This window comes from Ctenopharyngodon idella, chromosome 14 (assembly GCF_019924925.1).
Source record: "Ctenopharyngodon idella isolate HZGC_01 chromosome 14, HZGC01, whole genome shotgun sequence".
In the NCBI taxonomy this organism is placed as follows: domain Eukaryota; kingdom Metazoa; phylum Chordata; class Actinopteri; order Cypriniformes; family Xenocyprididae; genus Ctenopharyngodon; species Ctenopharyngodon idella.
Genome location: NC_067233.1, coordinates 8,275,426 through 8,402,064, shown reverse-complemented (window position 1 = coordinate 8,402,064; position 126,639 = coordinate 8,275,426). Strand labels below are relative to the sequence as shown.

The 126,639-nt window shown below is 38.3% G+C and overlaps 2 protein-coding genes across 9 annotated transcripts in view; one reads left to right on the top strand and one right to left on the bottom strand.

Moving 5' to 3' along the window:
• The window catches only part of lonrf1 (LON peptidase N-terminal domain and ring finger 1), a 17,408-nt gene extending 14,428 nt beyond the window's left edge, over positions 1 to 2,980 (top strand). The window contains exons 11-12 of the mRNA XM_051860024.1: positions 1 to 35; positions 134 to 2,980. The exon at positions 1 to 35 is cut by the window's left edge and continues 115 nt beyond it. Coding sequence (XP_051715984.1) covers positions 1 to 35; positions 134 to 283 — 185 coding nt within the window. The 3' untranslated portion in view covers positions 284 to 2,980. The remainder of the gene's footprint in view (positions 36 to 133) is intronic.
• A 24,129-nt stretch (positions 2,981 to 27,109) lies between these two features.
• Positions 27,110 to 103,296, bottom strand: gria1a (glutamate receptor, ionotropic, AMPA 1a). Of its 8 annotated transcripts, none has more exons than XR_007924855.1 (16): positions 102,733 to 103,282; positions 102,447 to 102,581; positions 85,393 to 85,632; positions 74,897 to 75,081; positions 72,029 to 72,082; positions 65,460 to 65,618; positions 65,187 to 65,354; positions 64,201 to 64,305; positions 63,827 to 63,937; positions 59,668 to 59,874; positions 57,977 to 58,410; positions 41,570 to 41,768; positions 40,141 to 40,388; positions 35,507 to 35,649; positions 32,411 to 32,545; positions 27,110 to 29,446 (listed from the first exon to the last, which is right to left on the bottom strand). XR_007924855.1 is itself a non-coding variant. In XM_051860208.1 (16 exons), exons 1-16 carry the CDS (start codon positions 102,812 to 102,814, stop codon positions 29,279 to 29,281), a joined length of 2,745 nt encoding a protein of 914 aa, XP_051716168.1. In that variant the 5' UTR covers positions 102,815 to 103,285; the 3' UTR covers positions 27,110 to 29,278. The 8 variants fall into 8 exon arrangements, 6 of the variants coding, with proteins under 6 accessions (XP_051716168.1, XP_051716167.1, XP_051716171.1 ...); XM_051860208.1 differs by lacking the exon at positions 35,507 to 35,649 and adding an exon at positions 34,945 to 35,059 and having other exon boundaries at positions 102,733 to 103,285; XM_051860207.1 differs by having other exon boundaries at positions 35,535 to 35,649; positions 102,733 to 103,258.
• Positions 103,297 to 126,639: the final 23,343 nt, after the last annotated feature.

The following is a 126,639-nucleotide window of genomic DNA, read 5'->3' as shown; positions in this document are numbered from 1 at the left end:
ACGGCATCATGCCAGAGAAAGAGGACGACATTCAGGTCAGAGCTCACGGAACATTGTTTATTAGTAAAACCACAGAGTTTGCATTTTAATAGGAACTTCCTAACAAGAATGAATGTGTTTTTGTGCATTGCAGGCATCTGCTAATGGACCGGCCTGGTGCTGGTGGCTGCTGTCAGTGCTGCAGTTAGATCCAGCCTATCAGACCACTGTTCTGTCTTTGACCTCCCTGAAGGACAGACTGGGTCATCTACGCATTGTACTAGAATACTTCTCTCAAAGCTAGGACAGAGACACATCATACGCCCATATTGCTGATCTCATCACATGCATGCACCACGGAAATTTTTTTACTCTACATTTTGATTCAACCGAGAGAGACTTGTTTCTCTCACCTAAAACTTTGTCACTTTTTTTTCTGATCATAATCCATGCACACAAGATCTTTTGCTTGGATAATACATCGGACTATCTATGATATGGGTTGGTTAAAAATACGATGACTTGTTCCAGTGGCTGTACAACTATTGAATTAGTCATTGAACTAATTCCTACTTAGTCAAGCACCAAAGAATTAAGGACTCGTTCTACACGGAACAGCTGTTTATTGGTTTACGCTGTTCGCTTCGTTAAACATCAGATTAGATGCCAAATGTTGCAGCTAGTTTTGTTGACATACATTTGAGATGTTTCCAGTAGTACTGGGCCCTGGCCAGGATTTTTTTTGAATGTTTAGCTTACATTTGTGGCCGAGAGGGAAACAGCTGGCCCAAGTGACTGATGACTGAATAGGAACTCATTGATTATGCATGAATGAAACGCTTATGACTACAGCCTCAAAATCTCACAAGTCTGCCCGTACGTTTTAGTAGAATCAGAAATAATATTATCCTCAGTAACTGATGGGGAGGTACATTAATATTTCAATACTAATGACAGAAAATACACTTACTTTTTCCACAAATGAAAGCTGCTAGCTGTGCTTGTTTCATTTATAGTAATAAATCAGTTGCAAGCTTGCTGGCATGACAGCGGAGAGGAGAGAGGATGGAATTCTAGCAGTCATTAATATTTTTTTGAAAGAAATAAATACTTTTATTTAGCAAGGATGCTTAAAATTGATCACAAGTGACAGTAAAGACATTTATAAAGTTACAAAAGATATGTTTTTAAAAAACGCTGTCCTTTTGAACTTTCTAGCATTCATCAAAAACAACAACAAAAAAATGTAATAATAAGAAGAAATGTTTCTTGAGCAGCAAATCAGCATGTTAGAATGATTTCTGAAGGATCATGTGACACTGAAGGCTGAAGTAATGATGCTGAAAATTCAACTTGCCATCACAGGAATAAATTTACATTTTAAATATATTCAAACGGATATTTTAAATTCAAATGATTTTTCCACAATATTACTGTTTTATGTTTTTAATCAAATACATGCAGCCTTGGTGAGATTCTTTATAGTCTTAATCTTAACAGCCCCAAATTTTTGAACAGTAGCATTTAATACTCAAGCAAACGGCAGTTTCAGACTTGTCATGGGCACCAGGGCTGTTGTGGGAGGTGTTGTAAAGATTTTAGCCATCTGGTTGATCAGTACAGCTCTCCAAACCACTTTGTGTCAGTCGTATTGGATTGTTTCTGTGTGCTTGTGCCTTGTGTTGGGCCTTAATCTGGTTTCGGATATTTGGTTGAGGACTGTGGATTTATTTATGTTCCATATTTTACCTTTCTTCTGTTTTAGTGCCACATTCCGAGGAATGTTAAAACTGCAATGTTATATAAGATGTAACACTTAAATGGGTTTAAAACAGACTTTTTTCCTACTCTGGTGATTGTGCCATTGTATTGTTTTTTTTTTTAGCTCCTAATGGCTGGAGGAACTCCAACAAGGGTTAAAATGCACCCACCTGCCCTGTTAATTTTTATTTATTTTTTTTTTTTTAACGTTTTTCAGATTTGGTTTGTTGTGCACTGCTCTGAAGATTACTGTCAATTTGCCATATATTGAAACCAGTTACTAACAGATGGGTGCTTTGCTTTCGACTGTGTCATGAATGCAGTATGCCTAAACATGTACTGATTTTAGATAGAAACTGTGTTTTGTTTGGGAACTTTTGGAGGAAAGATTTTTAGGGCTCTTGCATTAGATACAAAAAGTTCTGAAGCTGAGATTCAAAGAGGCCTCAGTTGTTTCTCATGAGACCACAAATATTTATGAAAGGGATTCAAATCAGAATAGGGTTTTATTTTCATTTGCTTTAGTAATTTAAACAATAGAAACGTTACTGATTGATGCATCTGATGTGTTGTTTCATGTGTTGTCATGTCACCGTCCATACTCAGGATTAAGGACTTGAAAATCACTTACAAATGCTTTCTGGACTGTTGCTTCATCTGTCTGTAGTATCTCAGTAACATGTGCTAGTGAGTCTGACAATGTCAAATTTTCAGCCCTTATGATTATTAGTGTATGTGAAAGTGGCAGATCCTGTGGTGTTGCTTTGGGATTGTACAAGTGACTTTATTCTTCAGTAATAGTCTCAAAAGCAAAGAGAAAGACACCCCTATCACCCTCAAATCTGTTGGAAGAAGAGCTATAAATAAAGACTTTGATTTGATTTGACTAATTATATAACCAAACTCAATAATCAAGATTATATCCTTTATTTTGTAAAGAAATGGCTTGAGAAGCATTTTTTCCAGTCATTGGCAAATAATGATCGCTTGTTGAATTTTAAATGATTAGTGGACTCTGATGCGTAGTATTTCTGTTTTCTTTCTTTGTTTTTTTTTTTTTTTGTCACTAATTCTTTTTAATGTCATATATTGATGTGTTTGGAATTAAAGCAGCCTTTTCCAGAGTATTTTATAATTTGTAATCCCTGGTGATCAGTGGTTTTTCTTTTGAGAGATTTGTTGTATAACTCTTAAGGAGGTATACAATACACATTATACAATAAATGTAACATTAAAATCATTCATCAAAATATTGTATTTGTGTCACTGGAAATTGCAAAAGCATAAAAAAAAAAAAAAAAAAAAAAAAAAAAATTTAAAAAGAAGACCTTTATTTAGATTTTGTATTACCAAACACCCACTAGATGGCGCCATACAATCACATAATGTCTGATGTTCCAGCATCTATCAGCGTCTTCCATTTCTTACCTCGAAAGAGTAAAGATATAGTTTTTTTCACCCCCACACATTCTGGTCTCTCATGTTTCAGAAGAGTTAACTTTTTTTTTTTTTTTGAGTTAATTTAGAGCCTAATGTTATTTTGTATTGTATGGACAAAACACGGTAACACTTTACATCAAGATCCCACTTGAAAACGTTAGAAAGTTAATGCATTAACAATGAGCAATAAGCCTGCGTTTTTTATGTTTATTCATCTTTTGTTAATGTTAGTTAATAAAAATACAAATATTAGCAAACGTTTGATTTTTTTTTTTCAACTAAAACTTTTTTAGTAAACGTTTAAATGTTAACATGAACTAAGATTAATAAATGCTTTAAAATATTTTTCATTGTCAAGAATTCATGTTAACTGCTAACAAATGGAAACTTTTTGTAAAGTGTTCTTCAGAAGAAAGAAAGTCGTGTTTTGAACGACATGAGGGTGAGTAAATGATAGAATGAATGTTAATTATTGTGTGAACTATCCTTTTAAAAATAACTAAAAATCATAATGGCAAATCCATGAATTATTAGATATTAGTGGACAGATGAGGTGAACAAATAAAAGTTATAGCATAAAATGAAGAAATATTCACGATTCTATAAATATTCTATATTTTAAAATCACCACACAACTAGTGACCTTGACGCAGAACATGATAACTAATTTGGACCCCACTGTATGTAGAATATCTGTAATTAATAGCATCAATTAGGCCCTACATGCATATTACTTAATACTTTTGATGTTGTTGTTGTTTAACCTATTTTACTTGATTACTTTTAATCTGTAAATCTACATACTCGATTTTGATTAGGTTATTTTTTCATAATTTTTGATCTAGTCATGTCTTAATGAATCACATCAGCAATTGAGCTACAGGTGAGGTCACGAAGTGAAGTTATTAAACGTAATTTCGGGAGGAGTACGCCCATCTAATCTTCCAATTAATACCAACCAGCATCTTACCTCTTCTGTTGTTAGTTCTTTCGGAATCCCTCCTCCTCCTTTTTTGCCTGTTATAGGGGGGCTATCGGAGCTCGAGTAGAATATCCTCTCTGAGCCCCTCTATAGCAGACAGCAAGCCATCTGTTTACCACTTACGCTAAGATTATATGGGCACATGAACTCGTGAATAAGAATTACGCGATCCGGAATTTCGCGTGAGGTCGAAAGATTTCCCCACACAGATTTAGCAATTCAGAAACCCTTGTTACTAGTGACACCTGTGGCCGTTAAGCGAACTGCAGCCAGCAACTTGCTCGTGCTCGTGCCTCGTGCACACTGAATGTGATTCAAGGCCGTAATATGCTCACAGCGAAATTCTATTTCGTTCTTCGCTTGGAAATAAAAAGAAGTTGGAAATACCTTTACAGCGATATACTTTTTTGGCTGGGTACCACATCACTTATATTGTGTAGATAGGCTTATGTTGTCTACATCTACAGTATTATTTAGGCTACTTAGATGTTTCTTAGTAAAGCAAACACTTTAAAAGCATTGGTTAATTCAGTGTTTGAGTAAAATTTACAAACCAAGAGCGAGTTGAAACACGGTATTTCAAAGTGAACTTCAAATTAATAAAGAAATTACTCAACAAACCCATAACGTAACCCATAACTGCTCTCTAAAATCAGAGGGAAATGATAGGTGAACAACACTGATGTAGAAGCGGCACCTAAGACTGGTTGTAAGTCTAAACTTGACATAAACTTGTAATCTGTAAACCTCAGATCTGATTGGTTGAATCAACAAAGAATCAACAAAGATGTTGATCCAGGAATGTTGTTCTTTGTGAAATCACGTTTACCATGAGACTATTAGACTATAGATATAAAAGCAATTAATAGCCTACATGAGAATACTTACATAACTCATTTAAGTTGGTCACACAGATTTTCTGCTAAATGTCGCTTGACCACATCTACAGTATGTAAATACTAAAATGTTGAAAAGACTTTTAAATGTAAAAAGCTTTATGAGACATTCCTGCACAGTCACAGAGAGTCTGCTGTAAGGGGGAGCTCTGTATTTGAGAACGTCCTTGTGATGTAGCTCAATGTGAACATCAAAGCCCATTACAAACACAGGCAGGAGAGCAGTATGGTAAGCTAAATTGATCCATCATCACCCTGCTGCAACTCCCCTGCATGCCTGGCTTTTTGAGTGGAGATGACAGCCATTTTTTTGTACCTAATAAGTCATTACAAAGAACCTGCTCTTGCTATGCTGAAGTGAAATGTGTATGTGTGTGTTCAAAATTGATAATTCTTACTTTATGTAATATTGCAGTTTTTATTATAAATTATTTTTTTGTGCACCAGTGGTGTAGCCAGAATTTTTATTTTTGGGGTGTACCATCTTAGAATGAGGGGACCGCAATATATATATAGACCTATTTATTAGGGAGGTTCATTTTGTTTTTTGTTTTTTTTCTGACTGACAACCAACGCTTGTTAACCAGTCATTACCCGTTAACTGACAAAATTATGTTAAATTAGAAGTGTTTGTGACCCATTAAAAATACCATTACAAGGATAACCTGTGCTGATGAAATCACCATGATGTATTGAGTAGAGAGTTGAAGCTGTGTATCAAAATGGTGGCAATTAATTTAGGATGAAATCAATGTAATTTTCACACAGCCAGTCAGAAATGGAGAGCGTTGAAGAGATGATGTAGGCCCGTCAACCCCTGTTAAACAAATACCCGGTGTTGCCATGGAAACAATACATGATAGGTAAGAAGCAAAATAAAACTTTTAAGTTGCTAGTTAATTGAAAATAAACTTTTAAAGTGCACGCACAAACTCTTTTGTTTGTTTACAGTCTGCGAGCCGCAGTGCCAAATGCAAATACTTCAGAGAGATAAATGGCAAATGCATGAGACGATACCAAATATGTCTGTTTGTCTCCCTCTCTTGGTTCTCTTTGTAGGGATTATGGAGCATCTAAGGGGTGGCAGAGCTTGGACTGATAAAGCAGCCTTGTTTCACACTAACCTAATCCCCCTGTGTCAATACACAGATAAAGCTTCAAATGCTGTGTGCAAAAGAGTAAAGGTAAACATATCAGAGCTTTGGTACTTTAGTCTCAGGGTGCGTTTGGTAATAAGACAAACGCAGGCAGTGCGTCTCCCTCCGCAGAGGCGGAGATTGCAATGAGAGGCAGCTGGCTTTGTTCCCTCGCTGAGGTGGCAAGAAGAGACACAGTAATCTCTAACCTGCCGGTGAAGAGCTAATACATTTGAAAACAAAACAAAAAAAGTTATAGAAATAACACATTATTCTTAATATTATGTCGTGTTCGTGGGTAGAATTGTGTTGTGACTCCTATTTTGTAAAAGAAGTCTGAACTGTTGTATTCTGACAGCCTGCATTCAAAATCGTACTTCTCTACTATATAGTAGGTGAAAAATAGTATTTGACAAAAGCAGTGTGTCCGAATTCACAGTATTCTTAAAAGAGTAGGCAACCTACTTCTTCTGAAGTATACATACGTTGGACACTTTACTATCCCATGAGGCCACGGGAGAGGATTTGTAAATGGCAGTGAAGCAACGTAACTGACTCTGGTAGGTCACGTGATAAGGGCAACATGGCGAATGTAGTATGTCCAGATTACATTCATACTACGCACATTCATACTATATAGAACACACTTTTTTTTTTTTAGTGGTTGTTTAGTAATTATTAGGGCTGGGACAATGCATCGAATCTCGATTTGTGATACGAAGAATCTGGAGCGATTTTGATATTTTCCGATGTATCGCCATTCTCTCTCAAATCGATTCTGAGCTTAGTTTTTAAACAGCAGATGGCACTACTATACGTGCTTCAGAAACACTCGTACACTGCCTGCTTCCAGTTCCTTTACACACACCACTTAAACCTAAAATAATCATTCATGAAGTTCGAAAAGGTTGAAGCGAATTACAAAACTGAGCCGAGGTGCAAGTATATAACCACTCACATGACTCAGCCGAACGCACGAGCGCTGTCCAGCAGTCTTCTTCGTGAGCATTTGAGAGTGTGTGGTTAAAAAGAGCGCCATCTGCTGTTAAAACCAAGCTCAGAATCGATTAAAGAGAGAAAATATCAGGATCGATCCAGATTCATTGTATTGTTTGAGAATCGATGTATCGTCCCAGCCCTAGTAATTATTCAAAATTAGTACCTACTCAAGAGAGATTTCGGACGTAGCTGTAGTGTATGTGAGAACGGAGATGAATGAGTAAAGAAGATGGATGAAATTTGCTACTCCTGTCTCGTGTGCTTCATTGTTTTATAACTCCTGACAGATTGGTGATTGTGCTTTTGCAACCAGGCTGATGACCTATTCAAAGCCCAAATTCCGGTTGTTGGATGTTAGCCAGCGAACGTTTCCCTACATGACCACTCAGCTCCTGCTACGTTCTTCATTGTGGACAAAGGAGGGGAGGGACCTAATGTCTGCACTGCATGTGATCATTGAAAACAATCAAGTCCTGCTTCTCCTCTGTCAGTCTTTCAGTGCATTGTTGCTGAGTCAACTGAGTTTGGATGTGCTAAAAACTTTATATACCTTGTAAAGCTGGATGAAACTGTCCCACCTGTGCTGCTAAACTTTGTCGTCTACCACTCTTTGTTCATTGTGCTATGTCAGAGGAATTAAATCGCTTGTACACAGCTGGGGTGATAGAACACATCAACACCTCTGCATGGGTGTCACCAATTGCAGTTACACAGAAAAAATTAGAATGTGCGTTGACCTCAGAGAGCCAAATAAAGCAATGATTGTGGACTCTTTTCCATTGCCACACTTGGATGGATTACTTTTTGCTCTAAAGGGTTCTGTTTTCACTACCATCGACCTGACTACCAAGTGCCGCTGCATGTAGACAGTCCTGAGCCTTTATTACTCACAACAGACTGTTCTTTTTTTGTTGTGTTCCTTGCGGATTGGCATCAGCACCTGCGGCACTTCAAAAGATAATGACCCTCATCCTGGCTAGCTTGTCAGGGGTTTAAAATTACCCGGACAACATTATCATCCACGGACGTGACATGTCTTCATATGACAAAGCACTTCAACGACTAAAAGCTTCTGGTCTGCAGCTTAATAAAGACAAGTGTCAGATCCGGCAAACCAGCCTGCTGTTTTTAGGTCATACTGCTTCAGCGGAGGGTCTTCATCCTGATGAATCATGTGTACAGGTGATACATAATGCCCCTGCACCTTCTGATCTACTTTGTGCTCCTTACTTGGACTTATGTTGTGGTACAGTAAGTTTATGCTATCATTGTAGCTCCAGTGCTCGCACGCCTACAGGATCCTAATGGATTCATCTGGTCAAAAGAGGCTGAGCAATGTTTGACCGAAGTAAAATGACTGCTAGCAAAGCCCTGCTTTGGCATTATTCGGCTATAAACTGTGACTGGAACCGTCTGTTAAGGACAGCTTTGTCTTCCGAGTCTCCTTTGCTCACACTGTCACTACGGACTCTGTGTTTTCGTTTCTGTCATCAGTCTTCAGCTGCCATGACAGTCCATTGAATATAATACATAACTGATAACGGTGTTCAACTCAAATGGACATCCAGCAACATCAGCCATGGAAACCTGTATTAACTGACTTCTTGCATGTGTACTGTGCCACTCCACATGCTGCAACTGGTACTTCACGCTTTCAGGTTCTCTATGGCAGGCAAATGCGCACAAGGCTGTCTATTTTGCCATCTGCTCCTGCGCACCCACCCACTGACTGTTCGCTGAAGGGTTACGCGGCTGCAACATTAAATGAAAAAGTACACTAATGAAAACTCCTGAAAACCCCTGCACTATAGTATAAAATTTCAATTCAATGGCATAAAAGTTTTACATTATTTGCCAAAAATATTTAAGGTAAAAATAAACAGCATGGAGAATCATTCTAACATACTATCATTTCTACTTTATTTCTAAGCTGACAAAAAATCTGCCCACAGATGAAAAGTATGTTCTATAAGTTGTACTGAAACAAAAAGTTATCGTGGCAACTTATCTGTTGACATTTGCTACGAAAATCATAAATTTAACCAGTATACTGTATAGTTTATAGGGGTACTTGATTATGATTTCACTTTTTTTTTAACTTTAGTTAGTGTGTAATGTTGCTGCTGAGCATAAACAACATCTGCAAAGTTACGATGCTCAAAGTTCAATGCAAAGGGAGATATTTTCTTTTAAAGAAATTGCTTTTTAAGGACTACAACAAACGGCTGGTAGGGACTACAACAAGCTTCTTCTTCCTGGGTTGGTGACATCACAAACCCCAACATTTACATAAACCCTGCCTAAGAGAACACACAACAAAGGAGGTGTGTCCATGTTGGGCTGCTTTAGAGAAGAGGAAGAGTTGTTGTAGTAGAGTGTTGTTACCATGCCGTCATTTTATGCCGGACTGCTTCACAAACGAGGGTCGATTCAACGCTGGATTTGCACAAAAGATTAACATGACGGCACATGCTAGTCGATGAGTTGAATCAACTCCACAGCAACTACATACATTTATCCACTAACCATTCAGAAATGTCCAGATGCATTCTATAAGTTGTAGTGTCTCTCCATCAGTGTCCAACTCCAGTTTGAACGATATAAGGCTGAACACCGTTACTGACAATCGCCATTTTGGCTGCGTGAGATTCCCCAGCTTTGTTGTTGTTGAGCAACCGAAGCGCGAGCTGTTACCTCTTCTGGAAAGAACACACAAAAATGGCATGTTTCTGCTCACACCCAAATAGGTGCAAATTTGACAAGTTATAATAAATTATCTGGGGGGTATTTTTGAGCTGAAACTTCACAGGCACATTCTTGGGACACTAGATACTTGTAAAAGGGGCATAATAGGTCCCCTTTAAATGAGGAAATTAGGCAGAAAGACATTGAGAATAAAGCAAAAAAAACGGAGAAAGGACAAAAAGACCCTCCACTACCTGTAAAACTAAATAGCAATGCTAATTTAGTGCATGTAATGTGCATTCGTGGAACTTTTTCAAGAACTGTGCTGCATGTTACGAGTAAAAAGACAAGTGATCTAAACGTGCAGGGCCTTTGCTGTGTAATTCCAGTGAGCACAAAATTACAAGGTCAGAGTAAAACAAAAGAATTAGATGTTTGGAGAGTCCTCAACCAGGCTCTTCATGGGAGCCAAAGGTAATATAGTAATAGCAAGTGAAATAAGCCTTTTGAATAAAAAACAGGCAGCTGAAACTGGAAAAAAAAAAGGCAGGGAAAGGCTTTACTCACAGATAAAGCTTAGATGCAACGCACTGAGTTTAATGGGGGGTCATGCCAAACAGCTATGGATGAAAAGCCCACATCATTTCATACAAGACATGACCCCTGATCCACATAAATAAAGCTGTAACACAGTAATGGTGTCTACCTGAGTAGGTCTATGCATTAGGGTAGCACAATACCTAATGCCTTAAGAGGAACTTCTAAGAATACAAGAGAAGCATATTCCTTCCCTGTCTTTATGTAGGGTCAAACAGGAGACATATTCATTTTGACAGGTATTCGAGTGAATGTGGCTGATAAGAAAGGCATTCGTGTTCAGCTTTCTTTCTCCACAAACCTGCAAAAATCAGCAGTCTCTTGGCATAGAAATCTGAGCTTTAGAAAAGAGACCTGAAATCAGCAGGCAACCAAAGAAATAGTGACTGTCATAAAAAGCCTCCCCATAGAAAACCAGCTCCTGCTTACTGCGAGTTAAAGTCTTTATTACATATTTTTTGGAGTTTTCTTTATATTCCTCATATAGGGTCACTGCAACCAAACACAGAATGATATTGAATAAGTTTGTGTTAGATGTAAGGTTGTACCAGATTATTGAAAAAAAATTGACAGTGACAGTGTTATTGCATTATGATGAATTATATATTTAACAGAAAAATGTAATTTAAGAAACAAGGTGTTATATGGAACTTTTGAGTGTTTTAGGTTGAACAGTGCAGTAGAGTAATGTTAGTCCAGCACTTTTTCATAAGTGTTTTGTCCTATGCTATGTTAATATACACCGATCAGGCATAACATTATGACCACTGACAGGGGAAGTGAATAACACTGATTATCTCTTCATCACGGCACCTGTTAGTGGGTGGGATATATTAGGCAGCAAGTGAAGATTTTGTCCTCAAAGTTGATGTGTTAGAAGCAGGAAAAATGGGCAAGCGTAAGGATTTGAGGGAGTTTGACAAGGGCCAAATTGTGATGGCTAGACGACTGGGTCAGAGCATCTCCAAAACTGCAGCTTTTGTGGGGTGTTCCCGGTCTGCAGTGGTCAGTATCTATCAAAAGTGGTCCAAGGAAGGAACAGTGGTGAACCGGCGACAGGGTCATGGGTGGCCAAGGCTCATTGATGCATGTGGAGAGCGAAGGCTGGCCCGTGTGGTCTGATCCAACAGATGAGCTACTGTAGCTCAAATTGCTCAAGAAGTTAATGCTGGTTCTGATAGAAAGGTGTCAGAATACACAGTGCATCGCAGTTTGTTGCGTATGGGGCTGCATAGCTGCAAACCAGTCTGGGTGCCCATGCTGACCCCTGTCCACCACCAAAAGTGCCAACATTGGGCATGTGAGCATCAGAACTGGACCACGGAGCAATGGAAGAAGGTGGCCTGGTCTGATGAATCACATTTTCTTTTACATCACATGGATTGCCGGTTGCGTTTGCGTCGCTTACCTGGGGAACACATGGCACCAGGATGCACTATGGGAAGAAGGCAAGCTGGCGGAGGCAGCAACGTGGGCAATGTTCTGCTGGGAAACCTTGGGTCCTGCCATCCATGTGGATGTTACTTTGACACGTACCACCTACCTAAGCATTGTACACCTAGACCATGTACACCCTTTCATGGAAACGGTATTCCCTGGTGGCTGTGGCCTCTTTCAGCAGGATAATGCACCCTGCCACAAAACAAAAATGGTTCAGGAATGGTTTGAGGAGCACAACAATGAGTTTGAGGTGTTGACTTGGCCTCCAAATTCCCCAGATCTCAATCCAATTGAGCATCTGTGGGATGTGCTGAACAAACAAGTCCGATCCATGGAGGCCCCACCTCACACAGCTGCTAACATCTTGGTGCCAGATACCACAGCACACCTTCAGGGGTCTAGTGGAGTCCATGCCCTGACGAGTCAGGGTGGTTTTTGCTGCAAAAGTGGGACCAACACAATATTAGCAAGGTGGTCATAATGTTATGCCTGATCGGTGTATACTTTACTACAGTAATTATACATAATTTGGCCCATAACTTTTTCTTGTCTGTTTGTCGAAGTGCTTGAGCAAAATATTGTTGGTATGGCTAGCCTACCTCTTCAGCAAATGTGACTTCTGTTTGCGAGCACCTTTTCAGTCCACTAACATTTATGGCAATGGCTTCTATGGACCACAGTCATTTGTTACACACAAATAGTTTCAATTGGTAACAGCGGACACAGACTGGATGACACACCTGGCAGTGGATCAGCACAGAGGCTGATGAACACTCATTTGGCTATGAGCTGGAGTGGCCTTTTTGCTCTGACTGATGAAAACATGCTCGTCTGTTCTCATCAGTGCCCCAATGAGCTCCCAATATTCTTTTGACTGAGCATTGTCATGGTGACAGACCTTTAGCAGCCAATGGCTTTCAGTGGGGTACGCAGACATCATTCATAATCTGATTATTCCCATTAGTCAAACTCGTTTGCTTTGTTTGCACCAAAATTGGAAAAGCTAGCTGAAATTAGGTAAACAAACAAAACACACAACAACAAAAAAAAAAAAACAGGACAGCATATAAAATATATGAGATGTGAATAGACAAATAAATCCTTTCTGATATCACATGAAAAACACAGAATTGACAGTGATTTTAAAATATTATCACAGACTCAAAATATGACACATACATCTACTATCATAGTCTCACTGCCGCCATGGTGCAGTTGTGGAGCACATAATCTTGGTCGTGCTGTGAGGAGAGAACCGTATCATCTCACAGGTCCTCTGCATTACACCAAGGAGGTTTATCTCCTCCTAAAGATGATGAGAAGAGTATTCTGGGAGCCCAACTGGGACATGACAGTCAACCATATGAGGCTTCTCTGTGTGAACAGATCCATAAATAATGCATATCCTAAGACATCTGAGGAAATGTGCCTCTAATTCAGCGTGAATGAACCGAGACTCTTTAATACAGCAGAACATATGTTTTATTTCAAAGTTCACATGCATGTTTAAATGCAAACATATAAGCATGTTGTGTAAGAGCGCTGACATGAGTTTAGGTGCTTTTTTAGCTTGTTTTTCTCAACTGCAAAGCCCCAGGATGCTGTGTCTTCCAGATACTTTACAGCACATGCTGTGTAAGATTGAAAATAAACCCCATTGGCTGCTTGAAAGTGTTAAAATGTGGATCCACCGCTGTGGACGGCTGTTTCGCAAGTCACAGATCTGCGCAGGCGGCCTCTAGCCCTGCAGCACTAACAGATTGCGGATGTAATTTAGTAACAAAGGGGACTTATAGATTTGTGAATCACACAGAGTGACAGCCGCTTGCTCTGAGTTTGGCTGGTGCTCTATTTTAATGCATATTATTTACATAAATTCCCCCCCTCTTTTTGCAATGTTTGGCTTTGTGCCACTCAGTGCATTAATCATTGATCTTGAAAGTTAGGGAAAAGCACAAGCTTTATGTTACTTTTCAGTGGAACTATAAAACTGCAAAGACCCTGTCCCTGGATGCTACTCCATATCCATGACAAATTATTTGAGTGTATCTGGTGGAAAAATAGCTCCAAGCCACAGCATCTGAGCGCTAAAAAATCCAGCCAAAGCAGGTTAAGAGGGGTTTCATCCAACCAAATAGGTACAAAAAACATTAGCTGTGACAGGGGAGATTTTGGAAACAGATGGAATTGACATAGATTGTTATTTACACAACCTTTGGCTTCTAGATGAGTCTCTTTTTGGAAATCATTTGATTGGCTCATTTACCTGTTGCGGAAGTGTGGTAGCTGAGACTCTGGTCATGCAGAGTCGCTGTAGCACTGATAAGGACTTTTCACACTGCACCTAACCACTGGTTATCCTTGTTCTAAACACTGCGGGTAAATGAACGTTTCACATTTGTAACTAGAAGCAGGGTTGTACAACAAAACGTTCAAGTATCATCAAGTTATGTTTACCACAGAACTTATTTCACTCATAAATTGAAAACCCCATTATAAAATCCCATAGGAAAATCTTGAGGGATCCAGTGGCGAATGAGACTTCCGGCTTCTGACGTCATCAGTCACAGAAACAGCACGAGTTAAATAAACAGTACTTTCAGCATTTAAGGGGAAACGTCAAATGGTGATAGAAAACGCAAAAACAACTTTGACCTTTATAGTCTGAGGGTACATTTACACGACAACGATATGCTTAAAACAGATTCGTTTTTCCTCTGAATTTTCCGCGTACAGGCGACACCATTGTCAAAACGATCCCCATTCATACGAATCCGTGAAAACGCTGTATTCTGCTGGCAGACCATTAGATGGCGATGAAACACTATAGACTGAACATGTAATGCACATGATGTCATCTTTTCACAGATTTGCCTTTTTGTTGTTTACACAGAGACCGTTTTCGAAAACTTGGACTTTGAAACCCGTTTTCAAAAGATTGCATTTCCAGGCCACCAAAATGCCGTTGTCGTGTAAATGAATGGCCAAATAGCATAAAAAGTTTTCCGTTTTTAGTTGAAAACGGTGTCGTGTAAACAGCCCCTCAAAGGCCATTCAGGATAAACTTGATAGTTCAGTCTGCAATAGCCTATATAATGTGAGGATCTTTTTTTAGCGAAGAGAGGAGGATATGACAGACCAGATCCAAACCTGCATCCTTTAGAATCCTGCAGCTCCAAAGTGGATATAGCAGCTCTGACAAGAGTTCCCTCTTTTAAGTAAGATTTTCTGTTTGTAAAAGTGAGTTTCTGAGGATTAGTTCACCCAAAAATCTTTGACGCAGTTGAGCTCAGTCAAGAGTTTTCTGCCATCTATAAATACAAGGACTTGCCCTTCATTGAGTTTTAATACCTATATGTGACTTTTGCTTTTACACTCCAATCAAGAAACAATACATATACTATTATGCCATTAGACCAATATAGATTTATTTGCAATAACAACTAGTGATTTTACCATTTATATCATGAAAAGGAAAAACAGCGGCTTTCGGAAATGTCCATTTTACTCCTTTTCAAAAGGGAACTTGCAGGTTTATTAGAGTTGGTGGCCTGTGATTGCCTTTTAATGAGAGAATGACTGGGAGTGAGAGATAAGGAAAGTTCAGACTAAGAGGTCCTTGGTGGGATTAGAATAATCATCAAAACTGCCATGTCTTTAAAAAATCCACAATAGAACATGGCAGCCCAGCACACTTTCCCCTCTCTGCAGCCTATTTGCATTCCAGTGCAATGGTCCAGTGGATGCTCGTGAATATAGAATTTGTTCTCTTGTTAAAGACCCACCAGGCCATAGATTGAGGCAGGAAAATGAAAACTGTGCCTGCAAAGGAAAGAAACTTTAAATGTCAGAATTGTGTGATAAGATTAATTATCTGTTTAGTTGTGTAGAGCGTATTTAATTCACCTTTATGAAGAGCTGATTTAGTTTGCCTTTTGTAGAATGCTGTCTCAGAAATATAAAAGACTGCCACATGACCATTATATTAGCAAATATGTCCTATTTATTGAGCAATACACCATTTTCCAGGCAACATACATTGTTGTAGTGTACTGGAATTAAACCCATTCAGAGGAAAACTGCTTTTTACATTCGAAAGAAAGAAATTTTCAAGCTCAGTTGAAAAGTAATACAACACTACAACCTGAGAGGAGCTCTTTACTTTTCAGTTAAAATGACAAAAGGCAAGTTCTGTCTCTTTCCAATTGATTTATTTTTCACATTACCATTTGCTGATGGTGCTCACACCTTTAAAGGACAGGTGCACTTCTGCCAGTTCAGAAAAGCAGGTCTGAACATGTCGACTGAGATATTGATCCCATGAGCGGGTTTGTGTAGTTCAAAAGCAGCCAATGGCAGTGACCTCAACATGTAGTTGCTTCTCATTGCTCATGTTTCATTTTTTGAGAGCTCGTGCTTTCAAGTGATTTTCAGGGAACAAGAAGTGGAAAAGCTTGTTCTGCTGTCTTATACGTGCTACTCAAAACCTCAGAGGACATTGGGTTGTTGCTTGTTGGGGAATGGAGTCTTTTTTAAGACTCAAGTCGTTTAATCATTGGACCACAGTCTATTTACAACCAACGACAAAATTTTAAAGTTAACAAATAGTCATTAAATCAATTGAAATGATTATTCAGCCATCATTTTTCCATTGCTCATTTCTGCAGAACCACAGAAATTCATCTCAGATAATTTGGAGGTGTTTTGGAGCAAATCTTGGTGACAAACCTAACCTTCAGTGAGAAAGGATTATGTTTCTCTGCCGTAAAGCATTCTGACATTTAGAATGATATTAAACTTCAATGGACTCAGATCAAGGTTCACCGATCATTCTTTCAGGCGCTGAATCCATTATTCAAGGTTAGAGATGCTGTTTACTGAAATGAAAATGGGCTGCATCTATTATACATTCACATTACACTCAAAGCACAAGTGGTGCTTTCTGTTTGTTAGAAGTAATGTACGTTTTGACAATACAAAGATGCTACCAGGAAATTGCATATGAGATAGACCTGCACTGCATTTACATCACTCGCAAGATGCTAATTATGAAATATTACACAAGTGATCACCAGCCATCTATACATACACAACTTATGTAAACTGCTCAGAACTTATTGCTTTCCTCTGTATGAAGAGGGATAGTTAACCCCAAAATTAAAATAATAATTTATAGAGACATATCAATCCAAAGCACTCGAGAATTAAAGTAAACTTATATAAAGCCTTAATTTAGTCATGGCTTAGACAATTAAAATCAACACCCTGATGAAGGCTCATTAGCCCCAACGCGTCAGTGTGCGGTTATCTGTCAAGTGATTTTAATTGTCTAAGCCACGACTAAATAAAGGCTTTTTATATGTTTACTTAATTCTCAAGTGCCTTGGATTGTTGTGTTTCTATGAGTTGAACTATCCCCACACCCAAAGAGCACCGGGATACAGATGCTACATCCCGCGCAGCACTCTTTTACATTCCTTGTTTTATAAATGTCATCATTTACTCACTCTCTTGCTGTTGCAAACCTGTATGATGCTATTTGCTTCTGTGGAACATAAAGGAGACATTTTTGAAGAACTGTTACACAGTTCTTGCTATACGACTAGGCTCTTTAACTCTACACCCAAACAAGCTAATCAAGGTGTTCAGAATGACTTGCAAATTACAGAAAGTGGTTGAATTGGGTTTAGTACTAAAGTCTACAGGATACTGGTCCTCCTGGACTGGAGTTGTCAGTTTTTAGTGACCAACTGTAAAACTACAGAAAATGAAGATTAAAATTGGACCATACAAGCTATGCACTTGATTCTATAAGTCTTCTGAAGGTATGTGATAGATTTGAATGGTGTCAGCATGGAATAAAAGATGCAAAACCTTTTATGTGTGAATATCAGATGTGGTACATTTGCCGGAGAAGATAAGCCAGCAATTTTACTACAATTTAAAGTCACTATGAAAGCGGTGACAGATCTTTTCTTCCGTATTGTGACACATCCAAGTGTAATGTATTATTGAAAAAGGAAAAGAAATGTAGGGCAGGGACTTCGGTTGTCGATTGGATTTTGAGGTGTGGCTGTTGTACTTAAAAATTTATGTGAGCTTGTGGTCAATAGTGGAGGGACAGGGTTGTAGTGGACTTAAGATGTCTGGAATATGTCACCAAAGAGAAGACTTGTTTTCATCAGAAGATTGAGTTATGACAGTTTGATTAAACATTACTACAGGGGTGTCTATACTCGGTCCTATAGGGCCACTGTCCTGCAGAGTTTAGCTTCAACTTGCCTCAAAACACCTGCCTGGAAGTTTCTAGTATATGCCTTGATTAGCTTGATTATTAGCTTGATTATAAGACCTTGATTAGCTGGTTCAGGTGTGTTTAATTGGGGTTGGAGCTGAATTCTGCAGGACAGTGGCCCTCCAGGAGCAAAAACAGCACAAGTTGTATGTAGCAGTTTTATGTTTGGAACAACATGAGGGTGAGTAAATGAGAGAAAAAAGTTTTCATTTTTGGGTGGACTATCTCTTTAAATTTGTACCTTAGCAGAAGTGCCTCAAACAAACTCTAGCCGTGACAATCAAAATAAACAAAACTGCCTTCAAGTGGGAGGCATATCCAGCTGTTCTTTCCTTGTGATGTCCCTATAGTCGGGCTTGTAACAGACTGGAGGTCAGCTGGGACTGTCCTGCTTGGCTGTTCCTGCTCTCCTCTCAACAGTGACAAGCAAGGCTCCAGTGTGACTCTGTAATCCGTTCATCCGTCATCCCGTCTCACTCCATGTGCACCACCATACATCTCTCCGCTCTCTGCGTTACTCATTTAACTTCACCATCCATCTTACACTGGCAACTTTCTATATCTACGCCTAACACGAACACTGCCAAGCGAGCCTGTCCGATTCACCCATGGTAGATGGAGGGTGCGCCTTCATTTTAACTTTTGATTCATAGCATATAGCGTTTAGTGATTTCCCTCTCAGAGAGGAAATTTGGATGAGATCAAAGGCTGTGCATTAACTTGACTGGGATGAAACAGTGAAGGGTGCCTTTGTAGGACAGAAGTGAAATCATGAGCGCATTAGCTCGATTCGTACGCATCACCCGTGGCGGTGTAGGAGTGGAGGCAGGGGATCTATCTCTGTCACTGCACTGATGAGCCCGCGTGATTAACAGGCCTTCGCTCTCCGCACAGACCGCAAAACAGTGGGTGCCACTGATGAGCCAACTTACAAATACAATGCTCTTTTCTCTCTCCCTCACTTTCTCCTTCTTTCACATGTGTACGTAAGCATGCTCGCTTTCTCTTTTGGTCTCTTTCTTCTTCGCACCCACTCACGTCTGCCCCCTTGCAACAAACAAATAAAAAACAAATCACACCTCTTACAGAAACCCCTTGTCAAAATGCTAAAGATTATGACAGAATTTTTTACCTTTTAGTGAGAAAAAAAAATGTTTAAATGGGTTGAAATCGGTTTCCGGGGGAGACTTCAATACGACCGAAAGGGCACTTTACTATTTGCGATTAAAGGGGCAGGGGCTCAAGCCCAACCTCCCCGCCTCCCACCCCTGTGCACACCACTGCTATGAAGTGCCAAAATGGATGCAAAATCACAATAAAAGTAATCTATATTACAGTACAAGTCTTCTAGTCAAATGACTATGAAAGCCCATTTTGCCCCATAAGAAAAAAAACATGCTTTAGTAAATCATAATTATGATATCAGTCATAATTTTTAGGTACTACAACATTATGAGATACAAAGTCATAATTGTGACATAAAAAGTCAGAATTTTAACATAAAACTAAAAAAAGTCATAATTATGCCAAAAATCTTTAGTATGTCATAATTTCAAGAAAAAATTCATTTTTAAGCAATAATTATCAATTTTATGTCACAATTATGACTTAGTATCTAATAATTTTGACTGTAATAATTTTCATAATTATTATTATATGTGGTGGAATGGGCTTCCATATATTCCATATACATATTCCGGAAATGTTTGGACATTTTTTAAATTTGAATAAAATGAAAACTAAAAGACTTTCAAATCACATGAGCCAAAATTTTATACACAATAGAACATAGATAACATAACAAATGTTTAAATTGAGAAATTTTACAATTTTATGTTTAAAATGAGCTCATTTCAAATTTGATGCCTGCTACAGGTCTCAAAATAGTTGGGACGGGGGCATGTTTACTATGGTGTAGCATCTCTTCTTTTCAAAACAGTGTGAAGAGGTTATGAGTTTCTGGAGTTTTGGTGTTGGGAGTTGGTCCCATTCTAGCCTGAAATAGGTTTCCAGCTGCTGAAGGGTTCGTGGTCATCTTTCATTTAGACATCATTTGGAGGGGAGCATATGTTGCTCTACAACCTTTATATACCTTTCAGCATTCATAGTGCCTTCCAAAACATGCAAGCTGCCCATACCGTGTGCACTTATACACCCCCATACCGTCTGTGATTTCCAACAAGAATGTCAAATTTGGACTCGTCTGACCATAGAACACTTTTCCACTTTCCATTTTAAATGAGCCTTGTCCCATAGGACACGACAGCGCTTCTGGACCATGTTCACATATGGCTTCCTTTTTGCATGATAGAGCTTTAGTTGGCATCTGCAGATGGCACGGCGGATTGTGTTTACTGACAGTGGTTTCTGGAAGTATTCCTGGGCCCATTTAGTAATGTCATTGACACAATCATGCTGATGAGTGATGCAGTGTCGTCTGAGGGCCCGAAGACCACGGGCATCCAATAAAGGTCTTCGGCCTTCTCCCTTATGCACAGAGATTTCTCCAGTTTCTCTGAATCTTTTGATGATGTTATGCACTGTAGATGATGAGATTTGCAAAGCCTTTGCAATTTGACGTTGAGGAACATTGTTTTTAAAGTATTCCACAATCTTTTTATGCACTCTTTCACAGCTCTGCCCATCTTTACCTCTGAGAGACTCTGCCTCTCTAAGACATCCCTTTTATAGCTAATCATGTTACAGACCTGATATCAATTATCTTAATTAGTTGCTAGATGTTCTCCCAGCTGAATCTTTTCAAAATTTCTTGCTTTTTCAGCCATTTGTTGCCCCCGTGCCAATTTTTTGAGACCTGTAGCAGGCATCAAATTTGAAATGAGCTCATTTAGTGGATAAAAGTGTAAAATTTCTCAGTTTAAACATTTGATATGTTATCTATGTTCTATTGTGAATAAAATATTGGCTCAAGTGATTTGAAAGTCTTTTAGTTTTCATTTAATTAAAAAAAAAAACAAAAAAAAAAACAACAACCAACATTTCCGTAATTCGGGTTGTACAATAGGTCTTTATTATAGAAGCACATTCAAATTTATTGTTATTCATGAAAAATCTTAACAACTGCCCTAGCTCTAATATTTATAATTGTCTGATTTGTGAACAAACACTTCTTGTGAGCCTGATATTTTTTAATGAAGTTCATCCTGTTCACATAAACGATTAGTTTTATTTATTCATGAAACAGACTGTTCAGAATCTCAAGTCCAACTCACACAACGTTATAGTATTAATTTTAGAAGACTTTGACTTATAATTTTACAGTGCTTTTGCTTTAAAAAAAAAACTGAAAGCTTCTAACCCTTGTAATTGCATGGAAAAAAGCATGGAGTATGATCTAAAGGGAGATGACTTTCTGTCATGTTTCATGTATGTTTGCTTCTTCAAACCACGTTCATCCAGCCACCATGTACCATGTTGCCCCGAGCCATTCTGTCTCTCGATGATGGGATGATAGTGTCAGATCAGACTCAGATCAAATATTCTGCCCCCTTTATGATTCATGATTAATATCAATCTCGAAGCAGAGAAACTTAGGCAGAAGACCACATGTCACTTAAGATATCCTGCTTGTATTTTTCATAGTACATCACTGCGGGTAATATATCCATGAATGTTTGTGTCTGTATTTTATTGAAAATCTGGAAGTGATGCAGGATGGTCTGAGACCCTCTGCTCAGATAAAAGTGGCTGTGACTCGATTGTGCAGCCAAAAAGAAGAGAGATAGATTGATGGGAAATAATACAATTCACAGGGAGGAGTGTATGAGAGAATAGCAAAGAAAGGAAAAGAAAGAGCGTGGGATTGAGGCACAGTGGCAGGTGTCATGGATCCTCTCATGGTGTCTCACACACCCACACTGTCTTCATTATGTATGCTGTTCAGGCCCACACAATCACACACATTACAATGCCACAGTCACAGTGTGAGCAATCAAACAGCTCAGGCTATCGGGAAGCATACTGCTATTTTAGACTGCCTTAAAATTGAGCTTTTCTTTTATACTGGATGCTTTTCAAGTCTTTTTGATGAGATAATGTCAAAGCAGTTATTGCAGTATGCAGGGGCCCAGATTAAGGATATTTGTACAACAGTCAGTTCCTGCCCTTGAATCTGATTGGTTGAGCAGGTTTCCAAGAGTGACTTTTCACTGTTTGTATCATGGACTGTCCGAGTATTAGCGGTGGAAATTTTCAGTGACTTTAGTGATTGGTTACAGGTGCTGACAAGTGACTGTCTTTATGAGTAAAATATTAAAAAGTTTATTTAACCAATTTGTTCAAATCCGCAGGAATGAAACAAGAATGTCTCAGTGAGCCACTGAATCATTTACTACACTGGTTTGTTCAAATACATTGATTCATTCAGGAATTAAACTAAACTTTCTTTAAGCAATTCTCTCAAAAACACTGATTAATTCAGTAACACCACTACTGTGTTTTGCTCTGAGACTTGGTTATTATTCTGTGGCTTTGTATGGAAGTATTTTCATTGACAGAGCAAAAACAAATAAAGTAATTGACAATATTGTTTGTAAAATGTCAGTTACTCAATATAACTTCTTGTTCATTAAACTGTCAAACCACATCAAACCACTGTGTTTTTCCGAATATCAATACAGCTATGATTACATGCACTTGCGCTGCGTCCCCTAGAGGGCGCTATGAAGAATGCATCTGGCATGACCGGTGTCTGAAGCATGAGTCTAAAAATGACAATGAACTTGACATTGGCCGGTGACAGCCAATGACCTATTCTCAAGGGATGTGGGACGCGCATTTGGGTGGAATGCTGTTTACTCTTCGAAGAAGCTGGATGCGCTGGGTATGATGCATTCACGAGACTGACTACAAGAGACAGGTAAGGAGTTTTTTCCTTTCTGCTCTCTCCTGAGGGATAGTAGTTAATGTTTGCACAAGCACGTTCGCTTTCAAGGGAGTTTAAGGCACTCATAGTGATGCATTCGTGTCTTTTCTCATATGGTATTTTATAAAAAAAATAAAAATCTGTCTTTTGAACTAAGCGGGCTTGACTTTCAAGGGGGTTAAATCCATGTTTTTGCAATGTGGTCACAGTAATTGGTTCCACCCAGGCTTTACTGTCTTGAGGGATGAGAGTTGAGCGCCTGCACTCCATGGTTTGGGTCCCACGGCCACTACTGCGGTGAGGCGGGATCGAGCCTGGGGGTTATGGGCGGAGTATGAAGGAGTCAAACAGGAATCTTTCCTTTTGTGGCTCCTCTTGTTGGCTCAAATATTGCTACTGCTCAATGTGTTGTTTCTAATTATGAGGAATTAGGGGCAGAAAGAGTGTAGTAGTCATTATTACAGTATATCAATTTAGGAGTTGTGGGAAGTTATGGCCTGCGCAACAAACAGATTGAGATCTGATTTGGTGGCATGAGAGATGGAAGAGATCACTTATGGCAGACTTTGCAAGAAATTTTTGCTTTGACATAACTGTCCAGCTCCTATGAGCCTTCTGTTTTCCCTTTGATCTCCACTTGAAGGCAGAGAGATCGTAGAGGAAACCATATTCAGCCCACATTAATCCTTTTTTCACAGTAAGTATCAATGCTTCCATACTATTTTACATTGGTTGAGGCATCCACATGAAGGCACTGATCCTGCCATTTAGATCATTATGAAACTGCATCACTCCTGAATGGCAGGACATATGCCCCCTCCGAGAAGGGCTGGTTGGGTCGGCAGGCAGTGGTGCCAAATTGTTAAAAGACCTATTAAAGGGCACATGCCTAATGCACTGTGCACTTTCTAAAATCCATGTTTATGGTAAGAGCATGCGCTGAGTGCTTCGTGCCCTTTCTAAAATCCGTGTTTATGGTAAGGGCATGTGCCGAGTGCCTTGTGCCCTTTCTAAAATCCATGTTTATGGTAAGGGCATGCGCTGAGTGCTTTGTTCCCTTTCTACGTGGTTCAGACCCCGGTTTGCACATAGCCAGAGCATTGCTAGACCTCCTCTTGCTTTAGAGAGTAGTTCTGTTAGAGGCCTCCGCTCCTCTGAGCTCTGCCCAATATTGTGTTAAGCTGCTGGCCCTATTATGTAGCCTCCTTGACAGGCATAGGACGTAGTGCTGAGGCCTCCGTCCCATGAGCTCAGACAGGGGCTAAGTTGCTAGGCTTTCTGTGAGCCTCCTTGGCTACTGAACTTAAACCGTTGTTAGGCCTCCTCTTGCTACAGAGAGTCTCTTTGTAGTGGCCTCTGCTCCTCAGACCTCCGCCTGGATAGCAATATCAAGTAATTAGGCTCTATGAGAGCCTCCTTGATAGCCGTCCTGGGTGATGGATATAGTTTAGCCACCTCCCACTTTAAAGAGGTCGTCATTCTGAGGCCTCCGTCCTCAGAGCTCGATCAGGCAATAGTGCTGAGTTGTTAGGGTCTCTGCGAGCCTCCTTGGCCACTGATTGTGAAAGGAAGTGTCATTAAGCTGAGGCCACCACCTTTCAAGAGCTACGCTGGGATAGCATTCCGAGTGTAGGCTCCTTGTGAGCCTCCTTGGAATCTGTCCTGAGTGTTGGGTGTTGTTAGGCCTCTTCTCACTTGAGAGTCACTATATTGAGGCCTCCACCACTAGAGCTTGACCAGGCAGTACTGCCAAGTTGTTAGGCTTTCTTTGAGCTTCCTTGCCTATTGCCTTTACAGAGGAGTGTTGTTAGGCTTCCTCTTGCTTAGAGAGTATCGGCCTCCTCTCCTCAGAGCTCCTCCTGGGGCAGCATTATCAAGATGTTAGGCACTTTGTGGCAGGCCTCCTCTTGTTTGAGAACTTCAGTTGAGGCCTCTGTCCTTAGAGCTTGACTGGGTAGTAGTGTTTTAGTAGTTTTTATGCTCCCTTAGTGCCTCCTTGGCTACTGCTTTTATTTAGAGTGTTGCTAGTCCTTTTCGCTCTAGAGAATTGTTTCAGAGGTCTTCGCTCCTCCAGAGCTCTGCTTGAATAGCAATTCCAAGTCATTAGGCTCTCCTTAGCCTCCTTGGAAGCTGCCCTGAGTGTAGAATGTCATTAGGCCTCCTCTCGTTTCAGAGAGTCATCTTGCTGAGTTGCAGGCTCTCTGCGTGAGCCTCCTTGGTGCCCCCAGATGGTGTGGGGCATAGTGCTGATGCTTCTGTCCTCTGAGTCAGCTAGGGACCAAGTTGTTAGGTTCTCTGTGAGCCTACTTGGTTACTGCTTGAAAATAGAGCATCATTAGGCTCCCCTGAACTCCAACTGCTATTAGTACAGGCCTCTGCCCTTAGAGTCTCTGTCTGAACAATAGTTCAGAGAGGTTAGGCTCTCTGTGAGCCTCCTTGGAAAACTGGAATGGGCATAGAACATAGTTAGGCCTCCTCTAGTCGTACTGTTGAGGCCTCCGTTCTGGAGAAGCTCTAGTCTATGACGATATTACCTTAAAGGTGTTCCTATGAATACCAAACTCTTGAGCTTTGCCTAGCTTGGGGTCTGGCCGTAGGGAATCAGTCATGACAGCTGCTGGCATGTACCTGTGGGATGGGGACTCCTTTAAGTCTTTGACTTATGTCAGCAATTAAAATGGCGTGGGTATTCCATACCTCGTAGCGCCCACTTGGGGATGCATTCGACAAGGGAACGTCTCAGGCTATGCATGTAACCATGGGTCCCTGAGAAGGGGAACGACACGCTGCCTCCCTTTGCCGTGCTTTAGGTATATATATATTCTTTCAGTGGCCTAGAGCAAAACCTTCACTTCAGAAATTAATGATATTCTGATGTTCTGGAAGATCAAGGAAGTCAAGGAGGTTAACTTGTGTCACCCACCACTGGGGAAATAAGAGAGAACCCATTGCCTGACTGCAGCTTCCCATGAACAAACGATTCATTTTTTCCAGTGTCATGGCGGATAACAGGACTCTGCTGAAAATGCCATATCTGACACTTTGCACAGTATGCCACCTTTCAGACTAAACTGTCCTACTTCGAAATACAGCAGAACTGATTATAAATCTGATATGCAAAAAAAGAAATTCAGTCACAACAGAGGCCTGCCTCATGTGTGGAATTACACTACAAATCATCTTGACAGAATTTCACAAATGAGTCTCCAGAGCACAAATCTTAAAGAAAGAAAACAAATTTGAGATATTATTGACTGCATCTCCAAGTGAGGTTGATGATTTATCCTGAAGGAACTGAAACAGACATGGGTGATCATTGAAGTTTCAGCACATAGATGTTTGTGAATAATACTGGCTACAGCTGTGACTGGGTTATTTTTTACCTCATGCCAGATTTATCATCTGCTCGATAATGCAGTTGTAATATGGTTTACATTTATGTAGGATACCTTGATGAGACTTGAAATGCGATGTATGGCATCAGACCAAACAAAAAAAAAAAAAAAAAAAATGAGGGAACAAACACCTGCTTCCATATTTTGTTAACATCTCCATAATTAGAGCCATAGGGCATCCCAATTAACTCTTCCGTTGTTTCTGCAGGGGAGCTCAAATTGACAAAGATTAAGGAATTAATAATTTCTAAAATGAATGGGTTTGAGGCAACATGTGCCAACTGGTTAAACATCAGCGATTATGTGTGGGATGCACCTGTAGGTAATTAAAACACTTTAAAGTGAGTCAAGCTCTAGAGATCTACAGTGGGAAATACATTAAACACCAATCTTTCAGAGATGGCCACTTATCAAGTATCAAGTAATGAATAGAAAGTAATGACTGAATAATCACCCTGCTTTTTAGCAATCATTATTCATATAAAATAACATTTGCAGTAATAAATATTTTTCTAAATTGAACACATTAAAAAATAAATTCACACCCACATTTGCAACAAAAGAATAGCTAAAATGTAATTTATTTCCCATTGTTGAAAATCAACAACCCAGCTCTTGATTGTGGTTAGAAAAGTTTTATTCATTATTTATTGAATGTATTTTCCAGTAAAATTTCAACCACATCTCTCCTTTATGATAAACAATACAAAACAAAACAAACAAAAACAATAAGATCCCAAATAAAATGCTAACGTTTGTGGAATAGTCAAGAAGTAGGTGAGCGTGAAGAAAAATTTTGCATTAAAATACCCCAAAAATAAGAAGTATCATCATTGTTATAGCAGAAACACAAAGACTCTTAAAGACCAGATTTCTCTCTTCGCTAATCAAAATCATCATCCTTATCAGTGAGAATATCCATCATTATCATGTAACATTGCATCAACAATGTGTAAAACACTAGTTCAATCAACTCTTCAAAATCTCACAGCAGTATAAATGTTAAATGTCTCACTTGAACTTTACAAATCTTTTACTGCTTATAAAATACTGCTCTCACATGAGGCCATAAAGGACCGCAGTGTTCTGTGCCTAATAAAACACGTCAAGGAAATGGAAAGAAAAAGCCAGAGAAATATAAGAGTTTCGATGGCCACACAGTGTGTCATGTTTCACGGTACAATGGCAGTGTGCAGGGGAAGGCTGAATAGGTAGAGCTGTTTATGTTGAGCTGGAAGCCATGTTCTGAAAGCCTGCAGTGATGAAGCCAAGAGCTCTGAAAGGTCAGCTTGGCTCCAGAAGCCGATCAATGATATCTCCACAAACATTGTTGCACAGTGTGTGTATAGGACAGAACAGCCTGTTTCGCCTGTCTGGATCTTGTAGGCCTAGCTGATCTGCTTTCTTTTCTTTGTTTGTTCTATTAACAGAAAACTTTGTTCACAGACAAAAAATCTGTCATTATTTATTTACCCTCATGTGATCAAATGATGATCATTTTCATTGGCCATGTCACATTTAGGCCCACATATCATGTTTTACAATTTCTGCACTGATTGAGGGGGACAATCTGTTGAATGGATTTCAGATGTATAAAACCGAGAGTGTTACAATCTTAGCATTATCAAATTAGCCAAATACTGACAGAGGATGTGTATAAACTGAACGATGGGCATTTGGATTTGGTGGAAATCTCTGAAATATTCCATGCAGGCCTTGTTGTATATGAACGAATCATTAACAAAGTATCATCACAAGTCCTTTTTTGTTACAGCACCACCATTGACGAATAACTTCTCATAATGCATACTCAATGGCTTCTCTTTAATGAGATCTGGTGGTTTGTGGTGGGCAAAAACTAGCTCATTTAAGCACATTTGCCCATAACTGAGGTCAAATTTTCCTCCTTCCTGGGAGAGCTCCCAATGAAGTGGCAATCAAAACATATGGCGGCTCACTCCCAGGTCTCTGATGAGGTATGGTGCCTGAAACGAGGCGTAGCAGCTATGCAAGGTCCATGAGATGGGAAATCACAGAGCAAGATTATCAACAAGTTAATTTCAGCTATGCTCTACCGAATGACAACAAATCAATTTATCTCTCACTCAGTTTCAGATTTACATCGGAGTATTTACACTATCGACAGGTCGCTAAATGAGCTGATATGTTTCTTCAACACGCAGAGTGACGGAGAGAAATAAGCAAAGTTGTTTACGGGGCACTGGATCCATATAAATGAGTAAGATCTTGCTCATTAGCTTACTCTAACTCTTTTCTAGTAAGTATAAGGAAAAGGAACTTACAGAAATGCTGTATTTGTCATATCGTAGAACATATCTGTGCAAAAAACAAAACATCTCTGTGAGCTAATCCTTGAAAAGAAAATCAAGTTAGAGACAACATTGCCGAACACTGATATGAACTAAAATATTGCACACTCAGACAGAAGTAAACAGGTTTATAATATTGGCACAGCGCGAGTGTCGAATCGGACACGTGACTTCTCTTTTTTTGTTTTTTTGAATTCATGACATAAACGAACACTTTTTTTCCCCAAAAGAGTTCCACAGGCTTGTTATTGCAGCACATTTTTTTTTTCTTTTTTGAAATGTTTCGTCTTTCTTTAGAAAAGAGTTTTATTGGTGGCTATTCACTGAGAAGAGTCTTCGAGTGCATTTTGGCAGTACGGTGCGTCTGTTGCGGGGCGGGCAGACAGACATAGGGGCAGACGGCAGGTGAACGGGAGGTCCGTGCGTTACATGTGACGCGTGCCGCTCCGTCAAGATGGTCACATGCCAGAGGCTCCCAGGCCCATGCTGGCCGCGTGGCTCATGCACGGCAGCGTCTGCACAGCTTTGGGGAAGTCATGTGTGACGATCCGCCCGTTCTCCCCGCCGCTACCGTTCCCGCTCATCCTGGTCAGCGTGGAGCAGCGCATGGCGTCGTTGATGGATTGCTGGGATGGAGACACAATAGCGTTAGACAGGAATATGGAAATGTTTGAAAGATGCTCAATTTTAGTAGGAGACAGTAAAAGATGATTTAAGCATCTGCCTAATGGAGTATGCACATAAAATGTTTTGTCATGTGATGACTGGATAATTAGTTAGACAACATTTGTGAGGTGAACAAATCTGCAGGCCTATGGCAACAGATTTCCATCTTTTGGGTTTCCTGACTGTAATTGATCAGCATGGTGGCTCGGAGGGTGCGACACAACGCCTTTAAGCAAAGCAAACGTGTGAAACTTTTCTGATAATGATGCATTCAGGAAACAATCCAATATTAGCCATATTGCTATAATAAATAACAACAGTAGCTCTCTATCCCACTTGAAAACCTACCAAATGCACAACATACTGTAGGCTCACTGAAAAACTGTGCCTGTACCTACATTTTTGCAAAACTTGTACCTATACATACAATTCACTGCAGTTAAAATGAACACTAGTAGCAGTAAAACAACAACTTTTATTCCTTTTTAAACATATTACGCTTGTTTTGTAAGTTGAATACGGAAGGCTTAGGACGTAGCGTAAGTGTTTTGAACTACGAGAGGCGCTACATTTTCTTCTTAAGTTGGATATGGAAGGCGGTCTGGCAGAAGCTAGTTATTTTACTTTATAACATGTTGAATATGGATATTTTGCTTCACTTCAGAAGACCTTTATTAACCCGCCGGAGCCGAGTGGAGTATGTTTATGATGGATGGATATACTTTTTCGAGCTTCAGACAGGTGGTTTCCGTGCACTGCCATTATAAAGCTTGGGAGCATCAGGGTAATTATTAATATAACTCCAATTGTATTCGTCTGAAAGAAGAAAGTCATATACACATAGGATGGCTTGAGGGTGAGTAAATTATGGGGTAATTTCCATTTTAAAGAGATCTAATCCTTTAACACTATCGGTTAGGTTTAGGGTTTGGTTTGATATGTTATTTTCAAACGTGATCGAGCATTAGTCTTTTAGCACAGCAGAAAATGTTGCCAGATTCACGTTCATCTGTTTCCAGACAGCAACATGGTGTGGCCCAGATCCGGCCCACAGCTGGTACATGTGGATTACACGCGGACTAGATGTGGGCCGGATCTGGGCCGACACTATGTTGCTGTCAGGGTTTTAAATAAAACTAAATGCACTTTTAGCGCCACTCACTGGACATTTCACTTTAAAAAGTGTCGCAAAACGTGCAAGCAGCAATATAATATTATTTTGCAGAAATGTCGCCACAGGCACGTTCTTTTCCTGTGAGTCTGTGTTGCAATTTCGTGCTGTACTATTTTTAACTGTACTGAGTACTCTTTTCAAAATGATTCGCTATGTGAACGACCCTTATTTGCATTAAAGATGTGTTGTGGGCTGACGCTGTTGTGTTGTCAACTTCTAATTGCTTTGCTGATGTCGTTGCATTGTACCCCCCAGGACCATCGTATTTAGGCCCTCAAAACCAAAGCTGACACTGTAAAGCATCTCTGACATGTGGGTAGACAATAAACAGTCTTGATAGGCGTGTAACATGAGCTTAATTTGCTACGGTGGTGTGGAAGTGAGAAATGTCATCGTTTTATTGCTGCTGTTGTGAAGAGCATCCCGCTATTGTAGACGCAGCCAGTGGGCCTGAAACCAAGGCTAATGATGTGTCCCTTTAAATCGCATTTTTCCAATCTAGGAATGATTTCATTGCCCTGCACTTCAACGCGTTGGGGGATGAAGCTGTACGCCTGATGCAGACTAATTAGTTTGCCCATAATGACTCAGATTCCTGCTCGCTTAATATGAAAAATGGACAGCTGTGAAATGTGACTCCTGTCAATTGAATTAACAAAGTAAATCTATATTAATCTGTGCTATTATAGTATTACACAAGTGTGTAATACCCAGCTAAACTTGCTACAAATCCTACTTTGGGTAATTGTCTGTCATAGAGATACTTATTACAAAAATCAAAACTGAGGTATCTGTATATTCAACGGGTTACGTTCAGCAATGGTGCTTTTTTGATTTGTCAGTCTGGCCTGAATAAAATAAATTATTACCTGATAGACACTTTTAATCAACTATGCATTAGCAAAAGTACATTAGGTAAGATCTGACTTGGGTCTTAACGTATGAAGGAGCACACAAGCGTAAAGATGCATAATCATAAATCTAGATTGACTATTTTTGGAGTCATGGTGGAAAACAGAGACCTGCAGTGTCTCCGGAGAACACTTGCTCTGTTTCATGAATGAACAGAGACACGATGCGTAAACAAAGCTCTAGTCTATGGACAGAGAGGCTAGCAGCCAACGGGAAACTGACGGGGAGCAGGAAATAGAGGGAGAGAGAAATAAAGAGAGATTAGATTAGAAGTATTAAATAGGGCTGTCAAGATGTTGTCTGCATGTTTACATAGACCTAAAATGAAAAACGAATCATTGATAAAAAAAAACAAAATAAATTAAACGTGATAATGAAAACAACTATTTTTAAAATATTAAAATAAAAACAAAAATAAATGAAATATTGTATTTGAGGATAAATACTCATTTATGCAATTAATTTTGATTAATCTTATTAAATAATCATAGCATTTTTATCATTATTAATTAATTAATTTTTATTTATTCACATTTTTTGACAGCCCTAGTATTAAAATAACAGGGTAAGAGAGACAGAAAAAGAAGAGGTGGAGGAAACAAGAATGATACTGAAAGTGGGCAGCAGAAGCTTTGATTCTGGTGACGGTTAGATGGGGGGCAGCTTAGGCTGCTATGTGGGCAGGATGTGGCCTAGTTTTCCGCGATACTTGAGGTTCCTACCCCAGAGTGCTTTATATCTTAACAGTGTCGGCACCGTACAGGCCGTAACTCTGCAGCTCAGTGTAGCTGCTGTCTAAGGCGGTGCAGTGAAAGGCCTGAGCGGCCCGCGCAGACACCTTCATTCTGCGGGACTCTGTTCTGGACTTGTAGCAGAACTCCACCAGGGCCACCAGCATGGCCAGACCCAGACCGCCGATCAGAATGTAGAAGACCCCAGCCACATTGCTGAGGCTAAGAGCACTGGTCTTGTCCTACAGGAAAAGGAACAGCATATTAGATGAGAGTTACTGTAAACAAACGTTAACATATTCACATGGACGAAGACAATACAAGCATTCCTGTACATTACATATACACTTTTATGCATTCACCCAAACATCTAAACATATACAATGAATATAAAAGCCAACATAAGAACTGTCTTGAACAATGTTGCAAGTGCCAAAAAATAATGTGCCAAGTCAAGTTTGCTTAAAATGTTTCAGGCATGACCTATCATTAATATAAAGATTAATATAAATATTTAGTTTCTGTTTTGACTGCTGAACTTATATATTGGATTATTGCTAACTGATATTCATAAAGCAATAATATTCATTATGAAACATCCAATTATATCAGTAATATAAATAATAAATTATTATATCAACATAAATACTATTATAACATTAACTAGTAAATAAAATTAAATAAATGTTAATACTATTAATATTAAACAACATAACTGTTAATAATAATGTTAAACATCTTAAAATATGGCACAACTTGTCATTTAGGACTTAGGAACATGCATTCATGCACTAACACAGGCAGTCTGTGTTCACCTTTGACTAATTTAATACTTATTTAACCCACTAGTTAGCATCTCCACTAAATTACAATCTATTAAAACATATACATACAGCTGCAACTGTCTATATTACTGGTTGGCACCCATGCAGCCCAGGCCATGAATATAAGGAGATTTGGATTTGTAGTTGTTCAAAGGTGATATATTTCCTATAACAATCTAAGGAGCTTAACTGGTGTGGAACCGGTTCTCTAAGAAAGGCACATAAGCGAGGTGTGATGTCGTCTGTGTGCGCCATGCAGGTGGGTTTGGTGCGGTGGGGGTGTGTGGTGGCCGGGGCCTATGACAGCACAGACAGCTGTCCACTGGGTTTGCATCCAAATACATGCACACTCCAAGGGCAGACAGAAGGGAGAACACAGAGGCTGAGAACCACAAGGGGGACTTGACTCTTACGGATGGTCAGAGCAATATGACCAGTCTCTCTCCAGAGCTCCATTCAGACCACCAGGCCATTTTAAACAAAAAGTGAGTGTATCATACAGTGAGTCATCCAGTCTATAATAATGGCCTTTTCAACTCACGACTCCTGGAGCTAGACCTACTATTACTTACACTTGAATTAATAATATAAAAATCATATTATATTTTATTTTTATTTCCTCATTTACTCAAAAACTGAAAGAAAAAAGCCAGCATCTAAAAACAACAAGAGGAATATGCTTAGTATTTAATCTATTAATTTATTTAATCTTAGTATCTAATCTATTATAAACATACAACTACACATACACTAGTTTGTAATTTCTGACAGGACAAAAATAATGGTTGGAAATGTTTGGAATAGTACACTAACTTAAAGGATTAGATCACTTCAGAATTCAGATTTCCTGATAATTTACTCACCCCCACGTCATCCAAGATGTTCATGCCTTTCTTTCTTCAGTCGAAAAGAAATTAAGGTTTTAACATTTTTCTCCATATAGTGGACTTCAATGGGGTACAATGGGTTGAAGGTCCAAAATTCTGTTTCAGTGCAGCTTCAAAGGGCTCTACATGATCCCAGCCAAGGAATAAGGGTCTTATCTAGCGAAACGATTGGTCATTTTCTAAAAAATGAAAAACGTATATACTTTTTAACCACAAATGCTCATCTTGCACTAGTGTCCATGACTTCACGCATTACGTAATCATGTTGGAAAGGTCATGAGTGGCGTAGGCTAAGTACCGAAAAACTCCATCTCGGACATTGTTGTTTTACCTTTTTTTTGGTAAAGTGTGTTTGACTTACTCTTTGCATGTTTGTTTTGTAAACACATTAGATCGGTACTTCCCCCTACGTCACGCATGACCTTTACAATGTGATATCGTAATGTGTGAAGTGGACACTAGTACAAGACGAGCATCTGTGTTTAAAAGTATATACATTTTTGACTGAAGAAAGAAAGACATGAACATCTCGGATGAACATCTTGGTAAGATGCTTTTACACAGTTGAATTAAAAATGCAAAATGGCAGTGTCTACTACCAAATTAATAACTGGACACCAGTCACATGCAAAAGGAACAGTATGTTGATACAATGTTGTATACTTCAGTACTATCATGTCTACTTCTTTGCTTGCTATTTTAAATATGTAAATCAGTAAGTAGTGTACGAATATTCTACTCCGAACACAAAATTCTGCTCATCATTCAAAATACCAGCAGTTTCAATTTAAATCATGCATAAATAAAAGAATGCAACTTTGGAGAGAGAGTAAGAGTCGCCCATGTCCAGATTCCTTACTGAACCTTCTGAAAGGGTTCTGGAAAGGCTAAACTGAGGGGAACAGAGCAGGACCAAATGTGTGAACTGACCTTTCTTCCGGAGTCCTTGCTTCCACACTCCCCCTTATCGTACCACCATTTGTTTTTCAGTTTGTCTAAGACGGCTTGCTCACTGAGTTTCAACACCGCTAGGTTAACTGGGATTCTTCAACCAGGGAAATAACATAAATAACATTATCCATGTTATTTTATGTTATTCAGCACACATTAAACACATACCCATCAAAATCAACTCAACTGTTCTGTTTTTATATATATATATATATATATATTGACTGCACACATATCAGAAACATGTTGGTAGTTCATTGTAAAAGTGATATGGGTTAATACTCCATCTAGCGATGCTTCCTTGCTCCCTGCTGCGAGATGTGCATTATTATATCACTTTGGGTAACCGGCAGACCGCAAACACTCCGCCTGGAATAACTTGAATGTGGCGTGAAACACCATAATTTGAACAAAACTTTACTTGCTATTAATCTAACAAAATTTGTTAGCAGTAGGCTCAATTTAGACTGGATTGTATTCGTCTAGAGTGTTTGGTCGGCGCGAGTTGCCGGTTACCCCCCCATGGTAGTGGTGGTTTTACCCGTTGGGTTTGTCACATTGGGGCTGACCTTGGAATCACCTCCTCCGCTGCCACACTCTCCTTTGTCGTACCACCATTTGTTTTTCAATTTGTCCAACAGGCCTTGTTCATTCAGTTTTAACACTGCCAGGTTTACTGGGTTTCTTGAAACGATAATGAAATAATATTTTGGTCAGTGTCAGCCCAGATAAACCATTTCAGAGACAGTGTAATGGGAGAACAGACTCAGACTATTTTGTACACAACAGCCACTGCTCTATGTAGGTTGAAATGTTAAATGCATGGCATTCGCAGTGGTTTTGCCCTGAGTCTGTATATAAAGTATGTTAACATGTGTTTAAATGGAGAACAATGCTTTTGTTAGTGGCCTTTGTGAAAGACAGGCTTTATAAAGCCAAGAACAAGACTTTTTCAGACAGAGGAGGAGAAAAAAAAAAGTCCTTAGATGTCCTTGGTTTTTACTGTCTGCTTTTGGCTCTTCCCTTTTGGGGAATTGTAACAATGTGAATCTAAAACAACAGACTAGAGACATCAGACAAATTCTTAAAGTAATAGTTCAACAAAAATTACAATTCTGTCATCATCTCACCCTCCCCTGTTGAAAAAACCAGCATATGCTGTTTAGGTATGTTTTGAAGCATGGCAGCTGGTTTGTGCTGGTTTAAACTGGTCAAGTGTTGGTCCTAAGCTGATCCTAAGCAACTAGTTCCGGCTCAGGACCAGCTTATTAACCAGCTCAGGACCAGCTTAAACCAGCTCAAACCTGCTGCCATGCTTCAAAACATACCTAACCAGCATATGCTGGTTTTTTCAACAGGGTCAGACCGAATTCTTTCTTGCTTTTCTTTATTTTTTCCATTGAATACAAACGGGATACATTTCCTTGAAATTGCTCTTTCCAAGGGCTGTCAAACATAACATTGTATGTAACAATGTATGTATGTATGTACAGTGCGTGTGTGTGTGTGAGTGTGTATATATACATACACACACACACATATATATATATATATATACACACACACAGTATATACAAAATTCTGTCATGAAACTCTAGATGGCACAGGCTTATAGGTCCTTTAACTCCACCTGCTCGTATCACATAGTTTCTATAGGGCACAGATGATTAGTTCCTGCTGTATCAGTAGCCAATGAGCTTGCGTGCTCAACCTTAAAATAGTAGAATCTGAATGGAAAGCAAAACAACAAAGAACAAAATAGTGAAGTAGCCCTTAGGTATCTGACATGAATTTGTTCTGATTAATTAGCAGTAAGTTATTACATTAATGACAGCTCTATATCATTGAATCAACAAATGTTGTATGACAAAGTTACTACGATTTCGTAAAATTCTTGACTGTCTAGTTTATTTCACCCACAATGCATTGCACCATATTTTAAAATACACAGATTTAAAGAAAGTAAGAATTGAGAGCTGCAGCAGATAAGATTATTAGTGAACAATGACAAATTTCTTAATCGTATGGATTGGTTTTATGGTGTTTTTTTTGTCATTTTTGGAGCTGGGTCACCATTCATTTTCATTATGTGGAAAGAAGCAGCATGAACATTCTGCTAATCTTCTATTTTTGTGTTTCATAGTAGCAAGACCACCATTATACATAACACGACAGAGTAGATGATGACAAAAATTGAATTTTTGATTTTAATCCTCCTGCTCCCCATGACTGATATGACTGAAATCAGGAACCACATCTGAAGTGTGCGCCTTTCTTTTCATCTTCCCTCCTTCATCCTCAGGTCTTAAACACCCCATACAGTTCAAAGGCACAAATATACATCTCCTCACGACCCACAGAATCGGCTGGCCGATCTGCGTTGTGAGCAAATGTCGTCTGCAGCTCTGCATGTATAGGGAGTGGTTCTTTGGCTTGATAAAACCCAGGAATTCTTTCTTTCTAATCCCAGAAGTACCAGACAGAAAGAAGTCAGAGAGTGTCTCAGGAATGAGGAACAAACAGCTACATTCAGTTTGATGAGCATTTGCTTCTGGAGGTGGCAGTGCTTTGGGTGAGATGATTTCATTGAGTAAACTCAGAGAATGGCACAGATGGATAGAGATAAAAGGGCACACACATCAATCTTTAGGGCTGTCGCATCTTGACTGCAAAACAAACTGGTTTAAGGTATCAGTCTGAGATAAGACAAGGAAAATATGGAACAGCTGTCAAAATGCACCAAAACAACTGATTATTCCATCAGGCAGTAAATTAACCTATAAAACACAAAGCGAAGTACAATGTAAAACAAGTTCAAAAGCTCAATTATCATCTTCTTTGTTAATAAATTAATCATTAGAGCAAGATGAGGCTAGCAGACCATAACATAGCAAGACATTAAGGTGTAAAAAAGGATCTCTATTAAAGGCTTTGATCAGTATAATTCAAGCTAGGGCTAATGCACAGATTTGACATCCAAATCTTTGCATCAGTTCATTTTAGACTTAACTGACTGGGTTTACTTTAATGCTTAAAATGTATTTATCAATTTATCATTCATTGTTGCATCTAACTACATTTTAAACATCATTAACGCGGTTTTAAATATTTGTCAATTTGAAAAGTGATTTTTAATTAAAATATCAATGAAAAACTGTCAATGCATTTTTCACAGATTAGAGGATTCATTTCAATTAATACATTTTTAAAAACAGATTTATAGATTTTAAATAATACAATTGGTTGACAGTGTAAATGAAGCCATAAAATACAAAATTTAGTGAAGATACACAGGAGCATTTTTACATTTTGACAACTGAACCACATGGTTAGTTCAGCAAATCACAACCAAATCTAAATGTTCAATTAAGAATTGCAGTGTCTACCGATTTTAACAGAGACAGCAAAATCTCCCATTGTCTTCCACATGTTGAAATCATGCAGTAGATGCCCACATAGAATCTACCGGCTCATGTAAACACATGTCAGTAAGGGAGTCGCTCTCTCTCAAAATCAGATATACACCACACAGCTGGTAACTCAACAGACAGAGAAACACATTTATGAATTCATTTTCGAGCCTCTTTCACTCTTGCTGTCACTGTAATGGCTAGCTAGTATTGAATTTAATTTGAGTCCTGCCCTAGGTGGCAAGATGGAAGTCAGTCATTTACATCTTGTATCTGACGTCTCTCTCTCCCACTCCATCCACCCTCTCCCCCTGTTCTCTTTGCTATAAGGTGACCCAAAAAATGACTCTACAATTGCTATGAGGTCGTTTCCCCAAGGAGCTTATCTTATTAGAGAGAGATGGAGTTATTGAGGTTATTTCAACAGCTCCAAATTGCCCTTGCTAGGCCCTTTGCACTGCAATGAATGTAATATCATGTGGGCCATGGTGTATTAGTCAGATGGGTACATTCAAGCACAATAAATGTGACGTTAATGATGGTGGCGTACAATTGAAATAACAACTGTTCACCGTATATTGCAGAGAATTTAAAAGAAACATGTTAATGTCGACATTCAACTTTAGAAGTGGCTTGCATAAGAATAACAACTGATTGCCCAATTTCTTTCATGCACAAGTCACTCGGTAAGGATAAAGCTTTCGTAATTCGGAATGAAGGAGAGAAACTGAAATTAGCATCCGGCAGACCTATAGCTTCAAAGTGCCTGTCGTGAATAATGTCTGCGGTGTCTCAATGGGCTCTGCTGAGCGGCACTGCTGTTTAATGAAAGGACGGGTGAACACACGTGTTTCCTAAAGAGCTTCTGAAGAGGGTGCGTCATTTTCCTGCCATTTCTTATGCAAGCACTTCTGGTGGAGTGTGTTGAAAACCCCTTCAAGCAACATGAGGTAGGGGCGGGATTTTGAACAGCTCCACACACACATATGTACACCCACAAAACAGCATGTTCTGTTATAGCAGAGGCTGCTTAGCACAGTACGTCTACCCTCGCCCTTGGTTCAAATTATCATGTATAACATCATTAAAAAGTCCTTCAAAAGAGAAACCAGATGAGTTCACTGAAGTCACACCAATTTGGCAAAAACCTGCACCTTATTCACGAACCACCCGGAATCCAGGCACTAAATGTGCTTTTTTTGCGCTGTGCCGTAAGTATTAAATTAAGTCACTGACATTCTCAGCACAAACATATTGTTTTGCTATGAATGCGTCTTATTTGCAAAACTCAGCAATTTTTCCTACAATCATATCAGCAAAAAATCATCAAATGATGGAGAAGAGCACATATAGTTCCACATATAGACTAGGCTGTCACACTTGGCATTTTAAAGAGCTGATTTAGGTGCCTGGACTGCAGTGATGGAGTGATGCTATACAGTTTCAGTAAAGTATGCCAAATTGCATTAGTTTGCTGAGTCCTTTATAATCTAGTACTCAGAACTGACTTGCAAAATTGGTAATAGCAACATGCAAATATCTATTTTTGTGCTGTGACCTGATTTTCATACTTATTTTAATGAATTCCCATGTTTCCCTTTTTATCTTTTCTTTTTTATTTAACTAGTAGATGATGTAAACTTTAGCCAAGGTGAGCATAACCCCTATAGTACTGTATCCAGCCTCTACCACAACTGAACCACCATCTGATGTTATTTTTGTAATGGTCAAATACAGTTGGCATACAGTGGACAGCTGGCTTTACCTGAGAAGGGATCCTTTGGGGGTGGCGATGCCGTAGCCTTTGGAGTCCAGGTTCCCTCCAACCTTCATAGTGTCACAGGGCTTGCGCTGCTCGATGTACTCATTCATGGTGGACTCCAGAAGATAGGCATACTTCCCCTTGGACTTCCTCACCCGTATAACTCCTTCATCTGTGGTTTTTACAAACACTGAGGGGTCTGCTGATTTCATATAAGACCACATCTTCTCAAAGACCGCAATCTTTGACCTCTAAAAGAAGAAAGGAAGTGAAATATTACACAATTGCACACTGTAAAACATGGTAACGTGCAAATGTTACCCTGCAAAGTTATTTTGCCAGATCTAACCGTGTGTTCACACCACCACTGGCAAGAGCATCAAAATTCGCTCTGGCTGCCCTGCCAACAATGCTGTAGAATGATTCGTGGACGATCTGACTCTCTGACGTAGATCGGAACCAAAATTTACAGGACTACGTTCTCTGGAATCCTCCCAAGTGGAGGACTACATTCTGATTGGTTGCCGCCAAACTGCGTCATAGCTCATTACCATAAAGTTGACCTAACTTCAACTCTCCTTGACACCCACACCGTCCAAGACGCGCCGCTGCTTGCCGCCGGCTCACATTAAAAAATGAATGACTTTCTGGCCACTTTGACGCTCTTGCTGACGGCAGGGTGAACGCACAGTAACCCTTAAAGTGCCCCTATTATTATTCAGATATTACCTTTCATGTAGTCTGTAATATAGCTGTTTGTGAATGATAAAGGTCTGCAACGTTTCAAAAATCAAAGTGCTCGATAAATGGAGTTAATGTTTCCCAAAAGAAAGAATGAAGAACCTATAGTCTTCATTGGCTGCCATGAACGACGTCGACTCCAACCTGCCCTCAAACACTGTTGTTGTAGCTGAGGCCTGGAAGAGCATGGTTCGTGTTGTCGACATGCCGAGAAGAAGTTTTATTTTCTGCCAAAACAATTCCACTTTGGCTAAAATTGATATGGCAAAACCGATGCCACCATTACTGTTTGCATCACAAATGCTGAGGAAACGTCTGGAGCTGAAATTCAGATATGGTAATGGACGTTTCATTTCTGACGCGCACTGTAAGCGGTAGACCAATCACAACAGACTGGGCCGTCTGACCGATCAGAGCAGAGTAGGCTCTCGGAAAGGAGGGCTTTAATGAGAATGAGGTGATGTGCAATGTATATATTGAGAAAATTAAAGTGTGTGGGCACCTCCAAAACAAAATTAGGAACCTTTAAAATAGCATAATTGGGGCACTTTGAATTTAGTTTTGTTGGTGTAACTTGACGTATTTAGGTTGATTCAGTGATGCTGAATAATATTTTTGATGTGAATACAATATTTTTTAGGTTAACATTTTTTTTAGGCTAACATTTCCCCTCGTTCATGGCACTTCTCACCCTAAAGAACTCTTTGGTGGAGCCGGCGTCTAGAGTCCCATAAGCAATCTCAGTCTGTTTAGCCAGATCCTCTGCACTCTCGATGGGTGACACCATCCTCTCCACTGTGAGAAAAGCAGCTAGGTTGGCTGTGTATGAGGAGATGATGATTAGAGTGAAGAACCACCACACACCACCCACGATACGGCCAGAGAGAGACCTGTGGAGACATTACGTGTATGGTTAGTTTCAATTTCTTTCTGTTAGATGTTAATATAAATATGTAGCAAATTTAAAAATTAATATACAATTTTCAAACTGTACATATAATGTTGTGGTGCTTAAATTTACTTCTAACATTTAAAATGATTGATTTTAGTTCATAATGTTTTATTTTTAACTGACACTACCATTCAAAAGTTTGGGGTCAGTACAATTTCCACTGCACACGACATTTGCATCTGATTGTCGCATTTCGCCCCCTAGTGGCAGTCGCATGGAACTTTGAAACTTTGAAACCTCGGCTTATTCACCATGGTAAACTGAACGATTTTAATGAATGTAACGTTAATGCATGTATGAATATATCCACACAAAGCAAATGACTCTCAATACATCTAAAATAAAAACATAGTAGATTTTATAGAGCTAATTAACGTAAAAATTGATTAATTATGATTTTTTTTCTGACATAATTATTAATAACCGCCATTTTACAGAAATAGTGTTTACAGAATAACGTTAAAGTGTTAAAATGTTGGTAATTCTAACTTCGCGGAAAGGTGGCTTTATGCTGTAAAAATACAGTAAAACCAGTAATATTGTTATATATTATTACAATTTAAAAATAACTGTTTTCTGTTTTTTTTTAAAAAAATGTCATTTATTCCTGTGATGCTGGAATATCAGTGATGTCAATGTTGATAAAACTTGAATGGTAGTGCACATAGACAACACATTATTACAATATACAATATTATTATAGAATATTAATATCAGTCAAATTGTCAGTCAACATGAACATAATTGTCGGTTTGTGAGCATCAACCAGAATTTTACTTTGGAACTGAATATTTTGTATCTGTGCTGCTAAATAATTCAGAGAAACTAATGGAAATCACATGCTCAAATGGGGATCCATTATGAGTTTATCAAGTGTAGTCATTCAAAAAATCTCATTCTGTGCAGCACTGAACATTTTCTAAATCCTAACTGCATTACAAAAGCTGGCCTGCATGTAGCTTCTCCATGCACACGTTGATGCTCACAGTGGTTGGTGGTCTAGTCTGTTTGATACACTGCTCTCTGTCTCCACTCAGCTATAAACTCTTAGTGAAATGTGCTGAAACGAGATAAGGACCAACACAATACCACTCACCAGCAGTGCATTAATCTCACTTTTAGAAAGTTGCCAGTATGTTAAATGAATATATGCATATTAATTGCCAGGGATTAATGGTGATGAGAGCACTCCGCCGCCACTGTAATTGCACTTTAACCAATAATAATTAAAAAAAATAAAAAATAAAAAAAAATAAATAAAAAAACGATTTGTCCAAATTTGTCTAAGCAGTACACAACAAGACACGTGGTGTGTGAAAAAAATTTCAGGGAAAATAGCTGTTCGATATGTGTAATGGAAAAGGAAAAACTGCTCTGATAAAAGCACATAAACAAAAACAAACGCACGGTTTAATCGTTTAAGCTATGAAACCCGTCGTGATGAAAGACCGTTGAGATTGCAACAAACAGAAATAGAAAGGCAAGAACCTGTGAACCCTTTGAGTGTGCACAGATTGTCAAAAGGGCGAATAAATAATAAGAGAAAGAGCATAACAGATATTTGATTTTATGCTTCAAAGGCTGGACTGAGATATCTCTGGTCACAAATTCCAATTTTACAAGGTTAAAAAAAGGAAAAGCAATTTCACCCCTGGCCAGAACACCATGTTACAAGAATATTTTTTAAACATCTCTTAGTTTCTGGCAGATCTTTGGGGGTGGTCTTTAATCCCATGGCCTGAGTGAAGCTCACACAGGCATACGAGATCAGTTTAATGTCTCTGAGGGAGTTCTAAATGGTCCACCTGCAGGACTAGAAGGCATAAACTGAGTTCCTGGCAGCCGTGCGGCATAATCTTCTCTCTCTGCTGGATTAAAAGCGGGGTTAACTGTCTACATGGTGAATCCACCTTGACAGCGGATGGCTAGGATACACTGAAAAAAAAAATGGTGTAGAATTTCCTTTGAAAAAGTTTTCACTTAGAAATTTCTAGTAAATTTCACAAATAATTACAAAAACAGCAACACATTGAATTAAATGTGAAATCTTTAAGTAGAAAAACTGAAATAAGATTTTTTTTTCCCCCCAACAAACTTTATTTACAACTTTGAAAAAACAGTTGTTTTACAGTGTAGCAAACAGGTCTATAGAGTGCAGCAGCGGGGTTCCGGAAATAAAAACTCCTTTAATTTTCTCCATAAGGAAATTGATTCCGAAAGATAGACTTACTGTGAGCTACGAGGTTGTTAATGCATGGTATTTGCTTCTGCTGAAGCTGTCATCCCGCATTATTTCAGTTTATTTTTAAAATAATCGTGTTTAACAGTGGAATACCTGGTGACAAAAATACATTACTCATGATGCTGTACAGAAAATTACACCAATCAGAGAGTCAAAAAAAGCGACACGCTCCAAAATAGCTCTTTAGCTCCGCCCACTACCATGAAGTACTGTGATTGACGTATGTATAGGTATATACAGTATGCATACTGCAACAAACAAATTAAATTGTTTTTATACATATAATCTACATTTGTAAATGAGTAGTTTTATGTTTCTCCACCATTTTTAATTAGATTATGCTGTTCACAATGCTTCATGGGATTGTAGTTCTTTCCCTCACTTAAACAGTTAAAGGAATAGTTCACCCAAAAATGAAAATTCTGTCATCATTTACTCACCCTCAAGTAGTTCCAAACCTTTATTTGTACTGCTGAACACAAAGGAAGATATTTGGAACAACAGATATCGCCGCAGGGGGGGCACTGTTGCACTCTATTGAGATTGATTTTAAAATCTGAGACTGTTATACTCATGTCTATATTTCATTTCCATGTTCTCTCATTGCGTGAAATGTGTTTACAAATCTAGCTGTGTGCAGAAAGCTATGTAAGCGCCTACTGTAGGATGGGAAATTTATTTGGTGAATGGTTTAGTACACAGCAGTATTATAATGTAATGATGCTGGTAAATCAATATTCAGCGTGACCAGGCTACGCCATAAAAATGATTCACGACAGGACTTGCCGAAGTGTGCTGAGTTAGTGCTAAACTGGTCTGATGAAGATGCTGATGTGTTATGTCTGCTGTTTGTTCAGCTTCATAATTCAGCTAATTACCCTTAAATACATTATCCATATTCAGACAAATACAGCATGCCATATTTACAACGCCAAATAGCGATAATCAAATGTGAAGGCAAATAAAATGGATGACTTAATACTAAGCAATGCTAAGTGATTAGTAACTTCACCATATTGTGATTTTAATAACAGCTTGGTTATTGAAACACTGCACAATGCTGTACATCGTAAATGTGAACCTTCTTACACAGTAAAATAAAATATAAATATTAAACCAAAAACTTAAATGAAAAAACAAACAAACTTAAATGCACGTAAGAAATGTTGCCTTGGAATAAAATGCCTTGAAATAAAAAATAAAGCTTCGTCTACAAGAGTAAAAAAAAAACATGCAAGACAATTCCAAATTAAACCCTGTGGCTCGTGACGACACATTGATGTCCTAAGACACGAAACGATCGGTTTGTGTGAGAAACCAAACAGTATTTATATCATTTTTTACCTCTAATACACCACTATGTCCAACTGCCTTGAGAATCCGGTGTATGAGGTCTGAACGCGCTCTGACAACGAAAGTGATCTCTCGCACTCATTGAAGTATAAGCGCGAGAGATCACTTCTGTCATCAGAACTCGTTTTTAGACCTCACACACCGGATGCTCAAGGCAGTTGGACATAGTGGTGTATTAGAGGTAAAAAATGATATAAATACTGTTTGGTTTCTCACACAAACCGATCGTTTCGTGTCTTAGGACATCAATGTGTCGTCACGAGCCACAGGGTTTAATTTGGATTTGTCTGTGCATGTTTTTTTTTACTCTTATAGACGAAGTTCCCATTGCCATGCATTATACGACTGACAGACCGCAACGGTTGGAGTTAAAAATCATCATTTGTGTTCTACTGAAGAAACAAAGTCACCTACATCTTGGATGCCCTGGGGGTAAGCAGATAAACATCAAATTTTCATTTTTGGGTGAACTATCCCTTTAAATTATAATTAGTTAATGCTTATTTAAATAGTTAGAAATGAAACTGATTAATATACTGTCAAGTACTCATATTTAAATGCATTTCAAAATGTCTACAATTAATTTTTCCCCCCTTTCTTGATTTACAGAGATTCAGGGACCCACAGTTTTTCTGCAATAATCATTATATTTAAAGAGCTCTATTTTGCTTGGCCACAGTGCAAAAAAAGAAAAAAAAGAAAAAAAAAGTATTTTAAGCTCAAGCAGAAGCCTTTGCCAACCGGTTGTATCAGCATTCAGCAGTCGACTAAATGAATAAAAACACAATAAATAAGTGCTAATCCTTATATAGCCAGCTAGTGCCAACTTTAAGTATATGCACTTTAAGCAAATCATTTTACACCTAATTAATATTCATGAGCCAAGCCAATAATGTTTATGTTTCCCTCCCATTTTTCAGATAATTCCTACACCCCTGAAAAACATCAGTGGGCTGTGAAAAACCCCCCAAGTCAAACTCTGAAAATACACCACAGGCAAAATATGCGGCAGAGGCTCAGGCACCAGAAATTTGAATCTGGCAGAGGGAACTGAAGCTCAGTGCTCTGATGTTGTTTGACAGCTTTTGCCGGGCAGCATTTGAGTGGTGTGAAGCTGACACACTGATCTCATTCCTGGTCACATGTCAGAATCTCTCCATGCTTAAATCCACGCTGCCGCTCCCTCTTCCTCATGAGGTCAGTATTTACGCTCTGCATGTATGGAATGAGATGATTATGCAAATGTTGTTTACAGCAAACGACTGCAATTAAATGAGAGAAAAACTAAGTGATTTCCCTAATGTCTGCATAATATGCTCATTGCAGAGCACATGTATGTGACTTGTTATGTAGAGATACTGTATGAAACTGTTGTGTTTTATTTGTGCACTTTTAATTTAATAAATCTCACAGATCTTTATATAACACGCTTGGCTCAGAGTATCTTATTTAGACGGATGTGTAAGTGTCTTATGAAATCCATTGCTGAGATAAAACTACCCTCCTGTGTTATATAAATTATAGCCATAATCTTCTGTACTGCCCTGTTCGAGATAACTCACTACTGAAGGTGGCCCAGATATTTGTGGCTATTTACTCTCCCTGCAATACACACACACACACACACCCACACACACACACACACGCACACATTGGGTTTTCATGTTTTATGGTGACTATCAATAGACATAATGAATTTTATATTGTGCAAACTGTATATTCGATCCCCTAACTCTAACCCAACTCCTAAACCTACCCATTAAAAAAAAACCCATTTGTGCATTTTTCCATTTTCAAAAAACATCACTTAGTATGATTTAGAAGCTGTTTTCCTCATGGGGACCAAAAAAAGTCCCCACGAGGACAAGGATTTTGGGCATTGCCATCTTTGTAGGGACATTTTGTCCCCATGAAGTAGATTTACCTGAACAACATCACACACACACACACACACACACACACACACACACACACACACACACAGTACACATCTATAGCCAGCACTCACCCCCTTGATCATTTATGACAACCAATAAAAGCCATATGTCCTTATGTAAATTATGACTTTACAGACACTAATAGGGCACATAAATTAGGTTAAGATACACATGGCTTTCTATAGTGGGGACGTTTCATTGACATGACAGATAATTACATCCGTCACACAAATCTTTTTGCATTTTTACATTATCATTTAGACATTATTTTGTATGTTTATTAAACCAATTCCCTCCACTGTCAGTTTCCCAGCAAGTAATTTGGGGTCTTATTATCTTTTGGGGGACATTTGGTCCCTATAATGTAGGCTAAACCTGCCTCCTCCTACACACACACACACACTCACTCACTCACTCACTCACTCACACACACACACACAAGCGGATGGTGGTACTCAGTCAGCAGTGCTCTCAAACTGTGAGCTGTGCCACTCCAGAGGAAACACCCATGTCTTTCAGCGTTGCCATGGCAGCACTCTCTTCTCTCCAAACAGGCGGCTGAGATGGGTTTTGTCACCGAGCAGCTTTTTGGCGACACTGAACTGACTGAACCCCGTCTACGGTCAGCATGCTTCTGTGTAGCTCGGAGATGCCCACTGTCTGTCCACTGCATTTTTTCTCTTTTCTGTCTGACATTGAATTGAATATCTGTTATTCTAAACTCTGTGCTGTCTCTACCCATCTATCCCACACAGAAATGCCTTCCTCCTAGGAAGAATGTAAAGCAAATGACAAAACTATATCTACAATGTCTAACACCATTCAACAGAGAACCAATATTATGGTAACTCTGAACTAAGTAAATACATTGGGTGAATTGTCCTTTTAAGAATTTATATAACATTCCATTGTGTATAGTTTGATAAATATCACATAAGCAAGAGTGCAGGATCAACCATTGTGTGCTACATGGAAAATATAAAATGTATTAGAGAAAGGAGAATCTTTAATAAAGCTATAAAACTATACATTTTGGCCATGTCTTCATATAATTTGTTTTATTTCAATTCTTGAACAAAGTTAATAGAGCAGGAAGACGGTGGAAATAAATGAGCTGATGCGAGGCAGATCATGAGCACGCGAGTAAATATGCAGAACACTGGACACTGACTCAGGCAGTTTCTCTAAATAACTAATAAGCGATGTAACTCCTCAGAGGAAACGGAGAGAGAACTGCAAAACAAAGTCTAAGTGGAGTCCTCCAGGGACTGCTTTACTGAAGATAATTAAAAAGAAGAAAACTGTTGCTGCTCCTGATCTTATGTTCATCCTCTCTCTTCAGGAGGCCTGTTGCACAGCGCAATAAGAAAAAAACAGACCTCATAAAACTTTTATCTTCTCCTAAAAAATGTGTTTAACAGTATCTTTTAATTTTGTCTGTATGTATCTTTGACTATGACACAACAGGATTAAGAAAGAAAGAAAGAAAGAAACGCATGTTGGCAAACAAAGAATAGTTGTTTAAATGAAACATCAAGGAAACCAATCAAGTGCTTAAACTTAAATTACATGCTGAATTTAAAACATCAATCTGTATTGCCATTTAGTTCAGTAAGACAGTTGAGCTGAAAGCGTCTGTTCTGCTCCATATACAGCTTGAGTGCAGCAGGAGTTAGATTTCACTTATGAGACAAGAGTAAGGTGAGATGACTGACAGGACGATGGCAGAGGATTTGGTGCGCAACAAATCTTGAGCACCACTGACAAATATCTTATCTCATAGACGAGTACCCTACGCGTCACTGCAAAGTAGAAAGCCAGCCATCGGCGGCTATCTTTGAAACGCCAGCTATTTCAGTCATGCAAGTGCAGCTCCTATCTCTCTGATCGGTAAACATCAAATTCTCAAAAACTGTTCACCAAGCTTACGATTAAATTTCATATTTGAAATCACCAATGAAATCTGACAACTGTATCTTAAATGCGCATGTGCAGTCCTAAGCTCGCGTCTCAGAACACTGACTGTTTCTATAGGAGACGGAGCTTCTAATGGCAGCTGTAGTGATGTGATGACTTTACCAATTTGTGATTGGCTCTTTTATTTAGAAGGCGGGATTTATTCCGCCATATTGTGCGTTGCACTTTCTCCCATTCATAGTAATATGAGTGCACCAGTCTTTCTATGTTTAAACAGGGCTTGACATTAACTTTTTTTGCTACTAGCCACTGTGGCTAGTGGTTTTTTTCAAAGTTACTAGCCACTCAACATTTTCACTGGCCATAATTTTGACATTGATACCATGGGGGAAAACATAGATATTTTTAATATTATCTCATTATTTGGCAGCAGGTATATTAGGCTGCTGTGACTTTAAGACCTGATGCATGGATCTATTGTACTGTTACACATGTGTTTTCTTTCTCAACTGTTTATGTTCATTTAAAACATGACTGTGTTTACGTGAATACTCGCTAAGACCTGCATTTTGACATATTTGACTGTTTAAGAGCAATAAGCAGCGAAAAAGAACTCAATTTAGTACTGAGAAGCGGCTTTATTGACGCGCACTTTGGGTGTGAGCACAACGTTTGCGGGAATTAGTAAAATAATGTGCAATCCCACGCGGATTCCGCAATTCTGTGGAAAATGAGTTTTGGAAGCGTTTCAGCGGTTTTTTTTTTTTTTTTTGTATATTTGATCAAGTCTTACATAAGACTTCTTTCAAAAACATTAAAAAATGTTACCGACTCCAAATGTTTGAATGGTAGTGTATTTAGTAATTTGTATAATACATATAATACATATAGTCTTAAAATGATTTGCAGAACCTGTCCCAGCCATTTCATTTTTGTTATTCTGAGTAAGCCTAAGGTTTCACTTAAAGTAGTTATTCACACAAAGGAAGAAAGTGAGCACAGAAATACATAAAAACCATCTGAAAATGATAAGAACAATATTTTATCCTCTACAACGTTAATCACTGTAGCAGGTGTGATGTGGGCCACTAAAGTGCAGTTGTGTGTGTGTTGGTGTAATGGCACTAGATGACTTTTGATATGCCATTGTGGGCAGGGTGCTGGGAGATATAGAAAAGATCCTTGTCCTGTAAGAGCCATCATCAGTGTAAGAGGGTCCATTAACCACTCAACAACTAGATAGCTTCTGCTCTTAGTACGGATCACCTGAATCTACCCACTGGGAGATTCTGGAACATAGAAAGACAAAAAAAAAAAAATAAAGACTAAAAGAGCAGGAGTGAAGGAGGTGCAGCAGAGGTCAGAGGAGTAAACCAAGCATGAGACAAGGGATGATGTACTCTGTAAGTGAGAGCATGTCATTCCTTTCTGGGGACTATGGGAGATTCCTGAGTCTATGAATCCATGAAGTGGCTGGGAAGATGTTACAAAAAATGTTACAAAAGATTTCTGTTTCAAATAAATGCTGTTCTTATAAACATACGCATCCTGAAAAACGTGTCAAGTTTTCCATAAAAATATTAAGCAGCACAACTGTTTTCAACATTGATAATAATAAGGGTTTCTTAAGCAACAAACAAACAACACTGAAGACTAGAGTAATGATGCTGAAAATTCAGCTTTGCCATCACATGAATAAATTAATAGAAAGCAGTTCATTTAAATTGTAATAGTATTTCACAATATGACTGGTTTTTTTTTTTCTATTTCTGATCAAATAAATGTAGCCTTGCTGAGCATAATATACTTTTAAATACAAAAAAATCTTACAATATATGGGTCAATGACATGACGGGTCATTTTTGTGTCCAAACGCCTTAATAATAATAAAAAGCAACTAGATCTCTTTTATTGAATCCAAAAGGTTTTAATTGTATTTTGCTATATATAATTTTAAAGATTTTGAAGTGTTAAAAGATCATTCGGTTTAACCGCCCAAAGGCCAATACAGCCATTTCATTTGTGATTAAAATATCTTATAATGTAATAAATGTATATATTTTTTATTCTGCCATGATTTTCTATATCAACATAGTGCGAAATTCTATTAAAATTATGTGTAGAAATCGTTGCTTTGTTATGAGAAAGAATGTCCGGAAAAATTAATTTCATTATGTCATTCGGAGTAACCAATATAAAGGGACCATTTTGGATCAAGTCATGCGTTCAATATCATGTGATAGGATGTGACATCATTCAGACACATGCAAAGGACCACATGGTCATGAAGCAAAGTAACTAACTCTCTCTTAACTATTTGAAAAATTAATGTTTTCACTTGCTCTTACGCATGTCCTGAAACATCAGGTCATTCGGTACAACCACTATAAAACATGGAAAATGTTGTAATATTTTAAAAACTTGTACTAAATATAAAATGTTTGATTGTCCTTTTGTTAGCGAGCTAGATATCAGTCTGTTAGCATTATTTGAAAATATTGTCATTCGGTATAACTAAAAGTGTCATCCGGTGAAAAAATTTGAATTTTGGTTAAACCGAATGACTTTTTTGGTGACAAATTTTGTCCATCTTGTAACAAATGACAAAAAGCGGTGTTAATTGATTATAAAAACCACATAATCTCATTGTTAACACTTAATAAAACTTTAATTATATCTCCATTATGTTTTTTTTTTACACTTTTAAAAACCTTATTTGTCAATGACCCATATATATAATATATAATTTTATGTATAATATTAAGAAGAGAAGAGAAGAGAAGAGAAGGACAGTGTAAGATATGAGATTGTGGGCCCACCTGTGTGAGGAGATAAACATTATCTTGAGTGGCTTGCATAAATTAGGCCTGATGGGGAGGTTTGAGTGACAGGTCTGACATTTGAACAAGGATTTTTTCTCCCAAAGAATAAATAGCACACGAAGGGGCAAACCATAGTCTGACTGTTACCATCAAGCGACCAGACCACTCACCATTCAACCAATCATTGCTCATTAGACAGGAGGAGTAAGTGTGTAAATTCACATGCAGATGATCACAGAGGAAAGGGGCTCTGCCTACCCATGATTAAAGCAGCATAATGGAAGTCGTTAATGCTGCTGCCGCACCCGCTGTATCGTCCACTCTCTCCTCTCGCCACTAATTAAATGTCATCACACAAACAGAACCGTGAATATCCAGTCATGCATGTCTGCTCATACAGCAATGTCTGAGGTGACGTGTTCTAGACGGTGAAACATGTTCACCCGCAATGCGGACATGCTATCCGCAACCCATCCTTGCTTGTTTATAGAACTTCAGTGACAAGGAGAGACAAGGTATAATCACTACAACATTGTCGATTCCACTCTACAGAGTCTGAGTCACAGTGAAAAAATGACAGGGAGAAATGACACAGTCTAATTAAGATCCTCTGAAGCCGCTCTGTGCCCCATCACAGGAGACATCCACAGGAAAGCGGCGTGCTGCTCTCTCTTTCCCACTGCTGACATTTCAGCACCATTGCTGAGACAGAACGATCAATTCTTATAGGAGCTCATGCAGACATATAGTGCCTGTAAGGTCTGATATGCTGTTTGACACTCTGTTCCCTGTGCAGGATTGTACAAGACTTATCACTGTGAATCAGTGAGGATTAAGGTCTTTCCATACCAACACAGCAAATTAAAAAAAAAAAAAAAAAAGAAAGTAAATAAAGAAATCATATTGCACTGCATTGTGAGTCAGCATATGACAGTCAAATTGGACAACTACAGTGACTCATCACAATACCACTCATTTAACAGTTCATCTATTGCCAAAATTATGAAAAAAAGATCAGAAAATTATTGAAAATATTCAAATCAGGAATGTCAGAATCAGAATCTGTAAGGGATAATCTGGGTTTGTTTCTGTTTCGGGTGGGTTTGTCATGTGTTTCAGTTCTGTGTCCAAGTTTTTGTTTCTCTATGATTTTTTATTATTTTATTAAATTGTGCACCTGTTATTCATTTCATTGACTGATTTGTTTTGTGTATTTAAGCCCTATGTTTATTTCAGTTCATTTTCAGTTCTCATAACATTACATTTGGTTGTTTTGTTCCCTTTCTAGTTCCTGAGTTCTTTGTAATTAAAATCTAAACTGCTGCATTTAGATCTGTTCATTCTTTTTTATTTGCAACAAATGCTGACAGAATCAGAATGGGAAGTTTGTGCATAAAAAACATCAGTCAAAACCAACACGTTGAACAATGTTCACTAACCCGGTTTATTCTCTTTAGCATGCAGTGTGAAGAATTTCACTCATTTCCATGATCATTCTGATTCTATTTCAGTTGGTGAAGAACAAATTTATATTATATTATGTGCATTATGTATTATGCACGTCATCGTCTCTGACAGACAGCATTTTAAAGCTGCTCAGGCCACCATTTTTACCCACTCCTCGGAAAGCAATGACATAGTCAAAACATCCGGTAGTGTAGGTTTCTCAGGAAATGCATGTACTCGCTGGACCCCTGCTTCTCGTAAATACTACAGTGTATTGTGCACTTTATTTTTTGACAGACATCGATGTTGTGATATTCAAATGATGTGGATTTGAAAACAAATTAATCATAAGGTAATAATTATTTCTTTCTTAGCCGGCAAGTATTCGGTAAAGTCATTGATGCCCATGAGTGTGTTATGACAATGTTTTTATTTCTAATATTCCATCCGACAGCCAGCCAAGTTTTTGACGGACATGATAACGTGCGTAAGGGCTTTTTGCGTAGTTCATTATACTTATACATAATTTGACTATACTTAAGTTGTGGATCCTGTTGTAAATAGTATTGAAAAATTTGTGAATTCAGAAAGATTCTATGCATCAACACAATTGCCCTGTCTATCTTGTAGACAAATCAACTAAATGCAAGAATCACATAATAATAATAATAATAATAACATTAACATGAAAAAGTGAGCACTCAAGGTAAAGTACATGCTTCCATACAGGCGCTGCTGAACGTAAAACCCACATTAAAAGGTGTGGGAGATGTTACCTATGAAACTGAACTTATGATTTACTCATCACAACTCAGATATTTAATGACTCCCTGCCAACGTACCCATTTGTAATTATGCTTATGGTAGTAATTGTCCCCTCCAAAAAAGGAAAGGTACAATTATTGCTATATTGATGAAATAACATCCACAGGCAAAACTGCAAAAAACGAAAGATATGAGCTCCGTTCTAAATCACAATGAGGTACCTTACTCTCTACGGTCTACATACATACAAACGCTTTCTAAGGAAGAATCGTAATTGAAATGGAACTTCATTATCGGTGTAAAATGTCCAACCTAGGCATCAATTACGTTTGTCATAGCTTCTGACATAAAGCGCACAGCAGACTCAATTGATTCCAATACAGTTTGGAGTTAACATGTTGCTAAGCTAACAGTGATGTGCATACAAATATTAGGTAAAATAAGTAATCTTCTAGTACACTGAACTATTTCTATTGATCACTTCGATGTTTTTTTTGACAATTTACTGAAAGAAATGTTCACTATTTCTCCTACATTGTCCACCAACTGAGATTGTTGCAATGCATGCAATACTGGTTATCCTGCTTCCGATTTAGTCCAAAATTAGATATCTTGAGAGGCAAGTTTAGAACAGCCTATGATTCATAGAAAATGCATGAATAGAATAAAAATATATATATAACTTGAATGCAATCTAAGTCACTATATGTTGGAACAAAACTATTATATCAACCACAGCCACACATTTTTAACTCTCTCTTCAACTTTTTAAAAAAGATCAGACAGATGTTTAATTAAATTGCAGAACCAGGAATCTAGGATATCCATTTGGAATGTTAGCTTTAAGCATCAGCGAGACTTCAATGTGTTTCCCACAGGAGCGAATGTTGTCTGGTGCCTGAACTCAGCCGTTGACATTTCTCTCTCTGAGACATACTGCACTATCCCTCCCTGTGCCCTTAAAACCCACAGCCATTGACCTCATGTTGCCAGCTTCACCCCCTATTAATTAGGTTTTTAATTGGTGACCTTTGAGAGTCCAGCAAATGCGTAGAGAGAGAGACACTCATCTCTGGCCCTGCGCACCAGCAGCACAGAGTGGAAGGCTCCAATGTAGCACTTTAATCTTCTTTTCAAAGAGCCGCTGTCTTCCTCTCATTAGATACTGTGGCATTAGGCTTGCTGTGTCCAGTCCAAGTGGATGTGCAACTCTATCTGATCTTCAAAAATACTGCCATATACCACAAACCAGCCGTGCAAATGAGAAATTACTAAACTGCAAACACAAATCAGTAATCTGCCAAGAGCCACACAACAGCAGTACTTCGGCAAGGGAACCATTATGAACCATTGTGTCATTCGAAACTGAAATCGAAACATAAAATGAGACATGATGAAGAAATCATCATAATGAAATGCAACTAACCATATAAGTGTAGCAGAGCAAAATAAACAGTTTATCAACTAAAAGAAATTGCTTTCCTTGTCATTTTTTGCTGACGTCAAAGGCTGTGTGTGTGTGTGTGTGTGTGTGTGCCCTAACCAACTTTATGGTATTTTGCCACAATTCATCTGTCACTTGGTACTGGTAGAAGCCAAATTAGACAAATGCCAATCAGGACAGGCTGCTCTCATACTCTAAGAATCATGAACAAAACTAAGTGAAGTAAAAGAAAACACAACCCAAATTACATTAAATTGGAGTTAATTTGCAACAAAGATAAACTGAGTGCACAAACCAATCGAAATTCACAAATCAATTATAAACCAAATAATAAATATCTAGAATAAAAAAATGCTAGGTTGTGTTCAGTCTGTTGGGTCATTTTATTGTTATTTTTATTGTTTTTACTCAGATACTGGGTAGTCAATTTTACTGACAATACAACTGATGAACCCCCTCACACATCCACCCAGAGCTGGGTCAGTGTAACACAATGTTGAGTAATCTGTGTCAAAACAGTTAAAACTGCATAAATTTGTTAATAGTAATTTTTAGGAATATTACTGAATGAAATTAAGGTTTGTATTTAATTGTTTTCAATTGTGTAATCAAATGATTAATGTAGAAACGTCTGTATTATCACATTATACCTTTTTTGTTTACATGTACTTCGCAGCTAACGTCTGCTTGGAACACTAGCTTTCTGCAAACGCAGCATATACCGGGTCTACACTCCAGAGACATGACGTGACAGTGTTGTCATATGTAGCAAATCTGCCAAGAGCATTCAATTAATACAGGTTGACTACAATGCCCTGTTGAAAAAAACAGCATATGCTGGTTAGGTATGTTTTGAAGCATGGCAGCTGGTTTGATCTGGTTTAAGCTGGTCCTTAGTTGGTCATGAGCTGGTTTAAGCTGGTCAAGTGCTGGTCCTAAGCAACTAGCTCCAGCTCAGGACCAGCTTATAACCAGCTCAGGACCAGCTTAAAGGGTTAGTTCACCCAAAAATGAAATTTCTGTCAGTACTTACCCTCATGTCGTCCCAAAACTGTAAGACATTTGTCTTCGGAACACAAATTAAGATATTTTTGATGAAATCTGAGGGTTTCTGATCCACACATAGGCAGCAACAACATTGCACCTTTTGAGGTCCAGAAAGGTACTAAAGACATCATTAAAACCATTGACGTGACTACAGTAGTTCAAACATAATATTATGAAGTGACAAGAATACTTTTTGTGCGCAAAAACAAAACAAAAATAACAACTTTATTCAACAAATTCGTATGTCCCCTGTCATACTGCTACGCTATTTTCATTGTAGAGCTTCAGTGTTTATGTCTGAACGCAGGTTCAGTATTGGCCGACGCCTGCGTCAGCATCACACGCATGCGTCGTGCTGCTCACGTGACCGCCGCCACCGTTTGGACGTAAACACTGAAGCTCTGCAACGAAAATAGCATAGCAATATGACAGGGGACAGACGAATTTGTTGAATAAAGTTATTTTTTGTTTTTGCACACAAAAAGTATTCTCGTCACTTCATAATATTATGTTTGAACTACTGTAGTCATGTTGACGATTTTAACGATGTCTTTAGTACCTTTCTGGACCTCAAAAGGTGCAATGTTGTTGCTGCCTATCTGTGGATCAGATACCCTCAGATTTCATCAAAAATATCTTAATTTGTGTTCTGAAGACAAACAAAGGTCTTACGGGTTTGGGACGACATGAGGGTGAGTACTTGATGACAGAAATTAAATTTTTGGGTGAACTAACCCTTTAAACCAGCTCATGACCAACTAAGGACCAGCATAAACCAGCTCAAACCAGCTGCCATGCTTCAAAACATACCAAGCCAGCATATGCTGTTTTTTTCAACAGGGTGGGCGCTCTCTATTGATCTAAATTGTCATTTATGAACTGGATGTATATATGTCTAAAAAAAAAAAAAAAAAAACAGCAAATGGGTTAATGTATAAAACCCAAAAAGCTGAGTCAAAATAACCCAGCATGTGTTCTGTACAATATTTATTTACCCAGTACTGGGTTGCCAAATAACCCATCATTTTAGAGTGATATGTTTAATTTTATACAGTCATTTTTGTTCACTGTTGTATGATAAACCGTTGAGTTGCTGCTATATGTCCAATGTAAAATCCTGGAGCAAAACCACTTGAGAAGCACTGAACTATAAAAGTCAAATTGGCATCTTACCTGGGGGAGATATCACAGCCCTGCTGCATGAAAGCTCCCAGTGAGAACCAGAGACTGTTGAAGATGCCAAACTCATTGGTCTGCTCCTGACTCTGCTGGTTCTGGTTCTGTTGGCCCTGACCCGGTTGGGCGGATGACGAGGAGGGCTGGTTAGGGTTCTGCTCAGCTCCATCCTCACAGTCATCTGCGTGCCACTCGTAGGGACTAAAGCGGCTGACTAGGAAAAGCACCACGCTTACACCGATGTAGGCAAACACAATACACATCCAGATCTCATAGGCCAGAGGGTCCAGGAAGGAGAACACACCAGGCTTGGACTTGGTGGGCTTTTTGATCATGATGGAGATGCCGAGGCTCATGAAAGGCTTGGAGAAATCAATGACTTCCTCCCTGACAAGGGTTATGGTCAGTGGGGCCACAGCTACGTCAGCTTTCTGCAGAGGAATATATGATGTTACTGCAATACATACCAAGTATATATTGTTAGATATGTTTTTAAATTACACATGAACCAGTGGAAGAAGTCAATCTAGGACACAGGCCAATCTATTTCATTATTGGAAATAGGTGGTTTTTCTCACAATATAAATAAAGAGCAGACTTGCTATAACCTCTACACCATGAAGATTTTTTTCTCTCATTCCATGTTTTTATACTTGAGGTAAAAATTTGAAGCTTTTTGGTCAATTGTTAAACCTTTTCTCATGAGGTCTGGGTTTTCTCACACTGGAAAAAACTATTTACTTAATTTCTCTTTTGAAAGCTTTTGCACGTATTTTTAAAGTAAATTTCACATATGGAATTAAGTCAAATCTACTTAACTAAGTTAAGTAAAATTAACAAAGCAAACAAATAACTTAAACTTAGCAAGTTAAAGTTTGTTGAGTAATTTCTACTTAGCTGAAGTTTACTTTGCAATACTCTGTTTCAAGTACATTTTGCTTAAATAATATAACACTGAATTAAGCCATGCCTTTAAAGTGTATGCTTTACTTGGAACATCTAAGTAAATAATACAGTAGATAATGTGTAGACAACTTATCTACTTAAAAGATGTAATGTGGTATCCACCCGAACACAGAGATCTTAATACTTGGCACACAATACACAAAATGATAACATTCGTTGGATCATTTTTGAGTTCGAATGTGTCATTTTGAGTAGAAAATTAACTCCAGATGTCACAAAACAACAAGTTACTAAACATATACAAAAACAATGATAAAACAGTGTAAATACAGCTGGAAAACAGTGAAAAATGCAAACATATTAATTATTCATGCCCCAATGCATGATGGGAAAACCCGTATCAGAAAGTTGAGTAGGTTTTACTTAATTTTATAACATTGATATGTACTCTTTAATTTCTACAAAATTAAATTGAATATTAATATAGTATTAACTTTTCTTTTTAAATTCTTGCCTGAACTCTTATTCAGGTAGAATTTACATTTGTTTTTTCTGTAGTATTTACTTCACTACAGAATCATTTTTATACACTATTGATTAGATTTCTCAGTAGTGGAATGCTGATTAAAATGATTGAGATTTTAAAACTCAGCAAATTTTGATTCAGTAGCATAACTGGTAAAAAAAAAAAAAAAAGTTATTGCGTTCTTTAGCATTCGTCCTTAGCATTCTGATATTCAGGTCTGGATTTATGTAGCGAGAAAATAAGATGTAGCACTTACACCATAGACGAGCTCTCCCACCATCCCATTCCACATCATGGTCTCAGGATCTCTGGCTCCATATTTCCCATCAGCCACTATCTTGAGCATGTAGTGGTATCCCACATGTTTGGCTATCTCTGCTGCCAGTTCCACACAGTAACCTTCATATTTATCATTTCCTGTAAACTGCTCGTGATTCTTCTTCAGCATGACATATGGCGATTCCTAGTCAGGACACACAGGTAGACGGACATATACAGTGAACAACAAATATTTACATCATTTTTTGTGTAACAGGCCTGATGTTTCTATAACCACTGGGGATTCAAGACTAAAAGAATATGAGAATAACTATGTATCCTACTTTATTTTCAATGAAAATCCTTTGATATACAAATTGATGTTTTAATATTTTACATTTTTTATAATATATTTTTACTATAGCATTATATTATTACATTTTAATAAAAAAAATATACATCTGTAAAAACATATTTAATTTAAAACAGACAAGGCAAACTAGATTAAAAGTTTGTAGACAAACTTTGATGTTGGCTTGAGAAAGCCTAGCCAGAAAGTTTGAAGTGGTTTTAAAGTTTTAAGTTTGAAGGTTTTAAGTAGGGATGTGCCCGAAGCCAAATACCTTATTCGAGAAGGCACGGAAAATAGCTTAGAAAATGAAATATTGTTTCTGGAAAACAAGTGAGCCAGGAGATAGCATGATATTATCTATAAACCTCTAAAATCACTATGCAAATTATCAGAATTCTTCTGATTTCTTATGAATGAACTGAGCGCAAATCAAATAGCAGCGTTGTTGTCTTAGCAAAAGTAAATCAACTAATATACTACATCATACACGTTCTACTATTTGATATGTCTATTTACAGTAAATGAATGGAATAAACACAGCATGATTGCAAATCAAATAGGCCTATCCACGTTGACGTCTCTGCGCGTTTCTCAGAAACCAAACCAGCTCTCTGTTAAGAGTAATATCAACTACCGAATCTTTCTATACTTGATATGTCTATTTAAATGTTTTATAAATTGATAGCTACATCTGTTTCACTCTCTTGGAGATGGCATTTATGTAGCCTATTTTTTATAATTTTTTTTTGCATACATAGTAAAATTTTCAACCGCTGAATATTTTCTTTCGACTTCCATGTTTTCTCATCTATTTATAGAGTCCAACTCCTCTTATTTGAGGTTGTGGATGATTGTCCTGACATACTGTAACTTATTTAACATGTATTATTATTGGCTTATTTGATACTATTATTATTATAGGCTGTCGGGTCTGACAGTTAGAAGATATTTACAGTAAATACATGTCATAATCATAATAAAAAACAATTATTTTATGAGTTATACAAGGCGTATTTGTTTAATGATAATAACTATGAAGGAAACAGATATACATTTAAAATGATAGACATAAACGGTCTTAAATAATTGTACGCAAAGCCCTGCCCACTTCTGGTTTTATCCGAATACAGTAATAATAATAAAAATATTAAGTAGTAGATCAATATGTTGGCTTTCTCAAGCCAACACAATAAGTTGAAACAGACAGTATATCAACTGAAGGCACACTGCACCAGATGCGATAAAATGAGAACTTCTGATGTAGACAGCTCCATTGATTATAACAGCAGCAATTTAGTTTTAGTGTAATCCAGTAGACATGGTGTCAGCATTATGGAAACCATATTTTAAGACAATGAGAGCTGGGGTAAAAAATAGTTGACGAAGCAAATAAGAAATAGCGGTTTGTTACTTAGAACATAGTGAATTTGACAGGTTTATTTTCAAATGACTTTTCTTGAGCATCAGGGACAGACCTGGCAATCAATTGTGTAGAAAGTGTAGGGTGATTCTATTTGTGGAAGGTCTGTAATATGAGTTAGCAGTTCAATTGTGATTTTTCAGAAAGATTGGACATCCTGGGGAGATTACAGCACAAACGGCACCTGAGGCCCTGCTGACAGCTCACTCAGTAACAGGACTTTTCTAAGGAGCCCACAATGAACACGTAACATGAGAGCGCAAAGACGAGGGAAAGAAAAATAGAGTGAGGTGACATAAAGAATAGAAAAGAACCCCTTGCTGAGCAGCATAGTTTTTAGCACTGAAAGCAAATAGAGCCACAGACATTTTTCTTTTCTTTCCCAGAATCAAACCTTAAAATGCTAAATGCCTGAAAACTGTGTCATATCTACAAATGTTTTAGTATAACAAAACATTTGAACCCAGCTGTGCTCCAATGCATTTTAGAAACAGACCTGAACAGTGGCACCACATTACCTGCTAATGCAGACCTCCGAGATGGCCTACAGAACATGCTGTCTTTCAGAGAAACAGATCATTCTTTAGAGCACCCGTGGCGATGCCACTATTCCCAGCCTCTCTGATAAACAGTCTCTGTAGGACAAACAGCATAGCTCAGACTATTTCCTGCAATCCATACTACACCCTTGTGAGCGCTTAGCGCTTAACCCACACGTTGATCCATTACCGCTTTTTTTCCATATCACCTATTCCCCCCACGTCCTTCCATCAGGAGGCCAGTCCACTCACTTTGCCCTTTCTCTGGCTGAGAAAGAGACGGGCAGTCCACATATGAAAGGTTAATAAATGCCCTCTGAAGCCTAACTTGTGACAGAATCGCTAAAACGCAGGCTAAGCCCAAAGATCTCTGCCGAACGAGGATAAAGAAAAGGAAAATTAATCTTTTGTCCACTGCTGGCAATTCAATCCATAGTTCCCCTTTAAGTATAAGATGAAAACTGTGGCTGGAGGAGCAATAATGTCTCATTTACAGACAGAGCACAGAAGAGTCTTCATGCTTTTATCTGCACAGAACAGCATTACCGTCATCACACTGAGGGATAAAAACATGGAGGTGATGCATCAGCCATTCTAAGAAATAATAAAATGGAAAAGCACAATTGTGAGATGGTGGACTGTGTCCAAATGCCTGTATTTTCATTTGACCCTGGGGCGACGTAATGTGGGGGAAGATTAGGAAGATTCTAAGGGCCCTGGTCAGAAGGGTCTGGACTCTGGACCACCCATCGACAGAGAAATTCAGTGCTCTGATTTATATTTAAATATATCTTAAAATGCAATGTATTCCTGTAATGGCAAAGCTGAAAATTTAGCAGCCATTGCTCCAGTCTTCAGTGTCACATGATCCTTCAGAAATGCTGATTTGATGCATAAGAATTTTTTTTTGTAACATAAATGTCGTTACTTCCACTTTTGATCAGTTTAATGCATTCTTGCTGAATAAAAGTATTAATTTGTTTAAAAAAAAATCTTACTGACCCCAATTTTTTTTAACAGTAGTATAACATTTAATGTGTTTTCAGACCAGCACAAGCTTAAAGGGTTAGATCACCCAAAAATGAAAATAATGTCATTAATTACTTACCCTCATGTCGTTCTACACCCGTAAGACCTTCGTTCATCTTCGTAACACAAATTAAGATATTTTTGATGATGGCTCAGTGAGGCCTCCATTGCCAGCAATGTCACTGAAACTCTTAAGATGTGAGTACAGTGGTTCTACCTTAGTATTATAAAGCGACGAGAATACTTTTTGAGCGCCAAAAAAACTCAAAATAATGACTTTTTAACAATATCTAGTGATGGCCAAATTCAAAACACTGCTTCGAAGCTTTACTAATCTTTTGATCCAAATCAGTGGTTCAGAGCGCCAAAGTCACGTGATTTCAGTAAACAAGGCTTTGTTTACGCGATGCGAACCACTGATTCGAAACAAAAGATTCGTAAAAGCTTTGAAGCAGTTTTTTTAAATTGGCTATCATTAGATATTGTTGAAAAGTTGTTATTTTGTCTTTCTGGTGCACAAAAAGTATTCTCGTTGCTTTATAATATTAAGGTAGAACCACTGTACTCACATGAACTGTTTTAAATATGTCTTTAGTACTTTTATGGATACCTGTCAGGTTCAGTGACATTGCTTGCAATAGAGGCCTCACTGAGCCATCGGATTTCATCAAAAATATCTTAATTTGTGCTCCGAAGATGAACGAAGGTCTTATGGGTGTAGAACGACATGAGGGTGAGTAATAAATAACATTATTTTCATTTTTTGGTGAACTAACCCTTTAAACCAGTAAATCACAAAAATGATTTGAAGACATACCAGAATAGTGGTAACAATATATGTGCGGTTCTGTAGTCCGGAAGTATCATTACTGCCTGGCATGTAGGCCGCCGTGCTCACAAATTTCTCATCCTCATTCCAGTAACCCACCTGAGAAAAGATCAAATCAGGGACAGGAACTTGAGCATCATGAGAAACCTTTCTGAGATATCCCACAGGATACACTACATGAAATACAGTGCTCATTTAGTTAGGCCAGAGTGAATTACTGAAACGATAACCATATACTTGAGCTTATAAAGTCTGAGAATGTTTCGTTTAAACTATAAGTGACGAAATCCATCTGAGAAGTGTGAAACAGTCTGTCACATCGAGAGGCTTCATAATCCTTTCCCTGATATTTAAGTACTCACTTTCTTTGGTCCCGTCGGCCTGAGCTCCATCACATTGACAGTGTAGTTTGTCCTCCGTCCTTTTTCGTTAAACTGAATGTGTCCCGTTAAGCCTTCAATCCGAACCTGAGTAAAAAACACAGAGAAGATGGCAGTCTTCTTTCTTTCTTTCTTTCTTTCTTTCTTTCTTTCTTTCTAAGTACTCTTCCCCAGAAGGGTGTACATCTCTCACAGCGCCTCTTCTGTGTGTACAGTACAGAATGTCTCCCAGGCCGAATGATGGAGTTAATTGACCGAGTTGAACATCAATCTCCACGGTCTCCCAGCAGATGGACCAAATTGCCTCAGTCCAGCACACATCAGACACTCATCAGACACAGCCATGGGCAACTGTGAGACAGAGTCTACCTCTGCAAGAAGAATGCTACACACTGAGTCTGCTACATTGCTTGGACATCCTTACACTTATAATTAAGTTAAGTGAAATGGAGAAACACATGATATGACTAGAAGAAAATACTAATTTGTTTACAGCTTCTCAAACAGAGGGCATTTCTTAAGACTTCCAATAAGTCACATTTGGTTTCTGCTAACAAATTCTCCTCGACCTCGTCTGCCAAATTCTATGCTCTGTGCTTAAATATTCATACGCTGCCCAAGGTGAAGAGACAAACATTTGCCTAAGGGTAACACAACAAAGCCAGGTGTTCTTTCTCTCTCTCTCTTTGTAAATATAACTTGTCATGTGCTGTTAAGACCAGCGTAAATGTTTATCGCCAACAGGCTTTATTATCTGCAGTGTCACATTTGATTGTGATGGTCTCTTCGGTGAATCAATGTGAACTTTATGAGACAAAATAAAGATGTAATTTGCTTATTGGGGTTTCATTTTGTGCACTCAGAATAGATTAGAACCAGTGTCAGTCTTGCAGATGGAACGTTTATGTTTGTGAACACTGCGTTCGTTCAAAAATATGTCTGAGTGCAGTCCCTACAGGGCAAGATACCTGTTGAAGTGCTCTCTGAATATCAATGCCCTGGCCCCAAGGTGCTGGTGGGTTGGCCAGACATTCTCCAGCATTTCCACGGCGAGATATATCTATCCTCTGCCTGCGGAGGTTCTGGAAGGCTGTGGACATGACTTTGACCCCATCATATGTGAGAGCTCCAGTGTACTGCATAAAGAATGAAGAAAGACATATGAGAAGTAGATTTAATTTATTTAGTTTTATTTCATGTATATACACATATATATCTGTTCTTTTCATTGAGTGCCTCACCTTCAGTCCTCGCTTGGGAACTTTGGAGTCTTTGTTTTCAAAGTCCATCCACTGCTGCACTGTCCTACTGACATTAGGGTTTGCGTAGTTCACTAGCTGGAAGCCTGTTACATTCGCCTCACCCTTCTTAAACTCTGTCAGGTCGATGTCCAGAAATCCCTACAGGAGAACAGCGAACATGTTAGCATGACATATTGTGATTTCAGTTACAGTAAAGCACAAGAAGCTTTCCATAGTCAAGAAAATAAGAAGATTAGAATCCAATTTCAACCAAATGTCAATCATTAAAGGCAAGTAATTGACTAAATTGAAAAGGGAAACTAATCTGAGATAAAATACGGTGACGAATTCCTTGCGATTGTTAAAATAAATCCAACGTAAGACCTTGACAAAAAAAATGGAGGTTGAATTCGCAGCAGAGGGAGTCATTTCCACAATAATGGTCAAGTGCAAAGAGAGAGAGCATGAGGCCGGGTCTGTGGAGTGCTGTCAAATGTAATTCAGGGTTTAAATTATAATGGAAAGAATGGTTGGGTCAGTCACTTAATGAAAAAGGCTAATCCCTCTCATCCACTGAGACTGGTTATCCAAGAAAGCTTGGTTGTTATCCGATGTGGTGCTGGAAAATGCAGGAGCTGTGAATAGGAATTTGAAGGAAAAAAAACAGTGGCACATCATGAAAGTTTGCTGGAGGTTTGTCTTTAATCCCAATGGCTCTATTCAGTAATTCAAGGACTTTTCTCACAATCCAATCAGCTGAGGTAAGCTTCCCCAGCGCAGCCCACAAACTCTCCGTACCTGAGATCATACTGAACAGAAACTATTACAAGGAATGTTTCATTTCATGAAGCTGTCTATTTACTCCTATAGGCTCAAATACAAATGTGTTTGTGTTCGGCTCAACAACAAAAAATGCTGGTGTGGTGTGTCATACTCAGTTTTGAGTGTAATAGCCCTTGTCAGGCTGTAAGTGTGTTGATCTTTGATCTTTTATCCGTTAACACGCTTGGTCCCCTAAGAGCAATATGTCCCCGTGTACCCTGGGAACATCTGCTCCGTAGGACAATGAACAAGACTCACTACGCTTCTAACAAGACCTCACGCTTGTGTCTTACCTCAAATACCCTGCCACACGCATAAACAAATGGTCAGAAACATACAACTGTATTATGCAATATCAGTGTTTTTTATGTCAGACTATTTGACACAATACTTAAAGACATTTGTTACATTTGACAATGTCGACTGAGCAATCAAACATATCATGTTCTGACATCTTCACTGACAGGCAAAAATGAAATGGCACCGCAGGCAAGTCCCATATGCCAATGATGGCCCATATCGGTTGCCCACTAATTTAAATATGCAGAAGGAGGGGCTGTCAACCTAAATATTATGATGCCATAAATTATCCATTTGCTAGAAACCCCCTTGCAAAAACATAAAGGCAACTATACACTTCTGTTAAAAAGTCTGGGGTCAGTAAAATTTAGTGTAGTGGGGTAGTGTATCTTTTCATATATATATATATATATATATATATATATATATACACACATATATATATATATTTTCTCTAGTTCACGTTGGCCACAATTATTGGCACCCAATTATTGCAACGTCCTTTTCCCAAGATAACAGCTCTGAGTCTTCTTCTAAAATGCCTGATGAGTTTGGAGAACACCTGACAAGATATCAGAGACCATTCATTCATACAGAATCTCTCCAGATCCTTCAGATTCCCAGCTCCATGTTGGTGGTGCTTCTCTTCAGTTCACTCCACTCATTTTCTTTAGGGTTCAGGTCAGGGGACTGGGATGGCCATGGCAGGAGCTTCATTTTGTGCTCAGTGACACATTTTTGTGTTGGTTTTGATGTTTGTTTTGGATCATTGTCCCGATGGAAGATCCAATCACGGCCCATTATAAGATTTCTAGCAGAAGCAGTCAGGTTTTGATTTTCATCTGTTAGTATCTGATAGAATCCATGATGCCATGTATCTGAACAAGATGTCCAGGACCTCCAGCAGAAAAATAGGCCCACAACATTAAATATTCAGCAGTATATTTAACCGTGGGCATGGGGTACTTTTTATCCATGTGTGCACCAAACCCATTTGGTGGGTTTGCTGCCAAAAAGCTCTTTTTTTAGTTTCATCTGACCATAGAAGCCAGTCCCTTTTGAAGTTCCAGTCTTGTCTGACAACTGAATATGCTGGAGATTTTTTCTGGATGAGAGCAGAGTTTTTTTCTTGAAACCCTCCCGAACAACTTGTAGGGATGTAGGTGCTGTTTGATTTTTTTTTTAGGCTTTCTGAGACTCAAAACTCAACTAATCTCTGCAATTCTCTAGCTGTGATCCTTGGAGAGTCTTTGTCCACTCAAACTTTCTCCTCACCACGCATTAGGGCGATTTAGACACACGTCCTCTTCCAGGCAGATTTGTAACATTTTTAGTTGATTGGAACTTAATTATTGCACTGATGGTGGAAATGGGGATTTTCAATGCATCAGCTTTTTTCTTATAGCCATTTTCTATTTTGTGAAGCTCAACAATCTTTTGCTGCACATCAGAACTATATTCTTTGGTTTTTCTCATTGTGATGAATGATTAAGGGAATTTGGCCTTTGTGTTTGTTTACACACATTTGTACTCCTGTGGAACAGGAAGTCATGGCTGTACAATTTCATGCCCCTAGTCACTCTGGTGTGCTAAAAAATGTAAATATGAATGGGAATATACTTCACAGATATTTTCCTCATAAGAATATCTAGGGGTGCCAATAATTGTGGCCAACATGTATTGGAGAAAAACATTTATTTCATAATGTGAGTTTCCCCCCACTTTCAATTGTTTTACTTCGATGAAAGGTTAGAATTTTGTGAATTTTTTGAATGAAAGAGCAAAAGGATAAACAATGCAGATTTATTTTCACAGCTGCCTTTGCTCATATTTACTAAGGGTGCCAATATTTGTGAAGGGCGCTGTATATATATATATATATATATATATATATATATATATATATATATTCTATCATTATTATTATTTATTTATACATTTTCTACATAACTTTTCTCTAGATCCCTCAGTATCCCCTTGCGGCCCCCAGGGGGTCCCCAATTTTAGTGCAAAACCCCCCCTGACCAAAATAAAAGTCTCCCTATTGGAATCTACCATTCCACAAGGACAACTCAAAGTATCCTGTAACGTCAAATCAATTCTTGGAGGGAAGTGCTATCACACGGCTGGCCTCAGGGCTAAAGCGTCACGCAACCTCGTTTCACAGCCTCATCACTCTCTGCGGTGAGAGTGAACAAGGCAATCAGAGATACACAGGCTGTCTGCATCACTGCACATATTATGCCGTGCTGTTACTGAGCCCACAACTGGGACGCGTGTCATCACAAGCTCTCAAGTCTGAAACACGGCACATTCTTCCCTCAATCAACACTGACTACAGTACTCTACAGACAGGCAATCAAGACCTCATTCACCAAACAAATTTATACTAAATTAAAGGAGAAAACAAAGTCAAGCAGTTTCCAGAAAGAAGCTTTCACTGATTTCAAAAAGCAAAACTCTAACGGAGACACTTTAGAAACTCGCAAATCAGAAACATAAATGGTCCACATTTCTTATTTTGACAGGTCATACTTATTTAGTCTAAAGTGCATGGTGCAAGTGCACTTGGGGCGTGTCCGAATCCACTTTTGCTAGTTTAAGGACGGGAAAAATGGTCGGCGAGCCCGGCGCATGGTCTAAAAGGGTTGTCCCTATTCTCTTAATGAGTAATGGGTGTTTTGGATGTAACGTGCAATAAACCAATCAGAGCCTCATCTCCCATTCCCTTTACAAAGCCAGTTGCGCTCGCACCATTGCGCATTCGCTATTTACATGGTGGAATTTGCAAGCAGAAAAACTCAACTCTTCTCTAGCGAAGAAACGGATCTGCTCGTGCCGAGGTTAAAACGCGCGAGCAGACCATCTACGGGACAAGCCAGATTCCACCAAAGCATTTTTATCTTTATGCACACAATAATAATCTTTTACAATGTAGGCTAATCCTTTTATTTTTAATATTTGGCATGTTTGTGTGCTGCTGCGCATCCCTGTGTGTGTAACAGGCAGAGTGCACGTGCGTTGTGCACCCGCCTATAGGCGCATATTACTAACGCGCTCTTTAAATAAAAAAAAAAAATAATGCGCCATTGACTTTAGACCAGGTTTCAGTTGGTCAATGGCGCAGTCTATTTCAGTTGCCTCAAAATAGCAACGCACCAACAATGCGCCTGAACACACCTCATTTTCAGACCAGCAAGCCCATGGGCACAAAAATGGGCACAAATGGGCGCAAATACATTTGCTATTTAAACAACGTTGCGCAAGACGTGAAAATGATAACAGCATCGGGCTGAAACTAGCAAAAAACACTCGCGTCGAGCCTGGCGCCGCATTGCGCCAGGTGTATAATAGGGCCCTAGGAATCTATAACCAATCGAGAAATGGGGCCAGGAGTCATTTCAGATGTCTCTGATTACAACATCAAGCTGCTTTCTGAAGCACTGCCACTGCTCTCTCATGATTGGCTGCATCTTTCTGTTTTTTTTTCTTCAGCAGCACGTCTTTTGGCATTCCTTCTCATGTCAACTATCGGCTCTCATAGCAACAGTGACATCCTGTTTTCTGGAACAAGGCACCACTGATGATGTCCTTCAGTTGTATGTGACTCATGGAATTGATTACAGGTTTTTGACGAATTTCGTCAGTTTTTGCCAGTCTTGTTCTCTTGGCTCAGCCTAATTATTCTCAATTTCAGGCGCAGGCGGTCCTCCCACTCTAGAACTACAGTGATGGCTGTTGCGCATCTGATCCTACACAAACTCGCTGTAAACCAAGTGAATGATTTAAGGAATGCAAGATTTTGGGTAAAAACACCTGTATTCTCATTATAAGTTCTCAAATCACATCAGTAAAGTGCAAGACACGAGAACAGCAGTCAGAATGTGAGATATGAGGGACTTGTCTCCTTAACATGCAGTATGATAACCTGCACAGCCTCTGTCTGTGTTACACCATTAAGAGATTTCCACAACACTGCAAAAATCGAGAGGAAGCTCCTCAATTTCAGTAAAATGGCAAATCTTCCTCAGTCAACAGCTACGAGCACAGGTTTCTAAATTCAAATTCAGTTCATATTCAAGCACTCTCAATTTGATTTAATCTTAACTGATTAAGATTCCAATTTGATTTGATTATATTATGAATCATTTGGGTATATTTCAGTTATAATGTCCATTTGGCAGTAATTATACAGTTTTAGACTGACTCAAAACTATTAATTAAAAAAATTTCATAAGAGTCATTTTTATGTAAAACTGGCTACGCTGGTCACACTGCATGTGATTGATTTACTAAAATAAGTGGCATATAAAGTTGGTCATTCGCCATGCTGACCAACAGAAATCTGCCTGGTTTGAAAGGGACTTCTGTGCTTTATACATCTTTAAGTTAATTTTCGCTAATGTGACCGCATGCTAATGTAACAGTCACATATACTGTGAAAAAAATATTTCTTTTATTGTGGTTCTAAAGATGGAAAAGTGAACAGTACAGTGAACCAGCTTTTTTATTATGAAAATATTCATTTTAAAAACAAATAACAGGAGCCATACATCCTCTGATATAAATAGACTTAAAGTAAAAGATCAGTCTTGGAATTTTAAGAATAAATATCCAGATTGTTAACATGATGATTGATTTCCAACATTTCCCATTCTCTCCTCTCTGATGTACCTGAAGCAGGTGTCCATATCTCTCAACTGAGTGGATGGAATTGTATCTTTTTCCGCTTGGTGTCCCTGTAAATGTGGTGCAGTGAGTTGGTGATGTTACTATAGAAACTAGCCTTCACCCAAAAGGCTTGGACACAGAGGGGAAGCTTACACGAGCATCCACTCAGATACAAACGTCCATGTATGCGCATGCACACACACACAAGCTCACACATGCAAACACAGTGTAAATAGAATTGAGCTCCCTGTCGTAGGACACTGGAAGTAATTTGCTCACTTCTTAAAATTTGGCCATTATGGAAATAGAAGGCAGTTGCAAATCTTTCTTTATTGCTTTGCAACCTTTATCATTTATCATTTACAATTACATCTAACAAACCGGCCAGACCGGTTTAATTTAAAATTCTCAGCAGTGTGCCATCCAGGAGCACACCACAGCATATTAATGCTGCGATTATCATCATTTCTGTTTAAATCAATTTAGCCCTCCATTCTCATACGTTGAGCGCACCTACAGACAAAGACTGCAAAAATCACTTGTAGTTTTTCATATTCACAGAGCAGCTCTCCAGGCAACGTTTATATAACATTTCATCTGTTAGTCATAGTGAGCAGCTTCTTATGATTGGTCAGTAGTGAAAATATGCAAATCACCTGTAATATCAAGAGTAGTGGTGACATTTGAAAGCCTCATGCTGAGGTTTAGTCATAAGATCTCTCATAGTGCTACGTTTTTTTTTTTTTTTTTGTTTGTTTGTTTATTTTTTAGCTTACCAGGTTTGCTAGGATGTAGTGGTAACTCTTCACGTTCTTCCCCAGCTCGATGATCTGAAATAGACCAATAAATAAGACAAAAAGCGGACAGTATTAATTTAGGAGTACTCAGCAATATTTACAGCAGTAAACCCACAAATAACACTGTAATATAACATTACTGTATTATCACACATAACTGCAAACAATTATTATATCTTTTTTTTGTTTTTCACTGCGATCATCAATTGTAAGTAGTTAATGTGTGCCAATGAGTACTATATTATCGCCCAGCTCTAATCTGCTAAATGAGACTATAATGCATGGAGATATTCTAAACATTGACATTATGATTTTCTGTAAAGCTGCTTTGAAACAATATGTATTGTGAAAAGCATTATAGAAATAAATTTTACTTTACTATATTGTTATTATTTAAACAACCAATTTAATTAATATTATTATTATTTAGTGTTCCTTTACCTCAAACAGTACACACCAAAGTTATAGTTTCGATTCCTAGCAAATGCATGAACTGATAAAATGTGTATCTTAAATGCAATGTAAGTCACTCTGATGAAAATGTCTGCAAAATGCATAAACGTAACATTTAAATAACAACAGCACATTTTCTCTAAGCATACACCCACCAATCTCTATAAAATGACTACAATCCTGGGCTTTCATCTTTACACTGAGTTTGGGGTGTTTCAGAATCAAGATAGCAATGTTTTCAGAGTAACAGAGATGAGAGGAATGAAGATTTGTGATGTACGTTTTCTTTTGTGTGGCTATAGAGATAACAATGCCTCTGCAGGCATGAAGAGTACAACAGTGATGAAAAACAATGAGTCATAAGCTGACGGGGGAGGAACACATTAGCAGCGCTCTCAGTTCTGTTTGGTACACACCGAGGGTCACAGCTTTAACCTGTGTGGATGTATGTGAGTGAGTAGTGTGCAGTGTCAATGGGTACCAAAGACTTTGACACTATCAAACTGTTATATTGTTCTATGGCTTTAAATAAAGAAAATCCTCTGCATGTACTAGGGATGTGCAGGAGTAATGGGGTGCTCAGAAATAACAATGAGTAATCGTGAAGACTCTAAGAAGGCTCTTACACACTTCTCTGTAAACTGAAGTTGTGAAAGCTGACATTAGCTTGTGGCCATGACAGACAGTAACATTAGTTATTTATGGTGACCCCAGAAAGATTTCATCCGGCAGGCCAGCCCAGGGCAGGGAACTCTACTGACAAGGACAGCTTAGTCTTCTTGTGTATTTCAATGCTGTGATCAACATTAAAGAGAGAGTTCACGCAAAAATCTAAAACTCAACATCGTGTTGTTCCAAACATGTATGACTTCTTCTGTGAAACATAAAAGACGACTTTGAAAAAAATTGTTTTTTTTTTTGGTCCATACAATAGAAGTCAAAGTTAACCATATCTTCTTTTATGTTCTGGAGAAGATAAGAGTCATACAGGTTTGGAATTAAATGATTATAAGTAAATGATGACAGAATTTTCATTTTTGAGCTTTGAACTTTCCCTTTAATGCAGAAAACAGGAATGAAAGAGAAGTCTTCAAAAACATTTCTAGTCCTTTTAGTCCATGTCTGTAAGGGTACAGTTACATTAGCAAAAATTCTGCCGAATTTTGTGGGCAAAAAACGTCCGTTGTCTATTGTCAATAGTGTAGCAATGCACATAGCACTACTCACACAGAAGTCATTTTAAAACCAAGCAGCTTTCTGTTAACACGGCGCATTTGCGTGACCAACTTGAACACGAGCAAAATCTGCATGTTTCGCCCTCAAATGAAACTCTGAATCGCATGGATTGCTATTGAAACAACTGGATTTCGCTTGGAAAATTTCACAGAGCAATGACAAATGTGACTGCACCTTAAGCTTTGAGGCGATCTATATGATAATATGTTCCAAAACATTGACAACAAAACCTGTAGCAGATGCACATACTGGAACATGGACCAAAAATAATGATGACTTAATTTCTTACTAAACTGTGTTTGTCAAACTACTGGGGTCTTTAAAATAGGAAATATTCATAACTAAAAAGCATCTTGCGTGCTAAGAGAGCTATGAAAAACATGCACACAAATGTGTTTTTCCTCAATTAAACCGTTTGGCCCCCGGTTTTAGTGAAAGAATGTGAATCAAAGTGGGGGGAAATTACACCAATGTTGTTTTACGGTATGATTGGTGGACGCATGGTGATGGATGATTGCTTTCACAGAGGAAAAATTTGTCTAGACATGCTGTGCAAATTGACACCAAATGATGCAACAGCCTTAACTGTGGGCACCATGCTATCAATAACACAACATGGCCTGTCGAGGGTCTTCTGTTTGAGTCATGAAATAGAGGAAAGGAGAAAAAGGGAAGAAAAGACACGCTCTCATTAATTACAGTAACAGGACGCTTCCTCCTCCTCCAGGCAGTGGAGAGAGGTGACAGAGAAAGTGACGCGTCACTATGGCTCCGCTGCCAACCCCAAATGTCAGCTCAGTGTTATTTATCTGCTCCGTCCTCAGCGGTCTATGAGAGAGAGAGAGCATCTTGGGGCCTGTTGCACACGCCACTCCATCTGATAAGAGCAGCCACAGGCTTCATCCAAGTACTCAAGCTCAGAATTGCATTTTAAGTTGAGTCATCTGAGCCTGCCGATGATTACTGATATATTCATAATGGCATGATTATTAGCAGCAATACAGATGACTAACTGTTTGACTTGGTTAAAAGACATATTTAGGTGGACTTAGTACATTTAAAGCAAAGAACATGCTCCATTTGGATGGAAAATTTGAATCTCATTTGGAGCAGCTGACCGCATGTATGACAGTAATAAGACTGGCGAGAGCCAATTACCTTCTTCAGGATGGAGGTGAGTCTCTCCAGCTCACAGTCAATGATGATCTGGCCCTCCTTCCTTTTGTCCAGGTCCTGGAACACTTTGAGGAAGGATGCTTCTGTCATTGTCTCCACATTCACAGAGGTCACAAGCCAGTTATGCTCTGCTGCTGTGTCCAGAACCTTCTGCAGAACTGACAGTCCTTGAATACAAATGAGAACACTGTGTCAGCAGAACTCAAAAAAGTTGAGTTACATCAAATTTAAGTTAATAAACTACACAATTAATTTAGCATTACACAAGCAAACTAACTGCACTTATATTAAGTAAACTAACAATTTTGGAGGAAGATGTGACACTTAATGTGACTTAATGTCACTTAAGTTTGTGTGAAATGTAATGTGTAAATAATAGGGGTGTATTCGTCACGGTACGGACGTCACAGTTCGGCATACAGTCAGACGACAAATACAGTCAGTCACAGCTGATCCACACTCCAATCCAGAAGGGGGCGTGCGCAGTAATGTAACGCTGTTTTCTAACCGCCACAACAGGAGAAAGCGCAGAAGAAGAAGAACAGACGATCTATAGACATGTTTACGTGTAATCTCTCAACCAGTGTTTCAACTGCGGAAAGACAATAAAACAGCTTGAGAATAATATCTCATTAGCATTACATTTACCACAGGCAAGTCATTTAGTGTCCACAGCATGTTAGTTCACAAGAGAAATAAATTCTAGAAGGGAGCATTATACTAAATATATGGACTATATTTACTTTACCTATTAGTATCTTAATTATGTAACATGTTTAAATAAATTTGGCATGAGTAAATGATTATATTTCAAAAATGAATTGGAGTAGAAAAATAATTTTATAATTAGATTTAGAAGTTAATGCAAAACCTGCCTTATGTGCAATTTACATGTTTTTTTTTATTTTATTTGAGTGTTGATTATTATATCTAAAAATAAATAGCAACTGAATTTAATAGTTTGGGCTCTGTTGTTAATTGTAACTTTTAATAGTATAGTACTGTGCAAGAAAGGGCTCCCTTTATAGTTTACAGCTGAGATAGATTTTTTTATGAAAAAAAAGAAGGAAAAAGAAGCAATTTTATGTTTAGTTTTCTTCCCTCTGCTGTACCGAACCCGTACCGAACTGTGGTTTCAGTACCGAGGTACGCACTGAATCGTCATGTTTGTGTCCCGTTACACCCTACACTGTAAACCCGAATAAGTTTGGCTAACTCAAAAAAATTTAGGTAATCAGTTAAATCAATTTTTTTTTTTTTTGAGTTACGATGTTCCCAAATTTAAGTAAGCAGAACTATCAAGGTTTGAGTTTGTAGTACTCATGCATGTTAATTGCTTCTAACTTGAAGTACTGAGTTAGCTAATGCATAGCAATTAACATAAAGGTTTAGTTAATTAACTTTTTTTATTTTTTTATTTTATCAAATACAGAAAATTACTTGAAATATGTCAGTGCTGTGAACTCAAAAGAAACAGAAAGATCTAAATACTCATAACAGTTAATTTAACTGAATTAATTTAAGTTGATCTTACTCAAACCCATCAAGTATTTTGAGCGTTAGAGCTTACAGTGCAGTAAATAATGACATGTGATAATATGCCTAAACTAATTCATTAAGAAGTCATTCTAAAGCAGCTCTAGAGCTTGGAAGACTATAGTATCGACACTCTATTATCTCCAGCCACCTCTGACCATCTGAATGCCACTTTATTGGCTGTGAATTCAGAAAAACCTGCCAGGAAGATACAGAACAGTGGAGAGTGAGAGCCACACTGTTCACAGACAGGAAATGGGGTTCGATTAGTGAAGACATTGATCTTGGCATAGGATTCACAGACGGCGCATGCATGTGCACAACCCCCAAAGGACCAATCAGCTTTCTCCCCAGACGCCAACAAAAATCTCTCTAGATCAAAAACAATGTGCTTAGTAGCCATTAGAGCCAACAATATCAACTTTTTGGAGCAGCCTTCACAGCAAGAACATGGTTATGATGCCTTAAAATGTTGCGTGTGGAGGCAGCTCACTAGGATTTGGAACAGAGTGATAGTGTCTATCTACACATAACACGTGCCACATTTCTCACATAAGAACAGAGCAGTTCTGAAGGATCATATGATCCCATGACGTGATGACAGTTGAAAGCACAAGCATACATGATTGCTCTTATTATGCTGCTGCTGAGAGCAGCTTATGCTTCTGTTCTCAGTACTTCAGTATCATGGTCAGCTCCTCCAAACTCATCAAAACCTCTCCAAACACTCAACCGCATGCTTTCACAGCCATCTATGCTTTGTTGTGTAAGTATGTCACACAACAAGCCCATGTTTATTCAGTAATCCAGTATCCAGTTTTTTTTAAATCCTGCTCAAAAACTGACTATGAAAGTCTACAGCCTCCCGTAAATTGTGCCAAGCTCTACAAAGAGACATAAATACAGTAACTCCCCTGTGAGCATTTATGGGAAATTGTTTGTGAAATGTTTAATGGACTTTGGATGCTGCTCAAAACATAAAATAAATCTAAGTAAAAATAAATAAATAAATCTAAGCAAAAGAAAAAAAAGAAAGAAAAAGCATGCACTTTGTCTTTTACAGCCTTTGTTTAATGCAACACCACACAGCTGTTGCATGAGCTGTAATTAAAAGGAGAGCAACAAAGATGCACACTTTATAATTTATGGAACCAATGGATCCTGCAGCAGCGATAACAGGAATTAATATTTCATTTATGGGGTGGGATGGACCACAAAATAAATCACAGGAAGCTGCGACTGTGCAAGAACTGTGTCATTCTGTGCACTAGACTATAATAGGGACTGCACACTCAGAAGTTAAAGGGTTAGTTCACCCAAAAATGAAATTTCTTTCATCAATTGTTGTTCCAACCCCATAAGACTTTTGTTCATCTTCAGAACCCAAATGAAGATCTTTTTGGTGAGAGCTTTTTGTCCTTCCATAGACAGCTATGCGACTACCACTTTCAAGAAGTTCACAAAGAGATTGTAAAACTAGTCCATATGAATTGAGCGGTTTAGTCCAAATTGTCTGAAGAGACTCGATCGCTCTGTATGATGATCAGTTTGAAGTTAGGCTTTTATTCACATATAAACATTGATCAGTGATCAGTGAAACAAAAGCTCATTCAAACCTGCTTGACACACAAGAACAAACCTCTTGCGGAAGCTCAGACGTGCTGCGTAACACATGAGAATGAAACTCGTTGGTTCTCGGACGCGTCAAACAAACATGCTTGAGCTTCCGTTTACCACAACAGATGTGTGAGTTGATGAATGTTTATAAGTGAATAAAAGCCTAAATTACATCTTTTCATCATATAAAGTGATTGTGTCTCTTCAGAAAATATGGACTAAACCACTCAATTCATATGGATTAGTTTTACAATCTCTTTATGAACTTTTTAAAGCGTCAAAGTGGTAGTCACGTAGCTGTCTATGGAGGGACAAAAAGCTATCAGATTTCATCAAAAAGATCTTCATTTGCATTCCGAAGATGAACAAAAGTCTTATGGGTTTGAAACGGCACGAGGGTGAGTAATTAATAACAGAATTTTCATTTTGGGGTGAACTAACCCTTTAAAGGGTCATCCCTTATTTACCTTCAAATCATTTTTACTACAACACCATATGATTTTCTTTTAATTGTGGGACACTAAAAGGAGAAATTTTGGTCAATTGTACTGTGAAAAAAAAATACTGTGTCAGAAAAATATTAACTGTGATAAAGTAAAATAAAATTAAATTAAATAGTCCCAAATTTTGAGCCTCCAAGACAAGCCAGGAAAACATGCCCTAAAATGAAAATTCTGTTATTACTTATTCCAAAACCATATGACTTTTTTTCAATTGAGTGAGAGATTTCGGAGAACTCTACTGGCGTCTCTTTTTCAGATTCTAGGTCACCACTCTAACCAAGTTCCTTCTCCATCATATGCTCAGTTTGGCCAGGAGACCAGCTCTATAAAGAGTCCTGGTTGTTCCAAACTGCTTCCATTAAGGATTATGGAGGCTACATGCTACTGTGAACCTTCAATACAGCAGAATGTTTTTGTAGTCTTCCCCAGATCTGTGTCTTGATACAATCCTGTCTCTGAGCTCTACAGGCAGTTCCTTTAACCTCATGGCTCTGATATGCATTTTCAGCTGTTAGGCCTTTTATTAAGAGATGTGTGCGTTTCCAATTCCAAATCATAGCCATTCAATTGAATTTGCCACAGGTTAACTCCACTCGAAGTGTAGTAACATCTACAAGCGAAATTTCAAGTGTCCCAGAAAAGGTTATGAATACTTATGCAATGTAATTATTTCAGTTTTTTATTATTAATAAATTTGCAAAGTTATCACAAATCATTTTTTTGCTTTATCATTATGGAGTGTAGATAAATGAGAACAAAAAAAGTATTTTAAAGTAGTTTAACATAACAAAAATGTGAAAGTTGAATCTTTTCAACGAATCAGTTCATAAAACTGGTATCATTCATGAACCTTACCGTTTGATTCTACAATTTGCATTTAGAAGGATGTACTGTTACTCCATCCTCGACAGTTAAAGACCTGGGTGTTATATTAGACAGCAACTTGTCTTTTGAAAATCATATTTCATATGTTACAAAAACAGCCTTCTTCCACCTCAGAAACATTGCTAAGATACGGAATATGTTATCTGTTTCTGATGCAGAAAAGTTAGTTCATGCTTTCATGACGTCTAGACTAGATTACTGTAATGCATTACTAGCTGGTTGCCCTGCTTCCTCAATAAACAAGCTACAATTGGTACAAAATGCAGCTGCTAGAGTTCTTACCAGGTCAAGAAAATATGATCATATAACACCAATTTTATCATCTCTTCACTGGTTACCTATTAAGTTCCGTATCGATTATAAAGTACTGCTAATGACCTATAAGACTCTAAATGGTTTAGCTCCTGTGTACTTAACCGACCTTTTATCGCCCTACAATCCTTCACGCTCTTTAAGATCACAAAACTCTGGACTTCTGGTTGTACCTAGGATAGCTAAGTCCTCTAAAGGAGGGAGAGCGTTTTCACATTTGGCTCCTAAACTCTGGAATAGCCTTCCTGATAATGTTCGGGGCTCAGACTCGCTCACCCAGTTTAAATCTAGATTAAAGACACATCTCTTCAGCCGAGCATTCACATAATCCATCTCATATCAGATCAATTGCACATGACTATCTTTGCTTAATGTTATGAACAGCAGCTATGCTAATTATTCTCCATTTGCTTTTCTGTTTTACCTCGGGACGCCCATTTTTGAATCTTCCCATTTCAGTTCTTGAGTTCACTGTCTTCATTATTCAGTTGCAGTGATTAACAGGCACCAGAGGGGAAGATTATCAGTGAATAATGATTTAAATTTCAGTCTGTTTTTCACACAAAGCTATCATGTGGCTTCAGAGGATTTGAAATATAATGCATAAATCATGTGAAGTACATTTTTATGATACTTAAATGGTGCATTTGTGTCATTTTTGAATCTGGAATAAGGACTAAATGCATAGAAAAAGCAACGTACAATTCTTCACATTATTATACACTCTCAGAAAAAAAGGTACAGCGCTTGTCACTGGGGCAGTACCCTAGGGTACAAAAGCAAAAAGGTACATCGCTTGTCACTGGGGCAGTACCCTAGGGTACAAAAGTGAAAAGGTACATCTTTGTACCTTACTTACCCCTAAATGGTACATATTAGTACCTTTTTTACTTTTGTACCTTAGGGTACTGCCCCATTGACTAGCTTTTTTTCTGACAGTCAAACCTTTTTTTCTGACAGTGTATAGAATACAGGAAATACAGATTAGGAACAACATAAGGGTGAATAAATAGTCACAGAAACTTATTTAAACAGTCCAACTTAGACAGCGGCAAATCATATTTACAGTGAAGTTTGAAAAACAAGATTCTCAAGTAAAGAAAGCACATATTGACGGCAGGAGAGAGGAATATTGATCCCCTCCTCTGCTTCTGTCCGCCTCTGTTTTGAGTACTTGCCCTTTGACCCCTCTGCATCTGAGCCAGTGTTGCTTCCTATTTGACTCAGTGTGAGTACAGCTGGACCACTTTAAGACTGCAGGGTGATTTGACATTAAGGAGCTCACACTCCCAGCAGGCTGAACAAATGGCTCATGATGCACACCGAGAACAGGGCCAGCGGGGGAAGACGTCTCTCCTTAGCCTCATTCTCACTCATCTGGGGTGGTGTGACGCCAATGGAGTACTATGCCAACATGCAAAACAACACACGGCAGCGGGGGCGATTTTATACACATAGGAAGCTTACAGCATGGCTGGGTTCACATACAGGCTATATACACTCTCACACGTATGTCCTTAAAAGGCTTAAAATAACCCTGTAGACAGTGCAGCGCTGTATCTAGGCAACAAGAGGCGGGTGATATGGATTCCTGCAGTTTGGTTCCTCTCAGTCACAGAGTTAATGAACCTACAATCGTAACCCAGAGCCCTCAGCACTTCCAAAAGATAAAACCATCACTGAGACACCTGTGGCATTCATATGGTCAGGCATCAAACCTATTGTGAGTGTGTCGCGATGACAGAACTGACGGTGACCAGGCAAAAAAGAGAACCGGAAAGAAAAGAGATGGTGGCGAGAGCATTGTGGGTAACTGCATTTCTTAAAAAAGATCTGTAACATGCAGATCACGTCATGCTCCCATCATGGTCAGCTGAGCTGAACGTCTGTGACAGATGGTGACACATTATGGGGACACTGCAGCCGATTGGCTAGGGGGGGCCGGGGGGAAAGCACACCTGGTGCTGACAGGTGTGTCAGATTTTACCTGCTCAGGGAGCAGCACCGGATGCCCATGACTTTTCTAGAGCAGATCTGGGAATTTCAGGTATTCATTTGGAAGGAAAAAGAGACAGGCATTCAAAATTACAGTACTGCTGTGCTGTGGGATGGTACGTGGCAACAGGGTCCAAAATTAACATTCGCCAAGCACCAAATGCAAGTAAAAACTGGGTTAGTCACCACTTGGCTGGTAACTTTCTTAGCAACCGAGACACCTTTTAAATCAAATTAGTTAGATATTCTAATTTAAATCAAATTAGAACGATAGTCTGACTCTCCCTGATGTAAAAGACATACAGTAGATGATTTCTATGCCATCTGTCGTGATTTATTTCTTCTCAATTCAAACTAAGATTTTTTCATTTCCCCAGAACCATGTGACGAAACATATGTGGAATATTCTTCACAAAAAAATGAAACCACCAAAACTAAATTATTACAGCTGACGCATCAATGTTTAATACATGAGAATTCTGTCATTATTTACTCACCCTCATGTTGTTACAAACTTTTAAGACTTCGTCTATGGAACACAAAAGAAAATATTTTGAAGAATGCATTGACTTTAACTGTATGTATGGAAGCTTGTTTCCACCACTGAATAAAAAATAAAAAAGGTATAATTGCGACTTTTTTCTCACAATTCTGACTTTGTGTGTCAGAATTGTGTGATATAAACTAGCAATTGCGAGTTATAAAGTCAGAATTGTGAGTTATAAAGTCAGAATTGTGAGATATAAACTCACAATTGCGAGTTATAAAGTCAGAATTGTGAGTTATAAAGTCAGAATTGCGAGATTTAAACTCACAATTGCGAGTTATAAAGTCAGAATTGAGAGATATAAACTCACAATTGAGAGATATAAAGTCAGAATTGTGAGTTATAAAGTCAGAATTGCGAGATATAAACTCACAATTGCGAGATATAAACTCACAATTGCGAGTTATAAAGTCAGAATTGTGAGTTATAAAGTCGGAATTGAGAGATGTAAACTCACAATTGCGAGTTATAAAGTCAGAATTGCGAGATATAAAGTCGCAATTGTGTGTTATAAAGTCAGTATTTTTTCCTCAGAATTGAACTTACAACTCGCAATTGCAAGATATAAACTCACAATTGCAAGAAATAAAGTCAGAATTATGCATTATAAACACAATTGTGAGATATAAACTAGCAAATGTGAGTTTATAAAGCGCAATTCTTACTATTTCTCACAACTGTGAGTTTATATCTCACAATTCTGAGAAAATAAGTCCGAATTATGAGACAAAAAGTCACAATGACCTTTTTTTTATGTTTTATTTAGTGGCGAAAACAAGCTTCCATTTGTATGGACCAAAAGAAAAAGAAGAAGAAGAAAAAACAACTGAGACATTACTTTTTTGTGTTCCACAGAAGAAAGAAAGTCATACAGGTTTGGAAAGACATGAGGGTAAGTAAATAATGCCAGATTTATTTATTTATTTTAAACAGCATTTTTGGGTGAACTATAATTTTAAGGAAAAACAGCTAACTATTTCCAACGGGACAAAAATGTATTTTTAATAAAAAAAAATATATAAATATATATTTATTTTCTCAAACCATCGCCCCTGGCACGTGGCATTTTGGATCCTTCTTGGAATAACAATGAAGCCATGTGCGGGGGTGCTTTGGAATTGGGATTTTCTTTCCTCAGCCTTCAGCTGGATACATTTTACTCTGGCACAATGGTTTCATTCTGGCAGATATTCATGGAGAAAGATGCACAAATGAGCTCCAAGTGCAGGGAGAGATGCATCCACTCAGATCAGAACACCATTGTTCATCCTAGCAACACACAAGCAGGCAGCTCTCTCATGAGTCATATCTATATCTGTCATTACACACCAACATGTTCACAAACAAACCGGGAACAAAAGCTGACTCAATGTGCACACCAGCAACGTGGTGGCAAATACTGGGTCTCAGAAAACCAACCAGACATATTCAAAAGAGAATTCTAAGACGTGAATTCAGTTTAACGCATGGTATTTCAGCACAAAAACCTGTATCTTATTCACTAAGCACCAATAAACCAGTTTAACCAAGAGCTAAATGCATCGCTATAGCACTACACTATGTAGCATATCTGAATTCTCATGAGCGGCAAACATGCCTCCGTTCTATGCAAATTAAGCTTATTAAACATTGCACATTTTAAAACACTTTTAGACAGATTAAAAGAGACTTTCTATTGATGTCAGGGGTTTTCAAACTTTTTGATGCCAAGAACCCCAAAATATGATAACTACTTTGCCATTCTTTTATACTATATACTGACAATAATAATGAATTTGACAATATTTTAATTAATACAGCCTTGCAAAGTATACTTCACTTGACTCTTATACGTACACAGGTGTTTGACGCATGCGTAGTTTTGAGCAATCTCTCGCCATGAGATACAACCTATGTAAATATCTCTGTATTCTTTCATGTTAGAGTTGTACAAATGAGTGTACTTTCTAACCTCTTAGCACAATCTCTTGTCTGTGTAGACCTCCATTATCGCTATAGCTTGCATGCGTTCCGATCTGTTCTGTTTATGCAGTTTTTCTTCGACTACCTTGTGAATCGACGTCTCCACTGCACGGTTGCCACCTTGTGGATAAACTAATTACTGCAAAAAAAAAAAGTAAATGCGTATGTGCGACCTGCGCGTATAAAGTACAAAAATCCGGCAGTACAGTACGTGCGTACTATTCTGATGACGAATTTGCGTCACGCGCACTGTACGCTGACCCTCGCGTACGCGTAAAAAGTGAAGTATACTATGGGCTTATGGAAAAAGTTATACATTAAATAATAATCAAATGCTGTAAATAAGAGTATGCAAATAAACAGAGTTGGGCAAGTTACTTCCAAAATGTAATACATTATATATAATACTAGTTACTGTCCTTTGAAAGTAATTAGTTACATTACAATATTACTGTCTCTGAATTGTAAAGCGTTACCCTACTTTTGAGATACTTTCACAAAAATAACACAGAAGTATGATGGCATAAAATGCTAAAATGTACTTTATTGCTGCTCATACATCCAGTGGAGGGCATAATGCCTGTGTAGGCCAGTGATCCTCCAAGAGGGCTTGGAGATAACTTAAAATTTTTGAGATAACTTAAAATTAATTTAAATATATCAATATAATTCATTAATTGTATTATTAGGTTAAATTAAATATTAACAAACACCACCTCTCTGCATATTCTGTGATTGTTTTGAAGCAGCCCACGCCGTTTCTCATCGCGCTGTGTGAAATCCAGATGAACGGCGGCTCAAAACACCCAACCGCATCAGTACGCAAACTACATCTCTCAGTTGGATAAAGAAAACCAGTGTCCGCTATTTTACCCGCAGATTTTTTTCCTGGTGCTGGAATGTCTTGTGGTGTTGGTAAAAAAAATAAAACTAATACAACTTAATTGTAATGTTGTTGTCATGTGCGTTAATGAGTATAATATTACCAAAATTTATTAGTAATGCGTTATATTACAGCAAAAAGTAATATATTACTGTAATATAATTACTTTTGTAATGCGTTACTCCCAACACTGCAAATAAACAGCGCTATAAGTGGGTACATAAAAAGCAGTCCTCACCAGAGTCCGAGCTGTACATGTAGATGAACTTGGACCACTTGTAGTGCTCGATAACGCCCACCAGGGCGTCTTGCAGTTCAGGTCTCAGCTGGATGACAAACTGGTTGGAGTTTTCCATGGGGAAGCTGGGCGTCACAAAGCAGACGTGTAGCGCACCGCAGAACGACATCAACATGTTGACGGTCTTCCTGTCGTACACGCCGATGATGGCGTATACTCCTTTTGAGAACTGCGAACAGACTGGAGACGACAACAGAACACGATTTACAATACAGACATCATTCACGTGGCATTGTTAGCATCTTGCTGGTTTTATTATTAATTTCCGAGAAGCAATTAGTAAACATGCATCACTGGACTGGAAATGGTGCGGATGGAGTTTCTGAAGAGGCAGATAATCAATGCACACAAAGGGTCTCACTGACATTTACCAAACAGCAGGGCGCTTTTCTATCTCTGCTGCCTTGAACGTTGAATATCTTTTCCTCTCCCTGTTGGAGGCAAAATGGCCTCAGTCTGTTTTGAACCAGGTTTCCCTGTGTATTTTAATGCTGTATCATACTCTGTTGTTGCTATCTTTGCCCTGGCGGAGGTTATTTTTCACTGTGGCTCCGGCCCTCACGTTTCAGTCCCGCAACTAAACAGATTGAAGTTGCAGTCTGTTCGCTGCCCAAGGCCCAAATCCCAGCAGGGGCTGCCTGAGGGGCACAGGGGGAGTAGGAGCGATAGGCATGGCCATCACCCAAACTGCCTGCCCCATCATGCAACAGCCCACAAGCAGTGCAGGGTGCCAACTCCTCCAGCATATGTGTTTTTGTGTGTGTGACCACTGGCCTTTATCACATGCACTATGACTCATTTTAACATCCGACCAAAACATGAACACTTTACTGATAGACATTGTCTCATTCTGAGCAAATGACATCTTATAAATAGAATGAGATATTCAACACAGGTACACTCATTAAACTGTTCTCCATGCACTGTATATAGAAGTCACATGCTTGGTGCTAAGCAATAATGAGTGTGACACCTCTATAACAGACACCGCCGTGAGCTGAGGTAATATTGAGGGTGTTCTTATCACATGGCTCTGCTTCCTCTGTGACTGATGACTTGCACATTAATTCTGTCTGGTCTGAGCTTTGTGGACCCGGAGAGAAATAGAGAGAAAGAGAATGTAAAAAGAGAAAGGAAGGTAGGGGACTGCATCCCTCTGTGTTAGCTATTACCGAAGACATATGGCATATTGAATCGAAATCCTCATCATACCATATGTGCTTGTCTTGGATGGTTTCACATATTTTACTTTTTTTGTCAATGCATACAATGTTAATAACCTGTGCTCATTCATCTACAACACATTGTTGAACTGGGTTCCTGGCAACAGGCATCAGCAGAACATATTCATTAACTTTATTTGATATCATTTGGCATATGACTTCATTCTAAATGACTTAACTTTAATTGCAGTGATATATTAGCCTACTGAACACAGCTTTAGTGCCTTGCTCATGGGGTTTTAAACTTGCAATGCTATCTGAGATTGTCACATTGATGCACTTAAGCGTGATGTGAGCGTGATGTGAGTGTGAGTCACACATCTTTCCTGATCCTTTCCATCCTATTCCATGCATCATTTCCTGTTGTTTTCTATTTTCCTACCAAAAACAGTGGCAAAAAGCCAAACCAAGCTTATTCTTTTGCTAACCAAGACTACATTTATTTGATGAAAAATCCAGTAAAAACAATAATATGTTGTAATTTTATTACAAATTAAAATAACCATTTACATGTAATAACTCTAATACTAATAATTTATTTAAAATACTATGGCCATTTTTGCCCTGTGGAAAATAAAAAACACTCCTCACTCTCACTTGTTTAGGAAAATTGTTAATTTAATCTCAAACTCTTCACTAATTTTGAAAAAAAAAAAATTATTAGCAGCAAAGTGAAGGACAACCATACCCCAATCAGGCATAACATTATGACCACCTTCCTAATATTGTGTTTGTCCTGCTTTTGTTGCCAAAACAGCCCTGACCCGTTGAGGCATGGACTCCACTGGACCCCTGAAGGTGTGCTGTGGTATCTGGCACCAAGATGTTAGCAGCAGATCCTGTAAGTCCTGTAAGTTGTGAGGTGGAGCCTCCATGGATCGGACTAGTTTGTTCAGCACATCCCACAGATGCTCAATTGGATTGAGATCTGCGGAATTTGGATTCCAAGTCAACACCTCAAACTCGTTGTTGTGCTCCTCAAACCATTCCTGAACCATTTCTGCTTTGTGGCAGGGTGCATTATCCTGCTGAAAGAGGCCACAGCCACCAGGGAATACCGTTTCATGAAAGGGTTTACATGATCTGCAACAATGCTTAGGTAGGTGGTATGTGTCAAAGTAACATCCACATGGATGGCAGGACCCAAGATTTCCCAGCAGAACATTGCCCAAAGCATCACACTTCCTTCGCCGTCTTGTCTTCTTCCCATAGTGCATCCTGGTGCCATGTGTTCCCCAGGTAAGCGACGCTCACGCACCTGGCCATCCACGTGATGTAAAAGAAAATGTGATTCATCAGACCAGGCCACCTTCTTCCATTGCTCTGTGGTGTAGTTCTGATGCTCACATGCCCACTGTTGGCGATTTCGGCGGGGGACATCCTGACTGGTCTGCAGCTATGCAGCCCCATACGCAACAAACTGCGATGCACTGATTATTCTGACACCTTTCTATCAGAACCAGCATTAACTTCTTGAGCAATTTGAGCTACAGTAGCTCGTCTGTTGGATCGGACCACACGGACCAGCCTTCACTCCCAACGTGCATCAATGAGCCTTGGCCGCCCATGACCCTGTTGCTGGTTCACCACTGTTCCTTCCTTGGACGGCTTTTGATAGATACTGACCGCTGCAGACCGGGAACACCCCACAAGAGCTGCAGTTTTGGAGATGCTCTGACCCAGTCGTCCAGCCATCACAATTTGGCCCTTGTCAAAAGCATTTTTTCCTGCTTCTAACACATCAACTTTGAGGACAAAATGTTCACTTGCTGCCTAACATATTCCACCCCCTAACAGGTGGCGTGATGAAGAGATAATCAGTGTTATTCACTTCACCTCTCAGTGGTCATAATGTTATGCCTGATCGGTGTAATTTGTCATTTGAAAAGAAGTAAAATAAATATCCGGTGAATAAAAGTTTCCAAGACAATTTTAATGTAATCCAAACCAGAATAGTAACATAACAAACACATTTGGTTTTTAATCAGTACAAAAATTTCAATGGAAACAATTTGCCACACGGCCGTTGCCACTTCCCACGTGTGTGATAATGTGGAAGCAGATTGCAAGTGTGCGGCTCTTTCTCGCTCACATCTGCTTCCCTGTTCTGAAAAGTTCCTCCTGACAGGGAGCACATGGCAATGTCATCCGGCCCTCTAATGACAGGAACACACTGGCCGCCTGCAGTGGTTTGTGTTAGCCTGAGTAGAGGCGTAAAACACGATGTGAACACCTCTGGCCAACCTGTGCTCTCTGGCCCTGCTAAAGATCCTGGCAGCATCTGCCCATTCTGGCACCATCTCACAAACAGATCACCACAGGTCTGTTCGGCCCTACCAGACCCTCGGCGGCGATGACTAATGACTGTATTGAACGTTCAGCTTGTCTGTAATTATGAGACTCGTAGAGCCTTAACCAAGCTGATGCTATTAGACTTGAAGCTGCACTGTAAAAATATCCTGTAAATTTACAGTAAAAAAGAAAAAAGAAAATGGCAGCTGTGGTTGCCAGAAGTTCAAGGTAAAAAACATGGTTTCATGACCTTTCTGCTACACCACAAATCCCTAAGTAGGTCTGCTAGTCCGTTTTAAGTTGGACAAATTATTGAAATTAAATTTATAAAACATTTAAAGCTCATGTAAACAGACAATTGCTAAATGGCATTGTTGTTGTTTTTTTCTTGTATCATAACCAAAAGAGCAGAACATACATCCTGCTAATATTCTCATTTTGTGTCCCACAAAAGAAAGAAAGCCTGAAGGGTTTGGAACAAAATGAAAATGAGGGTTTTCATTTTTTGATTAACTATTCCATTAAACAAGAAATATTTCACGTTCTAATTCCAAAATCAACTGGCAACAGTGAAGAAACGGTATTTTCTTTGCATAGATGGACTGTGGAACTCCAGTGTTTCTGTTTTTGCTCATCCTAAATTACATCAGTTCCACTTAATATGTGTGAGGCCAGTCTATTTAAACGACAGCGTGCCTGAGAGGTTCTTGCCAGGCAGCACTATGGAGTAAACCTGCTTTAAACTGCAGTCTGAGAGCAGTCTCAGGTAGACTCCCTCAGGAGAACTGTGGAGACTAAATAGCCATTTCCTTCTCAATCTGTTTCACTCACTCACTATTTCTCTTTTCCCCACCCCACCAATCGTGAGCAGAAAACCTGTGGATTATTAGAGCCCGTGTGTGCTTTCATGTGCTATTATTTGGTGTATTTTGATGCCTGATAACATGTCGGTGTATGGATTATTTGAATAACTGTGCAGTGGACTGAATTTTTAAGGATAGCGAGCTCCACCTCTTCCATCCGCATCTACTGCTTTAATGAGGTGTTCTGCTCGCTCCTTTGGCCTCCAGTCCTCTGTATAAACACACACACACACACACACACTATTCTCTGGCACACTCTAACATACACACACAAGCTACATGCCCTCACAGTTCAAATATAAATCATACATACACACACACTCAAACTAATTTAGCAATCTCTCTCTTTCTACACACAAGTGTCTGCAAATATCAGCAGAGTAATTACACACAGACAAGACTCTCTCTCTCTCTCTCTCTCTCTCTCTCTCTCTCTCTCACACACACACACACACACACACACACACATTAAGACACACACAAGCCTGTCCATACTCATTGATGGGAGTTACACGTCATTACCCTACACAGTGGAGCGTATTGCTGTGAGTGCTCAAGGGGATCTGTAGTAATAATCACTCCTGTATCCTGCTGTATTTATGCCCTAAGTGGACAGTTCCAGGTCAGCTATACATAATGTGTTATTTCCAAGAAATTCGACCTTTACAAATACAGTATATGCATGGTATGACAACATAAGCCAGGATGAGGGCTTCTCATCATTTGCATGTACTATGTATTACACATAGTTTGTAAAATACCCACATGATGTCTATGGAAGCGGCAATGTAAATCCTTTCAAATATAGTAGCTATAATTTGACGACGGGTCTCATTGATATTAGACACACACTGTGTATGCAATTAAAGTTTACTCAATTCTATTCCTAGTTCATCGGCCAGTTACTTTCATGTCTTTCGGAAGAAGTGGATAAATGTAGGCACGCGTGTTATAAATCCGACAACTCCGATTCTGACTGATTCTTCCATTGCTCGTTATAGATCAACATAACCTGGTGTTTAAATGACAAAATACATTTATGACATGTAGGCGTATTTGAGAATGGGAATATCAGATCTTTCATGATATAGTTAACAAGTTTGGAAATGTTTCGAATAAAGAAAGGAAAATGAAATAAAACCAAAGGCCTAGATAAGTTATTCAGCACTATTGTGGCTTCGATGTGTCACATCACAAGCATGATGTAAATAACATTGTAAATGTTTTATTATAAGCGCAATATTAACATTTACTATTTGTATATTATTGATTTTTATATTATTAATTATACTTACTTGCATTAATATCCATTTATATCATTAATACCATTATACATTTTCTTTTACAATATAATATTTTATAGTTGGCATTAAACAAAAATTGTGATCATCTTTTCTTCTCTATTTTGACATACCTGTGTGAATCAGATTCTCCAACAATAATAATAATAATAATAAAAAAAACAGTACTTGATTTTGATTGGATCATTATCATTTGCTAACTGCTTTGCCTGTGATCTGATGCGAGTTTCAGGTTGCTGGAAGGAAGGGGTTAATGTGCCACAAATAAACTAATAAATAATTTCTGCTCTACCCTGAATGTGCAAAAAAAGGATCCTAAGAAATCTTTTTGTTGTGGATAACGGTAGTCATGTCCTGAACCTGTCTGCTGACAAGGCCTCTCAGGGCGGAAACGGCTGTTATCAGTCCTGCAACAGGAGAACAAACCAATTTGGAGAAAGCCAGCAGCAACCTCAGAAAAATGTTCCTTTTTCTATTACCCAAACACAACAAATAGCCTGAGCACTGCATTTCATTTTGTCCATCAAGCTTGCTGCAATAAAAGAGAATATAATATTGACAGTTTAAGCTTCAATGTGATGTTTGTTTCATTTTATGGAAACAACTAAATTGTCCTGCCTGGTGGCTGACATGGAGAGTTACTGCTGTGGCCCTAAAGCATTATTTAAAAGCACCACAAACACATTTGAACGATTTCCAACAACCGTCTCCTTTCAGGTCTATGAATAAAAGTCTGTCTGTCCAGTATATATTGTCTCTGTTTAGATTTAGACGTGTTTAAAACAGTGTAACAATAACCGAGCCATACCTCTCACTGTGTTTGATTTCCCTTAATGATAATGATATACAGAGTTACAAGTCCTTCATACTGAAGGCCACAAATAGCTCTCAGTGCAGCAAAAGTGATCCAGTGTTGGGTGGGTGGAAACCCGCAGGTGCAGAGACCGCTGGTCTGACCAAATGAGAGTTCACTGATTCAGAATGAGTCACTCGCACAACCTGAGCATGAGAGTGTGAACCAGATAAATATGGAAGAGAATAAAATCCACCTCCGATAATATGGCACAATATGTCGTCAGACATTCTGGGTGGCACAACTGTGTGCTCATATGGCACATATCCAACCAATCAAAGGCCCGAATCATAACCTAAACTTTATAACCATAACAGCATAAAATTAGAGGGCAATGATTATTTGCCAGGAATGTACAGTCAAACCAAAAATTAGTCAGACATTTTTGATATATTTTTACTAGTGGGTGCAGGACACTATAGTTCATTTATGTAAGTGAGGATAGCAAAATAAAGTAAACTGTGACATATTATACCCAAAAATTCTTCATACAGTGGACTACCAGTAAAACTGATAAAATTTGGAACCAAAAATTATTCAGACACTTTGACCTGACCATGTTTTGCTTAAGTGTTATCTGACATAATTAAGATAAATTTTTTACAACACAGTTTAACTCTGAGATCTTGTCATATTTTATTACCATTTTTTGAAACTATAGTGAATAAACTGTATTAATGAATGAAATGTTCAAGGTGTCTGAATAAATTTAGGTTTGACTGTATTTGTCATTCAATTTTCATTAGTTTGAGAAAGGTGATAAAACCAAAGGGAATGGCATTACTCTCACAACTGAAGTAAACAAACAAACAAACAAACAAACAAACAAACAAACAAACATTTAACCTGCTCTTTATCCCTTCCAACCCAACACACATGACAAATTTAAATCAAACAAAACCATATTACCAACATTACACATACACTACCTTTCAAAAAAGTTGAGGTCATTAAGATTTTAATGTTTGCTAAAGTCCTTAATGCTCATCAAGGCTACATTTATTTGGTCAAAATACAGTAAAAACTGTTATATTGTAAAATATTATTACAATTTAAAATAGCTTTTTCATATTTTACTTTTAATTTGTTCCTGTGACAGCAAAGCTGAATTTTCAGAATCATTACTTCAGTCTTCAGTGTCACATGATCCTTCAGAAATACAGTCATTTTTTGCTCAAGAAACATTTATCATTATTATCCATATTGAAAACAGAAACATGTCTAACATTATAATTTCAATTTTCAATAAAGTCAATTTGAAACAACTAAGGATATTGATCAGGCCATGATGTGGAGAAACTAACTACAGTAAAAATAGCACCACTAACAGCAGGAACAAGCTACTATTCAAGTAGCAGTGTTGAATGATAAAACGTTATTTCAATATTTTTATGTCACATTCTACAGCTCTTTAGCATGTTTGGATACATCCACAAGCTCTCTCACACACACAATCCTTGATACATGTGAGCACAATAATAAGTTCCCAGCTCAGAACCCTTTCCCTCGTATGGATGGATATTAAACTTAAGTCAAGGATCAGAGCTTTAAGTAGGCCAAAAGAGTGTAAGGGCAGCCTGACCAGAAAACTTGACACTCGGGTCTTGGTGTGCAGGGGATGAACAAAATGGTCACACTTTCAAAGAGTGCTAATAGTGCTGTGAGCCTGTGGCTGCTGGGATCAGTATGTGTCCTCGACATCACAGAAAGGACAAACCCCATCCTCGGACAGGCATCAGTAACACATATTAGCTCTTGTGCTTAAGCAAAGTAGCTAAGGAAAAGAGGCGGATGTCAGCTGATATTCAGGGACAGGGCTGGTCGCTTTCTTTCTCTTCCACAATTTGTTTCACCAGTGCAAATAAACGAAATGCCTAATTAAAATGATAATTGAGAAAACCAGACCTCCATCAACTCCATTCACAAGGCATCTTAAGAGATAGCCCCAACACACTCACAAACACCCACACACAAACACATACACACACACACACACACACACAAAGTAGGGATTGGAATCGTAGAGTCTGGTTCAGATTCCATTAAGGATTCTTTTTGTACTTCTGAGGAAGCAATAGAAATAGAAGGACGTGCTGTCTATATTATTTCTTAGAATCCAGACTTTCTCTCTCAGCACATTCAATTCAGACGGTAAACTTACAATTCAACTAAAATAAATTCAGTAGCAAAACCACTGAATAGCAGTGTTTTAGTGCAGTATTATGTCCACATCTGTGGAAGAATGCAAATGTTTAAGCAAAAGCATTAATAGAACCGAATGTCATGAAAATCATTAGGTTTGCTGGATGAATTACATTGAGTAGAATGAGTAAATGTAACAGTTCTTAAACAATTTGTCAGTGTGTGAAATCCATTTAAATGTATAAAACACAACCTTACTTTATCCATTTGTGTTGTAACTACATGAATCAATATCATTGCAAGAAAATCCAGACTGACATGTTGAATCCGTTCAATCTATTTTTAGTGAATAAAATTAAAAAATTGGCTAAATGAAATAAACTGCATGGGCGAATAATATTTAATCATATACACAGAAAAACACTATATTTTGAAGTTGGTAAGATTTTTTTAGTCTCATGCTCACTAAGGCTGCATTATTTGATCAACAATACAGTAAAACAGTAATATTGTGAAATATTACAATTTTAAATCACTTAAAAAGTTTTGTATTTTAATATATTTTAAAATTTTACTATACATACAATCATACTGTTTATTTCATTTTGTTTTCTACTTAATTAAAATATGGTTATTTCTTAGATAAGAATTCTTATTTCTTATTAATCAAAGTTTGGTTAAAAGCTATAAACTGTAAAAATGTGCAATGCTGTTCTGTTGTAATATTTTTATCATTTAGTGGGCATAACTAAATGAATGTTTGCACAAAAAGACTATAACAAATTTGTTCAAAAAATATGTGTAAGTTTCTTTAGTTCTGTTGGTTCATTTGTGTTTTAGTTTGGTTTTGTTCTATTCCTGTTTGCCTGTGTTCCCAGTGATTGTTAGTTTCCATAGTTACGCATTAGTTTCACACCTGTTCTTAGTTCCGTTGATTACTCTGTGTGTATTTAAGCCCTTAGTTTCCTCAGTTCAGTGTTCAGTGTTGTTTACATCTAGTCTGATGTGTACTTCTCCTGTGTTTGGATCTCTAGTGATCTATATTAAAGACTTCATTGAGTATTTTCCTGTTCACAAGTGTTGTTTACCACACCAGCCATAACAATATGTGTTTTTTTGTTGTTTTTAATAGGTTTTAATTGCATTGCATTGATGATTTTTCTTCAGTTTAATTAGGTTCAATGAATCTTTTAATGTTTTTAGTATTTCTCAACTCTACACCTGAGCTAGATCTTCCCTATCATAAAACATTTTCCTAACATGGATAATACAGTACTTGATTACGTCTCCACAAAACCTACAGGGATTAGGATTAAAAAACCCTTCTCAAACTCTCTATGGTGATGTCAGCCAAGACAGACGCATGTGTCCTCATTAAGACAGGAAGCTCAGGCTATATGGGGCATCCTCCTAATGAAGCATAATTGGACTGCTTCCACTATTTAAAATGGCACTATATGATGGTATGGGGACAGTGGAGTCTCTTGCACTAGATAGCAATGTCAAGGCAAGATTGTCTCATACTGAGTTTATACTTCAGTTGGTTACACTCATTCTTTTATTTGTCATTTGCAGCTCGAAAATCAAAAGACCCTCTTAGTGTTTTACTACCTTTACATTCTTTGTTCTCGTTTTATATAAAAAATAGCAAGGTAACAGTTGTCATGTTTTTGAGGAGGAGAAGACAGATGAGAGCAAACGTGGTTCTCTCTGTGTCTCTCATTAATGTAAAGGACTATGCGAGACAAAGAAGTCTCTGTTCGTCTCAGACTGAACATGACAGCTCCTCTCTTTTCCTCATTGAGGAGAAGTACATCCCTCACTGGATCCTTTTTCACAGCTCTTACAAAAACCAACAGCCATAGTAAATCAGCGATACAAAGCCACCATACAAATTCGGGGACTTAATCACGTTATCGTTGTGAATGCCTAAAATGTATGAAAGGTCAAAAGTCACAATTAACAAGAGGTCCACATCTGGTTCTGGACCAGTACCGGTCCGGACCAGGATTGGTTTCATCTGAACTGTTCAAAAGTTTGAGGTTGATAAAAAAAAATGTTTTTGAAAGAAGTCTCTTATGCTCACCACACCTGCATTTATTTGATCAAAAATACAATGGAAATAGAAATATTATTACAATTATAAATAACAGTTTTTATTTGAATATATTTGAAAATGTAATGTATTCCTGTAATGGCAAAACTGAAGACTGGCGCATTGGCTGCTGAAAATTCAGTGTCACGTGATTCTTCAGAAATATGCCGATTTGGTGCTCAAGGAACAATTCATATTATTATCAATGTTGAAATCAGTTGTGCTGCTTAATAATTTTTGTGGAAACCATGATACATTTTTTTAGGATCCTTTGATGAATTGAAAGTTCGAAAGAAAAACATTTATTTGAAATAGAAATATTTTGCAACAATGTAAATGTCTTTAGGATCACTTTTGATCAATTTAATGCACTTTTGGTGAATAAAAGTATTATTTTCTTTAATAAATCCCATGATTGTATAATTATAAACCATTGAGATGTATACAGCATAGGTGACACAGAAGCTGACAGGGTGTATTTACACACTTCCAGTGCCACAGTAGAAATGTGTCAACTGCTAGAAATTCTGCTATACGCAGACAGCACATTGATTATAGTGGGAGTGATTTAGCTGCTAAGTGTAGGTTGTTTACGGTTACTAAGCAACAGCACAACCTGCAATACAGAATTCGACTGATGTGCAGTCCCAGGTGTGCAGTGTGGCTCATCCAAGAATTTATAATGTTATTATTTTGTGGTTTTGAAACTCTGACTGTTCGGACCTTTTAAAGACGGAACCTCTTGGCACTTTAATTGAATATCCTACTTTAGGGTATCCCATCCAGATGATTCTGTTGTTCTGAGGTGGCTGAGGGTGATCCCACCCCCCTTCAGTCTCCTGTTACACAATAACACAATACCCCGGAGCCAACTCTCCCAACACTCACAATCCTAGAGGTTCACAACCGTGCTGCCTGTACACATTTCTTTGTGACTGTACGACATGCAGAAAGACTTGCTGCAGAGGGTTATTATTTTCTTCTCAGTGCGAAGCGCTGAAAGACATTTCAGGCTTATGACAGAAACCGCTGCTGCTTTCTGAGATACTGTGATGCATGTTTACAGCCGTCTCCCAAGAGCAATCACATTGGATGCGAAGGTGTAAACTACATACTGTGAAACACCTAATAAAAGAAAACATGCACGCACGTACTACTCTTCAACAGTAGCAGAGCAGTAAAAAAAAACAGATGTTTCATTTAGAACATTACATTATGAGACTTTGCTCAGTGCAGATCAAATTATAGCAACAGTAAATACACTCGATTCAGTTCTTTGTCCTGAAGCGTGCTAATATTCTTCCAGCCTGGAGGCTTTCTTTCTTGGAGGTAGACCTATGAAAGCACACTTTCCCATAGATCTTTAAGTGGGCTCTTGAGTCTTTGCATGCAGGAATCGGTGAGCATCTCATATTGATTTTGGAGCCTTTGCATGGGTTCTGGCTATTGATCAGCTCTAATTCTTCTCACGGATCAAATAAAGGAATCCATCATTAACTGTGAGGACTTCAAATGTCAGCGAGACAGTTGGGGGTCATTGAATAAATTGCATTCCACCTTTATACAGGCATATTCTTCTGAAATTGAAAGCGAAAACGTGTCTATTACTGGAAAGTGGGAGAGTGTATGAAAATAACACTGTCTGGTAGTCCTCTTTATCAATCTATGAATCATCTATTTTAATTACTTGTTTACCATGAGGCAATCTGATTTATAATATCTCTCTAGATATACAGGATATCTAAATTTACTCCAGCTTAATGCAATAAGAGTTATCAGAGACCATCCAAGCATGAAAACATGCAGCAATTAAATTAAACGTGGCTTTGGGAAATCAACATAGATATTATACTGAACTGATGCTGTATTTTATATAATAATGAACAATAGTAGCACACACAATGTTCCTAATTTAAAATCACAAAATATAGTCTTGACACTCAGGTTCTGTTAAGACTGATTTTGATGCTCTCCGGAAACCACAATTATTTAGCTTAAAAATAACAAAACTAATTTCCTACTTCAAATTATTTTAATAAGTTTCTCTTACGCAATCAAATCCCAGTAGGCAAACATTAATGTGACTTTCTCCCGCTGTTTTTATTCATTTATATAAGGGGTTTCTAAGACCCCAAACATTAATAACACATTAAAGGTGCGGTAAGTGATTTTTGAAAAACGCTGTTGAAAATTGGATCGGACTGAACACCAAAACACACTTGTAGCCAATCAGCAGTAAGAGGCATGTCCACTCATGATGGGGGAGGAGAGAGAGATCAGTGCACAAGACAGACATTAGCAGAACGACTATAGAAAGAGAGAGATGGCAGAGAAAACACAAAAGAAGAAAAAGCCAGGGGAATATAACTTTAAAAAGAAGGGTTATAATCAGGCAAGAGGTAGGAGCCGCATTAATATTGGAGAAGCTTTCCAGCACTGGGTTAGTTCACCCAAAAATGAAAATTCTGTCATTAATTACTCACCCTCATGTCATTCCTAACCTGTAAGACCTTCGTTCATCTTCGGAAGATATTTTTGATGAAATCGAAGAGGTATATGACTTGTCCATAAACAGCAATTTAACCACCACTTTCAAGGTCCAGAAAGGTACTAAAAGACATTGTTAAACCAGTGACTACAGTGGTTCAACCTTAATTTTATGAAGTGATGAGAATACTTTTTGTGTGCAAAAACAAAACAAAATAACGACTTTATTCAACTATATATATTCTCTTCTGTGTCATTCTCTTAAATTGCTGTCAATGGACGAGTCATATACCTCTCGGATTTCATCAAAAATATCTTAATTTGTGTTCCGAAGGTCTTACGGGTGTGGAACGACATGAGGGTGAGTAATTAATGACAGAATTTTCATTTTTGGGTGAACTAACCCTTTAAGGAGTGGGAAAACGGATGCTGAGGTTGCTTTATTTCTTCTCGATACATGAGTAACATTGTTTTTTCTTTTGGTTCCCCTTTTAGTGATCGCTATAACCCCTTAATCTTGTCACATTTGTAATATATTAGTTACTTAAACTATCGTGTTATGTACGGAGCTGCTCATGAAAACTGTTTTTTTTTTGGTATGACTTTGCCATCGAAGGAGTAGAGGAGCTAAATAACATTTAGACATTCTACCTGAATTATCATAGTAACACAAATTGGATGTGTGTGCTTGTGTATGTGTTGTGGGGGGTATCAAGACAGGGCTGTGATCCTTTTGTTATGGTAATTTCATATATCAACAGCATCTACCAGAAATTGCTTACTGCACCTTTAAAAGGAGAATGACCATATTATCATTGTTTATAGTCATTTCTCTTAAGATTGGTAAAAATCATGAAGTATTAACCTAAAAGATCAATGTTAGGAATATATATATTTTTAAAATTAGCTATTAAAATCACCTTGAGGTCTCTGAGACCCCACACTGTAAAAAGTAATACGCTCTCTCTACTCAATAAAATTGTGGCAACAGATTACAAGCAATATTATTAAATTCATCATATAAGAATTTAGTTAGAATTAATCAAATTAATTCCGTAAAAAGCAACAATTTAAAATGGGTAAAATTAGCAAACAACATTACAAAAACCACAAACTGACTTAAAAAGCAAAGAGTCAAACTGAGCAACTAAATGAAACACCGATCACCATAATGGTGACCAAACATTTTCAATAAAATCAACATCAACATCTAAACCTCTGTTAATTCATGTGTTTCTCTTTCCTTCAGTGATTCTACTTGTTATCATCGGGTGTCTTCAATGTTGGCAATAAAAAATAAAGAGTTCTTAATTCATCTTTGATGTCTGTATGTTATTCAGATATTTTTGTTTAAATTTTACTTAAATTTTACTCGTTTTAAATGGTTGACATTTGTTGAATTTAATTAATAATATTGCTTGTAATCTGTTGCCAAAATTTTATGGAGTAGATATAGCATATTACTTTTTACAGTGCAAAGAAAACATGAGGGTTAGGTGTGCTCTCATTACACTTTCTAATTATCAGTAAAACTGTGCTTTCCTAGGTGCCACACCACTTCTTATTTAATCAGCCTTTGCCCCAGAACAATTCTGTGTACTCACCCCCCTCTGGTTTACCCCGGCAGGTGCTGACGGGGACGGTTTGCTCTAAGGATTGAGCCCACACAGAGGGGGAGCAGCTGAGGGTAACTTTCCTCAGGCGTCTCCGGACACACATTCAGTTCATGGCACAAGAGGCCATTCAGCATTACACAGAGTCGGGGCCTTCACAGCACTCCTCTCACAGCTCATTGCGTGAGGGCTGTCCATTCACCACACAACAGATCAGGACGGGAGCGCAGAGCGATACAAGAGACCTTCGATTATCCGGGACAAACTGCTGCAGCATTTAAATATGACTGAGCTTCATAATGGGTCAGTGAATAACAAACGTCTTATCTTGAGGAAAAAAATGAAGACAGTGAGGAAAAGGTGCAAGAACATCATTGACTAATGAGCATGTTGAATTTTCCACCTGAGAGAACTCCATGAAATTCATAGAGGGACTGATTTGTTTCTTTACTCCATTACAAATCCCACCGCACACCTCCAGCTCTGACAGAATCTGTGGATGGAGTTTAATTACACTGTTTGGGGACCCTCACATTAGTGTTTGGATCTGCATCCTAATATCTGTTAATAAGGCCATTACGCAATTGTTTTCATTTCATCTGATTGGTTTTCCTCAAGACCAGGCATGCTGATGGATGATTGGTCTGTACTGACACACACTGAATGCATGAAAAGAGGATGAGGCGAGAGGGTCTATGCATAGTTCAAAATTCACATCATGAAAAGAAATACTGGTAGCCCGGGGGAGACGAATGCTTAGATTTAATGTGCATTTCTTTGATGTGCTCTCAGTAGTATTACAGAACAAAGAATATTTAAAACATGCTACAGAGCTGAAAGATATCTGCTCACTAATTTTCATACTCAAGTGTCCAGTTTGTGTCACATTTTTTTAAAAACTCTATTCTCTAAACTCTATTCTCTCTATATATATTCCTGATGCTTTCATGAGAAAAGAAACAGAGAAAGACTGATATAGAGTATTGATTCCCAACCTTTTTTGTCATACAATTCCCCAATGAATAAGGCTCAAGAATCACCTTACTAAACATGAAATGTGTTGTGTTATACTGGATATATCACTCAGCATTATTGCTAATTTAAATACAGTGATTCTCTTTCAAACAAAACATGATCAATATTGTAAGTACCTTCTACATCTAATAAGTCTTTTTAAGCATTTCTAGGTGCACATGTGAAAAACATTCTCAAAGAAAGCTAACAATGAATTTATTTATAAATGAAAGTCATAATTTTTATTTTATACCTCTAGCAAAGCCAAAATCAAAATCTTCCCAAGTATCCCTGATTGGGAATCACTGACACAGAGAAAAATTTCACATCCCCTGTCTATATCCTATCTATATTGCTGCTGTTAGACATCTGCGTGAGCCTAAAGAGCTTGAAAGTCATTGATTAATCAATTCATTGCTATCAACGCTTGTTTTCTTTAACAGCGCTTTGATCCTGTGCTCTTTACAAAGGAAGCTGCCACACGTTGTGCGCTTTGAGACTAGAAACACAAATGTCTTACAGGCTACTAAATCACAAGAATGACCTGTGACCCAACATAACTGACCGACAATCCTCAAGATATTTCGATATTAATTCATAATGATCAGCATTATAACAGAACGGCTTCATGATATATCAGCAACGAAGCGCGCGCGTCCATCATGACGCATAATTGAGATTAATTGCACGCACAGTAGTGAAACGAAATAAACAACAACAACAACAAACAAACAAACAAAATGACATGCAAAAATTGTGTTTAATTTGATAACTGAGTTATTTCCTAGCGACATATTCCAGGCGTAAAGCGCATTTAGCGTAACACGCATTTTTGTGTCTGGATCATGCACTTCTGCACTTGTGAACCGTACATCACCAATACATTCAAAACGCCACATTTGCCATGCCAGATATATTAGTGTTTAACACAAATAAGATCGATTTTATCGATCGTGTGGTATGCGCAACAGGGAGACAAAACTTTCACATCCAGACTTCTTCATTTTATCATTCTGCCATCAAAGCAACAGATAGACATGGACAGCAGCTGCAGTGCGTTGATATTCACTACACACATTTTCTCTACACTGTAAAAATGGGTTGTACTCACAAGCATATGTCATGGAGAAGCTATTCCCCATTTTGACCATATCCACTTGAGGTACCAGTTTAGGGATTTCCTGGTGTTGCGAGAGCGCAAACCGAAACACTTCATATTCGTGTGATTCGGTTGGGAATAATCCTCCTGTGGGGAAATATAAATCCCACAATACGTTAAAACAATCCAAGCAGTTTCTGGTAAAATTAGTAAAATTACTAAAACCATGTTTATAAGTCTTTCTCCATTTTTTATTCATAACGCACCATTCTACACTTCACTTTTATAATCCACTCACCTATGTTGATATTACTTGGGAAACTGGAACCGAAGCACAATCCCAGAAAACTGGTGCAGAGCAGTGTGAGGCTTCGCTGCATATTTCCTTTTGCATTAGCGAAGAAAAAGAAAGCCAAATCCCAAGCATGGGTATGCGCGTGGTGTAGAATATCTCTTCTGGATGCTCTCACACTATTCGCACATCGGCGAGTGAGCAGCGTGGATTACAGGTGAACCTCTTTGCTCGTGCTGTCCTCTCTCGCGCTGCGTCCTTGTGTGTTGCGCTCACAGCCGTTCTTTCAGCACAAGCAGCACTTCCTCTGAGAGCCGCGGACGCGCGCGCGAGAGAGAGTGAGTGAGGGACCCCGATAACCGTATTCCACTCCAGCGCAACACCATGGACTTTCTTCTTACGTTCACAGTTAAGCACTTACTGTATGGTTGAATAAGCCAGCGGTCTCGTGTTTAACTGTGCGTCTTGTTACGCACAAAGAGACGATGGCGAATAACGCGTAAACAAACATGAGCGCATATTTTGAAATGATGTTTCAGAGAAGTGCTTCTCAACCTTTGTCACTTCGAGGTCCTTCATTGGACAATATTGCTCTGATTTTTTCCTCTGGTTTCTTGTAATGAGGATAAAGATTGTTTTCGATTTTTTTTCCTTTTTTTTTTTTTTTTTAACAGAACATAGGAGTGATTAAAATAATTAATTGTGATTAATTTCCTGATTCCAGCAGCTTCAAGTACTGTATGTTCTTCAGTGAAAACAACAGCTGTTGTGGGGACAAATTGAAATAGGAAATATGATGCTAGTTTACATGTTGGACATCTTTGTAACATTTTTTTTTTTTTTTTTTTTTTTTACCATATTAAGCTAGGATATTTACAATTTGATGTCATCTTGTCATCTTTTTCAGGATGGTGTCTGCTGTCAAAGAACTCAAATGCCAGCATATATCTTCCATGTGAATTAGATCAAAACTGATTTATAGAATCATCTTTATTTTACATATTTTAAACCAGTAGGCTATACTGCATCGTTTTGGAAGATGTAAACACTTGAATAAGCTTAGAATAAGCATTGTGTCCACACCACTAATCACATAATGAAGTAGAATTAAAATGAATTGAAATTTTAAAAATAATGTTTGTAAATGTGTAATTTTTAAACAGAAACTGATAATTGACCCTTCGCCAGGAGTTTGATTGACAGGCGATCTAACCAATCATAAAGCCGAATCCGCCATTTTGTCGACAAAGCAGTCAGGGGAGTTAGTAGATTAACGTAGGTGGACTTGAACTTGAAAAATGGTGTGTACTGACGTCTTTCCGCGATTGAAACAACCTTCCTTATGATGTTCATTCATGTTTATTTGATGCTATAAATGAACTAGTAGAAAGAGACGATCGGTTCACGAGCCGCTTGAACTGAGGTGTCTGTCACTGCACATTAAAGAGCCACAAAAACGGTATTTATTGTTTAAGTTTCTTTAAAAATGACAAAATTTGAAATTTGAGACTTTGTTTCATATCAAAAGTAACCTGCTCTGTCTTGTCTGTCGACGCGTTGTCAGTGTCCTCTTTGCTCCGCGATGTATTTTTCACTGTGTGAGAACATGATAGAGTGAGAGATCGGCATGGCTTGTAGGACAGAGCAACAGTAACTAAAGGGGGCGGGTCTTTGCGAACGGTCAGTTGGGTATGTTATCATACCTGAAATTCTCCTGACTGAACTGTTGTCTGTGTTTTTGTTCATGTTGCAGGGGATTTCAAGTCAATTTAAAAGCACACTTCATAGTTTATCTTGGTTCGTGCAATATTTAAACTTGGAGTTAAAATTGTGATAGTTTGTAACATGTATAGGCTCAGGCATTGAAACCATCCTTTATGATGTTGCTGGGCAATCTCTACCACTTAAAGCTGCACAGCCGGCTTCACAGCCACTTTGAGCTGGAGAGAGCAATGACAAGATTAGAGCTTTTGGGCTGATTCAGAACAACAGTGGGTTATTTATAATCCACTGCACTTTCAGTGCGATAGAGATTACCTGCTGGCAAACACTGCAGGAAACAACATGCCAGTCACTGTCGCAGCATCACTACAGTAATTCTCAAACATGAGCCCTACAAGATGCTCATATTCTTATGGATCCATGTATCATGCTTCTAGGTTAAGTTAACACATGCCTGAGGATACAGTAAAACTTCCATATGTATTTGGTCATAGCATTATGCTAAATGCTTGTTGATGAGCAAACCTGCCTGGGCTCAGCTCAACCAACCATAGTTTCAGTGAAACTATATTGGCGTCAGGTGTTTTAAATGCAATGAGGGCTTAAATGCTATCCACGTTACTTTGTCAAGACTTTGTGAAGTTACATACTTGTTTATGAAAAAGGGTTGTAAATCCTGCCTTTGACATAATTAGGATTAAGGATAAGCTCATTTATCAGACCCTGGCAATTTCTCTTCTCTGGATAAGGAAAAAATTGCTTTTCCTTTTAATATTGTCTCATGCAAAAACAGGACCCAATTAGCATATTTTCACTGACAATAGAATTTAAACGATTAAATGGGTGTGGGGTGAGAAACAAGAATACTTTTCTCCTGTCTTTAATTTAACACGCACAATGCACCAGTGATAAAGCATGATAGATACAGTATCTGCCTGCTGTCACACCTTTGAGACTAGAGGAAATCTGGTGAGATGTAGCACTGCAGAAAATGAAAGAGAACATCTGAGAACTTAACATCATCTGCAAAGTGTGAAAGAGAAGGTATCATTCATTATGAACCAAATTCAAGAGGAAAGCACACATACAAATGAGACGAGATGAAGCATATGGGCTGCAATCAGCCATACCAGCTTCTTACCATGAAGCTCAATTACTCATTGGAAAGTGAGAAGGTGAGAAGGCCTTTCTCATTAAGCCTGTATCATATTCAACCCAAAAGACCTCTATTAGACATCAAGGCAAAAGGAGCAAGTAGTTAGAGGCTTGGAAAATTAGTTGCACACATTACGTAAGATGTTTTGATGATTGTACACACAGCTTGTTCTCTCTGTAAAGGATGCCCTGTGCACTCTTCTCTGGGGCCTACATAATTAACGTAATCTTTTTTTCAGGATGGTGTCTGCTGTCAAAGAACTCAAATGGTTAGTACCAGCATATGTTTTTTTAATTTTTTTTTTTTTTATGTGCATTAGACATGATACTGATTCTCAGAATCATCTTTAATTTACATATTTTCATCCAGTTTACAATACCACATTTGGTTTCACGAGAAGATGCAAACATTTGCATAAGCTTATTTAGAATAAGCATTATGTCCATACCACTAATCACATAATACCTCCCAGAAGGCCATATAAACAGATAGGCAGACAGACAGGCAGATCATTAGATGTTACCTATAGAAATGTACACTCTAAAAAATGCTGGGTTGTTTCAAACCCAATTTGAGTCAAATATGGACAAACCCAACCATTGGGTTAAAAATGTAGTTAAAAAAAATGTAAGCCAGCGATTGGCTTTGTCCATTTTTTACCCGAATTTGGGTGGAAACAACCCAGCATTTTTAGAGTGTAGTTTATATTTTGTCCACTACATGTAATAAATGAACATTTGTAGATTGGGGTTGAATAACACTTAATTTCCCATAAGGCATATTTCATCTCTACTGTGTAATTCCTATGAATATCTGCACTATGTCTGTACTTTCTTCTGCACTGGAAGCTCCTGTTGCCAAGACAAATTTTTTGTGAATGTAAACATAAAGCTCTTTCTGATTCTGATGTGTTGAATTTCTTTAAATTGCAATTCAGTAAACTTTGCTTCCTGTCATTCCAGTTCAAGTTCCTGTGGGCATGGTCAATTCAATTCAAATTCCAACTGATAATTATATATTTTCACATCATGAATGTGGACTAAATTTAACCAAAAAACTGTAAATACCAAGAAACATCAGGCGCATAAGAGAAACTGCAATGCACAATATGGTGGAATAAGTCCCACCTAAAAGAGCCAATCGGCAATTGGTAAAATCATCACGTCACTAGAAGCTCCGGTCAAATAGAAACAGTCAGTGTCCTGAGACGCATGTTTGGACTGCACTTGCTTGTTGACTGGATCAACCTGAAATATATGCTTTTTTAATGCTATTCGAGGATAAGAAAACATTTTGGGTCAGTTCATGTCAGATTTTATTGCTTATTTGAAATATTTTACAGTTGGAATGAAATGAAAATTCACACTATCTATTTTTTAAATAGTTCCCGCCCTGCATTTTTCTTTTTCAATAATCCGTTACATTACGTCTCAATATGGAAGAGAGATCTGTTGCTACTTCCATTTCATAATGGCTTTAAATACAAATTTCTGTCATGAAACTCTAGATGGTGCAAGGTGATGGGTCCTTAACTCAATCTGTTTGCAATCACATCATTCTCTATAGGTCACAGCTGATTGGTATCAGTATCAGTAGCCAATGAGCTCGCTGTTCAACCTTCAAATACTTGGTCAGCATTTGCTGTAGCTGTGCAGCACGCTTTCAGAAACGGGTTATTGATCTATGCTATACTGTACAGAAGCAGTCTTACTTGCTTACTTACTTCCTTACTTACATGTCTTACTTGCTCACAGCAGCGTGTTGTGAATTTATTGGTAGTTGCAAGTCTCGTACTTGCTCTTCAGAAGTAATAACCAACAGCTGCAGCAGCAGCATAGCAGATCTGTTTCGCCAAGACCAAACATATCAACATTGTCATACCCATTACCAAACACTCTGAGAGTTGTCATGACAGAAATGTGGATTTGAAAAGCAGTTTTTGAGATTTTCGTGCTTCTCGATTCATGCAGAAAGAAGCTGGTCTTGCATGCTCGAAATAGCTGTCCAAAGGCATTGCAAACAGCTACAGAGTGAACTAAAAGGGACTTTACTACTTAAATTGTATACTCGTAGACAACACAGTTTCTCATAATTAGTTTTTACTGTTGGCTAAGGAGCCCTTTTTGACTTGTTGGACCAATGTCTCAATGCTAAAGATCGATATGAAGCAGGGAAGCATGCTTAACTTCAACTCTGTCTCAATTGTGAGTATTGATGTGCAACTTAATTAGACTTTGTGATCAATTGTGGTGGGGGTTTTTCTTAGGATAAAGCTCCATATGTTTGTAGATTCTACAGAATATGTAGAGATAGACAAGCAAAGATTTATTATTTACAGCAAGCTTGCATAAATTGTTATGGTAATGGTATTATGACTGAATTAATTACCATATTTGTTTGACTGGAGAGAATTGCCTTATCAGACTGAGATTATTTTGGTTTAATTGACTCCGGATCGCTTCGTTTACATGTGGCAACATATTTTTCCTATTTTTGAATGTTCTGAAGCATTGCGGGTCTATAGGGACAAATTACACTGTTAAGAACTACGATTGACACCAACTGATGGAAAGGTAGAAAACAAGTGAGTCAAAGATATGTGTGCTTGGCATTTTTTATAGGCCTAAAACCCTCATCTGTCTCTCTCACTCATTCCATGTTCCCTGTATAATTGTCTTTCCATCCCGCTGCCTGCCGCTGGATGTAGGGCTTTCAGAACGTTACCACAGTAATACTGATTGATGGAGTCGATACCTCGCCAGGTTCCAGAACATCGAACACCCCCGCATGCAGACATGACAGATTTTGGGGAACAAATTGTAATCGCTCGACTCATGATGAATTCCTTCGGGGAAAATAGAAATATTGTGAATACTTATGAACTTTGCCTGCCACATGGCCATTCATTTGGTACACTCATGTAGGAGAGGAGAAAATAAAGACAAGGTGAAGAGGCGGAAACTCTCACTGATGATAAGGACGGATAAAAGAGAGAGAGATGGTATTCGATGGGTGGATATATACTGACGAGAGGCTATTACTTCTGAACTATATCTAGTCTTTGATCCATGTTTTTAAAGCAGTCGAAGTACAACAGTTATGTAACAGAGAAATGTTCGCCCTCTCTAATAAAAGGAGCAGGAAACAAAGAAATGAATGTGATCTCATACAGAGACATGCGGGTTAAAGAAAGAGAGCGAGACGCACTGGGGTTGCTTCAGTCCAAATGCGACTAGCTGACAAGCATTAAAAATCAATCAAAACAAATTAATGGCTGACAGCAATAGCTGGGTTTTGTTAAATGGAATTGGACTTGGTTGCAAAGCAGTCACAAGGCTAATAATGAGTGCCAATCACTGCGACTGCCAATCATTGGCTCTCTCCATTCTCCACAGCGACCTCAGAGAGCAGAAGGGTGAAGAAGTAATTGATGGCACCCAAGGTATTGACAGACAAATTCTGGACACCTGTGGTATCGCAATGCAAAACTGAGGCTGTTTCTGAACCCTAAGGCACCAATCAATGACTTCACAGCGGGGGGAGTTTTAATATGACAGTACCTCCCAAAGCACCATAACGTCATGTATAATGACATACTGTAGAACAAAAATTCAAGAAATAGAAAAGTAAATATTGTAAACTCCCCCCTGTAGTCAATTTTATCCCTTAAAACTCATCTTTGATCACCAAAGTGACATATTTAAACATTTTTTCATTAAAGGCTGGAATAAATTAGATGATTCTACCCCCGGTTTCACAGACAAGGCTTAAAGCTGTGATTTATAATAGTCCTTTACGATTGTTGCTTGTCAGACTGTATGAACATGATCCTCATGTCACACTGTGGGATCTCAGCCGTCATTTATGTCAGACTGTAAGACAGTCAAGACACGTTAAAAACGAATGCGTGCTTGAAAACTTGTCCGGAGTTTTACATCATCAACCCATACACGTTCGGTGACAGTGAGCAGCATTACACGCAGGACTGAAATAGTGGCTAACTAAGAAATCTCTAGCGTTAATTTTGATCACAGAAAAACGAAGACAATTTGACGTTTGTTGTAGGAGAAGTCACACTGCAGGACTGTGCAGCAAATCTTCTGACACTGACAGAATTTCGTCGGAGGTCAAATTTGATCACAACGGTCATTAATTGGCTGTCGGTGAACATGTCAAACTAGCGATCAAAGATTACAGATTTTTGCCTAGGATTATAGGAATCTTTTAGGATTCTCAAAATTTGTCTCAGACGACCAAATCTTGGCCAAAATCGCAGTGTGTACCCGCCTTAAGCCTAGTCCCTGACTGAAATGCATGCTTGAGCTGTTTTAACTGAAAGCAACTTGCACTGACATATCTTAAAATGTCAGTGCCATTGTTTTGTCTCAAGAGACACACCAGTAATGTGTTTTTCTGAGGCACGTTTATAAAAGCTACTTAAATGTCCTAATCCTGGCTTAAACCTTGTCTGTGAAACCAGACCTTAATCATACAGTACATTAAACAAATGAGTTGCAAACACTACCAGACAGTCAAGTTTTTCCAAACACAACCAACTCACGCAGAGATGAGACAAATGGAAACAATATGTGTTCTAAAATCAGCTCAAAATATTTATCATGTTTTATATCCTACGACTGGATGGAATCATAGTTTGATGCTAAAAAATCTATGCACTACACAATTTTCTGTGAAATCGGTCAACTTTGGCTGCCCAAAATGTGCAGCTTTGACTCATCTAGACTGGAAATTGGGGCAAAATCTGTGAAAAAGTTGTGTGTATTCCAGCCTTAATATGAAAGATAAGTATTTGTGAGATGCTGCATACCTAGTGGGGTATAATCAATCATTTTCCCACATATTACCTAATATTTAACAATAATAAGTAAAAGACAAAAGAAAATGGTATTGTGAGGGTTATACACACACACACACACAAAAGCAGAAAAACAGGAGATGGACAAAGTCCAAACTAAAGAGACAAAACCCATGTTGTATACAATACAGCAGCCACTCCTGATTTCAGCCATCATACCATCACTTTTCAAACCCTAGCTGTGATATAAGAGTCTCCGTGGCAACAGGCGAGAATGCTGGGAGGCCATATGAGGTAAACAAAGATGCTCTTTTAGCGTTGATGGATTTGCGTATCATGCCTTGTGCACTGTTTGTGCTGTGCTAGCACCTTCGCAGCCACTTGAGCTGACGGCTCGCATTGTGGAGGTGTTGGGCCCTCATATATTTATCCGGGGAAATCGCTGGCTGAGAAATCAATTAGTGCCTGTCTGTGTGAGTACTGCACACCTGCCACGGCCAAGCAGGACGCTTCCTGTTCATTAAATCAGTTCGCCTAATGATCTCAATCGTTTGGCTGTCTGATGCAATCGCCTTAATGCCATACAAAAAGTGAGTGACATGATGAATGAGTGAAGGGACTTAGAGAAAGAGAAAAAGACCACAAGGACTGATTTCATCCATTCACATACAGGTTTTGAGCCAATCACCTGGTCTATAAAAGGGTGCAGGGTGACCGGGGGTAGTGCCTCCAGTTTTTTAACCAATCAGAAACATGTGCTTGGGAATTTAGTGGTGGAACACGGAACGCCTGAAATGGATTACAGCACCTTTTAATGTATTTGCCGTGTAGGCGCTTTCTGGAAACCTACATTATGTAGGTGTATTCTGGAATTAAACATGAAATTCACTGAAGCGTTTTATTTCCCTGTGAGACCATTATGATTTGTAACAGGGTCCATATTGCAGCCAAGATTAGACTGTTTACAAACTTAAATATAGTAAGAACTATAGTATACATGTATGCCTTTCCCTGATCACACAAGTAGCCCCTATTAAGACAACAATGTTTATATGTATCTTATAAAAAAAGACACCAAGCCAAAGCTTACCATTTGTGACGTATCTTCATCAGCATAGATTCAGCCCATGTTCTTCATGGCCTAAAACAGCAGTATGGCCTACATTTTTTATGAGGTTGGGATGTTAAAAAAAAGTCACCAGAGGGTCCTGAAATAGTTTGCTGTGCACATTGCAGCACAAATTAGCTTGAAATTCATTAAAATAATTAAACATGAACGTAAGAGACGCTGTTTTGTTTGTAAGTGGAGTGCGCTGTATGTTTCTGTATGGCCTGGATGACCTTTTAAATGTGATGTATGCATTTACTGCACCTAAAGGTATGTACTCTTCTTGTCCTGTATTTACATGAGGTTAAATCTCACAGATCTTGTAAAGGTCTCGTGCCAATTAATGGGGATCATTACCATAAGACATACTAGCTCTGTACAAGTACAGATTGAGGACCTACGCCTTGACCTACGCCTTGACACGACCACAACGCACCCCTGAAGTATCAGCAGAGATTGAGTCAACTAGATCATCCATTGTGAAGGCCTCATCGACACGACAGCCAGTGGCACAGTTCCTCAACAAACCGTCCATACCGGCGTGATGAATGCGATCCTCAACTGGATTGAACTGGAATAAATACTTTGAATGTTGCGATCCTATCGGGCTTTGGCTTGCTTAGTTGGGGACACTTGACATTTGACATTTGATATTCAACAGGGCTTTGCATCTGCCTGCATTGACACCATTTTCTTTAAGAGCTGCTGTGCAGCCAAAATTATATACCAGTTATCACTGTAAAGCTGCTTTGACACAATCTGCATTGTAAAAAGCGCTATATAAATAAAGGTGACTTGACTTAAGAAAAGAAACTTATTTAGGAGGGGTGTTTTCTCTGAGGGAAAAATTTGATGAGAAAATAATGGAAGAAAGTGATTTAATAAATAATTTTGGTAACACTTTATTTTAGGGTTCAATTCTCACTTTTAACTAGTTGCTTATTAGCTTGCATATTACTAGTATATTGGTTGTTTATTAGTACTTACAAAGCATTTATTAATGCCTTATTCTGCATGACCTTATTCTACATCCCTTAATCCTATCCAATACCTAAATTTAAACGCTACAAAAACTACCTTACTAACTATTAATAAGCAGTAAATTAATAGTTTATTGAATACAAAGTTGTAGTTAATAGTTAATACACGTTCCCTATACTGAAGTGTTACCATAATTTTTAAAATTTGTATTTAATTTTTAAATATTACAAATTATGAACTCAAAAAGTGACTACAAAAATTACTGTCCAACTGTGATGCCAGATATAGATAAGGATTCAGAGGAAGACAATGTCTCTTTCTAAACCGTCAAGCTTATTGCGTTCTCATTGAGATCCAAAAATCTGCGGTGAATGTAAGGGTTAAATTTGGTTGAAAACTCACATCAGAGGAGGTGGTGCCTCCACTGCACTATGACTGCCTCATCACCGTGTCAGAGGGAGAATGCCCTCCTATATTCATTTTCGAACCACAAATTGCCTGAAAAGGTCCAACTGGTGGAAACTTTAAAAAAGTATTTAAAAAATTGTTCAACAACAAATAGTAGTAAAAAATAAAATCTACCTAAATAAAATTAATTAATAAAAAAAATTAATAAAGTTAATTAAATCTGTTTTTTTATGCCTTTATGCGATCAGTATTTATATATCAATCAATCAATCAATCAGTCAATAAACTCTTACATCTCTGCAAGAAAAACCTTGATGAAAAGATCTTTCAATTTGATATTTGACATATTTCCCTGGTGGGACGTTTTTAAAAACATCAAAACGGAACATTTCAAATGTATTGAAATGTGTACATTTTGAAATGTATTTCAAAGTGAGCCTCTGAAAATTTCTTAAGTGTGTCATAGACTCTGTAATGGCTTCAAAACAAGAGCTCGGTGTCTGTGTATAGCCAAAGGTCAGTATTAAAGATCCCATTCCCGGCACCTCAAAGGGCTACATCGTGGTGCAGACATTACAGAAAAGACATTTCCCAGAGCCCGAAACATCTTTGAGTTTTATTGACCCGCATAGTTTGTGTCAGCAAACCCATTACCTGACTCCGCGACAGTCTTCCACGCGGCGTAAAACGCGGTGCTGTCAGGCAGTGGTGTTGATGGAGAGAGACCTGCGATGCTTTGTCAACACAGCAGACAAGTCCATGGATGGATGAGAGGAAGCGGGCCACCCCAGAGGAGTGTCAGAAGAGAGAGTCGTCAGTGTCACTCCACAGAGAGAGCAAGACAATCGTTTCTGGCACACGCTCAGATCCCTGATGAATAAATACTCAGAGAAACAAAGAATTACCTCATTGTGTACATATCATTGATCCAGGAGTATTTCACCACCCCCGACAACCAATCTATCCCAATCACACTGTGCACATGTGACGGGGGGATAAAGCCTGTTTTATGCGGTGTGCACTCCCAGTTCATTTTCAATGGGAAAGAGATGGAAGGTGCCAGAATGGAGGCTGAACTGGATGCAAAGCTTGTGAACTTTTGCTTGTGCAATTTACCAAAATGTGTGGTAACAGAGCTTATTCCAGGAAAACACTGTATCCCACAAGGCAATGTGCTTGACTTGACGTTCTATTCCCAGTGTGATGAATGAACTGAACATAATTTTTTTGTACTCTTTCTTGACTCATTATTTGTGCAGACTGTCAAAAGTTAAAAAATGTTGACGCAAAATTAGAGTAAAAAAGCATCGCCCCCTATATTAAAGTCGACATGAAACAGAAGTTGTGATATTCTTTTCTTCCCTTTTGTGAAGTATATCAGAGTGAAACGGCTATTTAACGGAAATTTATTGGATCATAGAAAGTTGGTGTTGCTAACTATATGGGGTTGGGAGGGGGTAAACATTTTGATTATAGATTACTAGGGCGTATGAAGTTTTAAAAAAAATAATGATGTGCACAGATAAATCATTTATAATAAGCACCACAACATTCTGTAAAAAAAACACAAAAAAAAATCTCGATTTTGATTTCATGGCGACTTTAAACAAATTAAACTTGCAACATGAGCCAACAATTTTATTTGCTGTTTATTGTGGAATAATGGTTGTTTCGCTTACCTAGGCATTATACAGAACATACTTTAAGGCTTCCACATGTCACTGGCACGTCATCAGAGGTGATTTTAGTCAACCAATCAAATGTCATTTTACTTTTATGCCTTCAGTAACCTTCAAAATTGCTGTTATCTAAAATCATTCTACATTCCTATAAAGTGTGCTACGTAGCATTCCCAGTGTGAGGAACAGTGAGTGAGGGAACAAGTGAGAAATTTAAAATACAGAAAATGTTTTCTCACAAATTACATTACTTAACGTGTGGTCACATTTACCATTGTTCAGCAAATTGTCACTAGAGAAGTCCAGTCATAGGAATAATAGGAATCCACATGATCTGGAATTTTGCGTTAGAGCGAAAGATTTCCCCATGCAGATTTTCACAAGTCAGTCACACAGATTCGGCGCGCTGACCAACAGAAAGCTGCTTGGTTTGAAAGCGACTTCTGTGTGAGCTGTGTTTAATACTTTGCTACACTATTGACAATAGACCTTTTTTGCCTGTGAAATTTCACTAATGTGACTGCACCTTCAGGCTGAGTTCTATTAACTACGGAAAAACATTTTATAGAGAATTAAATGGCATGTTATTATGTTAATTTATCACTTTTATGAGCAACACAGTACAAAATTTATGATAATCGCCTCAGACTCAGATTAACTTGCTAGCATTGAGTAGAAGCAGTAGTGGCCATCATGCTATATCATGTTTTGTGTGTATGGAAATCGCCTGTATATACTGTACATGAGAGGAAGCAAGATAGCAATCAAAGCTTGACACTTATTAGAACATGTAAAATCCCTCCATTAGTTGCTCTGAAAACTCCATTATTTACCTCAGTATTAGTGCCTGCAGGTTACTGATTCTGATTTAGTTTGAAGAATCTCTCAAGTCATGAAATGCTGTTTGGGTCATACCAAACCCAAAATATTATGTATATCTGGCTTTTAAATATTGATGCAAAACCAACCTACATTTCTCTGAGACCCAGTGTTGTGCAGTCTTACCGCCGATTAACCCAAATGGCATCTCTCAACATCATACTGTTTTCTTCTCTCCCTTCTCCTTCTGAGTTCACACAGGATTGTGCTGCCCAGGCCTGGATGAGAGTGGAGATGCAACTACGGTAACAGATATGAGGCAAGAGTACTATTCAAAAGACTTTACCGTCTCAACTGTCAGCAGAGAGTAAAGGCAACTGTCAGACTGAGGAAACAAACCCCTCTTAGTTCATACCACAAATATGGTATCCCATTAGATAGTAACAAGCCCGTCTCACCATTCACTCCTTCTATCAATGGCTGTGCCTTTCAGCTCACTTGTGGAGCACTAAGGCCTTGGGGTTGCTTGGTCCTTTGTTGCTAGCCCAATTAGTGAGGCTCCCAGTGGCTTTTGCTCCCAAGTGACCGGAGGTGAAGAAAAACCTCTCTTCTCTGATGGCCTTGTAATGGCTGAGTTCCAGCTCAGTGTCTGCTGGTCAGACCTCAGGAAAGGGCAAGACAAACAGGGCTGTGGGAGTAGCTGAGGGGCGGAGAGTGCAGATAGCTCTTTCATTAGCATGGAAAATTCCCATGCATGGTCTCAGAAAACCTGGATATATGAGGGAATTTTAAAAGTGTAAAATAATTTCTAGATCTGAAAAACTCACTATTAGTTATGGACATTTTCATAATTAATATATTTTCTAGCTATTGCCATATTTGACTAAAAAGGTCATTTTTGCCAAAAAAAAAACCAAAAAAAAAAAAAAAAACCCTGGAATTGTCACAAACATTCAGTTATTTTGATCTTAGTTTCATTTTCATGGAGTTTTACACTCTAAAAAATGCTGGGTTAAATATGAACAAACCCAGGGATTGGGTTGTTTTCATCCAGTCATTTTTTTCAACCAATTTTGGATATATTTTTTTAGCCAGCAATATAGTAATATAATAAAAGGCATGTTTTTGCTCACCCCCAAATAGGGGCAAATTTGTGGGGTATTTTAAGCTGAAACTTGACCAGACCAGAGACTTATATTACATCTTGTGAAAGAGGGCATAATAGGTGCCCTTTAACCCAACCTGCTGGGTTTGTCCATATTTAACCCAACTTGGGTTCTTTTTAACCCAGCATTTTTTAGAGTGTAGTTTGTTAGTTTCAGTCACATGTGTTCCTTTGTTCAGGTTCCCACCACTTTTTAGTTGTCTTGGTTACAGATATGATTAGCTAATCAGTTCAGCTGTGTATCAATAATTACCCGGTTCTATTTTGTCGGTTGTTGTTAACATTTGAATTAAGCTTGGTCTACATTCAGTTCTGTAATTAAAGTTATCCTGTCTGTCATGTCATGGAAAGTCATGTAAATTAATTGGTGTGAAAGTAAAAAAAAAAAAATCTTCATAATGTGTAGTCAAAAATACATTGCAAAATTTAAAAGATGCTGATTTGTGCATTGAGCTCAACCAGCATCAGTTTGATAAATATTAGAACCTCCATGTTTAAGAAACATGGGGGGAAAAGAATCTGATAACTAGCAATTCAGCTGTCAGAATGCATTCTCCCATCTCCCTGATTAGAGATGTTGATGTGGTGGCTTAAAAGATGCTGATTCTATCCTGTATGTGCATGAAGCTTAACCAGCATCAGTATGATAAAGATTAGAAACATGGGGTGAACAGAATCTGATGTCTAGTTTTCCAGCTGTCGGATTCCGTTCCCCCACACCCCTGATTAGAGATGTTGATGTGGTGGCTTAAAATATGCTGATTCTATCCTGTATGTGGATGAGCTTAAGCAGCATCAGATTGATCAATATTAGAACCTCCATCTGTAAGAAACATGGGGGGAACAGAATCTGATGATAAGCAATTCAGCTGTCAGAATCTATTCCTCCACACCCATGATGAGAGATGTTGATGTAGTGGCTTAAAATATCCTGGTTTTATCCTGTATGTGGATGAGCATAACAAACATCAGTTTGATAAATATTAGAACCTCTATATGTAAGAAACATGGGGGAAAAAGAATCCAATGACTACAACCCAGCTATTGGAATCCGTTCCCCATCCTTCTGATAAGAGATGTTGATGTGGTGGCTTAAAAGATGCTGATTTTATCCTGTGTGTGCATGGAGCTTAACCAGCATCAGTTTGATAAAACTTAGATCCTCCATGCATAAGAAACATAGGGGGGAACAGAATCTGATGACTAGCAATCCAGCTGTTGGTATCCGTTCCCCTACACTCATGATGAGAGATGTTGATGTAGTGGCTTAAAAAATGCTGATTTTATCCTGTATGAGCTTAACCAGCGTCAGTTTGATAAATATTAGAACCTCTATGTGTAAGAAGCATGGGGGGAAAAGTATCCGATGACAAGCAAATTAGCTGTCGGAGTTCATTCCCCCATACCCATGATGAGAGATGTTTATGTAGTGGCTTAAAAAATGCTGATTCTATCCTGTATGTGCATGGAGCTTAACCAGCATCGGTGTGATATGTGGGGGCAACATAATCTGATGACAAGCAATCCAGGTGTCAGAATCTGTGCTCCCACACCCATGATGAGAGATGTAGATGTAGTGGCTTAAGTAAGGTCCATTGGGTTTATACTGGTTAGTGCTGGCCTAGCTGGCCTAGCTGGTGGACCACACTGTTCACAATGAAATTTAGCTCATGGTCATTTAGCTTGGTATTTATAGTTGTCTAAAAGAATCTTGCTGGTTAATCATGTCTGGTAGAAACACCAGTATCTCATGCTGGACGATCAGCAACCCAAATGCTGGTGATCTGAACTTCACAGATTAGTACCAATCCCTGCAACAATTCCTTGTTGACTCCACTTTGCCCTTTTAAATGTTTTACACTTGTAATGATTTTCAATACAGCTCTTTTAGGTATAGGCCTATATGTGAACTCAAATGTCAATTTGGAGAATCTCATTTACAGCAAAGAGTAATTAGGTGAAAAATAAATAAACTGGGAAAATGCCTTATAGCATGTAATTAAACACATTTAATATTGACTGTTAGGAAGTTTAATGGCATTCATTTAATGCCCTATGACTAATCAGAGCACAACTTCCTAAGTGTACATTGAAATGATTTCCATTTCCATGAAAGACTGAGCAAAAATTCTTGAAAAATACATTTCAGCAAAATAAATCAGATTTATCAAATAAATATTGTACTGAGTGAGATGCCTATAATTGGACATAAGAAAAAAGATCAGTAAATATGTTTTTAACGTTACACTTGAGTGAACTAAATTACTTTTGGCTAGCTACAGTTGAGGGACCTGTATGTAATTAAAAAGCACATACCTGTCATGCAAGCTCTTATTGAAAAGTGTTGATATGTCCAAAACCTAAAATCATAATTCATCCATATTCCATTTAATCATGCCGATCTGATGAGCATTCTGATGAGCATTCAGCATTCATGATGCATGCTCCATTCATATGCACAGTCAGAGGCCAAATAAGGATAACTAAAATCAATGTATTTTACCTCACTCTATGAACAGAATCCACATACAAATAAAACACTGTAAATCTTTTTAAATTACAGTTAACAGTTTTGAGAACAGCTTGCAAATTTTTGTGTACATTTAGCTTTCTATGCTAAGCTAAAGCCATTTTACGTACATGCACCTATGATGATTACAATGGAATGAATGAGAGTTTGTGAAAGTATGTGAGTGATAGTTTTTTTTTATTCAGGAGCGTCCTTTCAAAATTCACATGACATGATTTTAGATAAAGTTTAATGAAATTTTTAAAAATCTCTTTCTGACATTTTGTAACAAATTACTGATCACATTCCACTAAATTTAACAATATACTTTATGAATTAAATTAATTCTGACTTTAAGATTAAAATCAAGCGTCTACATTCCTAGCAATATTATATGCCAGTAGTGCCAAGGGTTAATGAACTGCAACCAAACTGTCCTATTCAGGGAGGTGGTGATCAGATTACAGATGTTTTGTAAAGATATATTTGTTCTCTTTATACACCATACTTAAAAATGCTGAATTATGCTTAAATTTGCATATATGCAATTATATATGTAATTTCCTCATTTGTCAACATGGTGTCAACACCTTTGGCCCCTTTCTCATTAATACTGCTGATGTATGAGCTACGATTATTTAGAATAATTTAAAAATGTGAGGGGCCTCAACATTTATGGTTAATTGTTGGCATACTAATTGCTGCAAAACAAATTCATCCTTTGATCAGGCACGGGCAACAAAAACCCTGAACAATGCTGTGATCTGCTGCAGAACCTGATTTCACCAAATGCAACATGTTCCTGGATCAGCATCTATGTTGATCCTAGAATAACATTCCAATCAACCAATCAGATTTGAGGGGCAAGTTTACAGTTTGTCAAATTTAGGCTTACAACCAGGGTTAGGTGCATAGTTGCCAGGGTCGCGGTTTCCCCGCACAATTGGGCTATTTTGAATATATAGCCCAATAGCGGGTTGCTTTTTTTTGGCCTTTGTAGACAAAGGAAAATTGATCATTTTACTAATGTGTAGTATCCTTGAAATGGATACCTGGCAATCCAAGGACGGAGGAGAGACGGTATGGGGATATGTTTGATGTCACCTCAAATTATTACGTGAGTTTCACCAACAGCAGAGACTTCAAGGCCTTCACACAGCAGAAATGAATGCAACAACATCCAGTGAAAGTACGTCGCTTATAAGTTTGCATGTTTTGCATGTCTGTGTGAATGAACAGCGTAGTTTCGTCTGCTACATGAACTCAAACATACGTGAGACGCTTACAGCTTTTTTTAAACATCTATCTTCTGAATATACGAGGACATGAATACATGAACTTTATCTCCAGAACTGCTCTGGGGCACTTCAAAGATTTTCATTTGGAAAAAAAACATGAAAAACCGTCAAAATAAAAGTTTGCTTTAACTTGGAAGAAATTTTGACAGAAATATATTACTATGATATAGTAAAATGTACTGCTCAAAGTAATAATAATATTACATACATTGTTGGTAAAGAATATCATACAATCAAGATATTTTTCATCCATGTTTTAATATCAAACAGATCTGTCCTGCAGCATCTTATTTGACAAAAAAATTAAAATGCAATGTTTTGTTGTAAATTAATTGTAATATTGTCATTTAAGATTGATTAATTGATAATTAATTGTTACAGTTTTATTCATTAATTTCACTACACTTTTGTTGATGGCAAATTTTTGTATGTATTAAATCATAAAATACAGGGAAAATAAAATTTATTTTTTTAATGGGGCCCTAAATTAAAAGATGTCTTAATGCAGTTTAATTGTGAACAAACAAGTTATGTTTACATTCATTCTCAAGGTCTAACAAACATGTGGAGAGCTTATCCTTCCCCATTAATGGTAAATATCGTGATTCGTGATAAATATCTATATCATATCATATGGAAAAATAATATTGTCATAATATTTCTGGTCGTATTGATAGGCGCATTATGAGAATAACGCAGCTGTCAGCTATGATTAGATGGGGCAGGGGGAAACTGGGCTAGTTTTCATTCCTTTTGAGCGGGTTTTGAGTAAGCTTTGGGCTGGAAATTTTTCTGGGACCTGGCAACCCTAGTTAGGTGTGTCTATTATTTCTATCATTTCCCTGTGATTTTAGGGATAACTTATGGTTAACTTATGGTCAGGATTAAATTTTAAGGAATGTTGTTCCAGGATCAACAAAATTGACCCAGGAATGCAACTAACTCTGTAAAATCAGGACGTGCTGATCTGCTAGAGCACTGCCTTCATGTGCTTTTGTTTTCACTCTGTGTGAGATTGAGTAGGAGAGAAAGATACAGCCAAAGGCAAAAGACAAGCAGAGGAAGATATCGATTGTTACATCTTCTTTTAACCCAGAGCATCCATGCAGCACAATATGCACAGATACAACACATTCCTATTGAACATTTTTGTTTTGCTGCCTCTCAGTCTCTATTGCCGGCACAATCAGAGCCTGAAGCCATGTTGTGCTGTTTCACAAAAGACAGTTCAGAGATAGACAGTTCTGCACACAGTATTTTGTGAATATTTGCAAGAGGAGGTGTACACAGAGATGATGCATTGTCTTTTATGGCTCACTGCAGGCTTGTTTTGACCAACCCCTCATACTTACACAATTGCTTATTCATTCTGTACAAAGCTATTAGACGATTTTATTGACATGACTCTGGAGCTAATGGAGATCTCCAGTGACCTCCAAGTGAGCACCTGAAGGTCTCGATGATGTACAGTAGAACATACACATGGCCAAAAGTATGTCAATTCAAGACAAGTCAAAATGTACTCACAGTTAAAAGCACACTGAAAATCAACAGAAGCTGAACTAAAGTGCTGAACAAAACAAAGCTCTTTAAGGCAATACACTATGTGAATAGTTAAATTTTTTTTAAACTGATGCTGGTTAAGCTCCATCCACGCACAATATACAATCAGCATCTTTTAATCCACTACTTAAACATCTTTCATTATGGGGGTGGGGGAACGGATTCTGACAGCTGGATTTTTGCCATCAGATTCTGTTCCCCTAAACGATATTACACAATGAGCTTCTAATATTTATCAAACAGAGACTGGTTAGGTAATGCCAATAGTCTAGTGGGCAGCATGTTGACATATAGTACTCCTGTGCTTTGGGCAACCCGAGTTCAAGTCCCGGCTTGTGGATTTTTCCTTATCCCGTCTTCCTCTCTCTCTCCCACTTTTCTTCCTGTCCTATCACAATAAAAGGCAAAAACACCAAAAAAATAATTTTTAAATTGATGCTAGTTAAGCTCCATCCACACCTAGAATAGAATCTTTTAATCCACTACATAAACTTCTCTCATTTTGGGTGTGGGGAAACAGCTGGATTTTTGCCGTCGGATTCTGTTCCTCTCATGGATATTAAACAATGAGGTTCTAACATTTATCAAACTGAGGCTGGTGGATTGGCACCAGTAGTCTAGTGGGCAGCATGCTGATATGTAATGCCCTTGTTTTTCGGGGCAACCTGAGTTCAAGTCCCAGCTCGTGGACTTTTCCTGATCCAGTCTGCCTCTCTCCCACTTTTCTTCCTCTCTACATACTGTCCTATGGCAATAAAAGGCAAAAACACCAAAAAATACATTTCAAACTCATGCTGGTTAAACTCCAGGCACACATATAATAGAATCGGCATCTTTTAAGTCACTATATCAACATCCCTCAACATGGGGGTGGGGGAATGGACTACCTCAGCCTGCTACTGGACTGTCGAGAACTGCTGGACACAATCCTCGACAGTGTCGCCGAAAAAGGCCACATCATGAGATGGGAGCATCGAGAAAGCTTACTTTGGCGATGGCTCGCACCTCTGCATGGTTTAGCCAGGGGGCACTTCTGGACCACCAAGGTGGACATCATCTGGCCGAGGGCCTGCGCTGTGACTTTAGTCATGGTTAGTCATTGTGCACAGCTCAACCCTGGCTCAGAACTACCCTCTTGCATTATGAGTGCTTTGGCCTTCCGTAAACTTGCAGGGTGGCCATCGCATGCAGGTAGAGGCGGCCTGCCAGTGGCTCTGCTGCTCCCTCATCAAGGGTAGTGCGAGAGGAAAAAAACTTTACGCAGATTTTGGCACTTTTGGCCTTCTATATTTTTGACATCAGTATGCTTCCATACTGCTAAAGTTTTCCATGCACATCCGGAAAAAAGGCACAGGGCGGGACAAGGCGATTTATGTGTCATGCTGCGCCCGGCTGGGAAAGCATGGTTGTCAACTCTGAATCTAATTCAGCCTGAGCACGCACAATTACAGTGGGATGCTCAGCATCATCTTTATTTTCAGAGCATAACAACCCTCTCTCCGACGCGATCGACATCTAATCCTCTGCCAGAGCCCCAAATGAAATGCTAGATCCCTTGTGAGAAGGACCAGCAATTCCATCTGGAAGTCCACAGCTTGTGATGTGCTATAGGAGTGGGGGGCCCATGGAGATTAGCTAAGCGGGAAGCCCTAACTGTGATCCTCAGGTCACCAAGGATTATTAGCTGAAGTAACCCTTTTCCGGAGCACCAGAAGAGGGAATAGGTGAAGGGACTCCACCTCGTTTGAGGTACCGAGTCTCGGCCGCGCATCTAGAGCACCGAGTGACGTGCTGGGTTGCTGTGACAATCCACGTGTCAGCTGGCAGCTCAACGGCACACGACACGCTGAGCGGCTCAAACCCTTATGAGAAAGGTGAGATGAACAACGTGCTGACATGGTCATGTTCTCTTGAGCCACATGAGCCACCTACGAATGCAGTCCCAGCATGCTTATACCCAGGCATGTGAGACGGTGATCGTGGCCGTCAAACGAGGATAGGAAACGACCGCATCCAGAAACACACAGGTGGAATGAAGTCTTTAAAAAGATGCTGTGTCACACCTGTGTAAGCTCTTTAAAGGAACCTTAGCTCTCTTCTGGTCGAAGCAAACAGAGGAATAGCCTCGGCACAACAGCAGGAACTCAGTGCAGCCCACAGTGCGCACTCACTCACTGAAGGCTCAACCTCTTTCAGGCAGAAAGAACAGCAAAACTCACTGAAGGCACAACAGTCTGAACAGCTGTGATAACGGCTTTTTCAACAAATTTGTTCAGTTTACTTAATTTAATTGTGCAAACTCGTTGCCTTAATTCAATTAAGTAAGCTTTACTTAATTGTATTAAGTTGATCTTACTTAAACCATTTAAGTTTTGTAAACTTAATTCTCTCTGTGATCTGAGGAAGTGTACTCCCAGAGTGCATTGCGGCACAAATAAAGTAATTGCTTTGCTTTACTGTTTGTGGCTTTATTTTACAATTTTATTTGTTGTCTTGTGTCAGTATTACCCCCACAATGACAGCAAATAAAATTGTAATTATCTTATTAACTAAAAAAAAAAAAAAAAAAAAAAAAAACTTAACTAGTCTCTTCTTTTAAAACCACAAATAACTGTAATTTCCCATTTGGAAATCAATTGGAATCAACTAAAAGAAAGTTATAATAATATAAGTGAAGTTCCAACTGCACAACCAAAGGAAACGCTAATCACTAAAATGGTGAGTGGAAATTTTAGGAAATCAAAATGAATTTATGGTCAACTTACGTGACGTTATCCCAAACGTTTTAGCTGTATTAATGATTTAACATTCAAGATCACTTTAAAAAAATGAGTGAATGCAACTAAAGCAAGATAACTGCAGAAGTGGAGAAATGAGTGAAAAGTCTATTAAGAATTGTTCCGCCTTAAAAACCTTTTGCCCCGCCCTTTTTTCTTTCTTTTTTTTTTTGTTTGACAAAATGGTACTCAAACCAGTCAAGTAACTTTTACTTGGGTTTTCTGAGTAACAAAGCATAGCATTCAAACAGTAAAGATTACTAAATTGTTTTAAGTAAGTTCAACAAATTTTTGGACATTAAGTAAAGTTGACTAAAAAAGGTTAGAACAACTGTTAGGTTTTACAGTGTTGAGAGATCATGACCACCGCTGAAAGCGCCATCACACCAACACCAATCAAAGAGGCTCCTTCCCCAAAGAGCAGTAGCTTGTAAAAACACTCTCAGAGAGATTGCAGAGCAGGAACAATAGTACTAGGCTCCAAAGCGAAAAGCAAATATACGATGCGCCTGCTGCTAATTATATACAGTACCTGCGCTGCAGAGCAGAGTAGCTGATGCAATTATCGCATGCCAATGTGCATTGGCTCGTTTAGTTACACTCGAAGAAGATTAGCCTTTTTCACAAGAATCGGAAATCACGTGACGCAGGGTAAAGTTAGTTCCGCTATGGGTCTGCGGCTATTAGATTAATATGCTCTTTTCTCAAATATCGCTTCTTACCTTTTCTGTTTCGTCTGTTTTCAAAGTTGCTGTTGTATAATCTTTAGAGAAATTATTTTCTACTTGTTTGTAGCTTATATGGCCACTCAGACCGTTGCTCGAATTTACCGGCGGGCTTTTTTTTTCTTCACCAGCTATCATGTAGTATCTACGCAGCTATTCATTCAGCAATTCCCCTGCTAATACGATGAACATTATTTATATAATTTATTCAAAAAAAAAAAAAAAAAAAAACTAAACTCCCAATATATATGCTTCAATGCGGAATATAAATTCGTGAGAGAGGCCTACATAATATTGTTGTGAGTTTAATATGTTTTAAAAATATATAGCATGTATTAATCTCATGGCATTAAATCCCGCATTCAAGCATGTGTTATAGCTAATTCTGACCAATTAAAATGATTAAACATAATTAAAGAGATAATTACAACTATCAGTCTTTGCATTAATTTTGTCTATAACTTTTGTATATATACTTAAAGTATATAAAAATATATGTGCACATGGTGTAGGGTCGTGTTCAGGTTTCCATGTACTGTATACTAATTAGTTGTGAAGGACGACCAGAATAACTGATTTGTTCACATGTGTGATTCATTTACACTGCAATGTAGAGGAAGGTGTGAAACATGAGTGTCTATGCAGGATCAGACCCATGAGATCCTCCCTAAAGCATTTCTGCATGGCCCTAATAAGGCCTGGAGACATTATGCAAATACCAGTTAATGTGCCACGGATCAGAGATGAGCACTGCTCTCTGCCACCCTCCCCCTGATGCCATAGATACGATGATGGGAAAAACTGCGGAGAAAAATCAAATGTACGAAGCACGTGAAATTCAGAGCTTCATGCAGAGAGCAGGAGAGCAAGCCAGACAAAGCAATGACTCTGATGGAATTTCAAGGGCCATTCTGAAATGATGGCTCTTTGTACACTTTTTTTGCACATTGCATCTAATTGCTTTTATTGCTGTTTCTATGGAAACGGCAGAACACTTTGAAGCCATTACAGATTTTCCTGCAGCCCTCGGGTGTGGGGTGGCGGTGTGGGGGGGTAACTGGGAGAAAAACTAATGTCATGGCACTGATTATTAACTCTAAATGCTGCATGTGTATAAACATACAGACCTTTTCCAAGCCTCAGAGAAGCCGTGAAGTAATACAGATATGACAGAAAAAATTAATACG

Coding starts and splice junctions, on each gene's coding strand:
- gria1a (XM_051860208.1), bottom strand. CDS start 102,814: ATGCAGCGAAGCCTCACACTGCTCTGCACCAGTTTTCTGGGATTGTGC. Junction 63,938..64,200: donor GGCCGACGGGACCAAAGAAA/GTGAGTACTTAA, acceptor ATCTTTTCTCAG/GTGGGTTACTGGAATGAGGA. Junction 35,060..40,140: donor CCCAAAGGATCCCTTCTCAG/GTAAAGCCAGCT, acceptor CCCTGGTTGAAG/AATCCCAGTTAACCTAGCGG.